We start from the raw sequence: 115411 nt of genomic DNA on the forward strand, positions 1-115411 counted from the left end.
CTCGTTTTCTACAAAACCAACCGATTGAAAGGTTCCCCTTGAAATTGAATTTGATTTTAATTGATTATTATTAGGGAATTTAATTGATTGTTCCAAAGGAGTACTTTGGTTCCATATATATAAGAGACAAATTTAGCAACATCGTAATTAATAGGGGAATTCATTTTTGTACGAGCAAAAGAATAACAAGAGATGATCGAAGATTCTATGGTGATATGATATCATATGTGAAAGAATCTTGGTGGGCCACGAGGTAAAAGTGACTTGCTACCATTCCCTATCAATTTACTTTCCAGCCAACCCCGTCTAAACGCCATATATTGTAACTTTTTTTAATTTCCTTTCATGTTCATCAAAGACAACATTTTTTTTTTTTGAAAGATGATAGCTTAGTGGTTAGTTGTTAGATTAGAGAGACGATGAAGTTTAAACTCACACTGAAATGCAATAACATAATTTTTTTTCATCACAGTAATAAATGACCACTTGCGTCAAATACTACTTTTTATTCATTTCATTTCCTCTATTAACTATTTTTTATCTAGAAATATCATTTTTTTTTATATAACGTCTAGAAGAATATACATATAGAAGCTTTTAATATAGTTTTTCTTAATTTAGTTGAGAGCGTTAGAGAAAGTACTTTCCTCCAATAACTTTCTCAGTCTCTCGTTTAATGATTTCAATTTTGATCAAATATGATCTTCACATTGTGGTTAGTAGTTTACTTTTAACTTGTACAGAGAGCTTAAGGGGAGGGATCCCCATTTTTTTTTTTAAATGGGGATTAGGTGTGGGGCCCACTTCACATCGAATTTCAACGATCCGAACCGTCTATTTTGTTAGTCTCGATTCATAGATCATCCTTGCAAAAAATATTAGCTAAATTGGAAATGTTTAAGACATCTAATTGGGTTCAAGGAAATAAACGAATACTTTGTTATATAAGAAAAAATGAAATTTGATCTTGATAATTAAATAGGCAAATGGTTTCGGATTGAATTGAATTTTTGCAAGGATGATCTATGAATCGAGTAGACGGTTCGGATCGTTGAAATTTGATGTGAAGTGAGTCCCACACCTAATCCCCATTTTTTTCAAAAAATGGGGATCCCTCCCCTTAAGCTCTCTGTAACTTGTAAGGTATGGCAAAAGGCCTAACGATCACAAAGGTTGGCCCAGGGCACATCCTTACGGTTGTATTGACAAGTATTGAAAATGATAAACATGTATTTGATATTGAAAATGATAAACATGTATTTGATATTGAAAATGATAAACATGTATTTGATATTGAAAATGATAAACATGTATTTGACCACAACAAATCGAGAAAAACTTATATGCAACAAGATGATATTGCTACATATCGTGTTTTAAGTTGAGTTTTTTTATTTAGGCCACAAATAAGGTCAAATTACGAACTTATACTTTTTATACGTACACGTTTGAGAAGAAAAAATTAAACTCGAAATCTCGTGTTCAAAAGTAAAAGTAATAAACCAATTTAACTCCAAACCGCTTGTTGTTCTTTTCCTTTTTTTTTATCCATACGCTTTGTTCCCTTTGGTATCGTTTGGTATGCAGACGAGACGGGAATGAACGGAATGAGACGAGACGGGACGGAACGGAGAGAGAGCAAAGATGCCCTCGGATGGAAACAAGAAGGAAGAAGAAAGAGATGAAGATGTTATAATTTTGTGTTCCACGGATGTGGAACGAGTTGTTCCAGGAGGGTGAGGCGGAACAAAAATTCACTCAAAATTCGTCCCGTGAAACAGTGCGTTCCATCCGTTTTAGATGCACTAAATGTGGGAAGGAACGCCTCATCTTACTCCGTTTCGTCCCGTTCCACATGTCAAACGGTACCTTTAGTTTAGGCTTTTTACCCCGAAAATTGTCAGTTCCAAGAACACAAACAACTCGGCAAGAAAGCGAAGTCCTGTTTGCAGTTGGAAAACGTTAAAGAACCCACTGCCACAGTGCCACGTTGTGGACCCCATTCCGACCAGTGTGTTGACGTGTCAACATCAGAAACATCACTTGTCAAACAAAATTGTCCAGCCCATAGTCTGTACATACGACTACATCTGCATGTCGTAGTCGTGTGCCGTCTGACTGAATACATGTGTAGCTTAATCTCATGGGTTGTATATAGTTTAGTGTACGGAAAACCGATTAGATTGATTAAAAACAGACAAGTGTCATTTAAAATATTAAAATAGTGCAATTATTTGTATAATCACACACTCAACTTCTCGGGTGAATCCCCGTATGCCTTATCTCCAAGCACATCTCAATTTATTTGTAATTTTTGACTTGCTAATCAACCAGTAAAAATAAACATACACGTATAGGAAGAGAAAACGTGAAATCTTTATTTGTCCACGCACATGCCAAAACACTTGGTTGGCATAGTATTGGTGCTACGAAATTTGTCAGCCTTTTTTTCAACATTGAAGTGTCCTTTACTGCGTTTTGCTTCAATTCTAACCTTACTGTCTTCTATGATTTTCGCCGAGCGAGCTTCTTTGTTCTTCAGCTTTTCCACTTCCCTTTGTCTTTGCTTCTCAACTTTTGTCTGCTCCATCATGCATGCACAAGCTCATAATTAACCACGAATAGTGATTAACTAAGAAAAGAAAATCTAGGGACGCGTTATCAATATATATATATATATATATACACACACATAAATATACGTATGTATAATGTATTGCATGACAGATTAGTATATATGTCCAACATATATTATAAATCGTTCGGTGTTTTATATATAGATTTAACATTTTGTGTATCATATCTAATGCGTTTTTTCAAGATAAAAAAGACACCAAAGGCCGTCAATAAGGACATATCTTAGTGTGGCACTTTCCCTACTTCATACGAAAGTTTTGCAAATTTTTGTGATTAATTTTAGCCCACTAATATGCTTTTGCACTACAAGTTAGTGCCATTTTCTTGTTCATTTTTCTTCTTCCAATTAAAGTTTGGGGTGTCCTTTCAAACTAAAAAAAATGATATAATTGATGAACACACAAAATTGATATATTTGTTGACACTCTAATACAGATGAGTCTTGTCATTGTATATGTGGGTCACACTTATATTAGAAAGCATAAGCCAATTTTGTGTGCTCAAATAACATCACTTGTCCAATATTCGTGATTGAATTTGTTTCCGAGAAAGAAAAAAAACCATGCATCTTGAAGACTATATATAAGAAACTTAAGAAAGCAAAAGAAAATTATTAAAAGGATCTTTGAAATGAATACATATACCTTGAGCCATTCCGATTCCCTTGATGAATCGAATTAGTCAATATTTTATACTTTACTCAATACACTTGATCGATGTAATTAGTTGCCTTCTTGTTGCTTGATTGAGAAAATTGTGAGCAATAATCTTGGCACCAAATATATATATACATAGTCGTTGGTCTTCCATAATCCACCCAACAAATTAAAACTCTTTATTGGTTTCATTACAGCACAACATAATGTGGTGTATAATGCTTATGATCGAGAAATAAAATACAACACTCGAAATCTTATAATTATTTCCATATAAATTACACCCTCTCCCAATTAATAAATAGAGGGGCATGCCAAAAGTTATGGATAAAAGTGGTCACATGCATGTCTTATTATGTATACATAAATAGCTACACATAAGATTATAGAAACCCCATGCTGCCATGCATGCTTCACAGCTTCAGTCCTTGTATCATCAAATAGAAGAATAGCTGTAGTAAACTTCTACGGGAGGTGGAGCTTCAGAAATTACCGAGAATATAACAAAGACTCCGAACAATACTGTGATGATGGTGGTGAAGTTGACGAGAAAGGCCTCGGTCCCAAATTTATCGAGTCCCGATCTCTCGAGGAATGTGAGCTTCTCTAAGAACCCTAATGAAGAATCGCCAACAGCCAGTACGTACACGATGATTCCAAACACCACATGCCATAGAATAGACTCCCTCCTCAGTGTAGGACTCCCTCCGGGGAAGAAGAAGGTCACGAACCCATATGTCCACTACCCATTCAGATCGATATGTCCAAATTTAGAGGAAAATAGAAAAATTAAAAGTATAAATAATAACCCCTAAATAGCCAGTTTCACAAGAAATATGATCACGATTGTTTAATTTGCGCATGTATGTGAGTGACTGTCAGTTGTTGATTCATATGTATATGGTTCAATAAGATTGACATGCGTACATTAACAATAAAACCACTCACACCAGCGAGGAAAATTGTCGAAAGCAAACATCGTAGGTGGTATTAGAGAATACTTGAATACCATAGAGAACGATCACCCCAATTCCAATCCAGGCGTGCAAACTGTACATATTGGCAATTCCACTCACATTGTGGTTCTTGAACGCAAGATAAATACCAATGATCCCAAGAGCCAATGCGAGAGCATGAAGAACCAAGTGTATCACTTTCTTCATCTTTTTATTGAAAGGCAGTGATTTGTAACTAACCATGGCTGCAATTTTTGGTTGTACAAATCAAGGTTCGACAGTCAGACCAAGTGAAAAACTCAATATACCGCAAGTGCGGAAATATTTTGCAAAAATCACAAACTAGTTTTAATTACCTTCTCCTCCCAAGATAATTAAGCCAAGTAACATGAGAACAGGATGGAGCTGTACCAGAAAAAAAAAAAGAAAAAAAAAGGAAATATTACGAATTTAGAATGACAACATAAAAGCAGGTGTATGATAACACAAATGAAATATCACCAATGATGTTTGAACGTTGCGTTAATGGTTTCTCTGAGTTCTGACCTTAATGACCTTTTTTCTTTTCTTCAGTAATCACTTATTGTACTATACATGCTAATTAAAAAAATTATTTGTTTTATTCTCAGGATATTTACAAGAATACCCACAAGAAATGAAGAAGGAACTACCTATTGATAAGATTCCAAACAGATGTGTTTCTATTTTTACACATGGTTGGGAGATATCCGTCGGAGTAAAAACTACTAATCTAAGCCAACTGATTCTCAAAGAGTGGAAAAAAAAGAAGCATGAGCAGTATGTATTCTAAATTCTTTATTAAATTTGTTATAAGAAATCTAACATTATATATACTTTTAATATATAGGTGGCGTATGAAAAAGGCGGTAGAAGAATTAAAACCTTCAACAACTCCTCACATCATACGCATTTGGAATAAAGTCCAAAAAATTAGGTACAACACCATTTCTTACCTATTTATGTTTAATTGCATTCTCCATATCATTCTACAAATTAATTATCTCAAATTTAAAAAATTTTAAAAAAACAATTTATGGGTGCAAGAAAAAGATTAATAGTGATCAAACAACTTTTCTAAATACAGTAACTCTTCTCTTATTTTCATATGAATGTATACTATCAATTCAAATTGCATTCAATTTTCAAATAGAAATAAAATTGCATTTTTCTATCAGTTTTACAAGCATCACACCCGTCTTAAAGTACAAAAGTTGAAGTACAAGATTAAGGTAACATTTCTTACTATTTAATTTTGTAAACATGATTACAATTAGTTACTTCAAACTTGACAATTTATTTATTTTTCAGTGTTCTAAAAGTAACTGGAGTAAAAGTATTGCTATGGGAAAATTATCGAAGTTAAATGACACACCCCGTCCCGAAGGAGGGCATGCTGGCCGTCACGTGAGAGTGACGTAACCATTTGCACAGTACGGAAGCTTTAATTATACAATTTATACGTTGATACACCCGAAGGTGAGTCCTAATTTGGTCCATTCTGTCAGAACCCCGCTGAAATCCTCGTAGTCACCACACCTTTGTGATTCCTGAACCTGGAGGGGCGCAAAACCAAAATTGAGTGGGTCAGTAAAACCATTATTTTCCAAATCCAAACATTTTTTCAAAACGTTGTAACCCCTCTCCGTAAAACCTGTATATTTTCCCAGAAATGTAAAATATAATTATACATATATATTCTCAATACTTTAATTCATTAACTCAACATTTTTTTTCTTTATCAATCATGCCATGCCATGTCTAATTCAACAGTTAAGTATGGATGCATCAACAATAATCATATCAGGTGCAAGAAAGTAATCAACCGGAGGCCCTCTAATAGCCCTGTACGGTTGAACCTAGAGCTCAAAATCTATCATTATCACTCTACCGGAGTCACCTCTGTGACCCGTCCGGCCTTCTGCACACAAGTTACGCTCTAGTGCTTCTCATAAATCATCTGTGCACATAATCTAAGGTCACCCACCAGTCGGAATCTCACTAACACTCTCGCGACTGGTCTGTCGTACCCACTCCGCGTGGACTGTACGACTAGCATCTACTTGGATCCAAGGCGAGCGTGCGATGCGGTGAATACTATAAGCACTAAACCATGGTGCAGGATTTGAGCTCAATATATATCATCATCATCATAACAGTAATTAAATACTCACCTGTGCGTCCACCGCACCATTTCATACATATGCATCATAAATCAATTCTTACCTGTGCGTCCACCGCACCAATTCATACATATGCATCATAAATCAATTCTTACATGTGCGTCCACCGCACCAATTCATACATTTGCATCATATATTAATTCATGCATGGCATTTCAACTCACATTTCTATATACTTTTCATATCAATTCTATGCATGGTATTTCACTTCCCGTTTTTCCACATAACTCATATGCATTTCATTTTAAACATATTTTCATTTCAATTCAATTTCTGGGAAACGTCAAGTATATATATATATACGGAAAACAAAACTGCCCACTCACCTGGAGTTCGTCCAACAACTCCCTAGCACCACACATCACGGCGTCACGACGATCGCCGCCTAGAATAGTAATCAAATCCAACCTCAGAATTCATATCGATAGAATATATAACTTATATAAAATACGTCACTACGTTGATCGATCCGGAAGATCTGCCACTCAGATTTTAAATCCATAACTTCCAGAGGTCCACATTATACCTCTAGGACAACATCCTAAAATTTCATTACCATCCAACGGTCGGATCTCCGTCAATTTCCAAAACTAAGTGACGGTTAACATTTTATATTATGGACTTACAATTCCAATTCCGGAAGATCCGTAACTCGGATTCCCAATCCGTAAGTTCCAATAATCCTCAAATATTACGTATTACAACGTATCAAAGTTTGGTGACGATCCAACGGTCGGATCATCAATTCACATTTTCACCAAAACTATAAAACGTTATTCGAACACCTAACCAACAATCCTTAATAACTTTCTTATACGGTGCTCAAATTGGGTATATGAATATACCACAGTGATCTACTCGACGTCACGGACGTCGACATATTTTTAATTTTTATTTTTTATTTTTACTGTAGCACCTTCTTCTTCCTTGGGTCGCCGGACTGGTTTTTCCGGCGGCCGTTTTCTGGGCAGTTTTTCAAATTGCCATAACTTTGTCATTTCTCAACGAAATCAAGTGATTCAAAAACGAAAGTTGTAGCCCTTGAAGAGACAAAGAGAATGGTACCTTGTAAAACACCTAGTTCGCCGTGGTTTGGCCGGAAACTGCCTCGAAAGCTTCGGAGGTCGCCGGAAACTGGGTATTTTTCAAATGAGTATAACTTCTTCAATACTCAACGAAATTGAGTGAAACAAAAAGGAAAGTTGTAGTACTTGACTAGACGAAGAGATTGATACCTACCTCGACGCCTAACTCGCCGGGGATTCGCCGGAAAACGCCTCGAAAGCTCCGGCCAAACTTTGAGCTTGTCGATCTCCGTGTTCTTACGTCCAAAAACTTCCAACGAAGCACTCCGAGCTTCCTTGGGACCTCACTAAGCTCGCTGTGATCTTGTTTTAGCCTAAAACGTAGTCATTTAGAAGATCATGAACAGTGCTCTTCCACGGGGAGTTTAGAATCTAGGTTTTCCGAAGTAAAACTTACCTGAAATTGGTGTCTACGTGATCGTGGAAGTTCCAGGAGTCCAAATGTGGTCTTATCTTGGACGTTTGTTTATGTTTTAGGTGGTTTTGGGTGAGGTTGAGCGTCGGAGAGGAAGAGAGAGAACTGAGAGTGAGAGAGAGTCGTGAGGGAAGAGAGAGAGTGAACTGAGAGAGAGAGACAGGGTACGGGAAAGAGGGAGAGAATTGAGGGGTGTGGGATCCTACCCAATCCCCAACTACAAAATTCTAACCTAAATTTAAATCTAAGTCTCCACTCTACTTACCAAATTTTAAGAGCTTAGATATAACGAACGTAAAAAATTATACCTTAGCCACGTATTAGGGGCATTTTCGTAATTTCACATCCTCGGAATTAAAAATTCCGGAACGGGCTGTGACAATCTTCCCTCCTTATAGAATTTCGTCCCCGAAATTCCACAACCAATCCAAACATCTACTCATACCAACCTCGGTAAATCTCTCTTATCCGATTCTCTTTCTCCCACGTAATTTTCTTCCACTGAATGATTTCCTTCACAAAACTTTTACCATTTACTCTATCTTAATTCTCAGGACCTTCTTTTTCCACTCCATATTATACTTTTCAATGGTGAACACTTCGAAAATATAAAACCATTTACCTTATATACTCGATTAGTGGCATATCCATCTCTTGATCTCTTTTGTCATTCCTGGTTACTTTTAGGTTAACTTAATCACATGAATACTTTGAGGAGACTCATCCATAGTCTCAGGGTCTACTAAAACTCATTCTTGATCGAATCTTTCTCTACCCAGAAACATTCCATTCACAAGTCATCAAAAACCGACTCACGTGACACATTTCATGGTCCTTATGGCGTTACTTCGGAAACTGCACAACCAACATACTTAAGAAACTTAGCAGTTCCGTAATCCAATTCTCTTTTCCATAAAACAAATAAGTAGTGTTGCACTGTCTGGGAAAGGTTGTTACTCAACACTGGAGTAAATGTACTAACTTGTTACTTAACAAGTATAACTTCTTCTCGATCTTCCATTCTTAATTTTTTTTTTTTTTCCGTTGGTTTTCAATCCACAAGATGATACTCTTGGCAAACGTGCCAGACATTAATCTTACTGTAGTCTTCTCACCAAGTGCTTCAGCTAGAACAAACTTTATGATCCCCCTGATCGTACAATCATGTTCATTAAGCAATACAATTCATTTTCGCTGCCTCATATCAAAATCCTTCCGAGTAATGGATATTGAAGACTTTTTGGATTCGTAAAAAAAAAAAATCTTGCATTCCCACTAAAATATAATGTCTCCATAACTTCACAGCAAGAATGGTAATCGTGACTTCCAAATCACCAGTAGGGTAATTCATCTTATGAGATTCCATTTATCGTGAAACGTATGCAATCACCCTAACATTTGCATCAACATGCCTCCAATACCATTCAAGAAACATCACTAAAAATTTATGATTACCACTATTCTCTGGGAATACCAAAATACGTGCATGAGTGAGGAAATACTTCAGTTGTTGAATCCTTTGCTCACAATTTCCTTCCCACTCATACATAACCTCTTTTCTCAACCGTCTCGTCAATGACAAAGCAATGACTGAAAAATCTTTCACAACCATCCAAGATAGCCTGGTAAGCTAAGAAATTCCAAATCTCAATTACGACTCGTGGTTGTTCCAAATTCTCAATTTCTGCTATCTTTTAAGGATTCACTTGAATACCTTAAACAGATATAACAAATCTTAGAATGCCACTTGATTCATCTAACTTTAGCATTTGCTACTTAGCATACAACCAACGTTCTCTCAATCTTTGTAACATCAACTTAAAATATCTAACATGCTCTGCTCTAGGCTTAGAGTATACCAGCACATCTTCAATGAAAATGATATCAATCTATCAAGGCATTATTGGAATACTTCATCCATCAACTCATAAAACAGCATGAGTATCCACATAGCATCACCAAACTTCATAAAGACTATAACAAGTCCAGAAAACCATCTTATGATCAACGTCACTTATAATATTCAATTGGTAGTAACCAGATCTCAATTCAATCTTTGAATCTTCGCAATTACTTCTAAGCTGGTTAAATAAACATCAGTACATTACCATGGATAACGGTTCTCAATCGTTACCCGACTCCATTGTCTATAATTAATGAACAGTCTCAGGATCCATTTTCTTTCTCATCAACAAACTGGGGCTCCTCAAAAGTATTGTACTAGGTTGAATGAAACTTTTGTCAACCAATTCTTTCAACTGAATTTCCAATTCCCTTAACTCATCATGAACCAATTTCCAATATAAATTTATACCTGGCAACAAATCAATAATGAACCTCATATCTCTGCCTGAAGACAATCCAGGTATACTTTCAGGGAAGACATCAAGAAAAGTCTAACCCTTTCGACATTATTCACACTACTCCAAACAACATCATTTAGCACCACATGAGCTAAGTATTTTTTTTTTTTTGACAGCCTTTCAAAAACAATCTCTTTGCTCTCACAGCATAAATAACGGCCTGACTCAATCCACTTTGCATACTTACAAAAGTAATCTCTGGTCATCCAGATCGATGGAAAGTAACTGGTTTCCCGTAACATTCCATCTAGTCACAACTATAAACAATCACTCTAATGGAATAAAATTAATTGACCCAATACATACTTTATTATTACTGAACATTCTAAGTAAGTACAACACTAACATAAAATAACCTACCGGTTTGCTTGCTTAACGAATCCACGAATGAGTTATTAATATTACGGTCTGCAGCCCGCAATACTGATAAATCATCGTTGTCTCGATAAGTAGGCAACCACTCACAAAGATATAACATTACTATTTTGTCACTCAATGCAAAATACATACACTCGTCTCAACTACATTTATTTACCATTCTCTAGGTAATATCATACATAATAAGAAATATATCAGCCGAAGTCAACTAGAATGACCAATACGGCTGATTCAACTCTTATCTCAATAATACGTCGGCCGGATCCACTCCGCGTGGTCGGTACGGCCGAGCCTCTAACTACCAATTTCTCATGTGTCAATCGAATCCACTTCTCATGGTCTGTACGGCTGAACATATAACTCATCAAATCTCTCTGTACTCACGGTCAATCCGACCAAACTACTAAGTCCATAAACCTGCTGAATCGATACTACGATGTCATAGAAAACTGTTGGGTACAACTGATTTTAGGGACGATTCACAATTCTGTGTCCCCTCTGTTCACATAAACACATTCATTAATTTCACACTTCCCAAAATGTTAATTTTTGTACCTGCTGCACAAGGTACATTTCCTTTACTCGAAACACCTTGTCTCAAATATCTGGGATTACCAGTATATCCATCACTTTTATTCTGACCAGCGACATTAAAAACTCAGCTGGAAGAATTAACTTTAGCTTCACTTCTTTCGAAGCTCTGAATCTTTCTATCTCCTTGATATGACGAATAATTAACTTTATCGTCTTCTTTTAATTCCCATTCATTTCTTATTCTTCTTTATTCTCGTTGATCATGTTCTCAGAGTCCTCAAGACTCAACAGCATCTCGTATATTCCTGGTAAGAAGTATAATGGATAGTGGTCACCCAAAATACCACTTCCCTTTTTGCCACCCAGCTTAAAACAACATAACACCTCCACCAAATTAACAACAATATCTGGATGGAACGAGGCAGGTCTGAAAACTTTCTATAATATCCCTCGATCATCACCTTCCTTGTCTCATATTTGTAAACTCTTGTTTACTACCATCGATCAATGCCGGAGGAATAAACTTTTCCTTAAACAAGTCCTTAAACAATTTTAAATCGGCTGTTCCTCCGGTGACAACAAATCATACTCCTGTTTCCACCAGGATACAAATTCATACCCAAAACTAGGTAGTCGTCTCAACCCCTTGTCAAAAGGAAATTTCCATTGACTTGCATAATCTGAAACATCTTTTCCAAATGGTTAAACCGTTACTTCGCTCCCTCAGGTTCATCATTTCATAAGGTGATTCAAATTCAACTCATAACCCGTCTTAAAATGTCCATTTTGATAATATACTGAATCACCATAATAATAGTTTCCCCCAAACCGCTAAATCAGGGAGACTAAATTCCTCTAACTACGTGGTTTGCTACGAGGCGGTGTAGTTCTGACAGAATTCACTATAAACTTCTCAAGATGTCCAAAATTGCAACCATGCTCTGATACCAACTGACACACCCCGTCCCGAAGGAGGGCATGCTGGCCGTCACGTGAGAGTGACGTAACCATTTGCACAGTACGGAAGCTTTAATTATACAATTTATACGTTGATACACCCGAAGGTGAGTCCTAATTTGGTCCATTCTGTCAGAACCCCGCTGAAATCCTCGTAGTCACCACACCTTTGTGATTCCTGAACCTGGAGGGGCGCAAAACCAAAATTGAGTGGGTCAGTAAAACCATTATTTTCCAAATCCAAACATTTTTTCAAAACGTTGTAACCCCTCTCCGTAAAACCTGTATATTTTCCCAGAAATGTAAAATATAATTATACATATATATTCTCAATACTTTAATTCATTAACTCAACATTTTTTTTCTTTATCAATCATGCCATGCCATGTCTAATTCAACAGTTAAGTATGGATGCATCAACAATAATCATATCAGGTGCAAGAAAGTAATCAACCGGAGGCCCTCTAATAGCCCTGTACGGTTGAACCTAGAGCTCAAAATCTATCATTATCACTCTACCGGAGTCACCTCTGTGACCCGTCCGGCCTTCTGCACACAAGTTACGCTCTAGTGCTTCTCATAAATCATCTGTGCACATAATCTAAGGTCACCCACCAGTCGGAATCTCACTAACACTCTCGCGACTGGTCTGTCGTACCCACTCCGCGTGGACTGTACGACTAGCATCTACTTGGATCCAAGGCGAGCGTGCGATGCGGTGAATACTATAAGCACTAAACCATGGTGCAGGATTTGAGCTCAATATATATCATCATCATCATAACAGTAATTAAATACTCACCTGTGCGTCCACCGCACCATTTCATACATATGCATCATAAATCAATTCTTACCTGTGCGTCCACCGCACCAATTCATACATATGCATCATAAATCAATTCTTACATGTGCGTCCACCGCACCAATTCATACATTTGCATCATATATTAATTCATGCATGGCATTTCAACTCACATTTCTATATACTTTTCATATCAATTCTATGCATGGTATTTCACTTCCCGTTTTTCCACATAACTCATATGCATTTCATTTTAAACATATTTTCATTTCAATTCAATTTCTGGGAAACGTCAAGTATATATATATATACGGAAAACAAAACTGCCCACTCACCTGGAGTTCGTCCAACAACTCCCTAGCACCACACATCACGGCGTCACGACGATCGCCGCCTAGAATAGTAATCAAATCCAACCTCAGAATTCATATCGATAGAATATATAACTTATATAAAATACGTCACTACGTTGATCGATCCGGAAGATCTGCCACTCAGATTTTAAATCCATAACTTCCAGAGGTCCACATTATACCTCTAGGACAACATCCTAAAATTTCATTACCATCCAACGGTCGGATCTCCGTCAATTTCCAAAACTAAGTGACGGTTAACATTTTATATTATGGACTTACAATTCCAATTCCGGAAGATCCGTAACTCGGATTCCCAATCCGTAAGTTCCAATAATCCTCAAATATTACGTATTACAACGTATCAAAGTTTGGTGACGATCCAACGGTCGGATCATCAATTCACATTTTCACCAAAACTATAAAACGTTATTCGAACACCTAACCAACAATCCTTAATAACTTTCTTATACGGTGCTCAAATTGGGTATATGAATATACCACAGTGATCTACTCGACGTCACGGACGTCGACATATTTTTAATTTTTATTTTTTATTTTTACTGTAGCACCTTCTTCTTCCTTGGGTCGCCGGACTGGTTTTTCCGGCGGCCGTTTTCTGGGCAGTTTTTCAAATTGCCATAACTTTGTCATTTCTCAACGAAATCAAGTGATTCAAAAACGAAAGTTGTAGCCCTTGAAGAGACAAAGAGAATGGTACCTTGTAAAACACCTAGTTCGCCGTGGTTTGGCCGGAAACTGCCTCGAAAGCTTCGGAGGTCGCCGGAAACTGGGTATTTTTCAAATGAGTATAACTTCTTCAATACTCAACGAAATTGAGTGAAACAAAAAGGAAAGTTGTAGTACTTGACTAGACGAAGAGATTGATACCTACCTCGACGCCTAACTCGCCGGGGATTCGCCGGAAAACGCCTCGAAAGCTCCGGCCAAACTTTGAGCTTGTCGATCTCCGTGTTCTTACGTCCAAAAACTTCCAACGAAGCACTCCGAGCTTCCTTGGGACCTCACTAAGCTCGCTGTGATCTTGTTTTAGCCTAAAACGTAGTCATTTAGAAGATCATGAACAGTGCTCTTCCACGGGGAGTTTAGAATCTAGGTTTTCCGAAGTAAAACTTACCTGAAATTGGTGTCTACGTGATCGTGGAAGTTCCAGGAGTCCAAATGTGGTCTTATCTTGGACGTTTGTTTATGTTTTAGGTGGTTTTGGGTGAGGTTGAGCGTCGGAGAGGAAGAGAGAGAACTGAGAGTGAGAGAGAGTCGTGAGGGAAGAGAGAGAGTGAACTGAGAGAGAGAGACAGGGTACGGGAAAGAGGGAGAGAATTGAGGGGTGTGGGATCCTACCCAATCCCCAACTACAAAATTCTAACCTAAATTTAAATCTAAGTCTCCACTCTACTTACCAAATTTTAAGAGCTTAGATATAACGAACGTAAAAAATTATACCTTAGCCACGTATTAGGGGCATTTTCGTAATTTCACATCCTCGGAATTAAAAATTCCGGAACGGGCTGTGACATAAAGGTATTTAGGTTAAATTGCTTACAATCTTTATATTTGGGATTGTGCATTATAATGCATTATTCACATCTTAATCAGTTAGACTTCTTAATTTATCATCATTGCTTGCAGATTAACCATGAAAATCTAAAGCATCAAGTGCAAGCAAATGGATGGCAAGTATGGCGGAAGGACGAAAAACTTGACAACTAGATATTCATTATTCGTGAAATCAAGAATGTCTTTATTTGTGAAGTCAAGCATTAACTAGATATTCATTATGTAAAACTAAATTATTGCTCCTATCAGTTGTGTCCATTCTTGATTTGATGAAATCCACTTTATTTTTTTTCTTCGTATTCCTACATAAACCCAAAAAAGAAAGAGAACGCAATATTTTTTTTTTTGACAAAAGAAAAGATAACATGGGGAAAAATATATGCAATAACAGTAACTTGCATATTAATATCAATGCAGAGAAGAGCTACTTAATGTTTTTATCTACTCTTTTTTTATTTACATCTACTTACTATTGTTCATGAACTTTAGATAGGAACTTGAATCCAAATATCTCATGTTGTTTGACAATTGTATGAATAACATTTAAATCATTACTTTACGCAAATTGAAAACAAAAAACATGACAACTTATTAAGACTTGCATGGTAAAGAAAAAGTTCATCTTTGCACAATACATTTAAAGTATATCTTGACAATTACAATGAAAAAAAAAAACTAACATAATACACCTTTAGGGGCGCGTAGCACCCGTGATGCAAAAATAGTATATATATATATATATATATATATAATCGTTGGTCTTCCATAATCCGGCCAACAAATTAAAACTAATTATTGGTTTCATTTACATCACAACATAATGGTGGTGTATTATGCTCATGATCGAGAAATAAAATACAACATGCGTTTTAAGATTGCTCGAAATCTTACAATTATCTCTACATAAATTACACCCTCGCCCAATTAAATAGAAATAAATAAATTGAGGCATGCCAATAATTATGGATAAAAAAAGTGGTCACATGTCTTATTATGTATGCATAAATAGCTACACATAAAATTATAGAAACCCCATGCTGCCATGAATGCTTCAGTCCTTATATATAGAAGAATGGATGTTGTCATCTTCAACGGGAGCTGGAGCTTCAGAAATTACCGAGAGTATAACGAAGATTCCGAACAGTACTGTGATGATTGCGGTGAAGTTGACAAGAAAGGCCTCGGTCCCAAACTTATCGAGTCCCGAGTTCTCGAGGAATGTGAGCTTCTCTAAGAACCCTAATGAAGCATTGCCAACAGCCAGTAAGTACACGATGATTCCAAACACCACATGCCATGGAATAGACTCACTCTTCAGTGTCGGACTTCCTCCGGGGTAGAAGAAGGTCAGGAACCCATATATCCACTGCATTCATATTGATATGTTCTAACGTAGATAAATAAAAGCCCTAAATAACCAGTTTCTTGAGAAATATTAACCATAATTGTCTGCGCATGCATGTGAGTGGTTGTCAGTTGTTGATGCATGTATATGGTTCAATAAAATTGACATGTGTACATTAACGTGTTAAAAAGTAAATTGCTTACTAATTACTTGTTAGTAAATGGTTTACTTAGTAGATTTTCTATGTCATTTTGTGAAACTGTTTTCTGTTGAGATAGCTTGAGCTCATATGCCAAGTGTAGGCCTTAGATCAGATTTCATTCTAATGGCTCACATGCCTTGTAATTGCCATGTGTCATAATCACAATGGCTTATGTATTGAATGGTGATGATGACTAATGTAAGGAATGAATGAATATATGAAAGTGGAGCACCATTCTAAACGGTTAGAATCTTGCTATTATGAAATATTCTCTCTGCGTCTCTCTCTAGCTTTTCTTCTCTCTTCATTCTTCTTGCTCTCTTCGAAATCCAAATGATCAGATTAATGGAAGCTTACTCAAATCTTTGTAAACCGAACTGTAATAACAGGAGAATATGCAGTACTCGAGAGAGAGAGAGAGAGATTTAGAGAGAGAAGTTGATACTTTCATATGTCATATTTCAGTTACTTCAATCTTACAATATCAAGACTATATACTATATGAAACTGCCTAAGTCACAATATAACTAACTCTAACAGCCTTCCTAATCTTTTGACAAGTGTCTTCATATTCTACCATTGGATTACTATCCTTAACAATCTTAACATGGTATCGCGAGCCTAGGTTCTATCTGGAATCGAGGCATCGGATCTGTGAGGGTTGTGCTCGGAAATCCAACGTGAAATTTCTAGCTCAGTTCATTGATTCAGGTCTCAAATGGCTGGGTTAAGTGGTGGTCATCTTTGGACTTCAATATTCAATGGTAACAACTATGAATTTTGGAAGATCCGAATGAGAACCATTTTCAAATGCATGGAATATGGGATTTGGTTGAAAAGGGTTTTGAAATTCCAGAATCGAAGGGGAAGAAGGTCGAAGCGGAAGGCTCATTAGATTCAGAGAAAACTTCTTTGAGTGATAAGCCAATGAAGGATGCTAAGGCGTTGGGTATCATTCAAAAAGCAGTTTCGGAGGATATTTTTCCTAGAATCTCAAATGAGGAGACCTCAAAGGGCGTTTGGGATATTTTACACCAGGAATTTCATGGTGATAAACAAGTGAGATCCATCAAACTACAGGGTCTACATCGTGATTTCGAGTACACAAGGATGAAGGATGATGAAACCTTGTCTGTGTATCTCACTCGTCTTCTCGAGCTGGTGAATCAAATGAAAAGGTATGAGAAAGATTTACCCAGAGAGCGTTTGGTTCATAAATTGCTTATAAGCTTGACCAAAGAATTTGATCCAGTTTGCTATATGATCAAGCAAACTAAGGACATTGAAACTATTGAGGTGCAAGAAGTTATTGCTTCTTTGAGAGGATTTTCATAACGCCTTGATAGGCATGCTCAGAATACCACTGAGAGAGCTTTTAGTAGTATGAGTGTGAATCCAAAAGGAACTCAATCAAATCCCTCTTTTGGTAACTCTAAACCAAAGAAGAACTGGAAATCGAAGGGAAAGAAATATGACCCTAAACCTCATAACTTTGTCAATCAAGGTGGCAAAAATGATCAAGGAGGAAAACCATATCAGGCTAAGGGAAAATGCAAACATTATGATAAGCTACACTATGGTGAGTGTTGGTTTAAAGGGAAGCTAAAAATGCCATGGTTGCAATCGATTTGGTCATTTTATCAAGGATTGTGATCAACCAAACAAGGCTAGAAAGCTTGTAAACTTTGCCAATCAGGTAACAGAACCTGCAACCATGTTTTATGCCTGTCATTCTGTTACTATTGGAAGAAATATGAACATATGGTATGTAGACAGTGCACGTAGTAATCATATGACCTCTCATGAATCTTTACTTATTGATGTTGATAAAAATGTGAAGTGTAGAGTTAACATGGGCACTGGAGATTTAGTGCAGTCAATAGGCAAAAGTACCCTGGTTATAGAGATGAAAGGTGTGACTAGATATATTAAAGAGGTTATGATTGTACCTGGATTGGATAAAAATTTATTGAGTGTATGGTAGATGGTAGAACATGGATATTGGCTTGTGTTTGGTGATTACATGGTTGATATATATGCAGATAGACAGATGGAAGATTTGATTGCAAGTGTTCAAATGAAAGGAAACAGATGTTTTCCCTTAAGTCTAGAATATGTTAATCCTCTTATGACTAATAGAGCAACTGTTGAAAAGTCGTCTTGGTTGTGGCATAGAAGATATGGACATCTAAACTACATCAGTTTGATGCTCTTGCAAGAGGAGGAAATGGTGCAGGGTTTACCTAGACTACAAGTCACTGAGCATGTTTGCTATGGAACTGATTCACTCTGATATCTGTGGTCCAATGCAGATCACTACTCTTGGAGGGAACACATTATTCCTTACCTTTATTGATGATCACACTAAAATGTGTTAGGTGTTCTTTTTGCAGCACAAGTCACAAGTCTTCAACATTTTCTTGGAATGAGGGTAACTCAAATTGAAGGGAGTATATTTATACATTAGAAAAAGTATGCTTTGACACTCTTGGATAAATTTGGGCTCAAAGACTGCAAGCTAGTGAGCACTCCATTGGTTACAACTGAAAATTTGAGAAGTGATGATAATAGTGAACCCGCAGATGAAAGTTTATACAGGAAAATTGTTGGGAGTCTGCTACCAAACTAGATATTATGTTCTCTGGTAGCCTACTTGCATGATTCATGCATAAACCTTCCAAGAAGCACTATGGAACTACTAAAAGGGTTCTAAGGTATATCCAGGGAACAATTGATTTTGGGATTGAATATGTGGTTGGAAAGTCTACTCTATTAATTGGCTACTGTGATAGTAACTGTAGTGGATTTGAGGAGGACATGAAAAACACCTCATGGTATGCTTTTTCATTTGGAAGTGGGGCATTTTCATGGGCCTCAGTTAAACAACACAGTGTGGCACTCTCAACTGCAGAAGTTGAGTATGTCAGCATAGCTGAAGCAACTACACATGCCATTTGGTTTAGATTTGTGCTTGAAGACTTTGGAGAAGAGCACGCCACTGCAACTCCCTTATTCTGTGATAACACCTCAGCTATAGCTATGTCTAAGAACCCTATGTTTCATCAGAGAACCAAACATATTGGCAGAAAGTTTCACTTCATTAGAGATGCAATTCAAGAATGATTGATTGATTTGATTTACTACAAGAGTGAAGAACAGATTGCAGACATCTTTACAAAGGCTCTTCCCAAAGACAGGTTCAACTACCTGAGAAGCCTACTTGGTGTGAAATCAGTTAGCAATTTAGAAGGGAGTGTTGAAAAGTAAATTGCTTACTAATTACTTGTTAGTAAATGGTTTACTTAGTAGATTTTTTATTTGTCATTTTGTGAAACTGTTTTCTGTTGAGATAGCTTAAGCTCCTATGTCAAGTGTAGGCCTTAGATCAGTTTTCATTCTAATGGCTCACATGCCTTGTAATTGCCATGTGTCATAATCACAATGGCTTATGTATTGAATGGTGATGATGACTGATGTAAGGAATGAATGAACATATGAAAGTGGAGCACCATTCTAAACGGTTAGAATGTTGCTGTTATGAAATATTCTCTCTGCTTCTCTCTCTAGCTTTTCTTCTCTCTTCATTCTTCTTGCTCTCTTCAAAATCCAAATGATCAGATTAATGGAAGCTTACTCAAATCTTAACATAACGACTAAAACCACTCACACGAGCGTGGACAATTGTCGAAAACAATCCTCGTGGTTGGGATTAGGGTATACCTGAATTCCATAGAGAACAATCACCCCAATTCCAATCCAGGAGTGCAAACTGTACAGATTGGCAATTCCACTCTCATTGTGGTTCTTGAACACAAGATAAATACCAATGATCCCAAGAGCCAATGCGAGGGTATGAAGAACCAAGTGTATCACTTTCTTCGTCTCTTTATTGAAAGGCAGTGATTTGTGACTAACAATGGCTGCAATTTTTGGTTTTACGAATCAAGGTTCGACAGTTAGACCAAATGAAAAACTCAGCACGTAAAATTTACCACAAGATCAACCATCATGCTACGAAAATATTTTGCAAAAATCACAAGCTAGTTTTAATTACCTTCACCTCCCATGATAATTATGCCAAGTAACATGAGAACAGGATGGAGCTGTACCAGAAAAACAAAAAAAACAAGGAAATTAATATTATGAATTTAGAATGACTATATAAAAGCGCAGTGAGAATAGTAAATATTTTAGTTTTTTTCTCTATCACTCTCTTCCTCTCTCCTTTGATTTCAAAAATAAAAATAAAAATAAATTTCACACACAAAGGGTGTGCCCATATGCTAGTGTAATTAATGATAATCCTCCATTCAGATATTTCCAGAAGCAGATAAATACGTGAGTTGTTTGACCTCTGTGTCACAACAAACTTGGACAGGCATGTGAATGTCCACACTCTTACACTCACATTTATTAATTTCTATCCCATTAATTCCAACTACCAACCATTTTTCTGGAAGCCAGATGCCATACGTGTTCTCATAATCTGATTTAAAAAATAATCAATTATCGTGGTCCATAAAATATATTATTAAAAAACTATTATTGACATTTCGAAAAAACAGTCATATTAGAATCATCGCATTGTGTCAAGCGTAGACGTATTTTTGGTAAGAATGGTGGGTGAACTTGTGAAAGGTACTTAACCGTTTCTAAAAATAATCAGAAAATTAGAAAGGGTTTAAGGGTCCATGCATCATTAGTTTCACCTACAATTAAGCAAAAGGCAACCCTAGCTTACTATTGTTAACAAAAGAACCAGCCTGCGTTAAGACCGGCATGTTAGAAGGAGTTGCACTTTAATTGTGTCCTATAACGCTACTAAACTCAATTAGTATATGACTAAATTGTTATTGGCGCTACAAAAACGAGTATATCAATCGAGAAGAAGCATAACTTTAGCATCAAATTAAGGCACGTATATAGAAAATCAATACAAAATAAGAAGTTATTTCTACACCTAAGAAAACCCAGAAATGGAGAGTGAGAGAGAGAGAGACGTACGTTGAAGATGAGGTTCTTGTTGGTAGCTTCCCATGCCAAACCTCCTCTGAAATGAATGGTCCAAACCAACACCAAAGCCAAAGCCGTAACCCCGAGCGTGTGTACCACAAACGTGAAGGCAACCGCCGGTACCTTTAACGCCATCTCTTTCTCTCTCCTCCTCCCCCGCCCTCCTCTTCTTAATTCTCTCTCTCTCTCTCTCTCTCTCTCTCTCTCTCTCTCTAGTCTCTACGAATTCAGTAAATATCTATATTGTCCACGGGAGGATTTTATCTTGTTTCTTGCTCTCTGTGACTCAGTCCCCTCAAACATTTCCACCAGATTATGGCATTGGCAACCCAATTGGACCGTTGGATGGGGATCATAAACGTCATGTGATGGATGCCACGTGGACCTCATACTTTGATTAAAAGGGGACCCATTCAATGAAAATCCTCTGATTCCGTCCAGCTTCATACAGGGACATATTATAACATGGGTCTCACTCTTTCAGGCTCACAGCCCTGACATTCAGCCCAACGGTTATTTGAGGCCTGAATGTGATTGCAGTTGGGCGCTAAGAAAAGCTAAAAATTCTAGGCCCAACTTGATTTGAGGCCCAAAATAACAGAGCACACGAAATGAAGCGTAAAGAAGCTCAACCAAGACCCTCCAATTGAAAGATAGTAACTTACCTAACACGTGTATTTTACAATCCAACGAGAACCAGCTCACTAATTTGGTTGTTGACACAAACTAGAGGGTCACCTATATTGAAATCTCACACAATTTGTGTGGATCCAAGTACTGGGAATCCTCTAATTTGTGTCTGCAGACGATCGGGTGTGTTGGTCCACCCGATCGAGCATAATTGATTAAGAATAGGAAGGATCATATGTGAATCTCAAAGATTTAGTTTAATAATAGGATTAGTTTAGAATAGTTAATCGAGAGACAGGTGGAGGCAACAATGTCTTCCATCTTTAATGATTTTCACCTTTATCAAGCATTCAATAATAGTCGGACTTAAATACAACCCACCCACCCACTATCCATAGTAAATAGTTTTCTATTAAAACATAAATAAACAAGGAAATAATATGTAAATGTTAATTAAAGATTATATGCGCAATTCGAGATACCGGGTGGTACACTACATGTTATTATATAAGTAAGTAAATTTTTTATTTTTCAAGTGTCCCTCCGCTATATAATGACATGTGGTGTATCACTCCATGTTATGTGCACATTGAAAATTCTACCTAATAAAAAATGTTTTTTTAACAAATTATATTATCTACACTAAGAGAAAGATTGTGAGTTTAGCCTCACAATGGATTAGTAATAATCTAGTTCAAATTCGTCTTTAACGATAATCGAATGAGATGGGTGAACCCACATATAATTTTTGAATAAACTGGATAACCACTAGAAAAAAGTTCTCCTAGAATGGCCACTTGTATTGGACATGCTACGTGGCCTTTGATTTCAAATCCTAAGCAATAAATTGCTGAATTGGTTGGTGGCTAAACGTGGTTCACAACATAGAAATCAGCTTCAAGGAAGGGAACAGAGACATCTGATGGACATATTGGACCAGTTGTAGTAGGACATATGAAAGAGGATACTAACCTAATAACACGACATTAACTTAAAAACTTAGAATAAGTGACGTCAAATGAGAACTTCAGAATAAGTAGTGTCGAGTTATTGGTTTGATGCCACCGTCGCATCGCAAGCCAATGGTCCACTACTTCAACTTTCTCAAACATTAGTACGTTATTGATTTAGAATACTCAACTCTAACATTTTGGACGAAGGTAGGTCTCTAGTCATCAAAGCATTTAGAAGCATGGTACCCAAATAACATTCATTATTGATCAATATATAGTGCCAATTGGATTTGGAAAATCAGCCTGCGAACTTCAAAGTCTGTTACGTATTAAGGTGCGAAGAATGTCAATTGAAAATGTTTTTGCCTGGTCCTGTCTATACCAGAGAAATAAAAAAGACAATTAAGAAGCTGTTATATTTTACGAAAATAAGAAACCATGTTATACAATTTCCATTTTTCAAATTTATAAGGAAGATATTGCACCAGAAGAAAAAAAAAAACTAAGTGGTAAGAAAAAAAAAAGTTAGGAACCAGAATTTTAAACATCTATTGTAAATCAACATGACGGGAGTAGATGGTTGAACTTATTTTTGAATGTTTATAGAGAATTTAACTATTAACTGTCACGTTATATTGTTTAAAATTCAAGAAATGCTCAAGAGATATTTCAAAGTTTTAAAGTGAGACTCGTCATGTACTACCAAACCCTCTGACATCTTGAATTTTTTATTATAATATGTTATAGTATTGACATGAAAATTAAGGTGCGAATAATGTCAATTGGATTGGAAATCCTTATTGATCCATATATAGTGCCAATTGATCCATATATAGTGCCAATTGGATTGGAAAATCAGCCTGCGAACTTCGAAGTCTGTTACGTAGTTATCTTGTAATTAAGGTGCAAATAATGTCAATTGAAAATGTTTTTGCGTCCTGTCTATACCAGATAAATAAAAAAGACAATTAAGAAGCTGTTATATTTTACGAAAATAAGAAATAATGTTATACAATTTCCATTTTCCAAATTTATAAGGAAGATATTGCACCAGGAAAATAAAAAAAAAAACTAAGTGGTAAGAAAAAAAAGTTAGGAACCAAAATTTTAAGCATCTATTATAAATCAACATGACGATGGTTGAACTCATTTTTTAATGTTTATAGAGAATTTAACTATTAATTGTCACGTTACATTGTTTAAAATTCAAGAAATGCTCAAGAGATATTTCAAAGTTTCAAAGTGGAACTCTTCATGTACTACCAAACCCTCTCATATCTTGAATTTTTAATATAATATGTTATAGTATTGACACGAAAATTAACGTTAAAATGTGAGATAAAGTTTATAAAAATACAAGCACAAAGTACGAGGCACGTGTTGACATGCAAGTCCTCGCCATGTGCATCCTCAATTATGATAAGAAGTATAAACTCATAGCAATTTAGCTACTGTTTTAGATAAGACAACCGACAAGGCACTTACGTAAAAGTAGCAACTTTTATTCATCTTTCGGACTTTTGCGCTGCTGAATGGGCCATCCAAGGCCATGGATGGGAGAAATTACATGTGTCGACAACAGAATTCGCTAAATTATGAGTTTCCATATAAATGTTTAATTTTTTATAAAATAATTAATCACTTATGTGATGACAGTTAACATATCAAATCGTGTTTTCGTCGTTCTGAAAAATTATGCAATTCAGATATCTTTCCTGAAACATATGATTGCATTAAAATCCGATACAGCTAATTATTTTGTTTCTCTAATCACATTTTTATTTATGGAATTCGTTTCTGAGTCGTCTTCAAAAATGGTTCTGTGGAGCGTCTAGTCTTACAGCTAGAGATTAGATTTTCACAGCCACACAGCCTTCTAGTCGTTTTCAGAATATTCATCTGTTTTCAAAAACAGTGGACTGAAAAATACCTTGCTTGTTCCTAACTTCTGCTCTAACCTCAAAGAAAACAGCATCGTCTGCTCAAAATCTCAGAATTTTTTTTTCTGAGATCTGAGAACTCAGGACTCAGAAAGCAGAAAACATGTTCAAGTCATGGAGCAAGAAGAAGAAGATAAGAGCTGTATTCCAATTGCAGTTTCAGGCAACTCAGGTATCGTTTTCAAACTCAGAAACTAAAACCATCTTCTTTCCAGTCACTTATTTCGAAATTGGTTTGCTCTGATGGATTCATACCGAAGTTTTCGAGTTTTCGAAACGAGTTCAGCTGAAATGTGATCTAGTTTTTCATACATACACATATATATATATATATATATATATATATATAATATCTATGTATATATAGACGCTATACAGGGATATGATATCACATTCGTACCTGGATTTTCTTTCCTGACCGTTTTTAATCTCAGGTGCCGAAATTGAAGAAGCCTACTTTGATGCTGTCGCTGGTGCCGGACGACGTCGGAAAGCCGACGGTGAAGCTGGGGAAAGCGGCGGTTCAGGACGGCACCTGCATTTGGGAGAATCCAGTTTTTGAGTCAATGAAGCTGATTGAGGAAGCAAAAACAGGAAAACTGAAGGAGAAGATTTATCACTTCATTGTTTCTAATGTAAGGAAGCGTTTAGTTTTCGGAGTTCTTAAGGGATTCGTTTGGTAACGTTTTAACACTGAGGGGATTGTTGCAGGGATCTTCGAAATCGGGTTATCTCGGAGAAGCTTCAATTGATTTTGCAGATATTGTGGCGGAAACTGAACCGTTAACCGTCACTCTGCCCCTTAAGTTTGCAAATTCCGGTGTAGTTTTACATGTGACAATTCACAGGATTCAGGAAGATGGTGATCAAAGGTGAGAAATGAGAATCCACACTGTCACTCTATTGCTTCTCTAGTTATGATTTGTTTCGGTTTTTCTTTCGCTGTCTCCTTCGCTTGCGCGAGTTAGACATAAGATTTAATCTGATATTCAGGGAAATCGAAGAAGGTGACGATCCAAGTCTGTCACGCCATAGCAGCGTGGGGAACCAAAACGGCAATTGGGATGCAGATGGAAGCAACCACTTACGTTCCAATGAAGTACGGTATTCCATAGCATTTTCTTTTCGATGAGGTTAACTCAGATGACCTAAAATTTATGAATCCGAGTATGGGAACCTGACTAGGTGTAGTTTACGTTGCTGCAGAATGGAGGATATGTCCAACGGGACGCTGCTAGTTCCCTGTCACCCCCTGAAGTACAAAATTCCATGCCTCACAATGGACAGGCGGGTGCCAACGTAAGGAAAACCCATACGCATCAAAAATCAAGCTTGGATTGGTCTTCAGATGGAAGCTTATTTGACTCACTAGACATTGTTGAAGACAAGCTTCCGGCAGAAAGAGTGCAAGCAGTTTCAGATGTTGATAAACTCAGAAATGAAATTACTGTTCTGAAGAGGCAGGCAGACCTATCGGAACTGGAATTGCAGTCTCTTCGGAAACAAATGGCCAAAGAGAGCAATCAAGGGCAGAATCTGTCTAAACAAATTGTTAGCCTTAAAGAGGAGAGAGATGCACTCAAAATGGAATGCGAACAACTTAAGTCCTCACAGGGACGTAGTAATGGGAAACAGACTTTCAAAAAGATGCAGCCCGAGACTGAGGATACAAGAGCACAGTTAGACGCAATGAAGCAAGAGCTTAGTTCTGAGAAGAAAGCAAGAACCAATCTTCGCTCACAACTCGCGCACACACAAGACTCAAATTCTGAGTTAGTCCTTGTCGTGAAGGATCTGAAAGATGAATTGGGAAAGAAAAATAGAGAAATATTTGATCTTTCAAGCCAGTTAGAAGCTGAAAAAAATTCCAAAATGATGGGAACATATTCTGCAGGAAGAATAAACAAAGATGATCAGGAAGTGGAATCGTTGAAGCTTGACATCAGAGAACTTCTCGGTGAAATAGACACACACCAGAAAAAGAGGGAAGAGCAGGATATGCGTATAAAACAGCTCACCTTGGACTGTGACCTTTTAAGGCAGGAAAAATATGACATCTCTAAGAAGTTAGATCGAAACCAAGAAAGAATACAAACAGAGATGGCAAATGAGCGAGCAGGTTATATGGCAACTATAAAAGAGCTTGAATCTCAGTTAGAGAGATCAGAAGAAACAATTGAGAAGCAAGCACATGAATTCTCAGAATGTTTGATGTCCATTCAGGAACTTGAGAGTGAACTTAAGTCTTTGGAGAAGGAACGCGAGATGCAGGCCAAGGGATTTGAAGAAAAACTTGAGGAAGTGATGAATGCCAAAGTTGAGCAGGAATACAGGGCCATCCAAGCCGAGGAAGAATTGAAGAAGACAAGGTCGAATAATTCTGAAACAGCCGAGCGTCATCAAGAGGAATTCAGAAAGCTTTCTGTTGAAATGACATCTAAGGTTGATGAAAATGAGAAGCAGGCCACAAAAGCGATGGCAGAGGCTAATGAACTGCGCCGGCAGAACAGAGTTTTGGAAGAGATGCTCCAGAAAGCCAACGAAGAGTTAGAGCTGATTAAGGACGAGACTGAAGTAAAATTGCAAGATCTTATCAACCAGAATGAAGTGAAAGCACAGCGTATAGAGCAGATGTCATTGGAATTAGACAATACATCAAAGCACCTTGAAAAAGTAAAGAAGCATGAGGAGGAAGAGCACGAAGCTCTCTCAATGAAAATTGAAATGCTCGAAACTGAGATAGAAAGGCTCACAGATGAGAATTCTAACTCCAGACAGGAGAAAGAGAAATTGAGAGGAAATTTGGAACAAACGAAGAAATTAATTGCAGAAAATGAGATGCTCATCCAGTGTCTGAGTGTTGAAAAGGACAATTTGGAGAAAATATTTGCTTCAGCAAAGCGGGAAACAGAGAAAACGCATGAGGAACTTACTAACATTAGATCTTTGAAAGACGAGAAGGAAACTGCAATCACTTCTCTGAACTCCGAAGTGGAAAACCTGAAGACCCAGCACAGCAAGTTGAAGGATATGTTGAAAAAGGAAGCATTGGAAAAAGAAAGCTTGAAGAAACAAATATCTCAATTACAGGCTGAGGTACAAAAGAAAGTCAGCAATTCAAAGAGAACGGTTAAGAATACCAATGGACAAAGGTAAACTCATTTTATCAAGCAAAATTTGACATCTCTGCTTATCTCAACTAAATATATCATTTTATCTGCGTACCACTTTTTTTTGTTTTTTCTGTGTTGACAATATGCATGTACATGCAAGCACAAACACAAACAGTCACCAGTAAAAGTAGAGTGCAACTTTTCGGAATAGTTATTTAACTTCATTTCACTTCACAGGAAAGTAGAAGATTGCTCGGTGAAAGAGTTGAAAGCCACCAGTGATGAGAAGAAGTATACAGATTTGATGACTGAATTGACATTACTGAAAGAAAGAAACAAATCTATGGAAAACGAACTGAAGGAAATGGAAGAAAGATATTCGGAGATAAGTCTTAGATTCGCAGAGGTTGAAGGTGAAAGGCAACAACTTGTAATGACTGTACGTAACCTCAGAAACAGTAAGAACTAGCTTCCTCTGAGGTTTTGAACCTTGGACAATGTACAGAATTGCAGCTGGATATGCTGAGCACTAGAGCAAATATCCAGGTGGAACTATTCGACTGCAGAATGTCCAAAGGTTAATAAGTAGGCTGTGAAGCAATAGACATTAATTTTTCACAAACCTGTTGTTCATCATTTTCCAATTTGAATCATGACAGAATCACCGAAGTCTGGAACCCCGAAAGATGAAGATCCAGGATTCATAACTGAGTGGAGATTTCATGAATATTGTACCATTTTCATTATATTAACACAGTTTTTGTATCACACAGGCATTACTCATTCATTTGTGCTATTTGTCTAAAGGATGTAATAGAAAACTTTATTGATTTTCTGAAACTGACTAGTTTGTGACACGAATTTCTCAAAAGAGCTTTTAAGAAAATGCTCAATCTTACCTATATAAGAGGCCAATATATTTCAACCATTTTGTCATTAATATTAATTACAGACTTGGGACTTCCAGACAGAGCTACGAAAGTACTGACTCAGAAAGAGAGATGCAAACAGAGATCATTTTATTTTCTGGCCAGGTAAACATAAAAAGAAACAAATACCATTTTTCTGTAGTAATTGGGAAGCAACCTAAAACCATGATCCTATACCATAAGCTCTGAACCAACACACCTTGCCGTTTCAAGTTTGAATCTGAAACTTTTCCTGACTCCATGACCTCCATCACTCCACGCCAGCTTAGTTGGGTTTCCACTATCATTCGTTGCAAAAGATAGTGTCTGCAGTTGATCAAGTGTAAAAGACTTCAGTACGAAACTGTCAATGATTCAATGATAGGAATACCATCTATGCATGTGATTTATAATACAAGAAAAACAGACTACCAAGATGCCAAAAGGGATATGAGACAAACCTGTCTTGCTCTTTTGTCAAGAGGTGTCCAGGCAGTAAGAGGAGGAGCTGAGTTATTTTCATTTTTGGGTGACCTTGAAGATTGTAAAGGTCGCTTCTGCCTCTTTCCTTCTGGTAATTTTCTTGGAGTGTTGCCACCTTGGTACTTGTAAAAATCAAGAATAGACTGACTTCTTCTCTTGGTAACCTTCGATACATTCCCTGGATAACCCAAATTAGGGCCGGTTAATTCACCAGGAAGGGACTGCTGACGCAACCTGCTCTTTTCCTCGATTCTGTTCAGAAACTCTATTGTCCAGGGAGTATTTTGCTGTGAACTGCCTGAGCAAAGAGCTTTTGAGAGTGGTGTTCCACCATAATGTGATATATCATTTTCGTAGATATGTAGCCCTTGCTTTCGTCCATAAGGTGATATATCATTCTAGTGAAAATGTATCCCTTGGGATTTTCCCCCAGAACTCTTCATGAAAGTCTCCTCTGAGGGCATGTTACGGTTTGTTAAGTGGAAAACATCATGTTCGAGATCTGTATCTGAGTAATTGTTGCTCCAACTTGCGAAATTTTTCTCAGGCCTTCTGCAGAACACCAAACAGTTGGAGTTGAGTTGATTTCAGCAGCTGTTGGGAAAGTAAGGCGACTGCTCGAAGCAAATGACAATTTTCTTGCAGCTTTAGACCTCTTTGTGGAATCCATTTCCAACTCAGGCATCTGAGATGAGAAGTTCATGAAGTTGCCAATAAAAGAAAAGTCCTCATCTAATACAAGACTGTCTGTTAGGTCAATAACTTCCCCTTTTAGGTCCTCATGCATAACCTCAGTGTTCTTCTTGTTATAGCAATCAAAATTCTTCATGATAGGCATATCTGATCCCCGTTTCAGACCTGACAGCTTATCCTTCAACGATGAACAGGACCTTTTTATCTCGTTTAATACCTGAGGTCCTTTGGAGATTTGAGAATCATATGGCTCGAAAACCTTAGAAGGATACATCATCATATCCATATCCAAACCCTCTTGATCAAACAAGTCATTCTGAGAGAACTTAGACTTTCGGAACTCATCAATTATTTTGGGGCTTTTTGACATACATGAATCAGTTAGCTTGGAAGCTGTTGAAGGATGCAAGATGCCGGTACTGAATTGGTTGAACGGCTCCAGGTGCAAGAATTCATTCGTTGGTAACTCATATTTGTCAGGACTACCATTGTATTTTCGCTTCTTTCTTTCCGAAACAATATTCAAATTATATCTTCCTGAGTCCGGACTTGAAGACACTGAAGAGGAGCAGTCTGTCATAATTGATTTAGAATCTGCCGGTTCACCATATTTGCATAAAGCACTAAATAGTGTGATACTTTCATCAGGAACGTGATATTTTTGGAGTACACTCATCCTGGTTTCATGGGACGATTCAAGAAACTCTTTGAGCAAGCCTCCTGAAGACAGTATTGCATGAGCTGTCAAAGCATTTACTGAAGGAAGTTTGGTAAGGAATGATTCTGCAAGACTTTCCAACTCAGGCATTCGAGGATACATAAACCTTGTCAACTTCGGGGCATGTCCCATGCAGCTCAGTACAATTTCATCAGTCAACTCAGATGAATACGAGTTGAAAAGCTGCAAATCAATTCCCAGGCATGCTGCTGCTGCATAAAGTCCATCTGAGGACTCCATTATAGTGGAGAGGAAGCTGTTTTCTCCCTCAAAGACCTGTTGGAAGAGAAATACAAGAATAAGAAGAATTTCTATCAGTTCAATGTAGAAAAAGCAAACAAAAAAAGTAAAAACTACGAATATAGTTTTGTTAACTACCATAAAGCAGCCACTGAAAGTGAAACTCAGCAACGTCAAAACATTTGTGGCAATGTTCTCAATGCACAGAGGTAAGTATGAAGAAGCTTCATCAAGAGTGGTTGCTTTCTGTCCAATGTTTTTGCAGTCATACCACACTAAACAAATTGCAGAACTGATGAGGTAAATCTGAATCATGTTCTACTAATTGTACCCCTTCTTTCTCCATTGCAAGAATTTTTTTTGTAGGTACTTCTTCTAGACACTATCACTTCCTTATCAAGATTTTGAGTGTTTACAACAATGACAATCTCAGGGAAAGAAGCCATGCTGTGCTGAAAACGCTCAGCTTCCATTGCAGATGGCATAGAAAGATTAGGTAGGGGCATACTGCTAGCTTCTTCTTCATCTGCACCTTCTTTATATGTCATATCATTCTTTTCATGACCAGGAAAAATGTCCAAGAGTTCCTCTGATTGCTGATCATTCATGTTCACAACTGGAGGAGATATAGAATAAGACTGCTCTCCCTGGGCATACACCTGGTGTTAGCATATTTGAATAGAGAGGTAAGTGAGTTGGAATTAATTAGCTATCCATAAATGAAACAAATAAATAATGAGATTAATGAGGGACGGATAAATTCAAATAATTAATGATTAAACCTTTGGAAATGTAGCATTAGCAACTGTGGTAACTGCACAATTACTGTTTCCACCTGTAGAGGCCTTCTGGGGATTCAAGAAAAAGTCGATATCATTGAATCGTGACATAGACTTGAAAAGTGAGGAAGCCCTCTCAGCACCTCTTTTATCAATCTGCTCTCCATTTTTTTTCTGTGCAAAAGTGCTGCCTGACAATTCGGCTGAAGTATCTCCAAGATGACCAGCAAGCATAGGAATACCATCAGAGGGCAACTCCTGTAATTCTTTGTTTTCTTCTGTAGTAAACTCCTCTACAGCATCATCGGAGAAAGCAAAATCATACACCTGCATTCCATCATTATAGGAGTCCCAATCAAAACAGTGCTCAGTGAATTTGTATCCTCCAAGATTTTCTGATGGGAGAAAGAAATTTGACAATTACATTTATCTTTCTCGAGAAAATGCCAATCCAAGTAAATCCTATCTGATGCAGATAGGGGCAGCAGCGGTAAGTTAGTGTTTCCTCCATAACAACATATGATGAACATATCTTTTCATGATCAGAGAGAACAGGCACGGGCAATGATTTGAATGTGTCATCGACCAGGGCTAGCTCATGACTAACAATCAAAGTATTGAAGTTTATGTCTCCACTAAACATCCAGTCACAGGTTTCTGGTTCATTTGCTGTTTGTGTACTAATGAGGACTTCAAAATGGTGAGATGAGTCCAAATCAAGAATCTGAGATTCTTCAAAAACAACCGGGCTTAGAGATTGGAAAGAAGCAACTGTGGACGCCCCTTGATATGTGACGTCTCCCTGAATCTGTGGCATTTCCACCATACTTAATAAATCCATTTCAGGAGTAATGTCAAGGGACCCGAGATCAGATAGAAGATCTAAAAGATATTATGATATCCCGTATTCCTTTGTACCCAAGAGCTCCTCGCCATTCAGCTTATCTTTTTTATCCCATTGCTGGGGCTCAATATTTTCATATACAGAAGAAAGTTCACCCCCTACAGACAAACCCATGAAAGTTGGCAGAGTTATCTCATTTGGTTCTAATACAGGGAAATTCTGATAGAAGTGCATTTGGTCCTTGTAAGAACAATCATCTTCAAACATATAAGCCTTTTGATCCGTGGAATACTCTGAATGAAAGTCTTCAACTGTATGAACTGACTCATGAACTTCCCAAAGGATACTTCACTGTAAGATTGAGCATTTCCTGAAAGAAACACATTACCACATAACAGCCCTTACACAAAATTTAATATCAGTGACTTGTTAACTATCAAGCTGACTAAGGAGAATGGAAAAACAACAAAATTTGCACCGTAAACTTGATATGTTACATGAATCCCAAAATGAAACTTAGTCAACCCAACTCCTTCCATAACTATAATTATTCCAAGATCCACCCCTTCCCCATCAAATGTCTATCCAAAGAATGACATAAGTTAAAAACCTTGGAATCGCTTTATCTAATATGATAATCAACAAAAAAGAAACTACGGTTATACTTATTACAATGTCAATATTAAAATTTACTAACACGTACAAGAAGGACAAGTCACTGGGAGGTTGGGACGTGCCAGTGTTATTTGTCATGCGTCAACTAATTAGAAAGAGTGAAGCAAATTATAACTGAATCATAAATTTATGAGAAACATACTAAATTATTCTCAGTTTCTGGAACTTCTTCTGAAAGAAACGGGAGCTCCTCTTTCTCATAAATGTAAGCATTTTCCTGCACATACGAGACAAGATATTATGGATGCAGAACCAAATTGTCCATTAGCAACTGGTTAGTAGACATTCAGTTTACCAAGAATACATCCAACTCTGGTGTTTCTAATCGGAGCACTTCCAATGGGTGTGCATCTTTCTCTGCATCTCTTCTGCCATTGTCCTTCTACAGTAACATAAGCTTGACTTCTCAGACAAGCACAAACATGATAAAAAGTTGTTAAATATGAGAATTCCATTGGCATACTTTTCGGAATGCAGTCTCCAGAGTCTCGGAGCCAAAAGTTATCTGATCCTCCAACCCCTTCTCGTTTTTGATGCCTCAGCTTTCTTCTGCAGGTCATAGCAAACAAACACGTTATACGAAAACCACTAATTACCCGAACTACTTTAGCATATAAGTTCAGTTTCAGAATTCGTAAACTTCTATCAACTTTGACATCAAAGCAAGAGCTGCCCTATGCGGTTAACTAAAGGAATAATTATAAGCTTCATACAATTCTGGATTTATTTTTGTTCTGATACATAATACGATAGCAGCCAAACAAAACCTATGATTAGATTGAATAATCAAACTCCGTAATCTATTTTTCTTTCAACAATAACAAACGCAATAATCCGATAATTCAAATTTTAATCCAAATTAAGTTCAATGATCAACTGCATTACGAATAATCAACAAATTCCTAATCTGATTCAGCACATTACCTCCGAAAACCGCAGCTCACGGCTGCCGGAATCGAAACTTCTAGAACTCGGAGACGGATCGCCGGCGTCGAAGTCCGCGACATCGAGAACGATATTCTGAGGAAGAACATCGGAGAAGAACTTGGTGAGAGCGGCCGCGACCGGAAATTGCTCGATTTGGAGCGAGACTTCGAGTTCGGAGTGGAAGCGGAGGTGGTGGAGGCCGTCGAAGGCGGTGGAGAGATTGGAGGGAGGGAGGGGAAGAATCGGGAGGTGGAGGAAGGTTAGGGATTCCAGGGCTTGGATTGGAGTGGCGATGAAGTAGTCGATGTTAAGGTAGCGTGTTCGCATTTCAGCTTCAAATTTTTGAGACGCGACGGACTGGTTTGGTTTCAGAGGAATTCAGTTTGGCGCGTTAAATTTCCGCCGTTATATTGATACGATGGGGATGTTTGAGCTAAAAGGCGCTTGGTGCGCACTATGCCACTGGAACGTGGGCACTCTATCTTGCGTTAGATGGATTATGTCCAAAACGGTCTTGGCATCCAACGGTATCTGTTTAATCACGGATAACATTATGGTGATATTTTCTCATACAACACATCTATACTTTTATCTAAGAGAATATATTTTATAAATTTTTTTGATGTTTTATTTATTTATCAATATATTGTCATCATCTAAGCTAACAAACTTCTCTTTGTCCGAAAAGGATCCTAGAGATCTTGCAATCGTGTTTGTTTATTGTATATCGTGCGGTCATTTTTCGTTAGATACTATTTATATTTGAATTTTAAATTTTAAATTTTAAATGATTTTTGACAGCACAATGTACGATGAATGGACACGATTGCGAGAGCCTTAGGATCTCCAGATTATTTTCCTTCTTTGTCAATTAAAAAAACATGAAAAGAAAATTTAATATTCTATTACAAAATAAAATTATAGACAATAATGTAATTGAACTTTCAATAGTGTACGTATCGATAGTCATTATCATGTCAATATTCATTTTTTTTCTTAAACTAAGGTCTTTTTACAGGGTAATGCTAAACAAGTCAACTATTTAACCTAAATTTTATAAACTATATGATGTAGTTGTTGATAATTAAATTCTTTTAAGTATTAATTAACGTGCTTATTTCTTTTGATGATATATCACTTAATTTACAAATTTACTCTAAAATTTGATTTACCTAACATTACTACTTACCAAAAAAATCCTCTATCCTTACCTATCTCCAACATGTCAAATGTTGTAACCCTAGCTAGCAATCAGTTATGGCAAAACTGCATGAGATTATCCATTACACAAAACCAGAAAGCCACGTATAGTGGGTAGGGGCTACGTGGCCGGTTATTCTCCTACGTGTCTCGCTCCCAGAGCGACAGAGCCATGCAAAGGTGGCAGAAGAGCCTCTGTGTTTACCGTTAAAGCCAGTCCCTCTAAACCTCCACTTTCACTGATCTGTTTTGTACACTACTGATCTGTTCTGCAAGCTTAAAGCGCAACACAATCTTTTACTCGCATTTGAATCATGGAGTCACAAATGGCTCGTCCTCACGATCACGAGGACAACCGCCACACCCAGCACCTTGTCACGCACCAAGGTAGAAACCGAGAAACCTCATTTTGGTAGAATTAGTTAAAGTACTTAACAATGTTGATTGGTTTTGTGTTTTTTGTTAATTTTATTTGTTAAATTTGGATGAAGGCGAAGAGGAGGACCACCAGGAGAAGTCGGTTCTGAAGAAGGTAAAGGAGAAGGCGAAGAAGATAAAGAACAAGCTCACAAAGCATGGCCACGAACACGAACACGACCATAATGATCTCGACAAGGAAGATGATGAAGAAGACGAAGACCCTGAAGTGCATGGTGCAACAAGTAAGTTTTTCCCTTGATTTATTTTCATCTTAATAATTTAGGGCATGGTCATGTCAGTTTGCTAGTTCGTTAATTAGAGGTGGGTTGGAGGTAGTATCTGTTGAGATCGATCTAATTTAGATTAGATTGACTATAATCGAATTGATTATCTTTATAGATTACAAAAGTTAGATCCAGATTTGATCTAAATTAGTTATAATTTCTACTTTCATGGGACATGTTGTGAATACGACGTGCAGCCATAAGGAGTGGTGCACCAGGGCAAGGAGATATTTTGAAGGTGCCAATGGTGAAATTCGGGGACACGAAAGCAGCGATTCAGGATCGCGATCCTCCCGAAGTGCCGCATTTGGAGAGGACCGATCCGATGAAGGAATATGTACCCACCGGGGGTCATTTGGGTCAAACCAGGATCCATTTGCACCACCGGGGCTTGGACGATCGCACCCCTATTTCTTCTCGTGGAGATTACCAGAAGACCAATGTCAATGTCACTGACCCAAGTCATGCTTTTGCTACAAGGAAAGAAGGGCACTTCGGTCAGTCCGGGGTAAATTTGGACCGACCGAGAGGATTGGAGGAGGATCCACATGCGCCAAAGGCCAATCCTCAAGGTTATACTCCTTCAAACTATGAGACTAAAGTCACTGATCCAACTCATGCAGGTAAACTGTAACATATATATAATCTTGTCATAAATTCTAAATTTTTTGCTAAAGCTACAAACTAATATATGAGTTTTTGCTAATTGATTAAATTTTTTATAATTTTTACATGTGAGTCATGTGACAGGCGGTGAAGAAATTGGAATTTCGCCGATTCTCCACTCGTTTAATAAGATTAACATTCATGGTGGAGATGCCAAGCCATCATCGAACTGGGGCAGTAGTTACACGGAGAAAGTTTCATCTGCCACTTCCGCTATCGCTGAAGAGGCGATATCTGCAAAAAATGCAGTTGCTTCCAAGCTTGGGTATGGAGGAGGGAACAATGATCAACACAAAGATGTTAATCCGCATGCTTATTCTCCAGCAAATGATTCGACTAATGCAGGTAACTACGCGATTAGTACTTAATTAAGTTGTCCATATGATATGGTTATAACTTATACGTTGTTGATGTGTAAGTAGGATTACACCATCATGTTGGAACAAATCAAAACCCGATCACTGGAAGCCATGATCAATTTTCTCCTGAGCACCCATCAAACCAGGGCGGTAGCTACACGGAGAAAGTTTCATCCGCCACGTCTGCCATTGCTGACAAGGCAATATCTGCTAAAAACGCCGTCGCTTCCAAGCTAGGATACGGTGTGGACACTGACCAACAGCAACATGGAGATCAGGCAGCCGTTAGGTCCGGGTCAGCTGCACCTGGGCAACAGGGTAAGGGCATTACAGCCGCAGTTACTGAGAAGATGACACCTGTCTACGAGAAGGTTGCCGGGGCAGGGAGTGCAGTGATGTCGAAACTCCCCGGCGGTGCTGGGACAGCTGGCAAAGAAGAAGTCCACCGGGGTACTGGTACCACTACTACAGGGGGTGAGTATAACAAATCCGGGCAGGACAAGGGAATTTCTGTGAAGGGCTATTTGTTTGAGAAGTTGAAGCCTGGTGAGGAGGACAGGGCACTGTCCGAGGTGATATCGGAAACCCTACACATGCATAATAAGGCAGAGCAACCTGGGAGCGGTGCCCGGCCTGTTGGGAAAGTGACCGAGAGCATGGAGGTTACCCAGCGGTTGGGGCCGGATTATGGGGATGATGACGTCCAGCAGTCTAGCTATGGGAAAGTTGTGGCGGATACCGTTAAAGGGGCTGTTGGTTCATTGCTTGGGAAAGCTGATGAAAGCGCCACTTCTCCTCAGTCCCTTGGTTCTTCAACTGGTAAAATTTGAATCTTAATCTCCCTAAGAGTACTTGGTTAATTTGAATGTGAGCAACGATTTGTTTTGGTGTTGACAGGTACAGAGGGTTTCTCTAGTTCTGGCAGTGGAGTGGCGGAGCGGCGAGGCCATGGCGGTGCCGAGCAGCGGAGACTTCAGGGGTCCAGCAACTGAAGATGGCCGTTGATGGAAGTTTGTTGGTGAATAAATGGGATATTTAGGGTTGTAGTACGTGGGGACACAGACAGTGTGTTGTAGTTTGAGGAGTTGTTTTGTGAACTTGAATGTTTGTGTGGCTTCCCAAGTCATGTGTTATATTATCATGTATCTAATGAATTAGAAAACGGAGGGTACTTTGACTTAAAAGCAGGGGGGGGATTTTAACTGTGCGCACCTTCAATTATCCTCGGCGTTTAAATTACAATTAAATTACGATCAAGTTTGGAGTTGATTTTTCTTGTAACTATTTGTTAATGCTATTGTCGTTAGGCGTTTTTGTCTTATGATTCGCAATGTTTAGCTCCGTTGCCCCACAAGAAGAAAGGTTCATTTCAATTGCGGGACTCAAACTTCTCCCCAAATGGCATGCTACTACGCATGTTTTCTTTTTACGCCATTTAGTAGCTTTGCCATGCCATTCCATTCATTTTGAGGTCCGAAAAAACTCAAAGAGACATTTCAGGCTCTCTCTGACCGCATTATGTGATTTACCAGCACTAATAATTAAGTCTATGAGATACCCGTGTAGAGTACAAACTTAGAATCGTTCCCAACCAATATACATTTTAAAAACATGACAATCTAATTTCCTCATAAGATTGCTTAAATGGTAAGGGAAAATAGAAAAAAATACATATATACCTATATAATAGGCAAATTTACTAACCAAACTACTATTAGACTTATTTTTAGCTTTGTTCCCTGTAACTTGATTTTCATCGTGGAGCTTGAATAGAGCTTGAGCCATGAGGACCATATGGAGGGCGTGGGCCAAGAAAACCTTGTGGGCCACGAGGAGCATGAGGTTGCTTCCTGAAACCTAAAAGTTATCACTTTACTTCATGAAACTCGATTTTGATCTTACTTTGTCCCTTGAAACTCAAAAGTCGTCACTTTACTCTATGTAACTTGATTTTGATCTCACTTTCCTTCATGAACTCAAAATTAAAGTGTTTTTGCTATTTTTCTTACCTTCATATTTTAGTGTGTTATGCAATATTTGTGAATTAAATTTTCTTGTTTCAATCTATTTGGCACCCTTTAATTGGATATGTAAGCTTTATACTCATGTCACATGAGTCATAAGTGGGCCTTAATTGTGCCACATAAGTAAACTTAATGATTATTTAACGAAAATATAGAAACAATCCAAAGTGGAGTGAGTATTAAGTTTTAAGAAGTAGAGTGAAAAATTTGAGTTTCAGGGGAAAAAGTGGATCGAAATCGACTTTCAAAGAGCAAAGCGCAAACTTTTGAGTTTCAGCGAACAAAATGACAAAAACGACGAAGGATGCCAGGTGGGAGGGGAAAAAAACCCTATCCATCTAGGAGCGTGGCATATAGTGTTTGGTGCTTCACGGGGCCATTCTACCCTCGAAACACCGAATCCCTCCCCGCTCCCCCTCGCTCATAGGGGTTTTTCTCCTGAGCTGCAATCTTCAATTCTTCACTCATTCGCACAGCTAAAACCTCCGGCGGGACTCGAAAGCCAAAAGCTTCAAAAGACCGGTATCGCCCTCATCAAATTGCTTAATCTCCGGTAAGTCCTCCACCACCTCTTCTCACTCTTCGAAGATTACACAACTCAATGAAGTGCTTCTGCTCGATTCATTCCGTTTCCCCCAATTTAGTCCCTCCAGTTTAATGGGCATCCTTCAATTTTTTAATACAAAGCATCTAAATTTATTTTTGCTTTCAATTCCTGCTGTATCGTTGGGTTTATCGGATTTGATAAGTGCTGCAAAGTTGCAGAGATAATGGGTACCAGTCATGAACTGTATATATCTGTTTGGTCCAAGGGTTATTCGAAAATTTTCGTGTTATGTTGTCGTAGTACGAAAGTTAAGTGACGGGTGCTTTCGCGGCGATAAGGGGGATAATGGGTATGAGTTTGTGGAGGAAACCTTGAAGACAATGTGGAAAAGTTCGGAATTTGATTCGGTTTTGGATGAGAAACATGGTGTTTGTGAATCTGAGAACCGCCCCCGGGAACATTTCTTGCTGCGACGGAGCTTTTTGGAGAATGCGAAGATTGATACCGCGAGGGTTCTTAAAGTTCTTAGAGAAGATGGACCTGGTTTTGATACTAAAGCAGCTTTGGGTGAGTTGCGTATAGAGGTTTCAGGGCTTCTTGTGAGGGAAGTTCTGTTTGAGATTTTGAAACAGATAGATTATGGGAGTAAAATGCGGTGTGCGAAGTTGGGGTATAAGTTTTTTGTGTGGTCTGGTCAGCTTGAAAATTACAAGCACACAGCAAACACATATCATTTAATGATGAAGATATTTGCTGATTGTGAAGAGTTCAAAGCAATGTGGAGGTTAGTTGATGAGATGATCGAGAAAGGGTATCCGACTACAGCACAGACGTTCAACATTTTGATACGCACTTGTGGTGAGGCAGGCTTGGCTAGGAAAGTCGTGGAAAGGTTCATCAAATCGAAGACATTTAACTATAGGCCATTTAAACACTCGTACAATGCAATTTTGCATTCCCTTCTTGTGGTGAAGCAGTACAAGTTGATTGAGTGGGTCTATCAACAGATGTTGGTGGAGGGTCACTCAGCAGATATTCTAACTTATAACGTGATGATGTGTGCAAAATATAGATTGGGGAAGTTGGATCAGTTTCACAGACTGCTTGACGAAATGGGTAGGAGTGGATTCACTCCAGATTTTCATACTTACAATATTCTTCTTCATGTACTTGGTAAGGGAGACAAACCGCTTGCCGCTCTTAATCTTTTGAATCACATGAAGGAAGAGGGTTTCAAACCAAGTGTTCTTCACTTCACAACGTTGATAGATGGGCTGAGCAGGGCTGGAAATATGGATGCCTGCAAATATTTTTTTGATGAGATGACAAAGCACGAGTGCATGCCGGATGTTGTTTGTTACACTGTAATGATCACCGGGTATATTGTGGCTGGGGAGCTTGAGAAGGCCCAAGTAGTGTTTGATGAGATGATCCCTAATGGGCAGCTTCCAAATGTATTTACATACAATGCCATGATTCGTGGACTTTGTATGGCAAGAAAGTTTGAGGAAGCGTGCTCCATGCTCAAGGTTATGGAATCCAGAGGCTGTAGCCCGAATTTCACTGTGTACAACACCCTAGTAAGTTATTTGCGAAATGCTGGAAAGCTTGCTGAAGCTCATGAAGTAATAACACGCATGACGGAGAAAGGGCAGTATACCCATCTACTTTCAAAGTTCAAGGGATATAGGAGATGTTAAAGTGGTAAAAATTCTTTGATTTGCAATATTTAGTTGCAATCTCATAAGAATAAATTTAATGATTCAGCTCGGTTAACAATATGTAGCTCCAGAGTATCTAAGTTATGTGTACCCACACCTTGTATCAGTTGTCTCTCGAGGAGAAAAGTAAAGCATTCCTTAATCATCTTCTTATCTTATTTTTCTAGTGCGAAATGATCCATATATACAAACAGCAGTTTTTAAGTGTTTTGCTTTGTTGTATGTTGCACTTATGCTGTCAATATACTGCTTACGAGAAGTGGCAACGCTCGCATTAGAACATAGATATAGTGCTGGAGGTTTCACTTAGTGTTCGAAACACACTCCCTGTGCATTCCCTCACCACCTCTCTTTCGACTTCTTGGTCTCTCTTTCCATGTCATTTTTATAATCTTTCTCAGGTTCATAAACCACCACACACACGCTCACACCCAGTGATACATTACAGTTGCACGTACGCATAGCTGCATACAAATTTCATTTCCAGTTACATGAAGCAATAGGTGGATAGATTGATAAATCAAAGCGTTGTTTTGCTCTGTGTATGTGAAAGACTAGATTCTCATGCTTGGAAACTGTAGCACCGTTCTGTTGGTAAGCAGTGAGGGTATGCAAATCAAGTGCATTGCTATCCTTATTGCATTTCTTTTCCAGGGACTCATTTGCTTTCAAGTTTCGAGTATGAGTTGCTGCAAGCACCATCTCCGTTCATTTCCCTTCACATGTATTGTTCTCGGTGGTAAGATTACGTGATTTCTAATGCTTATTAAAGCGTGTTTCTTTTTCTTGGAACTTATCAAGGATGTTTATGTTTCTATGAAATGCAATGCTAATTGTCTTCAAATATCACAACTCTGGTGTGGTTCACTTAGAGAACTGTAGGTTTTTCTTGGTCAACATATGCAGATTCCATTAATAAACCGAAGGCAAGGATCGACAGGGAGAACTGAAGTTTTTATCTGCAGATTTTCATGGCTGGTACGTATCGCTTAAGTTTGCAGTGTCAACACATAAATTAACAGGTTGTTGAACCATGTAATCTAAATTTGTGAAAATACAGACAACAACTGTAACTAAGATGCTGAACTGGAAGCTAAGCTAACATGGTTATACCTTAAATTGGGGTGTAATCCGAAATGGTGTAGCAATACCTCGTACAATTCCGCCATGGCAATACCTTTACTTCTCTCATTCCTCATGAGAAAAAAAAACGCTTGAAATTGTGGACAATTTTGTATTATTTTCATTGTCACTCTAGGGGATTGTGTAAAAGTGTTTTTAAAATGATTGAAACACTTTTAAAGAAAATATTTTTAGGTTCCAATCAAGATGCACTTGTATTTTTACTAAGAATTGGTTTAAAAAAAACATTTATACCAAAAATGCTTTTAGCTATTTTAAAAGCACTTTCAGACGAGTCTTATGACACAACGAGTACGTAGGTTTTTGTTGCTTTCCAATTCCAACACATACTGATATGACCTCTGCATATAACAGAAACCACTCTAAAAATCTCATTTTGCACTCCAAACTTTTTATAATTAGAAAGAAAAATACACTTGTGAGAAGTGTAGAATGAAATTTTTAGAGTGCTAATAATAGTTCCCTATAAAGAATATTCAGTATTTTCTGCAATCATCATATAATTATAAAATTTAACTAAAATCACCGGGAAACGGATCCTCTTCGAATCCCTTCCTCCTAATCCACCAAGTCCGGAGATCCGGACCATTGAAATTTGATTCAATGACTAAAGTTATTATAATTTTTAAAGTAGGCCCCAGTTTGTAGCCGTTTGATCAAATTTCAATGGCTTGGATCTCCGGACTTGGTGGATTAGGTGGAAGGGATTGGAGAGGATCCCTTTCCCTTTTTTAGGGGATTTTCTTATGTATAATTTTGTGCGTTTCGCATGCGGGGAAAGTATTTTATTTCCAACGCAAGAATCTATAGAACCGGCTATGGCTGGCCTCCTGCTGTTTGTAGTTATTACAGATTAAGCGTCACAGCCTAACCAAGACAAACAAATAACAACTATAAAAAGGAATTGGATCCCCTCTTGAGCAAATGGTGGGATCCTCATGATCACACAACACGGGCAATTGGATTTTGATCCAACGGCTACAATTATTATAACTTTTAAAAGGATTTCCCTGCCTGTTTGTAGCCGTTGGATCAAAATTCAATGGTCCGTTTTGTATGATCATGAGGATCCCCACCCACCATTTGTTCAAGAGGGGATCCAATTCCCTGTAAAAAGTGGCTGATTTAACCACTAAATATTTTCTATTTAGATTGTATCTCAATTGAAATACTGCTGGAAATAACAAGATTATATATCCTTTTCACCTGCCCTCTCTTTAATAAAACCAAATATCCCAATATATCTAAATTTCCCAAGGTTGCAATCAAATACAAAACTTTCAGGCACCAGTCACAGGATCTGACAATTTTTTGTACGACTCATTAACTCGACACAAAACGACATGAATTGCAGGTTCTGGGTCAACCCGTTAACAAGTCAGGTCGTTATCGAATCACTCGTTAAAAACCCGATAAGATAACGGGTATGGTATGAACAACATCTGTTTGTCAAGTCTAGACATCATGATAATTTCTTACATGACTCGTTAACTAGATATGAACGACCTGTTAATGAATTAGGTCGTTATCGGGTCACTTGTTAAAAATCCATTAAGATTTTGACACAACACAACTTGTTAAGATAACAAGTATGACACGATAGCGACCGATCACGACCCATTTGCCATGTCTAGTCATTAAACATGGTAATTTCTTGCATGACCTGTTAACTTGATACGAAGACATGTTAACGAATCAGATCGTTAATAAGTCACCTATTAAGAACTTGTAAAAAGTTTAACACGACACGACTCATTAAAATAACAAATATGATCCAAAAGAGGCACAAACACGATAAACACAAGCCGAATCGCATGAAACAGGTCTCCCATATTTACCAGCACATACTCATAATCGTATGAAACTCGTTTTACGCAGCGTGTGCAAAAAGGCATGGGGGATGACTCAACAAAATCATTCATTTCCAGCTCAACGCTAACATAAATAATATAATCCAATGCTTAATTTCAACCAAATCCATCTCAATAATTGATAAAATAAATAAAATACACTGGATTTTTGTGCAATAATCAATCACATTCGTACCAACAAGAATCATGAAATCATGTTCATGGATTTCCTTTTCAGGTGAGTGCATGGGGCGTGCCCTGGCTCAGTAGGCGCCACAAATTATGACGCCAACATATTCTTCGCACCTTTTTCCTAATTCCATCAATTGACTTGGATTTCGATGTGAGCGTAATCATATTTGATTCTGAGTTCAAATCAGAAGACACTCTCATTATAATTAAAATAGAATAGCGTTTGCATAAAAAAAAATCTTATCAACTGATGCGGATACAATCACATTTGATTTTTTACATTGAGTTCAAATCGGAAATCACTCTCACCGTAATTAAAATCAAATTAAAATAACATAAATATCGCTGCTATAAAATAAATCTTATCAAATGATGTGGACGTAATCACATTTGATTTTTTACACTAAATTTAACAAAAAACACTCCCACCATAATTAAAATCAAATTAAAATAAATCATATATAAAAAAATCTAACCTCTCTACCGAAGCCATTTGCTTAATTATTTGCTTAATATTATCAAAGTACATCCATTTGCCCCTTTTTATTTACATCCCAATCCCATGAAATTAAACAAAACATTATACATAACTATATGACAAAAAAAAAGTAAAAATAAAACACATAACTGCCATGAGGGATAAAATTTGGTAACTATATTTTACTTTTTGTCCTCCTTCTTTTCTTCTTTTTTATCCTCCTTCTTTCCATCTTTCTTCTCATCTTTCTTCTCTTCCTTGGCTGGTCCGACAGTTACTATGTCCACCTTACCAACCTTCTTCAACTTCTTCACTACGGCCACCGGATCCATCAGTCCTACCACTGTTAGCTTCTGGTCCTTTAGATCCGCGGCGATCGAATCAATCCCTGTTCACCAAATCACCCAAGAACAAAGTAAATAAGAGAAATAAAGAAAGCTTTATTTAGGTTTAGTATCAAAAGCGCTTTCGACAATGTTTACAGAAAAAGTTAGAACTATTTCTGGTTCTAATAAAAAAAAGCACTTGTTTTCAGTGAGAACGCTTGTGAAAATAAGTGCTTTTTGGATATATTTAAACAATTGAAGATGCAAACAAAACTTGAAAAAAATAAATGAATAGAAATACCAATAATATCAGCGGCAGCTTCAATGGCTTTCTGCTTTGTTTTGTCATCGGTCATGGTCAGAACCTTCAGGACCACCTTCTGCTGCAAAATTACAGAAAAAATTACAGAAAACAAAAGGAAGGGTTATGCTCTATGTTCTGAGGTGTATATGTATCTGTATCTGCATATACTTGAAGGGATTGTAATTTATAAAATTTAATCGAAAAAAAGAAAATTAAAGTTAGAAAAGCACCTGAGCCATATTGCTGAGAGAGGAGGAATGGAAGAACACAAACAAAAAGGAGAGAGAGATTGAGATTTTGTGATTTGGCCGCTTTTTTATAAAGGTTTAGTGGGCCTGGACTTGGGGTTGGGTTTGGGTCTGAATTCGGGTGGGTCATGCATGAATGCGAGTGAGAAGTAACATCCAACAGAAATGGTTCCTTAGGTACAGTTTGGCCACTTAAGCCATCTCCAACCGATGGGTTTAGGAGGTCAGAAGTTCGAAAATAGCTCGAAAAACGTTTTCAACCGATGGCCAAGTCAAAGGGCTCGTGGGCCCCATTGAAGAAAAAATGGCCAAATGACCAACTGGCTGGCCCAAACCAGCCTGCCAGGCCCAATATGTTGACTTCATATTTACATTTTTTTTACATTTTTTTTTTACAAAAATTTAAAAATTCTATTTTTTTTCCTATAACTTTTTAAGTCATTAAATAACATTAAGTAACATGAAACAATATTAAACAACATTAAGTAACATTAAACAACATAAAAAAAATTAACAACATGGAACTTAAACAACATTTTTAAAGCATTTAACAACATAAAAATTATTGACAATCCATAACATAAAATTATTGAAGTAATTTAATTTAAGTAACCATAGTATATCAATTACAATAATAAATTATGTTTGCCCCTTGAACCCTTGGTTGAAGATGATTTTTTTTCATATGGCTATGTTTGGCCTATGGTCCTCTGGCCCCTCGATTGGAGATGGTAAAAAATACGATCATGCACTGTTCATTAAAAGATTAATTTCTTGGAGGGCTAGAGGGCTAAAACGAGTCATCTGACCCTCCTTTGGTTGAAGATGACCTTACCATTAGCAAAATAATTTTACTACATAATGTTTTCTTCTTTTTTGTAGTTGAATGAATTTAAATTTCAAGATAAAGAAACATGCAACTTGGAGCCCAAGACCTCATTACTTTCAAATGACCAATTAACTTTGTAGAAGAAAAACTACGACATTGTTTTACCTTTGAATGTACATATTTAAGTTTCATAGTATTTTCTTGCCTAAACGACTTAAAAATGGTGTACTCGTCGTTGGAAACTTAAAAGTTTTGACTTTAATATTAACCAACTTAACTTTTATTTGTGTCGCTGAAAAATCTTAATAATTACTACTTTACCAAATAGCATGTACATGAACAATTGGATATGTAACATCACTCATTAATTTGGGGCTATCGAGTTCCCTTTTCAAATTCAAACTTCTGCCCCAACGTGCCCATGAAGATGAAATGTCCAATCCAATTCCACTTTGGGGTTCTAATTAGGCTTATTTACACTAATCGCATTGGAAACTCAATCCTTCTCTTACTTTGCCCCATAAAAATCAAAATGTATCACATAACTCTTTAAATGTTTATTGTGTGTCTCATTCTACCCTCTGTCATTAAATTTTGTTAAATTTCCGTTTATTTTGCTAACATGTCATGCATGTGACTCACACATCAAACGAAAGAGGGAAATGTGGAAAAAGAAAAGAAATCTATTAACAAAAAGAAAAAGAGGTATTCATCAATTCCTCCCCTGAACTTGTGATCATTGGCCAATTTCCCCCTCAACTTTAATTTTGGCCAATTTCCCCCCTCAACTCTCATAATTAGTCAATTTGCACTCTACTGTTAATTTTTTTTTAATTTTCCATCTATTCTTTTTTTTTTCTTTCAATCTTTCTAATAACTTCCAACAAAGTACTAAAATTAACATAAACTCACCTGCATAATATAGGGTAAAATGTACAAAAACATAATACAATTAGTATGTGATATGGGTTGATTATAAGAAAAAGTTATGAATAAGGTTTAAAGCATGTAGAAGAAGAAATAATAATCCTAAACTCATGGATCAAACCTATTTCAATAAAATGTGTTATTCTTAATAAGGAGTCGAAAATTATGAATTGACTAGCCATTTTTGCATTAAAGCTCGATTCTCCACAATTTACTTGAACTTAGCTTTCACTTTTATAAAGAAAATTGTATTCACATACAAAAATGTACACATCAATCCTTTTCGTTATCAATTTTGTATAGTAAAAAATCAAATAAAATTACTCTATACTGATTTATTATGACTAATAATACTATCTATGATAAATTGTGAAATTCTAAATTTTAATCTATTTGTAATAGGATAAAGACATAGAAAAATGATTAACATACATCTTATTTAGTTTCTTACACACTCTTGTTTACTTATGATCAAATTAAAAAATTAACAGTAGGGTGCAAATTGACTAATTATGAGAGTTGAGGAGGGAAATTGGCCAAATTAAAGTTGAAGGGGGAAATTGACTAATTATGAGAGTTGAGGGGGGAAATTGGCCAAAATTAAAGTTGAGGGGAGAAATTGGCCAATAGTTACAAGTTCAGAGGGGAAATTGATGAATACCTCTAACAAAAACCATTGGCTAGGATTGTTGGAAATTCAACAAAGTGAGACAAACATTGAGTTTTATAAGGTATTGATGTAAGTCTTCTAATCATGGCATTGGAAACTTGGCACTCAAGTTGGCTGGGGCACACCTACTGGAAAAGATAATGACTTTTTTTGTTGCTCTTTTTCAAGATTCTCTTCAACGCACAACTTTTGGCTTGGTCTCAATTATCCAACTTTATTATTTCATTCCCACTCGTATCGTGAATGTTCAAACTGCAAGTAGGAAGCTCAATATGCTTCCCCAAGTGTAACGTTTGATTAATCTAACTTAAGTCCAAAACTTAATTACTTTTTGAACACATATAAGTGATTCAATTGTTTAAGTTTGAATAAGTTATCTAATTCACGAATTTCAAAAATCAAATTCATCTAATGATATAGAATATAAGTGATTAGTCTAACTTAAGTTCAAGACTTAATTACTTTGAACATATATAAGTGATTCAATTGTTTAAGTTTGAATAAGTTTTCCTATTCACGAATATCAAAAACCAAATTCATCTAATGATACCGAATGTAATCATGATGATTTAAAATTTTAAATCTAGTCTCAATTAAAATTGACTACCACTTTGACTAAATTAACTAAATCATACAAATACAACTCAATAGTTTTAAAGGGAAATGGATCATGCACACATTCTTTTTTACTTTTTTAACACTCCTATTTTTTATCGTTGAGTTGAACAATCAAGGTTTTAAAACTCTCACGTAACTCGTACACAACAGATTCTTATTTTAAAAACTAAAAATGAAATGAAAATCAAACGAATCCTAAATCTTAAACTCCATAAAAAGAAATGAACAACTCAAATTTAAACCGTGAGACAAAAAAAAGCAAGCGAAAGGAGCTCAAAAAACAAGTACAAAATTAACAAATAAAAAAAAAAGAATTAATCACATGATAGCACAAGCATGCGGATTGTCGTCGCTAAAAAGCGAAGCAATGGCCTCGTCGGATGCGACGGCGACGGAATAAACCGACGGAGTGTGGAAGAAGGTGTGGACGCCGGTGGTGGTTTGGTTCTTGTAAGTGTCATAGTAATGGTTGACAATGTAGGTGGGGTACTTGTAAAATGAGGCAAAGTGAGAGTATCCAGGGAAAGGCCATGGCTCTGCTGCTTTCCCAGCTTTCTTAATTGCCTTCACCACTTTCTTTTCCTCCAATGCATATCCCCTCACTATTATTTTCTGGATCTCCATTTCTACTTCCACCTCTTCCACGCCTGTTAAAATTGTAGATTACATTTTTTTTAAAGTAAAATACAAAATAATAAATTATAATTTAAAATGCTGAGTAGGTTCAGGTCTCACAAAAAATAATGTTTGTTTGAAAGCGCCCTTAAATTGGCTGAAAGCGTTTTTAAGAAAAAATATTTTTGAGTTGTAAAAGCACTTCAAATGCTTTTTTATATTTCGCTTGTATTTTTAATTAAAATGAAAAATTGAGGGAGATTAAGACGTTAATAAAAGAGATACTAAACCGTGATTTATATACGAAACGACTTATTATTTGCTTATAATGTATTTCCAGTTCTATTGTTCCAAATTGCAGTTAGTTTGCAGTGGAAAGAAATACATAATATGTGACTCAAAAGCTAAGAATAAAAACACCCTGTTTATTAGGTTGTGTACCTTTCAGTTTGGAGAGAGCTTTCTTCAACTTGGAAGCACATCCTTCACAATCAAGGTTTGGAACTCTCACCTCCACAATCTGCAAAATCTATACATTGTCAATATATTTTCTTATTTCCGCAGTGATGACTGTGTGTTTGCGTATGTGTGAGTTTTTACATCTAACCGCGGATATACATTAGTATCACCCTATCTCACAGTCTCACTAATAAAGTATTGAGTGAGATAAGTTGATGGTAATATATTCTCGGTTACGCTCAAGTTTTTATCCAGTATAAGAGAAAGAGAGGGAGGGGGGGATAGAGAGAGAGACTCACAGACATGGTTGTGTAGCTCCAAGTCTCCAATGAAGGTATCAAGAGACCACAACTCTAGTATTATATATGCAGGAGGAGACCCAACACACACACACACACACACACATATATATATATATATATATATATATATATATCTAGCAAGCATGAGAAAGAAGGTTCACGCGTGGAGTGGGAAAGCGTGAGTTTTGGTAGTTAGCTCAACCTCCAAAGCTAATCCTCTTCTTCTGTAATCTGTATCACTTTAACAACACAGTCTACAGTGCATTTTTCAATTGTTTTGACACGCTCCAAGGGAATGATGGACAACACTAATCAAAACCATCATTTATCTCCCCATTTGTGTATGGCATGGGATGTAGGACCTTAATACTTAAAAACCAAGTGGCCCAATCCAACAGTACTTGTTTAATTGGCTTTAATCCTCGATAATTTTCTCCGCATGACAATACATTATTGGACTGGAACGCTACAAAACCAGTAAATCAGTTCTATGTTGATCTCCTAAAAGCATCTAGGAGCCTAACATACAGGTAAAGTCTCTGTCTAAAATAGGTTCTGAACTCCCCAGTGGCTTTTGTTTTTCTGTCTCCACTGCCTACAAAGAACAGAAAACTGCATCAGCTTTAGCACTTCGAAGAGAATTTCACAGCATAACAGAACAAAACTGCTTTCGTTTTTCAACACAACTTTACAGAATCTCTAGGAATCCGCAGCTTTAAAGTTTAACTTTGGAGAAACATCAACAAAAATGAACAAAGCTCTACATACATACATACATATAGAGGATTGGTAGGCCTAGTCTGTAGGCGTTAATATGTTGGAATTGATATCTTATGATAATTTTATTCTCTTCATTCAGGTCAGTGTTATGTCTCTTCAAGATCAGAGGCTTTACCATTGCCATAATTTGTAACGCCTCTCTTCGGGAGCATAATGATCGTGACAATAGTTTTTTGAGGAAGAAAAGGTTTTTGGTGCTGGCCCTGCTGGCATCCATGGACAGATACTTACATCTTACCGGGGTATATTATGTGTAAGTATAACACTCATCACGTGACTCAAGCGAGATAATTTGTGACGTCTCAATGTTTTCAGGCTTTGCAAATTTACGAATTAACATGAACAAAAAAAAACACAAGTTGGATTATAAACACTAAGCAGCTGGTTGATATGAACTCGGAACCGATTAAGGGGAGTGATTTTTGCATCCATATTTTCACCTCTTGTACATTTTGATGAATAAATCAACAGAAAATTATTGAAAAAAAATTAACAAAAGTATACACGAGGTCAAAATAATTGCGAAAATCACTTCTCATAGTTAATTGTTTTAGCTTCAACAAATTTTTGGTTAGATGGGGGCCCAAAGTTGCAAAAAATAAGCCTGGTTCTGGTAAAGCCATCCATGTTCTATTGTCTAATTTCAAAACAACGATGATGTTACTATAATTTGATGTATGGTTTTAAGATAATGTATAAAAAGGTAACAATTTTTTGCTCTACCTCCACAAATATGAATTCAAGTCCAATTTAGAAGGGCCAAAAGGCCCATAACGCCATCTGTCTCACATCCATTTTCATTTGATGTAATAATACATCAAATATAAATTATTGTTGCTAGAATTAGAGTAAAATAAACACAATAAAACAAATAATTCAAAGTGTCGAATTGCCAACACACAACTAAAATTCCTAAAACAAATGCATGTGAACAACTACTTTTGTTTGGATTTGAAAAATCGCAATAAGAAAACAACTTTCAAGCAAACCAACTTTGTCTTCTACAAAAACTAAAAAATTTCACATAAGCTTAAGCAAGTGCATAAACAGTTCGGAAAATGATTTCTGCACAATTTTGTTTCTTCTTCTTCTGATACACTCTCGACGGTATAAAATGAAAACAAGACTATTTGGTCCCTACTCAGTTGGAAAACGTCAAATATCTACCCTACAAGTTATGGTGAAAATAAATACTCAAGACTAGTTTGTCCCTACTCATAGAGAGTTTGGTATCAAATTTTGGAGCAAGTCTTGTAAATATCCTAATGTCGGTAAAATAACAAAAAAAATAATACTTGGTTACTTAAAAGATGAATACGAGTTCTTACTCAAAATTGTTTGTTATTGATACATAGAACTTCGTGTTTATGATAGATCATTTAGTCATTAAACTGTATAAAACAGATAAATAAAATTTATAAAAGCATTACGAACCGTCAATATATTTATAATAGATTGGCTAAACGATTTTAGTTTTAAATTTTTTTTTTTTTTTTTTGCAAAGATAAGCTTTGTAATGTGATTTAATGAAAAGCACCCGGTACTGTTCACTTTAACGAAAAACCACATTTTTACACTAAAAAGTCAATCCTGGTACTATTCATTTTACCCTTTATTTTGTCCTTATCATTAAAACTCAAAGTTTTCAAGCCATTTTCATTGATTTGAACACGAAATCTTTTTAATAGTGTTCTTATCCATCATTGAATAGAGTTCTTACTCATAGCCAAGCATTGTTATAACAAAAATATGAAGCAAACAACAAAAGAGGAGCCACATGGTCATGTGAAAAAAAGTAATGTTAGGTAAACTACATTTGTAGACAAAATTTGTAAATTAAATGATGTGTCATCAATAGGAATAAACACGTTTATCAATATTTAAGTAATAATCCAACATCAATTTTCCTGTCATTTAATTAACAAAATTTTATTTATAAATTTAATCTCTTTAGCGTTACTCTGTAAAAAAATATACTTCCTGTGTTCGTATTCCTTCCCCCAACTCTCATCTATCTCTTTCATTCTTTCTTCCTTCAATTGTTTTCCCTTTTCTATACAACTTTTTTTTAACCAACTTTCCCTTTTGTCCCAGAGTATGATTCTTTCTTGTCTTTTTTTTTTCCTCTTATCTGAACGGTCACAGTTAAATTAAGTTAACATTTTATATTAATTTTTTATAAAATAAGAAAGAGAAAACAAAAAATGTGAGAGGAGAAAATAAAAAAAGATAGAAAAATTATGGAAGAGAATCATTAGTCCTTCTCAGTCTCCGATCTACAGCTAGTCGTACCAAATTTTTCTAATTACCAAAACAATCCTTTTCAATTCGGTCATTTCTTCATTTTCTTAAGCAAGTACACGATCTAGATCTCATATCATACTTTTCAATAAGAAAACAAATATATGTGAACAACTACTTTTGTTTGGAATTGAAAAATTGCAATAAGAAAACAACTTTCAAGCAAACCAACTTTGTCTTCTACAAAAACTAAAAAATTTCACATAAACTTAAGTAAGTGCATAAACAGTTCGAAAAATGATTTCTGCACAATTTTTTTTTTCTTCTTCTTATACACTCTCGACGGTATAAAATGAAAACAAGACTATTTGGTCCCTACTCAGTTGGAAAACGTCTCATATCTACCCTACAAGTTACGGTGAAAATACACGCTCAAGACTAGTTTGTCCCTACTCATAGAGTTTGGTCTCAAAATTTGGAGCAAGTCTTGTAAAAATCCTAATGTCGGTAAAATAACAAAAAAAAATAATATTTCGTTACTTAAAAGATGAATACGAGTTCTTACTCAAAATTGTTTGTTATTGATACATAGAACTTCATGTTTACGATAAATCATTTAGTCATTAAACTGTATAAAACAGATAAATAAAATTTATAAAAGCATTACGAATCGTCAATATATTTATAATAGATTGGCTAAATGATTTTAGTTTTAATTGTTTTTTTTTTGGCAAAGATAAGCTTTGTAATGTGATTCATAATATGAAAGATTATGATAATAAACATAAAACTTCATGATTTGAACACGAAATTTTTTAAATAGTGTTCTTATCCATCACTGAATAGAGTTCTTACTCATAGCCAAGCATTGTTATAAAAAAGATATGAAGCAAACAACAAAAGAGGAGCCATATGGTCACGTTACAAAGGGTTATGCTAGCTAGGCAAACTAAATCTGTAGATAAAATTTGTAAATTAAATGATGTGTCACAAATATGAATGAGTACGTTTATCAACATTGAAGTAGTAATCCATCATCAACTTTCATGTCAATTAATTTACAAAATTTTATCTATAAATTTAATCTCACTAACATTACTAGTAAGAAAGTCTACTTTGAAAAATATTAACCATTCACCTCCAAAATATTAACCATTCACCTCCTGTGTTCATATTCCTTACCCTACCTCTCATCTATCTCTTTCTTTCTTTCTTCCTTCTATTATTTTTCCTTTTTCGGTCAAACATTTTTTAACCAACTTTTCTTTTTCTCAGTCTCCGATCTACTGCTAGTCCTACAAATTTTGCTAATTACCAAACAATCCTTTTCAATTCGGTCATTTCTCCATTTTCTTAAGTAAGTTCACGATCTAGATCTCATATAAGATTCTCTGCCTCCGCCTCTCACACATCTACTTTCAGCATTAATTCAACTTCCACGCTCAATTAACCAACCAAAACTCAACCTTTTCTCATTGGCTCCCAACCAAACGCACCAACTTCATCTGCTCCATACAGCTTCAACCAGTCAAAACTAAACCCGACCCGTTTCAGGAAACAAGTTCTTCCTCCTACCCAGTTGACCAAATCCCTGGATTTTTTCCACCTGTGAAGTCAAATCTTGGTTCTCAGAGAACAAGGAGGGCGAAAGGATAATTGAGAGAGTGTTTGCGGAGAAAAGGGATGAGAGAGAACGAAAGTACGCAGAGGCACTACTTGTACACTCACTTCACTGAAGCTATCTTATATTTGCGGCCATTTATGAAGTCACCTGCGAGATTTTCCGCTGTCTTCGTCTTCCTCCTCTTCGGCGCGTTTGTCTGTACGCGCCTTATCAACTTCCCTGTAAGTCTTTTTGCTCCACACTGTTTCACACACCTGTTTCCAATATTCATTTTTTATTTCCTGGTTTTTTTATTAATAGTTTTTCTTTTATTTTTTCCAAACATTGATAATTTTATTAGTTAAAATAAACGGTCAAAAATCAAGTAATATTTTTATATTTTCTGTTAATCTAATTAATATAATATTGGATTATTTTTTAGTAGTTTAGAGTCTTTAGACTATTAAGGACCATTTTTGTATTTATAAAAATATCATTTTATAAATAAAAAAATTATTTTCGACTCACATAGTTGAATGGTACAAGAACGAAGCCTTGAAAAATCAGCAGCAACTGCTAGCGAATCACGAGCGAACACATATCCAAGTAATTGATTTTTTAATCATATCTTGAACACGTGTCCATCTGTAATTCGCAGCAAGAGCTGCTGCTGATTTTTTTAGCAGCCAAGCTTTCTCCATGGTATAAACGTAGTATCAACTGCAAATGGTAATGTCAAGAACTGGGAAAAAGGCCAGAAGGTGCGAAAGTCAAACGACGTCCGTCAAACGGCATGAATCGTTGTCGTACGTCGTGAGAATAATGTAGGGCTGCTTAACATTTGCCGTGACTGTCGGTTAACGTGCTGTTATAGCATGCACTGATGGGACGGCCCAGGGTTTGCTGCCCCTGAATCTCATGTCTCTTATGTGTCACTTTTATCATATTTTGTTTTTCAACTTAACCCTAAATTAACACTGTTAAATTTTTCATAAAATTAATTATATTACCAAAAATTAAATGTTTAAAAAACCAACGGGAAAATAATTTAGACTCCCGAGCACACACAACACACAACCCCATCACCGTTGTCGCTCCGCCTTACCGCCGGCGAAGCTTCCTTTCTCTCTCTCTTTTCAAATCCTGCACTAGATCGTGATTCCAGCATGTCAAAGAACAAATATTCTATCAAAGTTTGATATTTGGGATTCAAGGAGGATATTAAACCGATGCTTCGTCGGTGGTGAGCAATGGCAACCACCAGACCCACACCCAGATCAACCCAACTTTTAATTTCATGCTTTCTCTTCTCTTTCCCCGATTGAAAGCTGGAAGCCCCAACTTCGTTTACTAGCTTGAATTTCTCCATTATCTAAAACAAGTCAAGGGTGATGTCTCCTCTAGTTAAATCTTCATTTCATTCAAATGGATTAGGACAAAGGAGAAAAGCGAGTGGGGGATGCCTGAAGGGGTGGTTGGCTCGAAGGTGAGCTCTGGGAGATCGAGTGAGGAAGGTTGAAGATCGTTTCAGATTTTTTTTTTACTTTTTAAAGAAAATGTAATATATTTTTAATTATACGAAAAGTTAACCGTATTAGTTTGGAATGAAGTTAGAAGACACGTGTCAAATAAGAAGGGAGAAGCACGTAGGGTGGTGTCTCACCTCACTCCTGACGTCTATAAACTGGTGCACCTATACCTTTTTTTTTCTTCTTTCTTTTCAATTGACGATAAATGTGCGTCGTTAATCCAAATTGACTAATTCACCCCCAAAAGATTATTTTAATCCAATCCTAATCGTGGTGTCAACTGCACTGTTCTTAGAAAAATGGACAAATAATTATTTTGGTCCAACTAGTTTGGCAAAGTTTCACTTTGGTCTTTATAGTGTCAGTTGTTGACATTTAGTCATATACTAATGGTGACGTGGAAAAACTTCATTTGCGTAAGTTTATCTTATATTGTCGGTCTCAAACCCGAATAAAAAATAAGAAGGAGTGCGTCAGGTAGTCAACAGTCGGAATTATGTTTTTCACGTTGAATCCGTATGACTAATTGTGACATAAAAAATGTTGTTCTCGTCGTTAGATGACAAAGGAATGCATGCTTGTTGGTGTTGTGTTGGCGTAAAAAATGTTTACCTCTTTTAGGTTATTGGTTATACTGTTTGACATAAATCTTTGCTTTTGCGTCGAATGACAAACAGACTCTAGTTGATACTTCGCAAGGATCAGTAGTAACGACCGGAGCATCCCAAAAGCACCCTCCCGAAACTCCTAATATTCCCAAAAGTCCTCCACCCAAATTGGAAATCCTACTCAACTGCACTGCCTACAACCTCACACGAACTTGCCCATCAAACTACCCTACCACCTTTAGCCCAGAGCAAGATCCCGACAGTCCATCACCACCACCTACGTGTCCGGAGTACTTCCGTTGGATATACGAGGACCTAAGGCCATGGGCCCTGACCGGGATCACAAAAGACATGGTACAGAGTGCCAAGCGTACGGCCAATTTCAAGTTGGTGATCCTCAATGGCAAGGCTTACTTGGAGACATATCAGAAGTCGTTTCAGACGAGAGACGTTTTTACATTGTGGGGGATCCTACAATTGTTACGGAGGTATCCAGGGAAAGTGCCTGATTTGGAGCTCATGTTTGACTGTGTTGACTGGCCCGTCATCTTATCAAGGTTCTACAGCCAGCCCAATTCCACGGCTCCACCGCCATTGTTTCGCTACTGTGGTGATGACAGATCACTCGATATTGTCTTCCCTGATTGGTCGTTTTGGGGATGGTATGATTTCTTGACCTTTTCTTTTTCTTTTGAAATCATGTTTTTCATTGGTACAATAATTCATAACCTTAGCCCTTCATGGCTTGTGCTACAAGTTAAGTGAACATACTGCTAATCTGTTAGTAATGCTAATGAATTTATTCAATTGGGTGCACAGTGCACCCTGAGTATCAGTCCAACGAATCACAGTTGAGTGTATTGCCAAATGTAGGTTGGTGTAATTTTATTCTTATATCCGTTCAAAAATGGTACCTAGGTTCCCATTTCGTTTTGTAGGTCGGAGATCAATATAAAGCCATGGGAGCTTTTGTTAAAGGACCTAGAGGAAGGCAACAATAGGAGCAAATGGATAGACAGAGAACCGTACGCTTATTGGAAGGGAAATCCATTTGTTGCTGAAACCAGGAAAGACCTCCTCAAATGTAATGTTTCCGAGCAAACGGACTGGAATGCTCGCGTTTATGCTCAAGTACCGTCAACCATTTTCTCCTTTGTTTAATTGTTCCTATTGTACCTCTAATCTGCCTTATAGCAATAGTACCGTTAACCAATTTCTCCTTCGGTTAACAGTTCCGACAGTTGCTGCTTAGTAAAAAAATTCAGACCATATGTAGCAATAGTCAAGAATCTGACAATGTTTTTGAAAAATAAATCGCAGGATTGGTTTAAAGAATCAAGGGAAGGATACAAGCAATCAGATTTGGCAAGCCAATGCGTTCATAGGTAGAAACATCCAACTATCAGTTGGAGTTTAATTTGGCTGAAACTGCTTTAATTATTGTCAACATCTATGATCCAGTTTGGCCATTCTGTAACTAATTGCCTGACTTCTGTTTCCTCTATGCACAATCATTGCAGGTATAAGATCTACATAGAAGGATCTGCTTGGTCTGTGAGTGAAAAATACATTCTTGCATGTGATTCTGCTACCTTAATCGTTAAGCCCCGTTACTATGATTTCTTCACGAGAGGTTTGATTCCGGTGCACCACTACTGGCCCATAAAAGATGATGACAAGTGCAGATCTATTAAGTTTGCTGTTGACTGGGGCAACAGTCATAAGAAAAAGGTAATAATTTCGATTGTTAGGCTTTTTCCGCAGATTTCCATATTTGTTTACGTATTGCATTGGTTTCTTCAGGCACAATCCATTGGAAAGGAAGCAAGCAAAATGATTCAAGAGGATTTGAAGATGGACTATGTGTACGACTACATGTTTCATCTGTTAAGCGAATACTCAAAGCTCTTACAGTTCAAGCCCACCATACCTCGAAAAGCGGTTGAGCTCTGCTCGGAGGCAATGGTTTGCCAAGCGCAAGGATTAGAGAAGAAATTTATGTTGGGCTCTATGGTGAAGGGTCCAGCCGAGAGGAATCCATGCGCCATGCCTCCGCCTTATGATCCGGCGTCTCTTTTTGCATTACTTAGGAGACAAGCAAACTCAATTAAACAAGTGGAAACATGGGAGAGGAGTTACTGGGAGAATCAGAGAAAGCAATCATAGAGATAGGGTTACGTAGACTGATGTATACAGATGATTTTCCATATATATGTTCCATCCATGCAAATGGAATTCTATACAAACTAGGACAGATGGGATATTATTAAATTATGATATTTTTAGTGGAATTGAAAGAAAATTAAAAATACATATTACTGCTCACTCAGGCCAAGGCCGGCCCTGAGGAGGTACGGAAGAAGCGATCGCCTAGGGCCTCACATTCTGGAGGGCCTGATTCAAGTTGCATGCATGACATTGGCACCTAAAATATCACTCACATTTTCCAGCATCTTCTTTTTCTTGAATTAATTCAGTTTAATGTACAAATTGAATTATCTAAATTTTTGATCGTTAGATCGGATGAATTAAAGAATATCGAAAGACAAAACTTAACAATGTGGGTGTGTGCCCTAAAAAAATTCAAGCTCAACCATTCAAAATAAAACGATCTTACTATTTCGAGAAATAAGTACCACCACTTAGATCCGTGGAATTTGGTTTCCAACTACGGATTTAGAAACATGGTTTTCCACAAAACTACGAGGACTCCCAAAAACTAGTTAACAAAGATTGTAAGAGAATATACAGACATTCAGAGCCAAAAGTAATTTTTTATTTTTAAAGAAAACTTTGGCGGTATGAGGGAGCCAAAAGTACTACTTGTCATTGTACGGATCGGATAATTAACCTCGGGGATACGAGGGAGCCAAAAGTACTACTTGTCGTCGTACAGGTCCGATAATATTTTTCTGTCAACCGGGTCATAAATTTATAGCCATTTGAGTTTTCAGACAAGGGCACTATCTTTATCTTGCGGCCATTTCATGGAGTCGCCTGCAAGATTATCTGCCATCTTCGTCTTCCTCTTCGTCCTCGTCGGCGCGCTTGTTTGCACACGCTTGCTCAACTCCTCCGTAAGTAATCATATATATCACTATCTGCCACCATTGTTTCCAATATTCATCTTTTACTTTTGTTTTTATTTTATATTTTCTAATCATGAAGAACGTACAAGGCAAACGATGTTTGTCAAAATGACATTAATCAATGTTGTATGTTGCGAGAATATATGTTCCTCGGGAAATAACTTACTTCTAAAGGGTTTATACCGCTCATTTCTCTTTTTAAGAAAAAATTTGGTAAGGACATTGTCTAGTCAAAATACAACACGTGTTACAAAACTAGAGTGATGTATCCTCTTACGTTTTAACTAAGCAATGTTCTTGCCAAGTGGAGATACCCATCCCACAAGGCTTTATCTTTCTTCCCTCTTCTAAGGCTGAAGGCAATCAACCTGTTACATAGAAGTTTTTTCTAGCATATGTTGCAAGTGTATTCGTTAATGTTAACTTCATAGGTATTATTGGGCCACATATCGAGTAGAGTTGATTATTAAAACCCTTCTAAATTGCGCTCCAACTATTCGCACTCCCTGTGAGTGTGTTGTCGTATAAGATCAGTCATTACGCTCTCTTTAGGTTTATTGGTCTATATAGCATTTTACTGATGAGCTTTGTTTGCCTGTTTCTCCATTTTTAACAGACAGAGACTCTAATTAGTACTACTTCATCCCAAGTACCTATATTAACCACCAAAACTTCCCAAACATACCCTAACAAAACCGGTCAAATTCCCCAAAACCCCTCGAGCCAATTCGAAATCCCACTCAACTGCACAGCCTACAACCTCACAACTACCTGCCCTTCAAACTACCCTACCACATTCCACCCGGAGCAAGATCCTGATCGTCCGTCATCGCCCACATGTCCGGAATACTTTCGTTGGATACACGAAGACCTACGGCCATGGGCCCACACCGGGATCACACGGGACATGGTGGAGAGGGCTAATCGGACGGCCAATTTCAAGCTGGTGATTGTGAATGGCAAGGCTTACGTCGAGCAATATGAGAAGGCGTTTCAGACCAGAGATACTTTTACAATATGGGGGATCCTACAGTTGTTACGGAAGTACCCAGGGAAGGTGCCGGATCTGGAGATGATGTTTGACTGCGTTGACTGGCCCGTCATTTTGTCAGGAGATTATGACGGCCCCAACTCCACTACTCCACCGCCGTTGTTTCGCTATTGTGGGGATGACAGCACCCTTGACATTGTCTTTCCTGATTGGTCCTTTTGGGGATGGTAAGACTTCTCGACTTTTTCCTTCTTGTTTACTTAGTTTTTTTCGTTGATAATTGGTGAGATATCCCCCTCTGAACGTATTCACTCATCGTAATCTCTTATCATGTTATGTGGTCATGTAATTACATAAATGGGAGTGTGTCCTTGAGATTGTCAAGAATCAGGAATTAGGGTTTAGGTCTGATTCACGGCCCAAAGATCGTTAAAAGATGACATGTAAGTCACATTCTTACTTGTGTAGGGCTGAAATCAATATAAGGCCATGGGAGACTTTGTTAAAGAACCTAGAGGAAGGCAACAAGAGGAGCAAATGGCTAGATAGAGAACCTTATGCTTATTGGAAGGGAAATCCAACTATTGCTGAACACAGGCAAGAACTCATGACATGCAATGTTTCTGACCAGTATGATTGGTATGCTCGCCTTTATGCTCAGGTACTTTTTACCTAATTATATCCATCTCATTTTGTTACTGTTCCAGTTTTACCATTGAGACCAAAAGTACAGAATCTGACATTGTTCTTGAAAAATCAACGCAGGATTGGTCTCGCGAAGCACAGGAAGGGTTCAAGAGATCTGATTTAGCAAGCCAATGCGTTCATAGGTACAGTTTATGACTGCGTGTTTATTGAACTTTCGACATTCCTAATTGCACTACTTTGCTCATTCCATGCACGATATTGCAGGTACAAGATCTACATAGAAGGCTCTGCTTGGTCTGTGAGTGAAAAGTACATTCTTGCATGTGATTCTGTTACGTTGATAGTAAAGCCCCGTTACTACGATTTCTTCACGAGAACTTTGATGCCGCTGCACCACTACTGGCCCATAAAGTATGATGACAAGTGCAGATCTATCAAGTTTGCTGTTGATTGGGGCAACAGTCACAAGAAAAAGGTACTGTAATTCAATCATTACGATTTTTCTCCAGATTTCAACATTTATTTTTCTTAATATCATTGCTTTTCATTGTTTTCTTTAGGCGCAAGCAATTGGAAGGGCATCAAGTAAGTTAATTCAAGAGGACTTGAAGATGGACTATGTGTATGACTACATGTTTCATCTTTTAAACGAGTACGCAAACCTCTTACAATTCAAGCCTAGGATACCTCAAAAAGCGATTGAACTCTGCTCGGTGGCAATGGCTTGCCAAGCAGAAGGATTAGAAAAGAAATTTATGATGGAATCTTTGGTGAAGGGTCCTGCAGTCAGTGAACCTTGCAGCTTGCCTCCGCCTTATGATCCGGCGTCTCTTTTTGAAGTGCTTCGTAGAAAAGAAAGTTCAATCAAACAAGTAGAAACATGGGAGAAGAATTATTGGAAGGATCATGAGCAGTCATAGAGAGGGTTATATATAAACACATACACATAGATATATATGATATGTACTGGTGTATACAACTAGTTTTGAGTACCTACAACTTAACCTATCTTATGATTACTCCTTTCTAAATATTATTAGCAGAAAGATTTTCCACTACAAGAACAACAACAAAGCCTTATTCCATTAAGTGGAGTTGGTTATATGAATCCTAGAACATCAATACGTTCAGTTTTACATCAAGTCTTTTGTTAGCTCCAAGTACTTCATATCTTTTCTTAAAGTCTCTGTCGAAGTCTTCATAGGTCTTTCTCTAAACAAACATATCTCAATTTACTTTTTTCTTTTTTTTTCTTTTTAACTTGTCAACTTAATTCCAATCGTGAATTTTCGACCACGTGAATTTGTACTTTGAGATTCTGAAGCAGACATGAAACCTTGTATTGACTAAATTAAACACATTGATGCAAGAAGTTGCAAATCATAAAAGAATTCATAATATTACAATAAAGTACACGGTTGGTATTGAACCCATACAAAGAAGAAGAAAACTACAAAAACAAAACATCTTCTCAGCAAAATGGGCAAATGTAATTGTCAAGTAAGGGTTGAAGATCTGCTGCTTAAAGAGCTCGGCCTTTAATAATGTCGAGGCTCATTTCGCTCGGATCAGTTGCCTGCAACTCGACTTGAATGCCGTCAAGTTCCCTCTTGAATCGATCTCTAGAGCTTGCATACACCATCTTCATTCTCACCCTTGATATCTCAGGAGACCTAAGAAAATCAAGTTTCATGCATAACATTAGCACCTTAGAAAAGGACGCTTAATTAAGGAAACAATTAACGCAAATTGGCTCGGTCAATTGATTACCATGCAATGAAGAAAATCTTGCTTTTCTGGCAGTTCTCAGAAGTGGTGAAATCAAAATCGAAGACAGCATAGCGGCACTCATCAGCTGGCAGGGACTCCGCGAAATCCTCATATGTTTCATCTGGGCTGCCAAGTTTCTCTACCACCACTTCTTGTTTGTCAATCTTGAATACAATGAATCGGTAATTTCTCTTCGCTTTTAGCTCCCCGAACTTGAGTTTGCATTCATCACTCACGGCCATGCCAGACACCGCCTACCCCAAACCAAACCAAACAACCGTATTAAAAACCTTATACATATTACATATTTGAGGGGGAGGACGTTGCACGAGCGATATTTATATTCTAATCTAATCCAAAACTATAGGGAAGGGAAGAGCGTGCTCTGGTCAACTTGGCTACGATCATTTCTGCCAATTATGTATTGTTCACAAAAAATATTTCAAAAAGCTTTTGTTAAATCGAAGTTAGATTGAATTTGTAGCATGCGTCTTAACCTTTGTCATCAATTATTTTATTTTGAGATAGAGATGAGGACATACCATTTTGTCGTCGGAAAAGAGACGGGAGTGCAGTGCGAAATGAAGAAGAAAGCGGGAAAAGAAAGAGATAGATGGAAAGTATAGCAGCAGAGGGAGAGAGAGCCTTATTTTTTGGGGGAGAAGGGCATAAGAGACCAGAAATTTGCGGGGAAGTAGAGAGTTTTAAGGGGCAAAACAAAGGTTGAGAATTGTCTGAAGCTTCTATGGCTGATCATGTCCACATCTAATCAACTCCTTAATTATGTTATAATGTTTGATTTGGATACTTTAACATAAAAAGAAAGAAAATAAAGAGTCATTTATTTTAGGCAAGAGAACTCAAAACAAATTACGATAAATAACAACTCAAGGTTTATACATTAAGAACTACAAAAATCATTTCTGAACACCGTCGGACTATTTTAGACTACGGCAAACTCTTGATGGTGCCAATGCTCCGTGACAGAAGTGACCCGTGCCATACAAAAGAACGACTGGAAAATTGACATGATATTCTTCTTCGCTCGTGAAACATCATTATCCAACGAAATTCACTACTTTGGGTCCTTGTTTCTTCTTCTTGGATTTTACAGTACTTTCTTGTGAAAGAGATGCAGAACCAACTACATCTGCAGACTTGTGTTGTGTACCGCCACTTTTCTTCTCATCTATGAAACTGAAATCGTCCTCAAGGTCGTCTCCACTGAGAAATTTTGTAACCTTTCCTCTTGGCAGATCACTTTCTTTCCCTGAAAAATAGAAGGCACAAAATATTCAAAATCGACGAGAATACTTCGTAAAAGACCTGAAAAATACCACAACTTTTGTCATTATATAGTACTAAAATTGTGAGAGGGTGAAGGGAGGAGCCGACATCAGTTTTTTTCTAAAGTAGGTTACCCAAACCTGCCTAAGAATTAAAACCCATTATTTAAGAATATGATTGATATCGTATAATTGGACAAAAAATTCAGAATCATTTACAGAAACATGATCAAGGTGATTTTAGTTTTGCCTAATCCTGAGGGAGTCAGTATTCCCCATAAGATAATGAAATCGGAAGAGTAAGGAAAAGGTAGATATATCTTTCCAATGCCTTGGTCTAACATCAAATTGCTTAAAACTTAGACCTGGACATTTATGCCACCTTAATCTACTACTAATTTGTTAGTTAGAACATCAGATGATGAAAAAGTAAATTGAGAACTCAAGAACTCCAAGGAAAGACAAAACAAGGAATTCTAATGGAAGACTTACACGAGTGAGGAGATCTACCAGCAGACATCGAACTGTTGCTTTTGTTAGGACAATCCTTCGCCAAGTGTGTTACACCCCCACAAACTTTACAACTACCACCCTGAGAGATGAAATTCATTCATAAAGGGAAGTGTCGGATTTCATTCATGAAGTAAATTGGCTCGGATGGCTCAAACTTCAATCAATAACATCTATGTCCTGAAAGTTCCAACCCCTTTGCTATGAAAAGTCAATTAACAAATATTAATTCATTTACCTTTGGATAAATCCCATGAGTATTTTCAGGGCAGTTCTTGCTCAAGTGACCCGTCCCATTACAGATGAAGCACTTGGCAAATTTAGTTCCTCCTGCATTACCAGATAAACAAAATGAATAACAAAGCAATAACATACCCATAGAGTAAAAATGTTATTATCAAAGTGCACATGTCCCCAATATGTAATTGGATACTCAAAGTGACATTCCCACTCAACATGATATATGCTACTTGTGATGTAAAATTAAAAACTCGATAAAGACAAACAAATATGCCATTTGTAATTATCTGAGTAATGTGTACGGCCCAGTAGAACTTTGGGAAAAAATAACACATGATGAAAGACTGGTGGTGGGAGGAATTCGACAACTCATATGAGCTTTGGACAAATATCCTCTTCTAGACTTTTTCTTTCAGTGCATGCAGTTCCGAACAACATAATATATGTCAAGTTTTCAACCCTCCTAACTATTCAAGTTCATGTTTATTCAAGCTCCATTCAATGTCCCTCCATAAATTTTTTTGGATAATACATCAACAGTGAAACCAAAGATTTTAGCGCAAGGATTACTAATTTCAGTAAAGGTAAATGATTTCATCTGGAAATTGTTCAAACCTAGTGCTTGCCAATAATATATGCTACTTGTGAATCGTGATGCTATAAACCATTGCATCGCTCATGTAAACTTCAAATGCATGCTGTCATGTTTAAAAGACCAGTTGACCACCACTACACAGACACACTAAAGAACAGCCAATTAACAGCTTCCCATATGCATCATCCGAATATTAAGCCAACTTAACATAACTTAATCGATTAGAAAGATTACCGTCTTCAAGAGGGTAGGGGCAGTTAGAAAGCGAATGTCCATTTTCCCCACAATTATAACATAACTTCTCAGCCACAGAATCGTCTTTCTTGTTGAGGCAATTCTTGATGCTATGCCCACGTTGTCGACAATATAAACATATCTGCAAGAATCAGATAATCACAACGATATCAAAGCAGGAATTTCATCCACTCCACACTCCACACTCCACACTCCACACTCCACACCATAAATAACCATATTTCAAATAAAAATCCAATTCCATTAACTTCTGCAAATAACCATTCAAAAAGCCAAATTCGATTCAAGCATCCACCGCCATTTCCAATTACTAAGAGCTAAACAAAACATACCCACAAACCCATATGCATTTATAATCCATTTTTCCAGTTACACACATGAATTTCATTTCGACGTCGTATACCAAGTTTTATCAATCGGAGAAATACCCAGACAAAGAAAACTCAAACTAAATCGGAAAATTGAAAAAAGACCACACCTTGTGCTTATCCCACTGAACTTTCTCGGGGCAGAGCTTGGCGATATGTTCGGTGGATTTGCAGATGAAGCAGCTGTCGCCGGGCTTCATGCCGGGGACTCTGAGGGGGTGTTTTCTATGGGGGTTTTTGCTGGGTTTGGCTGGGTCGCTGGGTGCTTTTTTGCGCTTGAACGAGCTCTTCTTCTTGTCCTTCTTCCTGGTTGGGTCTTTGGGCGGAGTCGGCTGTTTAGCCAGTTCCGGGTGTTCTACTCGGAATTTCTTCCGAGCTTCTCTCTGTCTCTTGCTCACCATTTTTGTCTCAGACGCCGAAACGAGAGCTTTGGGGGTTCTGGAGGGTTTTGGGAGAAGCAGTAAAGGGTTCAACCGTTCGAGGGGACTAGAACGGTAACTCTTCGTATCAAGTTACTGACTTGGGCCACCGGCCCCATTGTTTGTCTTGGCCCGGTAGGGGTGATCACTAATGGACCAGGCTTTCGAACTTCAGCACGATTCTGTTGGGCTTTGGATCCGGAGAGTATCGGTATCCTATTGGGGTAGATTTTTCTTGCACATTTCGATTGAACGAGGATACTCTCCGGATCTTCTTTGTGATGATTTTAGGAATCCTTAAATCGTGTTCATTAATCGTACATCGTGTGATCAGTTTTTGTTAGATATTACTCATATTTAATTTTAAATAAAAGTATTTAAAATGATTTATGACTGCACGATGTACGATGAACAGACACGATTTGAGGATTCATAGGATCCTCACAAAAAAGATCCGAAGAGAATCCTCGTTCATTTCTATTAATTTATCTGACACCTCCTCCCCACCAAAAAAGGATCAAGAGAGAAACGGAGTAGAATTCTCTCTACTCTTATTCTCATCTACTTCCATCCCCTCCTCTCACATATTATTTTTTGTCTTATTCTTTCTATAAAAAATCAATATAAGATTTTAACGTAACTAAATCGTAACCGTTTAAATATAACGGAAAGAAAAAGAAAAAAAAATTAGTAAGGGAGATAATCCTTCTCCAAGAGAAACTGCCGAACTCAGGAACATGAATGTTGGGGTTGCTTGGAATGTGAGCAAACTAAAGGTGTGGCACTGAACCATGTCAGAGCTATAACTTTTCAGCTCTTTGCCAGTGGCCTGGACAAGGATTGTTTGCCCTCTTTGTTTTCGTACATTCTCATGCCTTTCTGTTTTGTGTGGTCATGGTTACGCCATGTTAATATTTTATATTATTTTTTTATAGATATAATAAGACAAAAATAAATAGTAATATAAAATGTTGACGTGGCTTAACCGTGATCACACAAACATAAGGGCATGAGAGGGCACGAGAACAAGGAGGGCAAACAATCCTTGTCCCTCCTCCTAAGCCAATAACCGCCCCTTGAAGTCGGCGAATAACTTTCATATAACGGAAATGTTATTGTTGCGGTCCTATAATAATCACAAATTAATCATTTATTAGTTTTGTATTTCAAACATGAAAACGCGTGTTAATGCATAATTCGCTTTAGATACAACAATTGTGGCATTCTTGTTGTAGTTCAATACATACTGTAATATATAGCCTTTTCATTATAAGTTCATATCCTCATATCATGGAGAATAGGTTGTATGTAACGGGTTTTATAGTTTCATCTCTCTACATTCTCATCGCGTAAAATAAATGAACTTGAAACAGGCTACAAGTAAGTCTCTGCAAAAATGAGTGCACATCGTGAATCTATAGCAATCAAGTGAAATTGTGATAATGTTAAAAAAAATTGGTGTTCTTTAGTAGTTGTTGCCATATCTTAGTAGCTTTAAAATCATGGAGTTTCTTAGCTTTGGTACGAAGGGTGGAATGATGGGTACACTTGATCTAGCTACTTCCATCTCATTCCATGATGATAATGATGATGACGATGACAACAACAACATTACTTATTTCTCTTAGATGGTGATCCGCACATTTCTTTTTTACCTCTCACACACTTTTCTCATTTTCCGACCATTGAATCCGTGGCGGGCCATCTGTGACCGTGCTTTCATAAAAGCACCATTGGATGGTGGTTCCTCTCTTTTCTCCTGAACCCTGAACAAAAAAAAGATATCACCATTAACTTGAATGAATTGAATAATATCAAATTACATAAATTAACAAATAATGTGTGGGATGTAAAAAATGCTATGTGGGTAGCACCACCCATTTTTCTTGTGGGCCACTTTCACTCATCAAAAGATTGAGTAAAAGTTAGGGTTGGTATAGACCATGTTTATTTTAGTCTCCAACTTAAAGGATCTCACTTCACTCGTGGGCCAAAAATATAATAATAAGAATAAGCTTGATATGTGACATCTAAACCATCTAAATAAATTCTCTTAATTTTCCATCTTCCAAATTTCCCAAAGGTTATTTAAGTGTTAATAAACAAACATACACCACACTTTATGCAATTGGTTTCATATTCAATAGATGTGAGAGTCCAAACCACGATTTATATATCGACGAATTGTTTTAAATTTTCCCAAATTGTTTTTAGCTGTTTTTTATTAATGAAAATAGAGATTCAAATTTAAGACATATTCGACTATTACAAAAAGGAAATGAGTAATATGATTAGACTATGTCTTAGGGCTAGTTTATAAGTGATTATCGATCGAAGATATGTTTTTTTCTAATATTACAAATGCTAAAACCTTATAAAAGAGATATGTTTGTGTTTGAAGGGCCACATTGTGCACCATACACTAAAAGTGAGATCATAAAAGAAGGGTGGGATCATAATACAAAAGGATAATGTGTTTTACGTTTATGACCAAATAACCACATAGTCTGATCGTTCGACCTAATAAGAATTAAGACATGATGTGAAGGAAATAAACACGGATTAGGATTCTCTCATCTCCTCTTTTCATCTCCTTCCATCCCCTCCTCTCACATTCTCTTATTTTGTCTTTCTCTTACTATAAAAAATTAATATAAGATGTTAATGTGACTTAACCATGACCGTTCAAATAAGAGGGGAGAGAAGAGGATGGGAAAAAAGAGAGGAGATAATCCTACTCTAATAAACACATGCTTGGTGATGTATCCCAAATTTTGAGAAAAAGAGATAAAAACACTTCTTAAAAAGCACCCTCACCAAATTTAAAACATAAACACACAATAAATTTCCTTTTTAGTGATTATTCTAAAATAGAATAAAAAAAAAACCAAAAGGATCTTCTCCGGATCAGTTTGGTGAGGATTTTAGGGATCCGTGAACCGTGTCAGTTCATCGTACATTATACGGTCAGTTTTTGTCAAGTACTGTTTATGTTTATTTTTAAATAAAAATATTTAAAATAATTTTTTATAATACGATGTATGATTTATGATTCCCGGAGATCCTCACAAAGAGGATCCAGCGAGAATCTTGCTAAAAAAAAAGAAATTTTAATAAAAAACTCCCGATACTATTCACTTTAACGAAAAAAGTGAATAGTATCAAGATTAATTTTTTAGTGTAAAAATATGATTTCTTATTAAAATAAACAGTACCGAGAGTTTTTTGTTAAAATTCCTTAAAAAAAAAAAAAAAAAAAAAAAAGGCTCAAAGTGCTACTCACGTGACCGACCCACTATAGTCTATTCCTGTCACGTGTCCGGGCGCGAAACTCATGTGCGACTCTGCAAGAGTTTCTCTTTTGTCTCTGCCCCCCATCCAAACCAAATCCAGCATTACCCGGTTACCCCACAATTCCGCTGGCGCGTAACCGTCATTCACCTCACAGCGCGTAGAAAACAATCTCTGCAGTCGTTTCTCAAGCGTTAAACACCCCATCCCTGCAACTACACCAGTCCCTCCATGCTCCTCAACATCGAACCGTCCATAAAAAATAGACTCAAACATACCGAACCAAATCAACTGTTGAGATTCTCCCAAGTCTCTACCGTAATTGCACAGGATCGGACCCTTCTGGCTTCCAAAACTACAGGTTCGCTTTTCAAAATTTAAATTCCCACTCAAACCAAACAGCGCCGTCAAACACGTCCGTCATCTCACCCCGCTATAAAATACCAGACGTCAGTCCCTCACTCTCCAAAACCCTTCGTCTTCTTCCCTGACCATTTCTCTCTCCCAGAATCTTCTTCTCCTCCACCAAAATGCGTGAGATTCTCCACATCCAGGGAGGCCAGTGCGGCAACCAGATCGGCGCCAAGTTCTGGGAGGTCGTCTGCGCCGAGCACGGCATCGACGCCACCGGCCGATACCAGGGCGACAACGAGCTCCAGCTCGAGCGCGTCAATGTCTACTACAACGAAGCCAGCTGTGGGAGGTTCGTCCCACGCGCCGTCCTCATGGATCTCGAGCCGGGAACCATGGACAGCGTCAGATCAGGGCCCTACGGCCAGATTTTCCGCCCTGATAACTTCGTCTTCGGCCAGTCCGGCGCCGGAAACAACTGGGCTAAGGGTCATTACACCGAAGGCGCCGAGTTGATCGACTCGGTCCTCGACGTCGTCAGGAAGGAAGCCGAGAACTGCGATTGCTTGCAAGGTATATTTCGAGTTCGATTTTTGTTGCTAGGTCATTAGATCCGTGTGCATTTTTCGAAATTTCGAGTGTTTGGATACAAGATTTTGATTAGACTCTGTTTGGATACAATTTCTTTTTTTAGTGTGTGCGAATTGTGAGTTTTATGATTTGTTTGGCTACAGGTTTTCAGGTTTGTCACTCTTTGGGAGGCGGGACTGGGTCCGGAATGGGAACTCTTCTCATTTCCAAGATCCGTGAGGAGTACCCGGACCGAATGATGCTCACATTCTCCGTGTTTCCGTCGCCGAAGGTGTCCGACACCGTCGTTGAGCCATACAATGCAACTCTCTCAGTTCACCAGCTTGTTGAAAATGCAGATGAGTGTATGGTTTTGGACAACGAAGCTCTCTACGACATTTGCTTCCGAACACTGAAGCTCACTACTCCCAGCTGTGAGTTTTCTTTTCTTTTCTTTGTATAATGTACCCTGTTGAGTCATAATCATAGTTTTTGAAGTTGAATTTGAATGTGTTTATGGTATACTCTCACGGATTAACATTTATCTGCGGGATTAGATATTGTGTATTGTATGCTTATGTCGTGTAAAATTTAATTGGAATTGTGAATTGGAGAAATAGTGGTTAATAGTAATACATGGTTTTTCGAGACTGAATTGTTCGTTTTTTCTCTGTTTGTATTTGTATTGAATGTGCTGATGATTCACTTTGTATGAAGTATTAGTCATATGCACTTTGGGCGTTTGATTATTTGTGTGTTCTTCTGTATTGACAAGATGTGGTTGAGTCCGCTTGCATTGGTATGGTTGTTCTTTTGCCGCTCCTTTTGTCTCGGGTCACTGTTTTATAAGTTATGCAATTTGACTAATTGGTCCTGCTTATAAGCACAGAAGCCTGTAGCCTTGTGCTTATAGGTGGGACGCTAATTGTTTGGCACTGCCGCACCAGTGCAATTTACGTTCACTTGTACCCTGTAGCTGTTTTTGATGCTACATTTTTCGAATGCCTTTAGAAATTGTTTTTAAAATGGCTCTATGGTTACGTTTTGTATCTTATAAATTTTTATATGTTTAGATTGTTACTTGGTCGTGTAGTTTGCAAGACAATTGAGGGCAATAGATGTTGATATTTAGTTCCTGCTGCTAAATGAAACATGCCATAATCTCTGACCAATGATTTCTTATTGGTTCAGTTGGCGACCTCAATCATCTTATTTCTGCTACCATGAGTGGCGTAACCTGCTGCCTTCGTTTTCCTGGTCAACTCAACTCAGATCTCCGCAAGCTTGCTGTTAATCTCATCCCATTCCCCCGATTGCACTTCTTCATGGTTGGGTTTGCTCCGCTCACATCCCGTGGATCCCAGCAGTACAGGGCCCTTACTGTTCCAGAGCTCACTCAACAGATGTGGGATGCAAAGAACATGATGTGCGCCGCTGATCCACGTCATGGGCGGTATTTGACTGCCTCAGCCATGTTCCGTGGCAAGATGAGCACCAAGGAAGTTGACGAACAGATGATCAATGTCCAGAACAAGAACTCGTCCTACTTTGTTGAGTGGATCCCGAACAATGTCAAGTCCACTGTTTGTGATATTCCACCAACGGGTCTGAAGATGGCTTCGACCTTCATTGGCAACTCCACATCCATTCAGGAAATGTTCAGGAGGGTGAGTGAGCAGTTCACTGCTATGTTCCGCAGAAAGGCTTTCTTGCATTGGTACACCGGAGAGGGAATGGACGAGATGGAGTTCACCGAGGCAGAGAGCAACATGAACGACCTTGTTTCGGAGTACCAGCAGTACCAGGATGCTACAGCCGATGAGGAGGGTTACGACTATGAAGAGGAAGAGGAAGTTCAGGAGGAGGCTTGATCTCGATCGCAAATGTTCTCTTTTTTGTTTGAGTTGTGTTGTGGATTTAAATTTGGTTCTGTTTGGGGTTTGGATTGCTGGATTCTGGTTCGTTCTTCGGCCATAATTCGCGTGTTTGGTTTTTTTTTTTCATTTTCCTTAGTTTTTAGATGGTAGCAGTTGAGTTGTCTGAAAATATGTTTATTGAATGTGTTAATCGAGTCTATGATATGAGGGTGGCGTTATGTAAAGATTAAGATGATTAAAAATGCATTTTTGTTTCTTTTGTCAAATTGTTAATCTTGGATTTGCCCTTAATTACTACCTTCTTATGCATTTTATTCATGAATTGATAGAAAGTTTTGGTTCGTGTTTTTAGTTTTGGTATTCAGTGCAATTTTATTTCAATTTTCGGTTTTCCGAACCCACTCTTATATTTTGGTGTCTAGAAAAATTCTCGTTTTCGATAATCAGAATAAGTAGACTATCCAAACCACTCACAAAAAGGAGCCAGCCTTTGCATTAAGATATGGGGATGTGTTATCCACACACCCCAAATTACTTCCCACACACTCCTTGTTAAATTATGTCCGTTGATCTTCTTCAATTCATCCGATCCGACGACCGAAAATTAGAAGGGTGTGTGAGAAGTAAAATGGAGTGTGTGGATATCACACCCCTAAGATATGTACCTACATGGAGTTAGTTAAATCTACTTTGTTCGACTGTTTGACACAAAAATGTCTTTTTGCCCCAGCATTATGTAGTTTCATTCGGTGTGAGAGTTGTCATAGTCATTAAGGATTCAGCCATACCAAAATCTTTCTCCATTCGCGTCAATGTTAATTTTATTGATTGCGGACAGTCGCTCAATAAACCCGTCTGCTGATGAAACTAAGCCATGGCATTTCTTAATAGGGATGTGTTATCCACACACCCTTTTTTACTTTTCACACACTCTTGTTAATTTCTGTTCGTTGATCTTCTTCAATTTATCCGATCCGACGGCTGAAAATCAAAAAGGTGTGGGAGAAGAAAAAAAGGATGTGTGGATATAACACCCCTTCTTAATAATGATGAAATGTTGAATGTGTGTGGTCGTCCTTTGAATGGAGTTTGGGTGGTTGTGAATCTGGTGATGGTGGAGTAAGTTAAAAGCCACCATACTAATGTGTGCTTTCAGTTAGATGTCTCTGTCGTTCGGGCCCCTGGCCAAGCCCTAAACCTAAACCCACCAACCAACTAATGTTTATATAGAATGAGGATCCTCTCTAGATCCACGTTGTGAGGATTCCGGGAATCCTCTAATTATGTGTGTTTATCGTATATCGTGTGATCAGTTTTTATTAGGTATTGTTTATATTCAATTTTAAATATAAAAAATTACAATAATTTATGATCGTACGAGGTATGATGAACGGACGTGATTGAATGATATCCTTAATCCTCACAAAGAGGATCCTCATTCGTTTATATATGAATGCAATTTGACAAACAAACTGATAAATCATGATACGTAATTGGCAACCATTGAGGATGATGATGGTGTATATTGTATAGTGTGTCCAAAAGCATATGATGGGGCACACTGTAATTAAGTCCGACATAACTCATTTAGCCCAGTCATTTGAAAACTTCCAGTTTCTCATCTTCTACACTTTGAAGTTATTCGAGAAAAAATTTTGTGTTCGACAATCAGATCACAAAGGAGTGCTGCCTTTGCATTAGGGTTTATACCGACTTGGAGCAGGTGGTACTTAAACATATAGGTCTCATTCTTTATGAGTGAGTTTCACAATTACCTGATTCAACCGATCGAACAAATTTTTTTTCCTTTGCTATATATCATCCGGTTTTACTTGGTGTGAGGTATGTTCTAGTCAAACAGACTTACCAAGTCTATTCTTGCTATTCGCTCCATAAATCCCCTGATGGAATGAAGCCATAAGATTTCTTTATTTCTGATGAAAAATGATAGGGTTGTAAGGAAAATGAAATGTTTGCTCTGCGTGGTCCTCTTTGAATGGAGTTTTTAGGTGGTGGTGGTGGTGTAAATAAAATGCCAACAAACTGTTGTGTGCTTTCAGTTAGATGTCTCTTTCGTCCGGATCCCTGGCAGCCAAACCCTACACCCACCAATATGTATATACGAATCCAATTTCACTCATGCGTCTCGGGTTTGAAACTTCATCTTTTCTTAAATTGATGGGAAAAAGCACACCAACCTACCAAACAAGGTAAATGTCCCTTTAATTTTGAAGGAAAACTAATAAAAAAGATTTGAAAACTTTGAGTTTTAATGATAATGACAAAATAAAGAGTAAAGTGAATAATATTATGATTGACTTTTTAGTGTAAAAATATGATTTTTCGTTAAAGTAAACACTACCAGGAACTTTTCGTTAAAGTTTCCTGACCATTTAGTTTTTGGCATCATGCTATGCAACTAATGGTACGTCCACTACTTGTCGGCCAAACATAAATATAGTGGGTTAATTTTCTTCACAACTTTAGGCCTTGGCCCTTGATGGACTATTTTTATAAGAAGTGATTTTCATATTCTAATTTTTTTATGCATTTTTTATTTTTTTTACGTAATTCTTCTAATTTTCCATCAATATTCATGTTAGCATTCAACGAGAATCATCCTATAAAAATTATCTTAAAATTTCTAATTCCGCCTTGACGCCAAATCAAGAAGCAAACATACATATAAAGGCTGTAGAAAGCATTTTTATTATTAAATCCATCCGAAAATTAAAGCATACAAAAGCTAGAACACAAGCTTTAACAACACACATAGCTCACTTAATTAATCTACATACGCAGTACTTCTGAATTCTAAGTTCCATATATTGTAATAATTTAAACAACACATAAAGATATTTTGGTGCAGAATATCGAGCCCGGCCGGAAACTCAGCCCTTGGTGTATATTCTTGATGGTGTACTTAGTAAGGAGCCTCGGCTGGGGCACCCTCCGCTGGTGTATAAGAGGTTGCGAACTTCACTGAGTTGATTGGCCCTGGTGCTGTTAATTTCGCGTTGATTGGTCCCGGCGCAACATATCCAGAGCTACGAATCTCCGACATCTCTCGACGAGCATTTGCTTCTTGTGCTTCACAAAGTTTTGGTAAAAATACACCTTCACCAGCCGCAAGATTGAAGTAAAGGTCAACAATGTTGGGGCAGTTGCCGTAGCACTGAGGGGAGCAAAGTTTTTGTGTGAATCGAGACTCCAGGAGAGAGTCTGATGAGATGCCGTAGGATTTGCGGTCAAGCCCACAAGACTTGATGCACTTCTCGCTCTCGATCCAGTCCTTCAAGTTATCGGCCTCAATTTCTGACGTTCGGCACGTGTACGCTTCCTCTCCGCTTCTTTTCACATGCTTCTCAAGCACACAGCGTTTGCCGGACGACGACACCGCGAATGCGCATGCATCGTGCTCCAGATTCTCACATGTTATTCCTCCTGCATGCATGCATCGTATTATATATTTTTTGCAAATAATTAGCTGGTTATCTCGATAATATTTGTTTTGTAACAAGTTGTTTGATAAATATTGTTGGTTTTCAACGAAAACTGAAAACTAACAACAATTACTAAATAAGTTTTCAATTTTTAACAAATAAAAAAATGAAAACTGAAAACGAATAATATCAAATGATATGGTAATGATCACAAACCAACCTAGAGTGGCTTCGACACAAACCGCAAGGGCAAGAGCCAACACTGCAAGGGTCTTCAAGCACAAGTTAGAAGCCATCAAAGAAGCTAGGGTTTCAGAAATATAAACTTTGTGCTTGAGCTACAGAGAGATGAAGAGGAGGAGAAACTTTTATTTTAATTTATGTTTTGTGTAAATGCATATGGTGCGGGGAGTCATTATATAGTTGTAGGCTTAACTGTAGCATTTAGAAAGAAAACTATATATTTTAAATTATTAATTAACAGATGGTCGTCGACTTTGAATAAGTGAAAAAATGGACACGACGAACCCTAGTTTAGATTTTAGTAGAGAGAGAGAGGACCCCACGAGAGAGGTTTCTTCATCATGACCTTAATGCCAATTTTAACGTACTAGTCAAAGTTTATGTGGCAACTTCTTTCCCGCTATCAACGGCGTAGATGCATGGTTTTATATTTATATACCAAAATACCATGTATGTATATGCCATATTTTATATCCATGTGCGTGTGTGTGTGTGTATATATATATAGTGTGCAGATAGTGCTGTACTGCAGCGGTAAAAAACAATCTTTTCTATGCAAGTTGCTACGAGTTCAATTTTAACTGATCTCCATCCTCCCTAATAATGATTTATTTAACATAACGCTATCAATCTACTTATATATAGTATGATTCATGATTGGAAATGCTAATTAGTTGAAGGCTCCGTTGTTTGAAGTTAATCAATTGATGTTGGTGATATAATTTAGGTTTTTTAGCTAAAATGGTCCCTAAGATTTGCATAACACATCACTTTAGTCCATGAGATTGAAAATCAATAGAAATGGTCCCTGAGATTGTCTACCATTTATTATTTTGGTTCTTTCATTAAAAACTCCATTAAGTGTCCCGAAGCTTTTGGCCGGAAGTTTGGGCAATTTTTAAAACTTTGTAACTGAATCGCTTATTAACCAAATTCAACTCATAATATATCAAAATAAAGATAGGGAAGTATAGAACAAGATTATATGTATTTGGAAGCCCAATGGTTGCTGGAGACGGCTGGAAAATAACCTGAAAGGTGACGAAATCGAGTGATTCAAAAATGAAAATCATACTTCTCAATGAGACAAAGAGAATGGTACCTTTCTCGATGTTTAATATGACGTGATTTTGCCAAAAAATAGCTCGAAAGTGGCTAACTCGAGATCAAGACAGACACTTTCGAGCCGTTTTCCAGAAAAACCAGGGTGAGTTAGCCATAAAAAAAGTACCATTCTCTTCATCTCATCGAGAAGTATGATTTTTATTTTTGAATCACTCAATTTCGTTGAGTATTGAAGAAGTTATGAATGTTTAAAGTTTACCAGTTTTCGGGGGGTTTCCAGTTTTCGCGCTGACCGATCACCCTTCAGGCTATTTTCCGGCCATCTTTGGCAACCATTGGACTTTCAAATATGTATAATCTTGTTATACACTTTCCTATCTTCATTTTTACATATTATGGGTCGAATTTGGTTAAGAAACAATTGAATTACGAAGTTTTGAAAATTGCCTAAACTTTCGGCCAAAAACTTCGGAACACTGAACAAAGTTTTTAATGGAATGACCAAAATAATGGATGGTGGACAATCTTATAGACCATTTCTATTGATGTTCAATCTCAGGGACCAAAGTGATATGCTACGCAAATCTTAAGAAACATTTTGGCTAAAAAGCCTATAATTTATGTTATGCTTTTCCTAGTGAAACAAACAAATTTATGCTATTTTACTTAACCTAATTTACTAATCATTCTGGTCATGTCATGGAAGACAATAATATTAATTATTTGCTCAAATAGCATCACTCGATCGACAACGACGCCTAAAAGGTAAAAGGATCCCCATGTAAAACCAATTTGATACTTTCATTTCCTTTGAGCAAATCGTTCCGACGATTGCAGTGACAAAAAGAGTACTAATTAAAACTCTTTCCGTGATGAAATAGCAGACGAATTTTTCGTTAAAAAATAATCTTTGCCGATTAATTTTGACTTTTGCCTGCTAATTAAATTGTAAACCACGTAATAATTAAGTTCGATCTATCTGCCTAACTTTCAGTTGTATCGTATAAATATATATAGTATAAACATTTCACCCTCCAATCCTTTTGTGTGGCATTTTGCTTTCATATTATTATTTTTCCCTTTTAAAAAACCCACCGTCAAATTATATGAGACAGCTTGCAACCTAAAAGCTGGTCCATGGCTATGGCGCCAGCATCATCACCACCTTACAAATACGACCATATTATATATGGATTAATTAATGAAAATTTCAAATTAATTAGGAATATGCATGCAAAGTTGTGTACGAAACTGCATGATTTTACCACGTGGTACGAATAAACGTAATGTCAGAAACATCAAATTTGATTTGATGTTGTTAATTTCTGTAACGGTATTTTTTTTTGTCCTGATAATTTCAGATGGTTCAAATTTCAAAGGCTGCAGGTCCGTGTTTTTTGGCCTGATCTTAAAACCCCTTTTTTGTCAATTCTTGGTCAGCTTGATTTTTTTTTTTTTTTCCGAAGATAGAGATAAATTAAACACGAATAGAAATGTTTACATCCTGCGCAAGAACATTAAATAAAAATTCAGGGCCCCACATGGTCCCAGACAAAGTCCTTGCCTTCCTTAAAGACAAACTTAGCCACAGAGTGAGCGGCACGATTTCGCTCCCTAGGCACAAAGCCGAACGTCACAAACGTTAGTCTTCGGGCTAGTACCTCAATATCGCCAAGAATGCATTCAAAACTACAGTTCGGGGCAATCCCCTTATTGATCATCAGAATGACAGTTTTTGCATCTGCTTCCACAAAGACATTCTCAAAACCGTAATCAGTACAAAATTGCAAACCTGTACGGATAGCATGTGCCTCAGCAGCCGCCGCGCAGTGGAAAGTGCTGGTCCCCGAGCCCCCCGCCGCATGGAGGATACCTGCGAAGTCTCTGATAACCCATCCTGCTCCGGTTCTGTAGGACGTACAGCACCAGGCCGCGTCGGTGTTGAGCTTGAAAGATCCAAACTTCGGCTTTTCCCAGAGTCTCCTACACGCGAGCAGTGGAGAATCACCCATCAACCAAATCAAGGGTACCTAAAATAGGTAACAAATTCAAATTTGTCTCATCCATACTCATTCCATAACCTCCAAAAACCTCCCAAAGCATTTCTTTTATTATGATAATTAGCCAATTAATATATTTATACCTAATTAATATATTAATTGCTAATTTAATCACCAAATAACACCCCAAAACACACTTAAAGGCCGGCCACACCCCATTCCCTATATATATATGACCATATTTCTTCTAAAAAGCTAAGTGGATACTCTTGCAAAACTCCAAAAAATCCTCTACACTTTTTCTCTCTAATTCTAACTTTGGCATCGGAGGTTCTTCGGCCAAAGCCCCCCATTCATCGTGGGCCCATGAGGTTCTTGGCCTTGACCAAAGGTGTTGATTGTTTTGTAGTTGCAATTTTGTCAAAGAATGAGAAGGCGAAAATTTGCATCCACAAATTGGTGCTTTCATTAAGAGTTGAAATCCATACTCGTAGAAGACTCTCGCATAAAAAGGTTTTTTCTCTATTTTTTAGTCCATTTGAATATTTTTCATACGTTCTTATTATTAGAATTTTTTTATTTGCAAAGGTTATTTGATAAAACGTATAAGAAAAATATAATGGCTATAAATTTAGAAAATTACATAAGTGAAAATTTCAATACTCAAGAAATGGGATCGTGGAGATCCATGAGGCAAAATGCGGTCGTAAGCAGAGTGGCACCACCACTACAAGGTTCCACCATGGCCCAAGCCATGTCATCCAAGCTTGCACGGGCCCGAGCCTAAGCATCGCATTCACATGCACCACGCATTGAGCAGCCTGCTCCCACGACCCAGCCTGCTTCCGTGATCCAGGCTGTTCCTGCAGCCCATCCTACTCCCACCAAGCAGCCCATTCCCGTGGCCCAGCCTGCTTCTGCCAGACAGCCTACTCCCTTGGCCCAACCTGCCCCCGTGACCTCCCAAGCAACCCAAGTCGGCCCAAGACTATCTCAACCATCCGGACCTACCATCCAGCTGGGGGCATTTTCACCACATTTCTTCGTGGTTTTGACATTTCCCAACTCAAATCTTGCACCCGAAGTCCACTTCCACTGCTCAAGGAGGCACATTCCTTCCAAGCTCTTCCAATCCAAATGGCGAACAACACTTGTCTCGACAAGTCATAGAGTTGACAAGTGCTCTTACACAACAGACAACCTAGGTGAATCAACTCTTGCAACGCACCGAGATCCAACGTGCCTCGGATGAGGTGTCCCGAAGTATGACAAGGGCAAACGAACCTCTCTACCAGCGTCCTGGCAAACATCCCATTAACCAGCCACGTTCCAAGCATTCTGGCAGTTTACGCTCTCCCTTGGGTCATTGGGATAGCGTATACTCTCGTCTTGCATGAAGGAGCGTGCCTTCCCAATCAAGCCCACGGACGAGTATACGTTCACGGTTAAGGTCACACTCCGATTATCAACATGGATAACCTTCCAGGCGAAATGTTCATTCACAACTAGGCTCGTAAGGAGCATTCTCCACCTCACATCGGTAACTTGAGAATGGCCCGTTCGCCTGCCAAGTACATGCCACAGGCATGGCAACCGCGACATGGACGAGTCGAGCATAGGGAAGAGCGGCCTAGACCCATAGGTCACGATTGGAGGCAGCCAAAAGTTCCACTGCCCCAACAGAGGTAAATTCAAGAAGAAGTTGAGAGACTCATAACCGAACGATTGCATAATTTCCAACATAACAAGCCTACTGACGATACGCTTCGATGAGACATGACCAACATAAGCATGTCACCATTCACGAATGAGATCGAGCAGACAGATCCACCTCGAGGGTTCACTACGCCTCACTTCATTCCGTACAAGGGAGACGAAGATCCAGACCGACATCTCAAGCACTACCGCAGTACCATGATCCTCTACAGGAACAACGATGAGCTTATGTGCAAAAATTTTGCCACAATTCTACAAGGTGAGACGCAAGACTGGTTTCACACTCTGTCGTCGCAGTCGATATGGAGTTTCAACGAACTTTCCTTTGTTTTCACTAAGGAGTATTCATCTAACCGCTCAATCAAAATAACATTCAACCATCTCTTCAGCATTGTAAAAGACCATTGGGAGACAATTGGCGACTATGTCAAGAGGTTCAAAGCGGAGAAGGCCAAGATTATTGGTTGCAACGAAGATATAGTAACGACAACATTCAGAAATGGACTTCCCACCGAACATCCTTTATTCAGAAAACTGATCATGGGAGAAGAACTGACCCTAGCAGCTTCGTATGCTTTGGCAGAAAAGCATGCACTATGGGAGAAGCCAAACAGTCTAACAAAAACGAGTCGAAAAAGAAGCACATGGAACGTTCCCCAACCAGAGAAGACTCAGCGCCTGAAACATTCACCAAATTCACAGTTCCAATCTGCCAAATTCTCTGCAAACTCAAGAACGAACCTTGGTTCGAACTACTGCCACCCATGAAAGGCGATCTTATCAGGCTAGATTATACAAAGTATTGCGCATTCCATCAAGGACTAGGCCACACTACCAACGGCTGCCTAAAGTGGAAGCAGTACCTTGAGAAGCTGACAAATGAGGGTCGATGCAATGAGTATCTTGATAGGTCAACGAAACAGCCTACCCAAGCAGGGGAAATCTTCATCACCCCCTGAACCCTGTTTGGGCTTTTCCCAATAAGTTCGAAGTCTCAAGCAGCTCGACGAACAAGGCCTTGCAAGCTAACAATTACCTAGTTTCTTATATAGTTTCTACCTTCAAGCACAGTTGATTTATTTCTTTATTCTTAATGATGATTCAAGAAGTTACTTATAAGCCTGGCTCAATTGCTGTCCACAACAACTGCTAAAAATCCTTTCTGGGTCTGTTCTCCAGTGCGAGAGAATAAACTAATTGCTCTCCAATGCGAGAGGGTAAACTAATTCCCCGACACCCATATGGGTATGCTCTCCAGTGCGAGAGGATAAACTAATTGCTCTTTAGTGTGAGAGGGTAAACCAATTCCCCGACACCCATATGGGTCTACTCTCCAGTGCGAGAGGATAAACTAATTGCTCTCCAGTGCGAGAGGGTAAACTAATTCCCCGACACCCATATGGGTTTACTCTCCAGTGCGAGATGATAAATCAATTGCTCTCTAGTGCGAGAGGGTAAACCAATCCCCGACACCCATATGGGTCTGCTCTCCATTACGAGAGGATAAACTAATTGCTCTCCAGTGCGAGAGGTAAACTAATTCCCCGACACCCATATGGGTATGCTCTCCAATGCGAGAGGATAAACTAATTGCTCTCCAGTGCGAGAGGGTAAACTAATTCCCCGACACCTATATGAGTCTGCTATCCAATGCAAGAGGATAAACTAATTGCTCTCTAGTGTGAGAGGGTAAACTAATTCCCCGACACCCATATGGGTTTGCTCTCCAGTGCAAGAAGGCTACATAGTTCAAAAGATCGAATGCTTGAAGATCAACTAAGCAACAAATGGTTAGGGGGCAGCAGCCACTTTTACACTTAACAGTTCACTCATCCGACACTTTATCTTCAGCAACTCCGATCTTAGTAGCTTCATCCGTGACTACTCCATCTATGGTAGTTGAAAAATCAAACTCAAGCATTTTCTTCATTTTCAGCAGGCAGCCCAAACAATTGCCCATTCCACGCGACTTCCTCGGCCTATGTCAGATCAATCCTTGGCTTCAATCAAGCCGAGCTGCTTAAGCAATGGCCTCTGCCACATCACCTCCTTGTTCCATGCCAAGTCGACTCCTAGCCCCGGCCAGTTGACGTGTCGCACCACCCCGACGACTGCCCCGTGGCAGCATCACCCAAAAAGAAGACAAGAAGAATTAAGTTTTTATTAGTGCAGCACGGAGAAGACGAAGAAAGCAACGAAAGACGATCTTTTGCATGTGCAAGATGTAGAAGATTGCTAGAAGAGGGGGAACAAATATCCTCTAAGCTCTCTCTTTCTCTTTTGTAGGGTAGAATAAATCACTATCCGAAGTTGATTTAATAACCCACTTAAGGTGGACTTAAATAGGCTTTGAGAGAAATTTATTTCCCTTTCCTAGAAGGATCTAATTTCATATTAAAGAGAGAATCTACATCAAAACAGGAAGCAATCCTAAGTTTCCTAGAGCAAGAAGATCTCTACACCTGCTGCACTTTCCTACGAGTAGCTTAGCAGGTGTGGGGGCATTTGTGGAGCAAAAAATAATCACAAAGCGACACGCGGATTTTTGGGTGAAGATGACAAATTTACCCTCGAGGCATACCGGGTCTCCTACACGCGAGCAGTGGAGAATCATCCATCAACCAAATCAGGAGTACCCAAAATAGGTAACAAGTTCAAATTTGTCTCATCTATCCTCATTCCATAACCTCCAAAAACCTCCCAAAACATTTATTTTATTATGATAATTAGCCATTAATATATTTATACCTAATTAATATATTAATTGGTAATTGAATCACCAAATAACACCCCAAAACACACTTAAAGGCCGGCCACACCCCATTCCCTATATATATGACCCTATTTCTTCTAAAAAGCTAAGTGGATACTCTTGCAAAACTCCCAAAAATCCTCTAAACATTTTTTCTCTCTAAATTCTAACTTCAGCATCGGAGGTTCTTTGGCCAAAGCCCCCCGCCCGTGAGGTTCCTGGCCTTGACCAAATGTGTTGATTGTTTTGTAGGTACAATTTTGTCAAAGAAGGAGAAGGCGAAAATTTGCATCCACAACGGAGAGTCCTACTTAAAGATAGTCTTCTTAATATTTCTCATGTAATATAACACATGTTTTCCTAATTTCTTGGCAATTACTGGTATTTGAAAGAAAATATTGAAAAGTAAAACGTAGACCGGCTTCTGTCAATTGAAGACTACATTACTGGAAGTCTGGAAGACCATAACACATCATATGCAACTTATTTCTTGTTCAAAGTTCTATACTAGAAAAGATACAATACTGAGTATTAATCTTTAATTTCTTTTAAAACAACAAGGTGGTGTTATTATTTTGTGTAAACAACGTTGTTGATAACTTGATATGTTCCGTTTTTAGGGTATATTCATAAATATCCGTATCATAATTTGAGATAACTTCATTTTACTGCCTCAACTTTCATGAAAATCGTATTTTACTACACTCACTTTTTTCGTCTCACTCTCATACTTAAAGTTTGTTTTTTCTCCACTTAATACTTCCGGTAGTCTTCCTGTTAATATCCTTTGTTAACCGATGACATGGCATAATTTTGAACCACCAAATATGTGCCCGGTGGAATTTGAAATTAAATAAACTTAAAAGTATGAAAGTGAGACCCAAAAAAAAAAAAGTGAACAAAATACGATTTTCACAAAACTTCATGGTATTAAAGGGGAAGTTATCCAATAATTGAAGTAATATAATAATACAACGGGAATGTGTTTCAGATACATAAAAATTAGTTCAAATATATAAAGAAAAATTACTTCCACATAATATGGAATGTTCTCCTCCGCGGTTTGCGGAGTCAAATCTTTATTTTTAACCAATGATTAATTAGAGATTGTTGTTGTTAGGTATCAACCGACTAAGATATCACTTTAGACTTTTAAGTCTGAATTCTCCTTTTTTACCTACAAATTCCATGCCCGGCCATATTTAACGACCAACTAATGAGTGAGTGTGAAACGGCGAGGGAGCCATGCTTTTCACAGCTCTTTGAATTTTTGTTAGGCTTTTTAGCTAAAATGATTTATGAGATTTGAAAATCAATAAAAATGGTCCATGAGATTCTCCAACATCCATTATTTTGGTCATTCCGTTAAAAACTCCGTTAAGTGTCCTGGAGCTCTTGACCGGAAGTTTGGGCAATTTTCAAAACTTCTTAACTCAATTGTTTCTGAATCAAATTCGACCCATAATATATCAAAATGAAGATAGGAAAGTGTAGAACAAGATTATATCTATTTGGAAGCCCAAGGTTGCCGAAGATGGCCTGAAAAGTGACTAGTCCGCGGGAAAACTCGAAAACTCGCCGGAAACTGGGTAAATTTTAAACGTTCATAACTTCTTCAATACTCAACGAAATCGAGTGATTCAAAAATGAAAATCATACTTCTCAACGAAAATGAGAGAATGATACCTTTATTGATGGCTAATTCGCCGTGGTTTGGCTGAAAAACGGCTCAAAAGTGGCTAACTCGAGACCAAGACAGCCACTTTTGAGCAGTTTTTCGGCCAAACCACCATCAATTAGCTGTCTAAAAAGGTACCATTCTCTTCGTCTCATTGAGAAGTATGATTTTAGTTTTTGAATCACTCGATTTTGTTGAGTATTGAAGAAGTTATGAATGTTTAAAGTTTACCCAGTTTCCGGCAAGTTTTCCAGTTTTCCCGCGGAACAGTCACCTTTCAGACTATTTTTCTGCCATCTCAGTAATAATTGAGCTTCCAAATAGGTATAATCTTGTTCTATACTTTCCTATCTTCATTTTGATATATTATGGGTCGAATTTGGTTAAGAAACGATTGAGTTACGAAGCCTTGAAAATTGCTCAAACTTCCGGTCAAAATCTCCGGGACACTTAACAGAGTTTTTAACGGAATGACCAAAATAATGGATGGTGGATAATCTCAAGGACCGAAGTGATGTGTTATGCAAATCTCAGAGACCATTTTTGCTAAAAAGCCTTTTTGTTACCCGGAATTAACTCCGGGAGTGGGAACAGTAGTGTGATGAGACCTAATTTACTTTTGAATTTTTAGTTAAGCGCTTTAACTAACTGAAACGATAGTTGAAATGATTGTGTTAGCCATTAAGTCGTAAGTACGAACGAGAGAAACTATCCTGCAACATAAGGTTAGCTCCTGGTGTCTACGTAATGCGGATGCAAATCTGTCGACATGATGATGCACTATTTGTGACACAAAATATTTAACATGATACACATTGATTGCTTTGGACCTCAGTCACAATTTTATTTAACAATATTTGATAATTGGTGTTTTTTTTTCTTCTCCAAAATAAGGGGCTAATTGGTGGATTTGTCATGGCAATCCACCATTCCGAGAGCCAAGAAGACTCACAAATGCATTATAAGGGGTCAGTTTGTGGCTTCGTCATAACAATCCATCATTCTGAGAGCCAAGAAGACTCACAGAGGCATTTCAACCTTCCCTTGGCCACCACTGTGTAATTCACTAGCTCTAAAAATCGAACACAAGACGTGCCATGTGGAATATGGACTTGTAATTTGTCCCTAACCACTGAACTACCGCCGTGATCGTTGATAATGGATATGAAAGACCTTTTTTCTTTTACAAAAAACAATAGCGAGATTTTATTGATGAACCAACATGGTTACAGAGGTAGGGTTGCACAAAGGGTTTATGGTTTAGGGTTTGTTTGCATGGAATCGAGGTATTGAATTGCAATTCCATGCATGCAATCTGTGAGCCTGTGACTTTTAGACATTGTCTGGGCTTCTGTTATCGAGCTCTCATTGAGATGGTGTGGGCTTCTTAACCATTTATTTTCGAGAAAATTGTAACAAATAGTCTCTCAACTAAAAATTTATAATCATTGGTTCATTAACTTATCAAAATATGTAGCTATGGTCCTTTTCGTTAACTCCGTCAAACTGAGTTATGTTGGAAGGACTATTGTTACCGTTGGGTTAAAGTTGAGGGACCATTGCTCCAATTGAGTTAAAGTTGAGGAACCATTTCTCTAGTTGGGTTAAAGTTGAAGGATCATTGCTACAATTTTTCTCATTTGGTTTTACATATTTACTCCTTGATTCAGCCTCATGTGCAAGACATGTGACTCATTTTGACGAAAGTTCTACTGAGTTGATGAAAATGACCATAGTTGCACATTTTAAGGAGTTAAGGGACCCATGGTCATGAATTTTTAGTTGATGGACCATTACTCCAATTGAGTTAAAGTTGAGAAACCATTGCTACAATTTCCTATTTCTTTCCAATGAGAGATGGTGTAGGCTTCTTGACCATTTCTTTCCAATGAGATCCAATTTCATTTTTTCAAACCTTTTTCTTTTTTAATCAATATGCATTTCTTACTCTCCGAGGAATTCTTATTCTTGAAGTCCAAAGCTTGTGATGAATATATGAAAGTATTTATCTCATGTTCTATGAATGAATTAAATTAACCATCCAATTTGGCATTTCTAGACAAACTAATATCAGAGACGACCGTGATCGCCAACATGCCAATTCTCATTCGAATTAACTTGGGAATATGATGCAGTGCACAGATTGATAGAAACGAGTCGCTAGCTAACAAGCCGACGACTGTGATAAATATTCGTTCATGAATCATGTGGGGGGTTCCTTCACACCTGCCATGTCTATGAGTACATGTGTTCATATATATATGTGTATATACATACATACATACATACATACATACATACATACATATATATATATATATATATATATATATATATATATAATTGGCCCTGATTCCAGAACGACAAAAGAAATCAGGGCAATAATTAATCATAGTGGTTCAACTATCATTGGCTTTGAGGCCCCATTGCTCATGGGGCATGAAATTATCCGACAACAATTACTGTTTAGTACTAAATTTGTCGATGAGACACAATCATGTTGGTTCTTGCCTTCAACATTTGTCTGAGAAAATATCTCGTGCAGGATTAATTCTGTTGTGTAAGAAGACTGTTCCTAATTGTAGTTCAGTGAATGTAGAACATCACAGTTTCTTGACATGATAATATGCAAGACTATGAATTTAAAAAAACAAAAATGGATAGTGAGATGGTCGATCTTTTAGCCCTGGGTGATCACAGCAGGCACATGGTGAACTGAATTGTACGGAAACTACGAAGATAATGGAACAAACTAAGAACCCTAGCTATTATTTGCAGTTAGATGGATATGTTTTTTGCAGTTATTTTCCAGTTAAACAAAACCTAGCTAGTGAGAGGTAGTTTCTGCAAACATTCATGCTTCACCCAATAACCATCTGCAAATTTAACAAGAGAATATTAAAAGTAACTAAATAATAACCAAGATGTTAATAAGTTCTCAAGAAATTCATCAAATTAATTCACAAAGTAACGAAGGTTTGCTTTCGATTTCATACCTGGATAAACCGACTTATATCACATGAGTTAGAGATTTAGAGCTGACGATGGAAACGTCCGAAGGGATCGCATGATCCGACTACACAGACGAAAACATAACCCACCATATGTCTATGCGGATGATGTTTGACATATCTGATCAATTAGATCAATGCGATCCCTTTGGAAGCCTCCACCTGCACTACTGTATTCTTCAAAACCCTAGCTCTCAGAAGAAACATGCATATGGCATATATGGTGATCCAAGTCTCAGGAACTGGTTATTTGGGTTGTTGGGTTCTTGGTCAGTTGAGTTATATACAAAAGAAAGAGGTTAGCTGTCTCTTATAAGCACAAGCTCCCTTTTTCTTCTATTCATGCGTTTCATGTGATGGAAGGTTTGCTTTCGCATGAGTCATGAGATGCTTCTTTTCCTATCTATCTAGCTACTAAATGTTAGCTAACAAGTAATGCTGGCGATCACACATTTTGTAAATTAATGCTAAACACATACGTGATCAATGATGCATACAACTAAACTAATATGACGTGTCGCCATGTAGTACAAAAATGCGATCTCGCTAATATTTTCTTTTTAAATGTTTCTTTTTAGGTTAACAAATATATGTACATATGTGGCCTACGGCATTGAATCGGTTCAAAAGTAATCAATCTCTAAACGGGGTATGTAAATTAGTTGTAAGGGGAACCGACAAGATAATATGGAATTGTATTTGCATGTTTATATAAAGCGAGTTCGGATCCTGGCCGGATCCTCTTTGTGAGGATCCTGGTGATCCGTGAATTATGTTCGTTCATCATACATCGTGCGGTTATAAATTAATTTAAATATTTTTATTTAAAAATAAACATAAACAATACTTGACAAAAACTGACCGTTCGATGTATGATGAATAAACACTATTCACGAATCTCTAGAATCTTTACCAAAATGATCCTGTTGGATATAAAGCAGGTAAAAGTTGTAACACACAGGTATTCTTCGTACAAAAAAACTCCGTATTATTCCCTCTATAGATGATGACACTTGACTTCCTCATTTATTTATTATTTTTAATTATTTTGGGCAAATATATATTGGACCTGCTTCTCTGTCCTCCCACTTCCCATACACTCTCATCCCTTTCTATTTATGAGATCACGGTTAAGTTATGTCAACATTTTATATTACTATTGTTTTTTGTCTTATTATCTCTATAAAAAAATCAATATAAAATGTTGACGTAACTTAACCGTGATCGCACAAAATAGGAGGGGATGAGAGTGTATAGGAAGTGGGAGGGCAGAGAAGCCGGGTCTATATATATATTTATACTAAAAGAACCGGTTTTAGAGTAATGCTAGATAAACCAATTTTTTAGTCAATATTTACAAACTATGTGATGCATCATCAATATGAAATAAACATGTTAATTAACATTTAATAATAATTTAATTATTAACAACCACGTCTTATAATGCGATGGAAAAGAAAATGTGTTAAGACGAAATTAAGGATCAAGGTTGCACAACTAGTACTAGCAAATGCATAGTTTAATCTGTGATGACTACCCTCTCAAGTCTCAACATTGAATATGACATATATTCGTTTTCAATCATTCATAAATAGGGAAAATAAAATATCTAAGAGACGTCATCTCAATACATCGCCTTGAAGTAAATTTGTTAAACTTTCCATCAATTCTAAAAGGTGATCGGTGATATTTTTCTTCCATACAAACGATAATGAAGAAAGAGGGAATTCGAGTAAGGATCTCGGGTATAGGTAGATGCTCCTAATAAAGTGAGCTATAAACTCTTTACAAAAGTAACAATGCTTTTAAATTTGGAAAAGGATCCCGTTGGAAAATCCTTTTTCTAGGGATCCTAGAGATTTCGTGATTTTATATTGTGCGGTTAATTTTCGTTAAGTACTATTTATATTTAATTTTAAATTTTAAATTTTAAAATAATTTTTTACTGCACAATACACGATGAACAAGTGAGATCATAAGATCCCCCAAGAAAAGATCCAGCGAAAATGCTTTCCCCTTAAATTTAACGAATCGAGGTGATGTATTTTCCGTCCAAAAAAAAAAAAGGTTGATGTTTCTCTTAACAAATATAGTATAGAGGCTGTCATTAGGCCCAAATTACGGACCACCAACTAACGGTTAAAATTTGGGCGTTCTTTATCGACCCGTTTTAGCTGAATAGGGCTCGATGGGCTTTGTTTGAATTAAAGAAACCAAAAACAAAAAACACAAAAAAATTGAGACCCTGCAACTCTCGCCTGCGCAGCTTTCTGAGTTCTGATTATTTCCCGCCCATCTTTGCCGCTCGTCAACTGAAAAAGAAGAAGATGCCGGCCACCCACTTCGGCGTCAAGTACGCCGTACACATCATCACCTCTCACTTCGGCAATCTCGTCGCTGTATTCTCTCTCTCTCTCTCGCTCTCCAAAGCGGTCACCTTTTTCCCCTATATTTTTTTTCCTAATTTTTCTGTAATTATTAGTGATTAATGTGTTTCCGGATGCAGAAAGTGTGTGAAAGTCTTCTCAAAAGAGGACCCCTAACCCTAAAAATCCTAATTGGGTTCACGGAGCTCACCCCTCAGCAAGTCAAGAACTCCCTCCTTATCCTAATCCAGCACAACTGCGTTCAGCCCTTCTCCGTAGACCAAGCAGGTGCTTCTCTCAAACCCTAACCCTAAAAATCTGACTGTTCTCTGATATTTTTGTGTCCCCTTTTGGGGTTTGATTGATTTGATCAATGTGCATGATAAAGTGTGTGACTTGGTTTGTGAATGTTTGTTGTGAATGTGATTCAGAGGGTCCGAAATTCACTCAGTATGTAGCGCTGTTCGATAACATACTCCATCGAGGGAGGTTTTCCAAATTCATGACGGTTGTTTCGCAGGAGTTTGATAAAGAGGTTAGTTTTTTGCCTCTTTGGGTTTTGACTTTGGTTTGTTGTTTTTATTTTTAAGGGATCAATTCTCAGATACTGCCTTTTGTTCATTTGTCTTGTAGTGTGAACTGGTTATTAAGGATTTGCTTGAGAATGGTAGGCTTACACTAAAACAAATAACTGAAGGTAACCCCATTTCTTGGTGTTTGATTGCATTTTTTATTGACTGTTTTTGCTTGAATTTACAACTAAGTGGGTGCATTGTGATTGAGTGTACGACTAGTATCCGTTCCCTTAAGTTGCTATGTTTTTTGTTTTGTAAATGAAGGGTTTTTGTTTTATTTTTCAAAACAGGAGAATATGCAGTTAAGGATACTGTTGAGAAAAGCTTTCTTAAACTTGTGGACGCTCGTTTTGTGGAACGCTGCCCGGCTCCTGAAGTAGTTCTTGAAGAAGCAAGTAAAGACGCTCCAAAGAAGCGAGGTCCTAAGTTTTCTAAGGTAAAGATACTCCACTCATATGCTACAAAATTAAGAAAAGAGATATTTGGTTAAGCACCTCCTTTAGTTGCACATTTTTTAGTTTGTTTTAAAAAAATTGTGTATATTTATTAAATCATTTTTGGAATTTTAACAGATTGTTGAAGTACCAGAGACAATAGAACAACGTGTTGTAGCAGCAGCAGCACCTTCAGGAGCTATGAGATTTTCAATCCTGACAGATTCTGAAACCGATGCTCATGGGGGTAGTATGAGTACCGGGGACAAGGTTGGTGTAAGTATGGTCATTTGTAGACACCAGGGATAGTTTGTTCTAATATGCGAGTTGTTAAAAGGCTTCTCTATCCAAATGTGCTATTTTCTGAACTTATAGCGCAAGCATGATGCTTTGGAGTTGGATGAAGAATTTGCTAATAATGAAATGGTTCTTTGGCGTGTTAATTTTGAGGAATTCATTCGCTGTCTAAGGCACAAGGTTGGTTTTCTTTCTGCTTTCTATTTGAATTATAATTATCCATTTATACTAATGAGAGCAGTTGTTGTAAAGCCTTATACAAGGATAGGACCGATGAAAATGGTGAAAGGTATAGAAAAGCGAAGCAAGAGGCGAAGAAAGCTGTGAGAGAAGCTAAGTTAGCGGCTTATGACGATATGTATAAGCGACTAGATACCAAAGAAGGAGAGTTGGATATCTATAAACTAGCTAGAGTAAGGGAAAAAAAGACAAGGGACCTAAACCAAGTGAGGTGCATCAAGGATGAGGATGGAAAGGTTCTTGCTACAGAGAACGCGGTTAAAGACAGATGGAAAGGTTATTTTCATAATCTTTTCAATGAAGGACATGAAAGGAGTGCTTCTTTAGGGGAGTTGAGTAACTCAGAAGAGTGTCGAAACTACTCTTTTTATCGTAGAATCCGGAAGGAAGAAGTGGTTGTAGCTTTGAAGAAGATGAAGCATAGAAAAGCAGTAGGCCCAGACGATATACCAATCGAAGTGTGGAAAGTTTTGGGAGAGACAGGTATAACATGGCTCACTGACCTTTTCAATAGGATTTTGAAAACGAAGAAGATGCCAAATGAGTGGCGAACGAGCACTTTGGTGCCTATCTACAAGAATAAGGGCGATGTACAAAATTGCATGAACTATAGGGGTATTAAGCTAATGAGTCATACAATGAAACTCTGGGAGAGAGTCATTGAGCATAGATTGAGGCAAGAGACACGGGTTTCGGACAACCAATTCGGGTTCATGCCAGGGCGCTCAACCATGGAGGCAATCTATCTCTTACGAAGATTGATGGAAAGATATAGAGATGAGAAAAAGGATTTACACATGGTCTTTATAGATTTGGAAAAAGCGTATGATAGGGTCCCAAGAGACATCCTTTGGAGGATTTTAGAGAAGAAAGGAGTACGAGTAGCATATATCCAAGCTATACAGGATATGTATGAAGGAGCAAAGACTGCCGTAAGAACTCATGAAGGACAAACCGAAAGCTTCCCCATAACTGTAGGATTACATCAAGGCTCATCCTTAAGTCCTTACCTTTTTGCGTTGGTAATGGATGAGTTAACAGGACATATTCAAGATGATATTCCTTGGTGTATGCTTTTCGCAGACGATATAGTGTTGATAGATGAAACTCAGGAAGGGGTAAATGCAAAGCTTAACCTTTGGAGAGAAGTGTTGGAATCTAAAGGTCTTCGCTTAAGCCGATCAAAGACAGAATATATGGAGTGCAAGTTCAGTGCAAATGGAGGCCAAAACGAGTTAGGGGTGAGGATCGGAGATCAAGAAATACCAAAGAGCGACCGTTTTCGTTACCTAGGATCTATCTTGCAAAAGAACGGAGAATTAGATGGAGATCTCAACCATAGAATACAAGCTGGATGGATGAAGTGGAAGAGTGCATCCGGCGTGTTGTGTGACCGCCGTATGCCATTGAAGCTCAAGGGAAAATTTTATAGGACGGCAATAAGGCCGGCGATGCTGTATGGCACAGAATGTTGGGCGGTGAAGCATCAACACGTACACAAAATGGGTGTAGCGGAGATGAGGATGCTTCGTTGGATGTGTGGGCACACGAGAAAGGATAAGATTAGGAATGAGGATATCCGGGGTAAAGTAGGAGTAGCCGAAATTGAAGGAAAGATGAGAGAAAATCGGTTACGGTGGTTTGGACATGTGCAAAGAAGGCCTACTGACGCTCCGATTAGAAGATGCGACTATGGGACAGAGGTTCAGGGCCGAAGGGGTAGAGGAAGACCTAGGAAAACTTTGGAAGAGACCCTAAGAAAAGACTTAGAGTACTTGGATCTAACGGAGGACATGACACAGGACAGAACACAATGGCGTTCTAAGATTCATATAGCCGATCCCACTCAGTGACTTGGATTTTCCAAGTCTCCAACCGAGAAGTTTTCCTCACTCGGGAAATTAAGGGAACACTACCTCAACCTACATGCTCCACTCACAAAGCTTCAACATACAAGCTTCAACAAAAGAAAATTCAAAGAACTTAGCGAAGAAGGCTTTGGTGTATTTAACACAATACATTGAAATGAAGGAAAGCTTATTTATTGATATCTCCGATAAGTTACAAATATGTACATATACTTGAGTCAAAATAAACAAACAAGAGGGAGCCTTCACAAAGGTTGCTTAGGAGAAGTCTCAGCAGTCGGTAGAGCCCCAGAAAGAGAAGGCACCGGAGGGGGATCATTCGGAGCCTCAGTACTGGACAGAACCCTAGAAGGAGGAGGCATCAGAGGTTGATCATTTGGAGCTTCATTACGCGGTACAGCCCCAGAAGACGAAGGCAATAAATGCCTTTGGAACAAACCCACAAATCTCTGATGATCAAGTAAAACCTGACCATCAGATTCCTTCATCTGGTCAAGCTTCCTCTTCATGTTTGTAGCATAGTCATGTGCGAGCCGGTGCAACTGTTTATTCTCATGCTTGAGCCCTCTAATCTCCTGTTTGAGACTCATCACTTCAGCCGCCAATGATTCAACTTGGCGGGTTCGAGCAAATAGCCGTTGGGCCATATTTGACACAGAACCTGCACACTGAACACTAAGAGCCAGAGAATCCTTAACAGCCAACTCATCAGACCGTTTGGAAAGTAGTCTGTTATCTTTGGGAGTGAGAAGGTTCCTGGCCACTACCGCAGCGGTCATATCATTCTTCATCACGGAATCCCCAACGGTAAGAGGACCAGTAGGGGAGACGAAGGATGGGCGCCATATGTTGTCTGGAGAAGGCGGGGCTGCCTCTTCAACAAGGTTCAAGTCAAAACGACGGTCGGAGGGGCCAGACATTTTCAAAGGTGTTGAAGAGAGAAGAGGTCGGACAAATCAAGATCTTAGAAGTGCAAGAATGGAGCTTCTACTGGTGGATATTCAAGTGTGCTTTGGAACTTAATGTCAGCCCCTATAAAAATCTGCACTCGATAAAGCTTCAGAAATCGAAGAGGCGCCTACTCAGAAATCGAAGAGGCGTTTACTTTCTCAAAAGCTGGGCTGCTCAGAGACCACGAGGGTCGATCTCAGAAATCGAAGAGTCGTGTGCTTTCTCAAAAGCTGGGCTGCTCAAAGACCACGAAGGCCGATCTCAGAAATCGAAGAGGCTTGCTTTCTCAAAAGCTGGGCTGCTCAGAGACCACGAGGGCCGATCTCAGAAATCGAAGAGGCACCTACTTTTCCAGCCCTGTCAGCACCTGTCACACGCACACTCAGCTTTACGGAAATTATGGGCATTCTGTCGAAGATTTCTGGCGAAGTAGAAAGCACATGAATCGTACTGTTCAATCACCCACTTCCCACACGCAACAGTAGCTCATGGGTACCACATATAACTCTGCCAAAGTTCTCTGACAAAGTTCTCTGACAAAGTTGAGACACGTGAAGCTTGCAGCTCCCACTACATCACTCTGACCAAGAAGGGTAAAAGATTAGCAAAGAAACAACACTAACAAAGTTTAGACACATAAATTTTGAAGGTCTAGCTACCATATTATTACCCACAAGGGTAAAGGAACAGTACCACTGCTGGATAATTGGAAAGTCCTGGTGTGTCAACCTCTGTGCTTCGTGGCAAGGTAGACTAGCAAACATGCCCAACCTTTACTCACATTCGAGAAAACACTCCCAACAAGATTGCTTGCTCCAAAATCGAAGAGGCACCGCCCTCCGAATCTCGAGAGCCAGACTCCTAACATGATTACTTTCTCAAAAATCGAAGAGAGGGTAAAGGAACAGTACCACTGCTGGATAATTGGAAAGTCCCTGTGTGTCAACCTCTATGCTTCGTGGCAAGGTAGACTAGCAAACATGCCCAACCTTTACTCACATTCGAGAAAACACTCCCAACAAGATTGCTTGCTCCAAAATCGAAGAGGCACCGCTCTCCGAATCTTGAGAGCCAGACTCCCAACATGATTACTTTCTCAAAAATCGAAGACACCGCTCTCCGAATCTCGAGAGCCAGACCCCCAGTAGGATTGCTTTCTCAAAAATCGAAGAGGCATCGTTCTCCGAATCTCGAGAGCCAGATCCCCGACAGGATTGCTTGTTCGAAAACCGAAGAGGCACCACTTTCCCAACTTCAAGAGCTGGATCTCCTTGGATAAAGTTTGTCTGTAATCTTCACACGCAACATCAGCTTTCTAGATACCACAGACCACTTTTTCAAAGTGCTCTGACAAAGTTAAAACTTGTGAAGCTGGCAGCTCCCACTACCGTGCTATGACCAAGCAGGGTAAAGGAATAGCATTATTACTTGATGTTAGGGAGACTCCTATATATGTCGACCTCCATCCCCAACGGACATGCAGACCTGCAAAAATGCTCAACCCTTCCTCTTATCTGAGAGGGCACTCCCAACGAAGCCTTTCGAAATATTCAGCTTTCTTTCCCCCCGATAATACCTCTGTAAACAAGCTATACTAGAGCAAGAATATCTCATATCATCAGGGTTAAAAGCAAGAGTATCCCATATCATGCTTTTTCCCTGTCTTTTCCTTTGGCCTTGTTCTTACCTGCAAGACAAGGAGAAAGAGAGCAATCAGTCAGCACTTGGAATCAAGCTTCCAGCCAGGAACTGACTGCCTGGAACCCCTTACCTGATTACTTACCTGGCATTGCTCTCGAGTACTCACCTTCAACATCTTATGCTTCCAGGGAAGATCCCGCATCTGCCTGAGGAACAGATAGGGCAAGTGAGAAGGATACAAGGAAGCATGTGGAGACAAGCGTAACAGCACACGTGCCGATACATCCATTACTCTGTCAAAAGCAAAAGTATCCCATATCAGCAGGGTCGAACGTACTCTAGATTTGATGGACTTGTTTTGACCCTCAAATTCTTCAGTCGGCCTTATCTCTGGAGGAAACCAGAAAACCCTCCAGCCCAGTTCAAGAATAAGCCTGTGGAAAGTTACTTCTTCAAAAGCAAAAGTATCCCATATCATCTCTTCTCATTTTTCTTCTCTTTATCCTTCATGCTGCCTGCAAGATAGGGAGAATGTGAACAATCAGCCAGAGCTCTGATTGCTTACCTTGTCTGTCACCTCTTTCAGCAGATCCCCTAGCTCGGCGACTTGGGGGACTCCTAATACATGGTTTGTATCGCGCTTGACCAAGCCTGAAACTACAAGTAAGCTTCAAGTGACATTGATACATTACCTTGTGCATCTCCACCAGTTACAGATACCACCCCTGGATGGAGGAAGAGTACTTCAAGAGAAGATGCCATATCTACCTATGAGACAGATAAGGAAAGTCAAGACGATACCACACTCCAGTACTTAGAAGTTTCGTGGTTACGAGATCATTCTCCCATAATATTTCTTAATGTCATTTGTACTAAATCATTCACTTGTACTCACTAAAGGAGAGCTTGAACCTATGTACTTGTGTAAACCCTTCACAATTAATGAGAACTCCTCTATTCCGTGGACGTAGCCAATCTGGGTGAACCACGTACATCTTGTGATTGCTTTCCTATCTCTATCCATTTATATACTTATCCACACTAATGACCGGAGCAATCTAGCGAAGATCACAAAAAGTGACCGTTTTCGCTACCTAGGATCTATCTTGCAAGAACGGAGAATTAGATGGAGATCTCAACCATAGAATACAAGCTGGATGGATGAAGTGTAAGAGTGCATCCGGCGTGTTGTGTGACCGTCGTAGGCCACTGAAGCTCAAGGGAAAATTTTATAGGACGGCAATAAGGCCAGCGATGTTTTTATGGCACAGAATGTTGGGCGGTGAAGCATCAACACGTACACAAAATGGGTGTAGCGGAGATGAGGATGCTTCATGGGATGTATGGGCACACGAGAAAGGATAAGATTGGGAATGAGGATATCCGAGGTAAAGTAGGAGTAGCCAAAATTGAAGGAAATATGAGAGAAAATCGGTTTTGGTGGTTTGGACATGTGCAAAGAAGGCCTACTGACGCTCCGGTTCGAAAATGTGACTACGAGACAGAGGTTCAGGGCCGAAGGGGTAGAGGAAGACCTAGGAAAACTTTGGAAGAGACCCTAAGAAAAGACTTGAGTACTTGGATCTAACGGAGGACATGACACAAAACCGAGCCCAATGGCGTTCTAGGATTCATATAGCCGACCCCACTTAGTGGGAAAAGGCTTTGTTGTTGTTGTTGTTGTATACTAATGAGAGCAGTTGGATTTTCTAGTTAAACAATATATGTTGAGAATGTTTTGGCATAATCTGAATTTTGTTTATGCGGATGCTTTGTATGCTCTATTGATACTAACTGGTAGAGATAGTTAGGTTTTTGTTGACTAGCAGGTCAAGAGTGAGTTAAATGTTGCCATGCTTTTTGAAAACTACATGTCAGGTTTGCATTTGAGTTCAAAGTTCAAACTTTTCTCTCTTTTGTAATTGTAAAGTAGCGTTTGGTTCATGGAAATGAACATTGGATTAGACTGAACATCCAAATGGGCATTGCTTGGTTGACAAAAAGGAATTAATTATGTAAAGGGCAATCCTCTGTGGAATGTCCAAATACTACCCGAGTTCTTTCTTTGCACTATTAATTGTGTTCCCATACTCGACCTTTATTTTGTTATGAGATGCATTCCTTTTTATTTTTATTTTACTGCATAGTCTACCTGAAGTGAAAATAAATTTTCATATTGTGGTCTAGGTTTGCGTTGAGAATGTGAGAGCACGTCTGGATGATGGAGCTGCACTTGTCTTAAGGGCAATGCTTAAGTCAACTAGAACTGCAGAAAAGAAAGTAAAGACAGAAAATTCAGGTAAACTGGAAGTTTGGATTATTGTGTGGTGGATTGGTTATTTTCAGTTCAATTTCTATCGGCCAACAAAATGTTGATTCAGAATTAGTGTGCCATTGGTGGTGGTAATGAGTTTAGAAATAACATGAAACCTTAATGATTTCTATAGGCCAAGAAAGCGTTGATTCAGAATTACTTAAAATACAAACAATTCAATGATAGTAATTGGGGAGGAGAATGACCAAGCATGAAAGCTTAATAAATGAAACCAAGGAATAGTTTCATTCATTGTTTTGCTGATTGATTTTACAGTTCCTGTATCATTTAGTACCATTTATGAGGAGGTGATAAACAGTGAAGCTGGTCGTAATTTGACATGTGATCGCGTCAAAGCTTCCCTCAGCCTGTTGTGCGATGAAAGGGATGTAGATGAGGATGAGTTGTATAGTGTTGGTACAATCCGCTTCTTCTCATACAATTGATTTCTGTTTTTTATTTTTTATTTTTTTACTTCTTTCTTATGGATAATATAGTTATAGTTTGTACTGGGTTTTCATTGACACATTTATTTCTTGTACAGACTTGAAGAAAATTCTTGAGCTGGCTCGGAATGATGAGGTTTTTTCTGATATTTTGTTCTTTTAAGATAATATGAAAATTCATTTTTAATCACCAGGACCGATGTCCAAGTACCTTCTCTTTTCTGCAGGTGGAGTCAATTGTTTTGAAAAGATTTGGGAGAGATGCTTATAAAATATTTCGGCTACTGTCCACTTCAAGTCGTGCAATTGAGACGGATAAGGTATTAACATTGTTATGAGTTCCCTTGCTGGGAACTCCGAATGTTTCCTCCATATCATTACAATTTTTTATATATTGCTCTTCTCTGAACTCTGTATGATGAATTATTCAGTTTACTACGATCGTTGGCAAAATGACCATGGAATTTAACGTGTTTGAAGCGAGTCAAGGTTTTTGTTGTTAGAATAGCACATTTGATATTTTGGTTGGTTACTCCAGTACCTTATAGATTTCAGATATGACACTCGTTGAAAAGAAGGAAACTCCCACAATTCTGTATAAGCTGTGGAAGGATGAGTACTTGCTTATGGAGGTAAAGCACTTCCCTTTTTACGTCCCACGCGCACATGCACACTCATTCACAATGTTTCATCTCGTTGCAGAGATTAGCTGTGACGGGAGCCAGACAGGCACAATTCTTGGTGTGGAAGGTAAACAAGCCCATTGTATGGAAACATGTTTTAGACGAGATGTTCCACGCTGCGCTGAATCTGACTCTTCGACTGGCATACGAGGATGAACAAATTAAAGAGGTTCGTGAAAATTTGGAACGTTTAGGTTCTAGTTTGCCCAGTTTTGGAACGGTTCGGGTTCGTAATCTGAACAACGAAGTTGTCTCATATTGCAGGTACAACTTCTCCCGGCGCACAAACGAACGGGGCCATTAGGGAAACAATGGCAACGATTTAGAAATGTGGTTTATGTTATGCACGCAACCCTTTTGAAGATTGATGATGCTATCATGCTCTTCCATGACTTCTGACCCTACACTAATTGTAACTCTTATTATTATTATTTATTAAAATAAAACATGTTCAATTTTTTATGAAAACTTAAGGAGTGTTCCTTGAAAAATCCGTTGGCAGTGTTTCTATAAACAGTTTTAAAAATATTCACGAAACTATTGATATTTCTGTTGAAATATCTGAAAAATCAAGGGTCAATATAAAAATGGATGTGAAATGCAAACTTTATTCTTTATCAGCAAGATATAAGAAAATCAATGAATACCTCAACCCGACTTGCTGCAATTTTCCTAATTTATATTGAAAGCATGTGATATTGGTTATTCATCCATATTTTTGTAAATTTCCATATCGATATTTTCACTTATATACACTGGCCATAAAACATTTTCATGATTCAAAAACATAATCAGAAACGTTTTTAGTTGTCAAAAAACACGTATCCCTTATGGAATTGTGCCAACCATGTCATGTGTAATAAAAATGACAAACCATTTCAAATTGGATCATATAAAAAAGCGAAGTTCGTGTTTCACAACTGAGTCCCAAAATGGTAGGAGCAGATTACCATTTGCAAAAGACAACTAAACTTCACCTATTTTAGCAGACTTACTGCACACTTGGATCTCTCTCACAAAATGTCTATACAAAACCTCTTTTGCCATCAGCATTCTAATGTGTAGCCTTTTCCCTAATAAGATGCAAAAGCAACCGGTTTTACTGCCGGCTTCTCACTCACACTGCTACGGACGATGTACAATCAGAAAACTCGGTCGTTATAGCCAGATTAGCGTCTCCCAATCGATCGTTGCCGCTTCGATATGCCTCCTTGGTCACCCCATAATAGACTGGTTTAGTGCTGCCTGCGGAAAATGTGATGAAGTTCCAACCAAAAGCTGAACCACCCACAATGTAGCTTCCCTGTAGTTTGAAATCAACTGGTTTCTTATTTGCGCTGAGAAGAGCCGGTCGAGTACTGTTACCTTGCACAGAATTTTGAACTGAGCACCTTGGTTGAAGCAGCTGCGGCCCTTTCCCATCTTGGTTTTCTTTCGCAGGCACGCTGTCACGTGACGGATGCTGATGTTCTGGCACAAACTTCCTCTGTGTGCCGGTATCCTTGGCCATCTGTTTGTGTAGCTCCATCAAAAGCTTCAGTTCTGCAAGTTGCATGTTTACATGGTTTTGTCAAACATGCATCCGAAACTTCCAAAAGAAATCGATCAACCCATGAAACACTGAATGAAATCGATCAACCTATCGTGCTTTCGCGCGAGCATAGCCACAATGCTAAATGCTTCAAGTTCAAACTATCCGGGTAATTACAAGTGGAGTTTCAGATGAAGGAACACTGCTTATACGAGAAACCTCGACGAAAAGTGAGTCCAAGCACAGAATGTAGGCCAAGTACTCCATGAACATATATGGAATGCAATTATATATTTATAAAAACTCACCCTTTCGAATTTCATCAGCCGCTTTACAATTCCGAAAATCCGGTGTTCGAAGAATCTGCATACAGATAAAAAATTGATCTTCCACAACATTAGTGATCCAAACATAAACAGAGAAAATCTGGAGTGGAGTTCAATCAAAATATTATACAAAACCCTCAAACATTTCTACTATTCTCTCTCTCTCTCTCTCTCTCCTCTTTTAGCGAACAAATTGTGGGCAAGAAATTGCCTAAACTTCCAAAAGAAGCAAAACCCATGAAGCAAATCAATGCATTAATTTTCTAATTCAAGAAAATCACATGATTAACAGATACCAAATGCCAAAAACACATCACACACCAACCCCACAAAGCCAAAAACCCACAAAAATATAAAAATATAAAAAAAATGTAACAGAGACCCATTAAAGCAAATACCAAAACTTGATATAAAAAACAAGAACTTTAATACATAAACTTTGTTACCTCAATAAATCGGGGACGAAGCCGATGAACGAGAGCGCAAATTTTGAAATGTGGGGAGTGATGGTGGTGGTGGTGGTGGTGGAGGTGGAGGTCCATGTTGAAATTGGTGATGGGCTTTCGTTTCTTGCGGCGAGGAGGAAGAGAGGAAGTGGTGGTGGATTTGGGTTTGGGTTTTTGTTGGGCGGAGCTCGGTGGTCGCGGGGCGCCATGTGGCCTTGCTGTTACGTGTCCCTTTGCGATTTCAACACCTTTTGGTTTTGCTACTTCCATGGATTTCTTTTCTTTCCACTCGAGATTGACGAAAGCGGTGACCCTTTCCGCAAGGTGTCGAAAAGAAAAGTGTCCTATAATTCTCATATCTTAGTTATTCACTTCGGGTAGAAATCATTTAAAATTAAATATATATAGTAATTAATAAAAATTAACCGTATTATATACGATAAAAGCATTATATACTATAAAGAGTTAGAGTGTGAGAATCTCTAACATGAACAAAGAGAATCCTCATCCGTTGTAATATTGTTGTCGTACGACAGAATTGGTTGGGCCATACGGCTGAAAGCCTGAAAATATATGAGTGCTATACCATGGGCTTTCTTATGTCCCCAAATATCGGAGAAAGCATTGGCCCATATAATGGAGAAGACTTTTCAGTTTTTTCAAAACACGCTTTTGTACATTACGTGTTATAATATAAATAGGGGTGTGCTATCCACACACCCTAAATTACTTCTCACACACCCTTTTTAATTTTTGTCCGTTGATATTCTTCCATTCATCCGATCCGACGGCCGAAAATTAGAAGGGTGTGTGAGAAGTAAAATGGGGTGTGTGGATATCACACCCCTATAAATAATTGGAAAGATAAAAATTTCAACCACTTGTATTATAATATTTTTGGTATACCGAGTTGTGTGCCTTGCACCCTGAAAAATTCCTCCATATTATGGTCCTCTCTTTTTGTTCTTTTGTTTCATAATTGGATTGAGATGAAATTAAATTATGGATGTATCATAATTCTAACTAAATACTCGATAGTATGAGGAGTTTTTTGGTGTAACTGTCACGATATCATTTAATATTATCAATCAATTCATGATATAACACGTCTTTTTGTTTATTGATTTTACACCTATAGTATGAGAATTTTTTCGGTATAAGTGTCACGATATCATTTAATATTATTAATCAATTCATGATAAAACATGTTTGTTTATTGATATAATTCATCTCCTAAAATACTTTTTGAATCATAAGTATTTTTCTCAATAAGCATTTCCAAGCTTGTGTCAATACAAAATTTGTACTTATAGAATATCGAGTCAATCCAAGTTGCTTCGCTCCTATTTATATATTTGCACGAGTGCTTTCTCCTGATCCTCGCAAAGCAAAGAACCTTATTAGTTTGAGGTTGCTTTTTAGTGTTACTATGAAACTAGCTATGGCTTTTTCCTTACCAGTTATTAGGCAATCTCCAACTAAAGGGTTCAGATGGTCGAAAATAGCTCTAAAACCGTCTCCAATCAAGAGCTAGGCCTAATGACTCATGGGCCCCATTGGACAAAAAAGAGCCATAGGGCCAGGGCCGGGCTAAAATTTTTGAATCTTGTTATCTTTTTTTTTTGGCCAAAAATTTAAAAAGAATATTTAATTAAGGCCCAAAAAGATGATTGGTTCTATGTGGGCATGTTGCTTTTATAAGCATGTTTGATTACTTAAACCTCTCCCACAGCCGATGTGGGACAAATATAATGGGTGTAGCACATGCAAGCTCAATTCTCCCCCAATGTGGGACAAATATAATGGGTGCCCCAAATATAAGCTTCCTATTAGAGATGGTAAATGTGCATTTATACATGCATGTAACTATCTCAAACTAAGTTGTACTAGTAATTGGACATTTAAATTAAAAAATAATTTAACATACAACTGCTAACCGTTGCAAGTAAATATGAAAGCGGCGCCAATTATGTCACAGCCCGTCCCGGGATTTTCTTATTAAGGACGTGAAATGACGGATTTACCCTTAGCGGGTATTAAGGTATGTGTGTGACATTATTTGGTTTAACCTTAGATATGTTTTGGAAGAAAATAAATAAGATGAGTTGGATTATTAAATTTGGTTTTTGTTAATTTTGGTTAGGGATTTAGATGATGGATGGTGTGGATTGAAAGGGGCCATCTAAACCCTTACCCTCTCTCTATCCCGTAGCTCTCTCTCTCTCCTCCATCTCGACACTCTCTCTCTCACACCCATATTGTACGGCCTCACCCAAAACCCCCCAAAACTCAGTGGATCGAAGTAAACAAGGTAAGAATCTTCATCCTCGTGATGTTTTGAGTTAATTGGTGCTAGTTTTAGGGCGTGGAACCTTCGATTTCACGTGAACCCGAACCCCCCATTTTTGGTCACTGTTCATGCACACGTGAAATGTTGTGTTTCAGGGAATTCTAAGCTTATAGTGAGCTTAGTGAGGTCCCAAGGAAGCTCGGAGTGTTTCGTTTGAAGGATTTGGACGTCGGGATCACGAGGGTTGAGTTTGGCCGGTTTTGCTTGGATTTTTCCGGTGAGATTTAGTTGTTTTTGGAGCTTAAAAATAGTGTATCGTGATTCTACATGTTTGGGGCTTCATTTTGGTATAAAATACGAAGAAAATGGTTGAGAAACGAAGAAGAACAAGGCGTTTAAAGTTTGGCCGGAAACCGGCCGCCGGAAAAACCACTCCGGCGAACCAAGGTTGGGGATGATGCGCGTGGGGGCACGTGTCCCCGTGCCTGTCCTGGCACGTGGGGGCACGTGCGGCCTCCAAAAATTTATTTAAAAATTTGTCGACGTCCGTGACGTCGAGTAGGTCGATGTGGTATATTCATATACCTAAATTGAGCATCGTATGAGAAGTTATTTTGAATTGTTGGTTATGTGTTTAAATTAACGTTTTTATAGTTGTTTCGCATATAGGTGACACTTATCTCGAGGACGAGCGCATCCAGGGACGTCACGGGGGTTACGACCCATCGACTTATCAGTGAGTGGGTAGTTTTGTTTTCGTATTACCTATATACAACTGTTTTTCCCAGAAAATGCGTTTATATGAAAATTATGATTTAAATTGCCATGCATGCAAATGTTGAGATATTTAGTTTGATAATTGATGCATATATATGTTAATTGACGCGGTGGACGCACATGTGAGTTTTTATATTATTCAGATGAGTTATTTTATAAGAATTGCATTGAAAGCTCATAACTTGCACCCTAGGTGTTAGTGCTTATATTATTATTCACCACACCGCACGCTCGTCTTGGATCCAAGTAGGTGGATGTCGTACAGACCATGTGAGGGTTCCGACATGCTAGTCGTATAGATCACTAGATGTGATTCCGACTAGTGGGTGACCTTAGTTATGCGCGCTGATGATTGATGAGAGAAGCACTAGAGCGTATTTATACACCTTTCATCGTACAGACTACTATACGTAGTTTCGAGTGATGTGCAGTGTAGTGTTGTACATGTCACAGTTGGTGACTCCGGCAGGGCCGTATAGGTCACTGTGGTGACTCCGGCTGAGTGGGATGTTGAGCTTTAGAATCAGCCGTACAGGACCATTGTAGGGTCTCCGGTTGATTTATTATTTCACCTGATTGATATTGATGCATTTCTGATTATATTTGGCATGGCGTGGCATATTATTTCTGAGATGTTATGTTGATGGATATGAGCTGAGTTTTGATGATATGTGTATATATATGTGTTTATATACTATTTTTCTGGGAAAGTATACAGGTTTTACGGTGAGGGGTTAGAAATGTTTTAAATGAAATGTTTTGGAAAATCTTTGATTTTACTGACCCACTCATCTTTGTTTTGCGCCCCTCCAGGTTCTAGTTAACGGTTGATGGCTCTCGGGGTCTTTTTCGGCATTCTGACAGACGTTCTGCATGTAGGACTCACCTACAGGTGATGTATTTTATTTTGGTCCTACTTGACTGCACTTAAACCTATGCTCTGAATTTATGTGTTTACCTTATAACTCATCCTTTTATTCTAGTAGGTGGTTCTACTAGAGATTGGTTTGAATTCCTTCATATTCTGTTATATCTTGCTTCCGTGTCGCACTTTTGGTTACGTCACGCTCACGTGACGGCCAGCACGCCTTGATCCTCTGGGTCGGGGTGTGTCAAATTACTACGACGAAGTAAGTGTTTTCACAATTTATTTTAAATATTGAATTATATTTCATTTAATTTAAGTTGTTGCAGTTTTCAAATTTAAATAATAATTTATGTTTGGCTCAATGGTCCTTTGACCTAGGGGTGGGTTAAAAAAAACCGAAAACACCGAAAACCAAACCGAACCAAACCGAATCGAACCAAACGAAAAAACCGAACCGAACCGAACCAAACCGAATTAATTAAATTAATTTTTTTATTTTATTTATTTAATTATCTATTTTGAATATTATTTTCTAAACCCAATTTGTAAGCCCAAATGTGCTAAGTCCGATGTGTTCCCAAACTTTAAGCCCAAAATATTAAAAAAAAACTTTAGAAACTCTAAATCCTAACCCTGTTTTATATATATTTTTTATAGTTCTTTTATAGTTCCTTACATCTGTCTCTGTATACTTTGATTACTTTCCTGAAATGCTCAGTTTCATTCGAATGTATACCATATACAGAACTATGTTATCCTATTTTATATATATAATCAATGGAAATATTAGATTTTTGGCTTGTTTGCTGACTAGAGGCTAGAGCTATAAATTAAGAGTGCTTGTGCTCGTTTGAAACTTGTTCCTTTCTTAAAAAAATAAGTGAATCAGTTAAGAAGGGTAGAGTAAAGACTGAAATATATGAATTCCCAAAAAGTACCAGAAAGAAGAGAAATTGAAACCGAGGAATACTGTTAAAACATTTAGTAATTACTCTCTTGATCTAAAATTCTCATCAGTTTTTCTTACCCTGACACAAACTAACAAACTTTCTTTGCCTAATTTATTATATCTCAACACTGAGTGAAACCCCAAAGAAAAAGAGTAAGCCAGTTTGCAACTTTTGTTCGATTTTTGTGTTGTGGGGTTGTTAGTTTGGACTTTGGAAGACTTGATTAATGATTCTAGTTTAACTTTAAATGTTTATTTTCATTGTCTTTGATTCTAATTGGAATGCTTATGTTATGATTGTATATGAGATGTTAAAATTTAAAATTACAATTATTTTCATTTTTTGAAAAAAAAAAAAATTGAAACCGAACCAAACCGAACTGAAAATTCGGTTCAGTTTCGGTTTTGGCAAAAAACCTAACCGATTTGAACCAAACCCATCCTTTGACCCTTGGTTGGAGATAGTTTTTTATGACAGGGCTAAAACAAACCCTATGGGTCTATGGCCCTTTGGCCATCGGTTGGAGATGGTAAGAAATATGGCCCTGCACTGTTCATTAAAAAAATTAATTTCTTGGAGAACCAAATGCTTAAAACAAACTATCTTGCCAACCTTCGGTTGAAGATGACCTTAGTGTACCAAGTCAAGGCCCCATCCGATGTCAGCTCTGCAGCCTCTGTTGGACTTAATTATTATATCAGCTTGTAGATAAATAGTTAACAGATTAAATAATGGAAAACTAACCAAAAACCCAAGAAAACTTTGCTTTTAATCATCAAGACAGAATTTTGCAAAAATGACAATCATGTCCTTCACACATATAGACAAGATTGCTCAAGCAATGCTCACAGCAAAGTTCACATGACTTCACCAAAAAATACATCCAAAAGAAGAGAAAAGAAGGCTGACACTTTCAAATTACATTGGAATGCAAAAACCAAGGTGGCAAATATTGCAGCAACCAAGACAATATGAATTCACATGACCTTTATTAAAGCAAAGACAAGTCAGCTAGATTCTAGAAACAGTGCTGACAACTTTCAGAAACAGTGTGCAGTCACTACTCAAAAAGTTGTAAATAGATGAAAAATTATTTTGTTGTTTTAGGAATTAGGTTTTGTATACAAGGGAGCTTTCTCTCCCATACAGAGGACACCTTTAGCTCAACATCTCTCAACATCTCAACACCCTACTCACTCATTCCATCTTCATACTCTCAAGCATTCGTGGTCTTCATAGCATCCTTATAAACACTTCATTGTAAACACTTTCTCGTAAACAACTATCTTTGTAAACATTCCATTTATCAATAAAAGTTCAAGTGTACATATTCAAGCAATCTCCAAGTCTTAAGTAAGCTTTCTTTACTTTCTTTAGTGTGTTTGTTAAATTAGACTTCTAGTCCAAAACAGGGAAATATTATTGTAGTTATATTATTAACCTGCAAAACTGATGATCATACTTTGTTCGAGTACTCTGTTATAGTTGAATGTTTGCCATACAAATAACTGGACATTAACCAGGGGTACATTTGAGTTTAGTCTTTAATGCCTTATACTTGTACTGTGAGTAGTCGTCATGCTGAAACATGTCGAGTTCCATGTGCAAGGTTTTATGTCTAGTTGTTATAATGGTCATCCGACTATTTAAGCGTTACGAATTTGGTATCAAAGCCAATTTTAGCATTTTAATACTATATAATAGTAAAGTACCTTGAGGACGAAAGTCATTAACACAACTGATATCACACTTGTTTATTTTGTATGAATAACATATATTATTGTCCTTGTAGACATTGTCAGCCACATCCACTAGGTATTTATTGTCTCAGAAATCTAACTATAAATAGCATAAATAGAAGATTAGCATATATATCCAAAAGAATTACTAGTACTTTAAAGAAGCAGAAGTTTTATCTTGGTTATCTTGAACATCCTTCATTTATTCGTAAATATAAAAATACAGAAGTTCAGCATAAAGTTTTAGAAGCAAAAAGAGCAACATATCAAGTTTTAGAGACCCTGAGAGAAGAAGGAGAGTTTCTAAGAAATCAATTAGCTGTAACTTTAGAGAAAGGTAGATTATAGTTTATGATAGAAATTAGTGAACCTCAAAAACGAAAAATAACCTTAGACCAAAATAGTTTAGTTTGTTATTTTCCATTGACAAAGCATAATCATATTTTGCATAGTGAAGAAAATCCACAAGCCAATAGTATTATAGATTTTATTATTAGTCAAGCAGAAAGTATAAAATCAGAAAATAATAAGTATAATCATTTGTTAAACCAGTTGTTAGAGCATTTTCAGAAAAATTCCATAAAAATAATTATACAAAATTTAGATTATATTACATCTCAGTTGGAAGATAATAATAAAAATATTCAAAGGTTTCCTAGCAAAAGAGAGATAAAAGAGTTTGTCGATCTCATAGATAGTAAGCCGAAGCAAATAGAACTTAGATCATTAGAAATAGTTGAGCATCTAAAATTAGAAGTTCAAAAAATTCAATTAGTACAAAAAGAGTTAAGTGAACAAGTAGATAAGTTGCATAATAAAATAGATAAATTATTAGTTTAATGACTAACTCTAGAACTAGCAGAAAATATATTCAAGTTTTGAAAGAAATTAGTAAGTTAGATAAAGAACCATTAGGATTAACAGATTTTTCAACACAAGTATTCTGTAGTAATATTCCCATTAGGCAAAATAATTTGATTATCCAATTAGTTTTAAGTTTGGCTGAAAAATTAGATCAAGTTGAAGAACAAATAACAGAAATAAACCAAGTTTTACATAACACATCTTTATCACTTCCACCATCTTTGCTAGATAAATTAGAAAATTTAACTTTAAGTGCAAATAATAATATTAGAAGACATAAACTAAACCATTTTGATAATAGAAAATGGAACTCTTTAGGAAAAAAAGAGAGGAAAAGAAGTAGTTAAAGCAGAAGATATTTATCCAAATGAAGAAGAAACACAAGAATTTATTCGAAGAGGTTTAGAGAGAACACAGAAAAATAAATATAACTTGTATCAATTAGGTTTATTTGAAAACAGAAGTAGAATTGTAAGTAGCATCAGTCAACATGAAGTTAGCTGTATTGATAAAGAAGTCACACTTAATCTAATTAGTAAACAATTAGTTACTCATTTGAGAAAATCACATTTTAGTCAGATTCATATAGGAACAATATTATTTGGAATAGCAAGACTAACCAAAGCACAAGTAGACACAAAAGCATTAGTATACATATATGATAATAGATGAGATAATCACCAACAAGCAGTAATAGCAACAGCTGAAGTAGACTTAAATTCAAACTTAGCAGTTATATGTTGTATTTCAAATTATGTTATGATGATTAATGAATTTAGTAAATATATTAAAGTGAGCATAAGAACAAAAAATTATAATATGAAAGGAGAGTATAAAAATTTGTGTATTAACTTAATGTATATAGGTAAAGTGTCTGATATATATAATCATAAGTTTAATTTAGAGTTTCAAAATTTAGTTCAAACATTTGGTAGTAAATATGTAAATATGATAGAAGCAAAACCCGTAGATAATAGCTTTTTAGAAGGAACTTAGTGGACATTGCTTAATTTACAAGTAACAACAAATAGACAACCAGATAAAGTACAAATATATGAAACCAGTACAGGTCAAACAACAATTAGATTTAGTAATTATAAGCAACTAGGAAAAATAGAAGAGGATGAGAATGAGATCGAAAATGAGAGTATACATATGGCTTTTGATAATTTAGATATTAATTTAGTTGAGCAAAATTTTGATCATATTGTAGATAAACTTATAGAAGATATTGATCATTTAGATGAAGAACAATATTTGGAAAAATATAAGACTTATGATTTAGGAATACATAGAATTTCAGACGAAGAGATGAAAAATTAATCTTAGAAATAGGAGTAGAACATATTTTAGGATCAAAAGAATATAATAATTTATTAGAATTGAAAGCAGAATGTAATCCAACAGAAGAAAGTAGTACATCAGGAGTAGAAAATTGAGGACACGCAAGTAGAACTAATCAATAATTTTTTAGACCAACAAATGAGCAATATAATGAAACAGAAAAAGTAGATTATATAGAAGAAAGTATGATAAAACCTAGAAAAAATAGGATTCCATATTTGAGAGGGTTAGAACAAATTAATATAGCTGGTAATGTATTAAATTTAGATAATGTAGATCCACAAGATTGGGAAAGAACGATTGAAAGATGGGAAAAAGGCTGCGTACATGCAGCATTAATGTTAGATTTTAGTAATTCACAAAATATGTTAGATTACTTTGAGCATACTTTGGATGGTTTAGTTTTTTATTATTTCCAGTCATGGAAAATCCAAAATCCATAACAGCATCAGGCAGCTAAAACACATTTCAATATTGATGGTTTTGTTACTTTGATTAAACAAGAGTTTTTAGATCATAATAGGTTAGATGGCAGAAGTGAATAAGAACAAATAAGAGCAATTAGAAATTTAGAACAATTATAAATTTTAGATTTACAGTATATAGCTGAATATACCACAAATTTCTTTAAATATTTAGAAAGAACAGGTAGAATTAGTGATATTAATTTATTAGATACTTATATGACAAAAATAAAAGGACCAATAGGTGAAAAGATTTGGAATGAATGACAAAAGCATCTAAAGAAGAATGATATTGCTATAGGACCTAGAATTCAATATGTATATGATATACTTAGACAAGAGTGTAGGCAAATAAAAGTTAAGAGACAAATTAGGAAACAATTTTACATGAGTTGTAAAAATATAGATTTGCCCCAACAGTATGGTTGCCATAAGAAAAATAAGTATAAGAAAATATACAAAAAGAAATATAAGTCATATAAACCCTACAAACATAAGAATTTCAGTATAAGACCTTCAAGAACATATATGAAAAGAAAATATATTCCAAAACAATTTAGAAAAAGAAGTGGCAGACATTGGATTAGAAAATATAAAGCACCAAAAGATAAGAGTAGTTGTAAATGTTATTCATGTGGATAAGATGGACATATTATACCTAAATGTCCAAAATTAGGTAAACAGTCAAAAGAAAAAGTACATTTGATGGAATTGTTTAAATTAGAAGAAGATGAGGATATTCAGTCAATATACAGTTTAGATGATTTAAGTGATAATGAGAATATTTATAGTATAGAGAGTATTAACATGATAGATTCAGACTCAGAAGATTCAAGTAGCACAAATAATGATCTAGAAGAGTATATGTGTGCATTCATAGAAGAACAACATGAAGAAGAATATAAATACATTAATTTAGGTTGGCAAGAAAAATGTCATAAGTGTAGTAAATTAGTTGCAAATAAATACTATAATACACATTCAATATTATGTGAAAAGTGTTAGAGTAATAGATTATTAGAAGTTAATTCAGCAGAATCACAAGAAAATATTGAAACATTTTGGAAATATTGTTCATAGTATAGAAAAACAAAAAAAATAGTTCTTTAATTACTATAAATTATGAAATAGAATTAGCAAAAGAACATAAGATACAAACAACAACTATAATAGATACATGAAGTACAAAGAGTGTCATAAGAGAATAGTTAGTACCAGAAAAATATAGACAAAAATTAGCAAAACCAGTGAGAATAACACAATTTGATGAAAGACCAGTTTACTTGACACATTGTATAAATAATGAGTTTATTAAAGTAGAAAAACAACAATTTAATTTACCATTAACATTTGTTTCACCAGTAGGATCATATCCATTCATTTTAGGTTTAAACTTTTTGAAAAGTTTACAAGGTTTTTTATTTATGAACCCTAACATAACATTTTTCAAAAGAGATATTACAATAACTGACCAAAGTAATACTGTAGAAGCATACAGAAACATAAGTATAAAAGAATCTAGTGGCCAAGATAGTCATCATTTAGAAAACTCAAAAGAAAATGATGATCATAATAACGTAGAAGAGTTTGATGAAGACGTATTTGAACATGAATACCCAATTTTAGAAGAAGAAGCCTATATAGAAATATTACAGTTAGATAGACCAAAGAGTTTAGAAAAATTGTTACAATTAGCAGAACAAACTAGGATTATAGGAGAAGACCCACAATTACATTGGAGTAAAAATAAAATACTAGCAAAACTATATATAATAAACCCATATTTAACCATTAAGACGGCTGATATGTCTTGTAGTTTAATAGATAAGTAAGAGTTTGAGCAGCAAATAAAAGAGTTGTTAAATTTAAAAGTAATTAGACCCTCTAAGTCTGGATATAGATCAGCATCATTTATTGTAAGAAAACATTCAGAACTAAAGAAAAGTAAGGCTAGAATAGTTTATAATTATAAGAGATTAAATGATAATACATATGAAGATAGTTATAAGTTATCAAATAAGGATGAGCTTATAAATAAAATTCAAGAGAGTAAATATTTTAATAAATTTGATTGTAAATCAGGTTTTTGGCAAATAAGATTAGCATAATAATTAATTGAGTAAACAACTTTTATTTGTCTAGAAGGACATTTTGAGTGGCTTGTTATGCCATTTGGACTTAAAAATGCTCATTCAATCCTTCAAAGAAAGATGGATCAAATTTTCAAGAATTATGATAATTTTTGTAGTGTTTATGTAGATGATATTTTAGTACATAGTAAAACTAAAAAAGAACATAAGAAGCATTTAGAGATAGTATTACAAGAATTTATCAATAATGGAACTGTGATTAGCAAAAATAAAATAGCATTAGAAAAACAAGATATAGAATTTTTAGGAATGTATATCAAGTCAGGTACAATACAATTACAAGATCATATAGCTAAAAAGGTGTTAGAATTTCCAAACAAATTAGAAGATAAGAAACAGTTATAAGCATTTTTAAGAT

General features: G+C 37.4%; 17 protein-coding genes and 2 long non-coding RNA genes across 25 annotated transcripts; 9 read left to right on the plus strand and 10 right to left on the minus strand.

The window, feature by feature from the left end:
* Positions 1-3729: 3729 nt before the first annotated feature.
* On the minus strand, positions 3730-4492 carry LOC126615207 (transmembrane ascorbate ferrireductase 1-like). Its single transcript, XM_050282995.1, has 2 exons — positions 4295-4492; positions 3730-4035 (listed from the first exon to the last, which is right to left on the minus strand). The coding sequence occupies exons 1-2, from the start codon at positions 4490-4492 to the stop codon at positions 3730-3732; spliced, it is 504 nt and encodes a 167-aa protein (XP_050138952.1).
* Positions 4493-4904: 412 nt separating this feature from the next.
* On the plus strand, positions 4905-15068 carry LOC126615212 (uncharacterized). Its single transcript, XM_050283009.1, has 7 exons — positions 4905-5047; positions 5118-5204; positions 5314-5353; positions 5446-5499; positions 5579-5628; positions 9797-9803; positions 14988-15068. The coding sequence occupies exons 1-7, from the start codon at positions 4905-4907 to the stop codon at positions 15066-15068; spliced, it is 462 nt and encodes a 153-aa protein (XP_050138966.1).
* LOC126615945 (uncharacterized) lies at positions 13030-14862 on the minus strand. 2 transcript variants are annotated; one of them, XR_007620951.1, is made up of 3 exons: positions 14476-14848; positions 14059-14392; positions 13030-13378 (listed from the first exon to the last, which is right to left on the minus strand). It is a non-coding gene; the product is annotated as an uncharacterized LOC126615945 (long non-coding RNA). The 2 variants fall into 2 exon arrangements; XR_007620950.1 differs by having other exon boundaries at positions 13030-14392; positions 14476-14862.
* Positions 15069-15697: 629 nt separating the features above from the next.
* Positions 15698-21819, minus strand: LOC126615932 (transmembrane ascorbate ferrireductase 1-like). Of its 2 annotated transcripts, none has more exons than XM_050283861.1 (4): positions 21467-21787; positions 20517-20565; positions 20183-20382; positions 15698-16281 (listed from the first exon to the last, which is right to left on the minus strand). In XM_050283861.1, exons 1-4 carry the CDS (start codon positions 21608-21610, stop codon positions 15967-15969), a joined length of 708 nt encoding a protein of 235 aa, XP_050139818.1. In that variant the 5' UTR covers positions 21611-21787; the 3' UTR covers positions 15698-15966. The 2 variants fall into 2 exon arrangements, with proteins under 2 accessions (XP_050139818.1, XP_050139826.1); XM_050283869.1 differs by lacking the exon at positions 15698-16281 and adding an exon at positions 16659-20059 and having other exon boundaries at positions 21467-21819.
* Positions 21820-24700: 2881 nt separating this feature from the next.
* On the plus strand, positions 24701-28951 carry LOC126615958 (uncharacterized). The gene is made up of 6 exons (XM_050283904.1): positions 24701-25170; positions 25433-25633; positions 25710-25870; positions 25992-26097; positions 26205-28150; positions 28349-28951. Exons 1-6 carry the CDS (start codon positions 25102-25104, stop codon positions 28578-28580), a joined length of 2715 nt encoding a protein of 904 aa, XP_050139861.1. The 5' UTR covers positions 24701-25101; the 3' UTR covers positions 28581-28951.
* Positions 28952-28972: 21 nt separating this feature from the next.
* Positions 28973-34742, minus strand: LOC126615949 (protein SHORTAGE IN CHIASMATA 1-like). The gene is given in 12 exon segments (XM_050283894.1): positions 28973-29346; positions 29481-30025; positions 30028-31189; positions 31292-31451; positions 31453-31514; positions 31516-31812; positions 31936-32259; positions 32357-33146; positions 33594-33668; positions 33747-33833; positions 33915-34000; positions 34376-34742. Coding segments are annotated over 8 exon segments (3102 nt in total). The 5' UTR covers positions 32774-33146; positions 33594-33668; positions 33747-33833; positions 33915-34000; positions 34376-34742; the 3' UTR covers positions 28973-29211.
* Positions 34743-35843: 1101 nt separating this feature from the next.
* On the plus strand, positions 35844-38506 carry LOC126615967 (low-temperature-induced 65 kDa protein-like). Its single transcript, XM_050283917.1, has 6 exons — positions 35844-35965; positions 36070-36240; positions 36480-36905; positions 37033-37293; positions 37371-38126; positions 38205-38506. The coding sequence occupies exons 1-6, from the start codon at positions 35893-35895 to the stop codon at positions 38297-38299; spliced, it is 1782 nt and encodes a 593-aa protein (XP_050139874.1). The 5' UTR covers positions 35844-35892; the 3' UTR covers positions 38300-38506.
* Positions 38507-39723: 1217 nt separating this feature from the next.
* LOC126615970 (pentatricopeptide repeat-containing protein At1g55630-like) lies at positions 39724-41744 on the plus strand. Its single transcript, XM_050283929.1, has one exon. The coding sequence runs from the start codon at positions 40115-40117 to the stop codon at positions 41576-41578; it is 1464 nt and encodes a 487-aa protein (XP_050139886.1). The 5' UTR covers positions 39724-40114; the 3' UTR covers positions 41579-41744.
* A 3521-nt stretch (positions 41745-45265) lies between these two features.
* LOC126615980 (heavy metal-associated isoprenylated plant protein 39-like) lies at positions 45266-46217 on the minus strand. Of its 2 annotated transcripts, none has more exons than XM_050283936.1 (3): positions 46123-46217; positions 45890-45971; positions 45266-45650 (listed from the first exon to the last, which is right to left on the minus strand). In XM_050283936.1, exons 1-3 carry the CDS (start codon positions 46129-46131, stop codon positions 45445-45447), a joined length of 297 nt encoding a protein of 98 aa, XP_050139893.1. In that variant the 5' UTR covers positions 46132-46217; the 3' UTR covers positions 45266-45444. The 2 variants fall into 2 exon arrangements, with proteins under 2 accessions (XP_050139893.1, XP_050139901.1); XM_050283944.1 differs by having other exon boundaries at positions 45890-45968; positions 46123-46211.
* Positions 46218-49362: 3145 nt separating this feature from the next.
* On the minus strand, positions 49363-50720 carry LOC126615996 (heavy metal-associated isoprenylated plant protein 31). 2 transcript variants are annotated; one of them, XM_050283956.1, is made up of 3 exons: positions 50562-50720; positions 50241-50319; positions 49363-49831 (listed from the first exon to the last, which is right to left on the minus strand). In XM_050283956.1, the coding sequence occupies exons 1-3, from the start codon at positions 50703-50705 to the stop codon at positions 49503-49505; spliced, it is 552 nt and encodes a 183-aa protein (XP_050139913.1). In that variant the 5' UTR covers positions 50706-50720; the 3' UTR covers positions 49363-49502. The 2 variants fall into 2 exon arrangements, with proteins under 2 accessions (XP_050139913.1, XP_050139919.1); XM_050283962.1 differs by having other exon boundaries at positions 50558-50645.
* A 4141-nt stretch (positions 50721-54861) lies between these two features.
* On the plus strand, positions 54862-59632 carry LOC126616014 (uncharacterized). The gene is made up of 6 exons (XM_050283968.1): positions 54862-55426; positions 57391-57983; positions 58260-58452; positions 58642-58706; positions 58842-59052; positions 59125-59632. Exons 1-6 carry the CDS (start codon positions 55265-55267, stop codon positions 59485-59487), a joined length of 1587 nt encoding a protein of 528 aa, XP_050139925.1. The 5' UTR covers positions 54862-55264; the 3' UTR covers positions 59488-59632.
* A 380-nt stretch (positions 59633-60012) lies between these two features.
* LOC126616026 (uncharacterized) lies at positions 60013-63191 on the plus strand. Its single transcript, XM_050283975.1, has 6 exons — positions 60013-60398; positions 61027-61628; positions 61870-62062; positions 62167-62231; positions 62314-62524; positions 62610-63191. The coding sequence occupies exons 1-6, from the start codon at positions 60309-60311 to the stop codon at positions 62967-62969; spliced, it is 1521 nt and encodes a 506-aa protein (XP_050139932.1). The 5' UTR covers positions 60013-60308; the 3' UTR covers positions 62970-63191.
* Positions 63192-63413: 222 nt separating this feature from the next.
* Positions 63414-67542, minus strand: LOC126616037 (actin-depolymerizing factor 7-like). Of its 2 annotated transcripts, XM_050283996.1 has the most exons (7): positions 67184-67542; positions 66685-66826; positions 65854-65945; positions 65598-65697; positions 64968-65089; positions 63820-64073; positions 63414-63722 (listed from the first exon to the last, which is right to left on the minus strand). In XM_050283996.1, the coding sequence occupies exons 1-7, from the start codon at positions 67472-67474 to the stop codon at positions 63572-63574; spliced, it is 1152 nt and encodes a 383-aa protein (XP_050139953.1). In that variant the 5' UTR covers positions 67475-67542; the 3' UTR covers positions 63414-63571. The 2 variants fall into 2 exon arrangements, with proteins under 2 accessions (XP_050139953.1, XP_050139944.1); XM_050283987.1 differs by lacking the exons at positions 64968-65089; positions 65598-65697; positions 65854-65945; positions 66685-66826; positions 67184-67542 and adding an exon at positions 64362-64497.
* Positions 67543-71239: 3697 nt separating this feature from the next.
* LOC126616043 (tubulin beta-1 chain) lies at positions 71240-73847 on the plus strand. The gene is made up of 3 exons (XM_050284004.1): positions 71240-71707; positions 71869-72138; positions 72896-73847. The coding sequence occupies exons 1-3, from the start codon at positions 71314-71316 to the stop codon at positions 73573-73575; spliced, it is 1344 nt and encodes a 447-aa protein (XP_050139961.1). The 5' UTR covers positions 71240-71313; the 3' UTR covers positions 73576-73847.
* A 2427-nt stretch (positions 73848-76274) lies between these two features.
* Positions 76275-77422, minus strand: LOC126616048 (uncharacterized). The gene is made up of 2 exons (XM_050284010.1): positions 77245-77422; positions 76275-77025 (listed from the first exon to the last, which is right to left on the minus strand). The coding sequence occupies exons 1-2, from the start codon at positions 77318-77320 to the stop codon at positions 76505-76507; spliced, it is 597 nt and encodes a 198-aa protein (XP_050139967.1). The 5' UTR covers positions 77321-77422; the 3' UTR covers positions 76275-76504.
* A 4686-nt stretch (positions 77423-82108) lies between these two features.
* LOC126615220 (uncharacterized) lies at positions 82109-82816 on the plus strand. Its single transcript, XM_050283018.1, has one exon. It carries the CDS (start codon positions 82109-82111, stop codon positions 82814-82816), a length of 708 nt encoding a protein of 235 aa, XP_050138975.1.
* Positions 82817-88851: 6035 nt separating this feature from the next.
* Positions 88852-89852, minus strand: LOC126616076 (uncharacterized). Its single transcript, XR_007620998.1, has 2 exons — positions 89475-89852; positions 88852-89354 (listed from the first exon to the last, which is right to left on the minus strand). It is a non-coding gene; the product is annotated as an uncharacterized LOC126616076 (long non-coding RNA).
* Positions 89853-91709: 1857 nt separating this feature from the next.
* Positions 91710-101873, plus strand: LOC126616056 (uncharacterized). Of its 2 annotated transcripts, none has more exons than XM_050284019.1 (14): positions 91710-91888; positions 91996-92143; positions 92287-92390; positions 92489-92552; positions 92721-92866; positions 93003-93140; positions 93240-93341; positions 100049-100160; positions 100452-100592; positions 100720-100757; positions 100849-100941; positions 101170-101253; positions 101324-101473; positions 101569-101873. In XM_050284019.1, the coding sequence occupies exons 1-14, from the start codon at positions 91817-91819 to the stop codon at positions 101701-101703; spliced, it is 1527 nt and encodes a 508-aa protein (XP_050139976.1). In that variant the 5' UTR covers positions 91710-91816; the 3' UTR covers positions 101704-101873. The 2 variants fall into 2 exon arrangements, with proteins under 2 accessions (XP_050139976.1, XP_050139984.1); XM_050284027.1 differs by having other exon boundaries at positions 93003-93134.
* Positions 101874-102159: 286 nt separating this feature from the next.
* LOC126616071 (uncharacterized) lies at positions 102160-103961 on the minus strand. Its single transcript, XM_050284038.1, has 3 exons — positions 103608-103961; positions 103144-103198; positions 102160-102846 (listed from the first exon to the last, which is right to left on the minus strand). Exons 1-3 carry the CDS (start codon positions 103875-103877, stop codon positions 102422-102424), a joined length of 750 nt encoding a protein of 249 aa, XP_050139995.1. The 5' UTR covers positions 103878-103961; the 3' UTR covers positions 102160-102421.
* Positions 103962-115411: the final 11450 nt, after the last annotated feature.

The sequence above is a fragment of the Malus sylvestris genome, chromosome 1 (genome assembly GCF_916048215.2).
Source record: "Malus sylvestris chromosome 1, drMalSylv7.2, whole genome shotgun sequence".
Taxonomy (NCBI): domain Eukaryota; kingdom Viridiplantae; phylum Streptophyta; class Magnoliopsida; order Rosales; family Rosaceae; genus Malus; species Malus sylvestris.

Excerpts from the sequence above, each read along its gene's own strand:
- LOC126616043 (XM_050284004.1), top strand. The coding sequence starts at position 71,314 with ATGCGTGAGATTCTCCACATCCAGGGAGGCCAGTGCGGCAACCAGATC. Across the intron at positions 71,708-71,868 it reads GAACTGCGATTGCTTGCAAG|GTTTTCAGGTTTGTCACTCT; the intron begins GTATATTTCGAG and ends GTTTGGCTACAG. Across the intron at positions 72,139-72,895 it reads GAAGCTCACTACTCCCAGCT|TTGGCGACCTCAATCATCTT; the intron begins GTGAGTTTTCTT and ends TTATTGGTTCAG.
- LOC126615220 (XM_050283018.1), top strand. The coding sequence starts at position 82,109 with ATGACCAACATAAGCATGTCACCATTCACGAATGAGATCGAGCAGACA.
- LOC126615970 (XM_050283929.1), top strand. The coding sequence starts at position 40,115 with ATGAACTGTATATATCTGTTTGGTCCAAGGGTTATTCGAAAATTTTCG.
- LOC126615207 (XM_050282995.1), bottom strand. The coding sequence starts at position 4,492 with ATGGTTAGTTACAAATCACTGCCTTTCAATAAAAAGATGAAGAAAGTG. Across the intron at positions 4,036-4,294 it reads TCGTTCTCTATGGTATTCAA|TGGACATATGGGTTCGTGAC; the intron begins GTATTCTCTAAT and ends CTGAATGGGTAG.
- LOC126616014 (XM_050283968.1), top strand. The coding sequence starts at position 55,265 with ATGAGAGAGAACGAAAGTACGCAGAGGCACTACTTGTACACTCACTTC. Across the intron at positions 55,427-57,390 it reads CGCGCCTTATCAACTTCCCT|ACTCTAGTTGATACTTCGCA; the intron begins GTAAGTCTTTTT and ends AATGACAAACAG. Across the intron at positions 58,707-58,841 it reads GCAAGCCAATGCGTTCATAG|GTATAAGATCTACATAGAAG; the intron begins GTAGAAACATCC and ends CAATCATTGCAG.
- LOC126615958 (XM_050283904.1), top strand. The coding sequence starts at position 25,102 with ATGTTCAAGTCATGGAGCAAGAAGAAGAAGATAAGAGCTGTATTCCAA. Across the intron at positions 25,171-25,432 it reads TGCAGTTTCAGGCAACTCAG|GTGCCGAAATTGAAGAAGCC; the intron begins GTATCGTTTTCA and ends TTTTAATCTCAG. Across the intron at positions 25,634-25,709 it reads ATCACTTCATTGTTTCTAAT|GGATCTTCGAAATCGGGTTA; the intron begins GTAAGGAAGCGT and ends GGATTGTTGCAG.
- LOC126616048 (XM_050284010.1), bottom strand. The coding sequence starts at position 77,320 with ATGGCTTCTAACTTGTGCTTGAAGACCCTTGCAGTGTTGGCTCTTGCC. Across the intron at positions 77,026-77,244 it reads TTGTGTCGAAGCCACTCTAG|GAGGAATAACATGTGAGAAT; the intron begins GTTGGTTTGTGA and ends GCATGCATGCAG.
- LOC126616056 (XM_050284019.1), top strand. The coding sequence starts at position 91,817 with ATGCCGGCCACCCACTTCGGCGTCAAGTACGCCGTACACATCATCACC. Across the intron at positions 92,144-92,286 it reads CTTCTCCGTAGACCAAGCAG|AGGGTCCGAAATTCACTCAG; the intron begins GTGCTTCTCTCA and ends AATGTGATTCAG. Across the intron at positions 101,254-101,323 it reads ATGAGTACTTGCTTATGGAG|AGATTAGCTGTGACGGGAGC; the intron begins GTAAAGCACTTC and ends ATCTCGTTGCAG.
- LOC126615967 (XM_050283917.1), top strand. The coding sequence starts at position 35,893 with ATGGAGTCACAAATGGCTCGTCCTCACGATCACGAGGACAACCGCCAC. Across the intron at positions 35,966-36,069 it reads GCACCTTGTCACGCACCAAG|GCGAAGAGGAGGACCACCAG; the intron begins GTAGAAACCGAG and ends ATTTGGATGAAG. Across the intron at positions 37,294-37,370 it reads AAATGATTCGACTAATGCAG|GATTACACCATCATGTTGGA; the intron begins GTAACTACGCGA and ends ATGTGTAAGTAG.
- LOC126615212 (XM_050283009.1), top strand. The coding sequence starts at position 4,905 with ATGAAGAAGGAACTACCTATTGATAAGATTCCAAACAGATGTGTTTCT. Across the intron at positions 5,048-5,117 it reads AAAAAAAAGAAGCATGAGCA|GTGGCGTATGAAAAAGGCGG; the intron begins GTATGTATTCTA and ends TTTAATATATAG. Across the intron at positions 5,354-5,445 it reads AAACAACTTTTCTAAATACA|TTTTACAAGCATCACACCCG; the intron begins GTAACTCTTCTC and ends TTTTTCTATCAG.
- LOC126616026 (XM_050283975.1), top strand. The coding sequence starts at position 60,309 with ATGGAGTCGCCTGCAAGATTATCTGCCATCTTCGTCTTCCTCTTCGTC. Across the intron at positions 61,629-61,869 it reads GATTGGTCCTTTTGGGGATG|GGCTGAAATCAATATAAGGC; the intron begins GTAAGACTTCTC and ends TTACTTGTGTAG. Across the intron at positions 62,525-62,609 it reads GCAACAGTCACAAGAAAAAG|GCGCAAGCAATTGGAAGGGC; the intron begins GTACTGTAATTC and ends TGTTTTCTTTAG.
- LOC126615932 (XM_050283861.1), bottom strand. The coding sequence starts at position 21,610 with ATGGCGTTAAAGGTACCGGCGGTTGCCTTCACGTTTGTGGTACACACG. Across the intron at positions 20,566-21,466 it reads ACAAGAACCTCATCTTCAAC|CTCCATCCTGTTCTCATGTT; the intron begins GTACGTCTCTCT and ends TTTCTGGTACAG. Across the intron at positions 16,282-20,182 it reads TTGTTCTCTATGGAATTCAG|TGGATATATGGGTTCCTGAC; the intron begins GTATACCCTAAT and ends ATATGAATGCAG.
- LOC126616037 (XM_050283996.1), bottom strand. The coding sequence starts at position 67,474 with ATGGTGAGCAAGAGACAGAGAGAAGCTCGGAAGAAATTCCGAGTAGAA. Across the intron at positions 66,827-67,183 it reads TTCAGTGGGATAAGCACAAG|ATATGTTTATATTGTCGACA; the intron begins GTGTGGTCTTTT and ends TGATTCTTGCAG. Across the intron at positions 65,946-66,684 it reads CCCCTACCCTCTTGAAGACG|GAGGAACTAAATTTGCCAAG; the intron begins GTAATCTTTCTA and ends CTGGTAATGCAG.
- LOC126615980 (XM_050283936.1), bottom strand. Across the intron at positions 45,651-45,889 it reads AGCTGCCGCTGATATTATTG|GGATTGATTCGATCGCCGCG; the intron begins GTATTTCTATTC and ends TTTGGTGAACAG.
- LOC126616071 (XM_050284038.1), bottom strand. The coding sequence starts at position 103,877 with ATGGAAGTAGCAAAACCAAAAGGTGTTGAAATCGCAAAGGGACACGTA. Across the intron at positions 103,199-103,607 it reads TTCGTCCCCGATTTATTGAG|ATTCTTCGAACACCGGATTT; the intron begins GTAACAAAGTTT and ends ATCTGTATGCAG. Across the intron at positions 102,847-103,143 it reads GGCTGATGAAATTCGAAAGG|AACTGAAGCTTTTGATGGAG; the intron begins GTGAGTTTTTAT and ends TGCAACTTGCAG.
- LOC126615996 (XM_050283956.1), bottom strand. The coding sequence starts at position 50,705 with ATGCTTGCTAGATATATATATATATATATATATATATATATATGTGTG. Across the intron at positions 50,320-50,561 it reads ACTTGGAGCTACACAACCAT|ATTGTGGAGGTGAGAGTTCC; the intron begins GTCTGTGAGTCT and ends TAGATTTTGCAG. Across the intron at positions 49,832-50,240 it reads AGCTCTCTCCAAACTGAAAG|GCGTGGAAGAGGTGGAAGTA; the intron begins GTACACAACCTA and ends CAATTTTAACAG.